The 144179-nt window shown below is 44.1% G+C and overlaps 1 protein-coding gene across 1 annotated transcript; it reads left to right on the forward strand.

The window, feature by feature from the left end:
• The first annotated feature begins 35974 nt into the window (after positions 1 to 35974).
• Positions 35975 to 37099, forward strand: LOC147747321 (uncharacterized). The gene has a single exon (XM_086925249.1). It carries the CDS (start codon positions 35975 to 35977, stop codon positions 37097 to 37099), a length of 1125 nt encoding a protein of 374 aa, XP_086781375.1.
• Positions 37100 to 144179: the final 107080 nt, after the last annotated feature.

Consider the following 144179-nt stretch of genomic DNA (forward strand, 5'->3'; position numbering starts at 1 on the left):
CCATACGAGAACTGAATAAATAAAACAAAGGAATACAACATTTATATGACTATTAATCAATGCTTTGTATATTTTTTTGAATGTACTGAATTCTACAAGAAAAAAGTTTATTTTACCTTTATGTGTGCCTCAGTTTAGACACCTAATTTGTATATTTTGAGGGAGTTTCCTACACAACACTGAGGGGTTACAGGGCTTATTTCCCTTTCCGATTAGCACCATATGACTTTGCTTGCATTTTTACATTTACGTGATGTAGCAGTGCGCCTATAAATCCTTCGCTTTTAAAAATCCTCTTTTGTAAATTTACCTTCCACTGTCCCCCGAAACACTCTGAAACATACACCTCAGACAATGATGCTTACCCGCTTAGGTCGCATGGCCCATCTGACTGCACCGCAAGTTGGAGTCCCGTGGCTAGGTGCCTGTGCTGGCCGCAGTGCATCTGGGGCCACTAACTCTCAAGTCAAGTCCGGGACCCCTTCTCCAGAGACATATGCTGGCCCCTGACGCGTGGGCCTTGGGCTCTATCAACGCCATGACTCTGTGGCCTTGCGCTGTACGCAGCCTCCCAGCCCAAGTGCATCCCACCAGGGCTCACACACAAAAGCGAGTCCAGACCGGCTTAGATGATGCTGCAGGAGGCACACGCCACCCCCGCAAGGACCACATCCAAACGCCATCTGCCAGAGTTGAAGCGGTGGTCTTGCCAAAATTAGCGCTCCTGAGGCGGAAGCCTTGAGCTAGGGCACTTATTCTGAATTGTAGCTCCAGCTTTTATAATATCGCCACATTTTAAAAATCATGTATTTTTTCTCTCTGCAACTGCTACACTCCTACTTGACTGCATTTATACCTTCTTGGTTGCTCTCCCCTCTTGGGACCTCTGCTATCATTCCTGAGCCAATTTAGGGCTCGATAGGCTGACGGTCCTCTCCCCCCAGGCGCAGACATCGGGCGCCATCTTGTGTGAGGAGCAGGGCCGCGCTCTAGTGCTATGGCCGATTTGGGGCCCTCGCACTATAAAATGAACGGTATTCCCCGTCCGCGCAGCGGGCCGGCGCGCCAGAGGCAAGCCCTTATGTGCCCGTCCGTGCCCAGCCGTGCCTTGGGCCGGAACATATGCCCGTTTCTGCTGACGGTCATATCTGTTACTCACGGAAGGATCTTCTCCTACTGAGACCTCCCTAGAATACGCTATGTCACTAGGTGCATAAGCAGGAAGACACATATACTCATTGTGGTCTCTGTAGCCCTCATTCTTGGGGATTAAATCATAATCCTCCAGCTTCAACTCATTTGTGTATGGCCCTATTGAACTGTAGGTCCCTCCCCAAGCATTCTTTGGAGATCAATTTCATGCTACAGGACCACGACTTAGATATCTTGTTCCTTACGGAAACTTGGTTAACCTCTAACTCAGAGGCCGACATTGTCCGTGCACTCCCCCCGGGGATTTTAATTCATTCTCAGACCAGGCCCTCTGGTAGAGGGGGCGGCCTGGCCATACTGTACAGAGATTATTTCGTCTGTAGAGTGAAGGATGGCAGCATCGCGGAGTCTGAAAGCTGCCACTTCTCCTTTCAATTATCTTCTACCACCTCTTTTATAGGCCTCTTAGTGTATCGTCCTCCAGGGAACACCAGCCACTTTGTTAACTCTCCCCTGGAAACAGTTACTGTCCTGGCGTCCTCCGCCCCCAATTTTACCATTCTAGGGGTTCCTAAATCTTCACTTTAATGACCCCCTACACATAGTGGCGGAGGACCTCCAACTCGATTTTAGATCATATGAGCTCCGACTAGTTAATACGGGTGCCACACATAATAAAGGCCATCTCCTTGACCCGGTTTTTACCAATATTCGGTCATTTCAGGCTAGCCCCCCCCCTTTCCCCTCCCCTGGTCAGATCATTTTTTGGTCCCTTTTTCCTGGCAGGACGAGTTCGAAACACCACAAACCCCTAGTACATGCACTTTTGAGAGGGCTTGATCTAAGGTCTCCGTTGAAAATTGGACTCGCACACTTGAACATTTCATTCCTCCCCATGATCTGGACCCCGTGGTAGCTGATACCAACCTTAAAAACTGGCTCACGAGCTCACTGGACCTAGTCTTGCCAAAAAAAAGACTGGGAAAAAAGATTGGGAGAGTAGGCTCTGCCTCCTGGTATACTCCTAAGCTCAGAATCTTAAGGAAAGGCTATAAGAAGCTCGAGCGCACCTGGAGGAAAGACTGGAACAATGCAAATAAAGATACATACTGTGATATTATTAGAGCGTATAAAGTCACCCTCAGAAACGCCAAGAAAGTATTCTTTGACGAAAGAATGAAAAGTTCTTCTAATTCTACCAGAGAAACATATCAGATTGTGAAAAAACTACTGAAGGTCCCTGATCCCCCATTGTCTCAAGACACGTCAGGAGCCAAATGTAATGAACTTGCCAACTATTTCGACTCAAAAATTAAAAACATCTTAACTACCCTGCCTCAATCGGACAGTCATGCAAATGCCGGTAGCCTGCTCCCTGCCTTGGGCCCTCAGCTCAATGCTTTCAATCCAGTCTCAGTTGAGGAATTTCTTAAAGTCCTAGCCGTTATGAAAAGCGGTTACCCTAGTGACCCGGTCCCTATGCGGTTTCTCAAACAGATTGCCACTACCATTGCTACACCGGCAACTGAGCTTATTAACACCTCACTTTCCCAGGGCATTGTTCCGCCAAGCTGGAAAGGGGCCATTGTGAAGGCCCTTTTAAAGAAACCGCATCTTGACCTAGTGGAAATGGCAAATTTTAGGCCGATTTCATTACTCCCAGGACTCAGTAAGATCACAGAAAGTCTGGTGAATTACCAACTGTCCCACTTTCTGGAGTCTAATGAGCTACTGCGGAGCTCTCAAACCGGATTCCGCCCAGGCCAGGGCACGGATACGGCCCTCCTCTCTGTCATCGAGGAGGCAAGGTGCATCTTGGATTTGGGAGGATAATGGCAGTGATCCTCCTGGATCTGAGTGCAGCCTTTGATACGGTTAATCACCGTATCCTTATCCAGCGTCTGGCTCAGGTGGGAGTAAGGGGGTCCGCCCTGGCATGGTTAACATCATATCTGAATAATCGAACCTTTCAAGTTTGGGAAGGCAATTCACGATCTGCCTCAATCCCCCTCCAGTGTGGCGTGCCGCAGGGCTCGTCTTTAAGCCCCACATTGTTTAATGTGTATATGGCCCCCATGGAGGATGTGGTTGTCCCGTTTGGGATCAAAATTGTAAGTTACGCAGACGACACCCACTTGTTCAATGCCCGGACAGTCTTTGTTCATGTTTGACGAAAATACATGACTGGATGTGTGATTCCTCCCTCAAACTGAACGGGTCGAAAACTGAAATCATGCTACTAGGTCACAAGGTGACCTCAATACCCACCACCATCTGGCCTGCTTGTCTCGGGGATCTTCCCAGCCCAAAAAAAGAAATTAAAAGCTTAGGGGTCTGGTTGGAACAGGATCTCTTGTTCAAAACACAAGCAAAAAAAACGGCAGGAATCTGTTTTGGCCTTCTTCGGTCTGCCAGGAAAGTCCTTCCCCTCCTCCCGCAGCATTCTAGGAAGCTGCTAGTACAAGGACTGGTTTTGTCCAGATCAGATTATAGCAATGCTATTTTTTTGGGGGCCCCAGAAGCCACAATTAATAAACTACAACAGACTCAAAATGCCGCAGCTAGGCTATTGATGGGTACCTCAGCTAGGACGTCAGGAAAAACCAGAACTCAAATCGCTCCACTGGCTCCCCATACGTGAAAGGATTAAGTTTAAATCTTTATGTATCGCCTATAAACTTCTTCAAGGTAAGGGACCCTCTATTATGAAGATTCTAGTTACGTCCTACAAGGCTAATAGGCCCCTATGCTCCGATAACGAGTGCCTGGCGAGCGTGCCAAGATTCAAGAAGGCACGCACAGGAGGCCGCCGCTTCTCTGTGAATGCGGCCTCACTGTGGAACTCCCTCCCCTCGAAACTGCGTGCGGAACCCTGCCTTTCGCGTTTCCAGAAGCTCCTGAAAACCTTCCTTTTCCCCAAGGGACCCTCTGTTTTCCTTTCTCCCTCTCGAGCCTGATTCTAGTGCAGCGCTGGGATGCCTCCGGGTAACCATGCGCTTTATAAAACCGGTTACTCTTACTCTTCGTGGTTGCTCAGGCCTGTCACGGCTGCCATCATCGGCCTGTTACCCTGCTCAGCATTCCAGGTGCCAGTGACTCTGTGTACCGCAGGTCATTGTCCGTAGCTGATTGTGTTTTGTGCTGTGGAGCGGTTATGCAGGTATGTCACCTCAAAAAGTGTGGGGGCCCTGAGACGTTGATGGTGAAGATGATGCAGGTCTGACACACCCCATTGCATCTGCATCAGGAATTAATCTTAGGGACACAATCTAAGACTTTTTCTGCACATGAGCACGCTCATCTCTAGTGTCCACAGCCCAGTGCACTGCGACTTACTGACACTTCTTTTTGCATGTTGGCTGTACTCTGGACTTAATCCAGATCACCCCATGTTGCGCATCAGTTGACTCTGTATTGCATGTGTTTTCTGTTTGCGTTGCACTAGTGTCCAATGTCCAAGTGGTTGCTAACACCAGACATTCTGTGCGGAATGGCTTACACTCACCCCACACACATTCAGCACAGGCGTCACTGTACATGTGGCCCTGCCAATAAAGGGGCCGGGCGCATGTGCCTGTAGCCAGTTCAACATGATCTCTGCGTGTGTCCCTGTGGTCTTGTAGTATGCATGTGGTCCCTGGGCCCTACGACTTTACATTGTGTGGTATACCACAGATGCAGACATGTCACCGGAGGCTTGGACATGTAGCTTTGTCGTCACCCACTCCATTCATGAAGGGAGAGGACAGGGCCATTGTACGCACAGCCAACATGGGTGTGTGACTGCTAATTGCGCACCCCTAGGCGTGGTACTGTGCTGTGCATCTGCATCTGCATGTGTCTCTATGGTAGCGTGGGTCTCCTTTGTGGGGTGTGGGTGGGCCCTGTAGGGTGATAGACCCCTACGTATGTGTACTGGTTCGCATTCCATGGGTTCGGTCCCCTCCAACACGTGTTAGGCCACCTCCTTTTGGTGTGCTGACACATGCCATTAGGGTGCCATGAGTGGGTGGGTGAAGTGTCGTGATCCAGCTGTGCCTTCGGGTACTTCCTGCTGTGTGGTCTGTTGCAGGCTCGTTATTCTCCTCTGGGTATGTTGGATGTCCGGGTCCTGGTGGGGGGTTGCATGCCTTATCCATGGGCTGTTGTAGGGCGTCGGTGTCTACGGTGTTTTGGTCCTCTCCGGCATCACTGATGCGTTGTAATATGTGCTCTGCTGCAGGTGTTGTGTGCCCCTCTGTGATGTGAAGGGGAGGTGTGTGTTGCCCTTGTGTTGGCATATATGTTGGCGCATTGTGCTAGTTTGGATGCAGACTGTATGGCAGTGTTTATTGTGTCATTTTGGGGGTGCTGGATTCCTCTGCTTGTGGGTCAGTTGCTGGTGGTGTTCTGTTACTTCTGTGACGCTGGTCTTGTTTTCCTGCGGTCTGCGCCCCGTCTTCCTCTCCCTCTTCTCCTTGGCCTTCCCCGACCCCATTGTTCCTTGCTGGTAGTCTGTGGGGTTCGAGGTGGGCTCTGCGCTGGGTCAGGGTACATCCATGTTGCAACGTGCTTTGGCTTGTCTCAGGTGTATTTTTACTGGAGTTTTTATGGTGCATTGTCCTGCCAGACGAGTGGGATTGCAGGCCTGTGGCTGATTTTCACTACTTTTTGTACCACAGTTGGCCTCGTCGCATGTTTTTTTGCATTTGCGTATCGCATTTTTGCTGCGTGGCATTGATTCTCACGCAGATATTTGCCACTTTGTCTGGTGTCTATGGCATGCTACCACCTTGTTGTGAATTCCACGTTGACACAGGGTTATTTTCCCGCGATGGGCTGCGATGTTGAAAGTTGTGTTACCCTACTCTTGCTGTAGTTATTACACCTTCTTGTGAATATACCCCTGAGTGCCCTGACTGGTTGGCCGGCCCTGGGGCCGACCAAAGCAGTCATGCGCACTCCACATTTCCTCTATGTGGGCTGCATGCAGCCTACATAAAGAAAATGGCCTCCCTACAGGTGCCCAGCTGGGCGCTGTCCGGGACTCCGTACCGATCACAACGCTGCCATTGCAGCATTGTGATTGGCTGATAGAAGGGAGGAAGCATGCCCGTTCCTGTTCCTGTTCCTGTTCAGGAGCAGGGAAACCCGTAACCCGGCCCAGGAGCAGAGGCGGCTTCAACCAGTCAGGTAATTTTTTTTTGTTTTTTTACCACTCCTGTCCACCCCCTCCCCCCCCTTTGCGGTAACCCCAATGCGACACCCCCCCCCCCCCCCCCCCCACCTGCGAGAATGACGAGCCGCGACTGTGAAGTACAACACTTTCCTTACTGTTGCACAAACTGGAGTGGAAATAGTAAATCTTACCCCTCCAAACTCCATTGCTTTCCCTACAGTTCCACAGACTGGTGTGGCAATAGTAATTCTTACCCCCCTGAAGTCCTACACTTTCCCTATTGTTGCATAGACTGGAGTAGGAATAGTAAATCTTACCCCTTCAAAGACCCACACTTTTTCTACTCTTAGACAGACTGGAATAGGAAATCTTTTTGCTCTATAGTCAAACATGTTTCCTATTATTATGTTGTTTGGAGTGGGAATAATAAATCCAACCCCTCTTAAAGACTATGCTTTCCCTACTGTTGCATAAACTGGAATAGGAATAGTATATCTATTATTCCCAGACTCCAATATTTTCCTAATATTTTTTTAATGCATTTAATAATGTTATTTGTTTATTTCTTAAATATAAATATATATATGTGATCAAGGGCTTTTGCCCGAAACGCGTCATCTACTGCGCTGCTGAGTTTGCAGGAATAAATCCTTTTGCCAAAAACTTTGGGACTCGTTGGTCTTTGTTTAAACAGCTGAATAGCTGGGAGGAATTTGAACTGACCTTTTCCATTCATATATATATATATATATATATATATATATATATATATATATATATATATATATATATATATATATATATATATATATATATATATATACATATATGTACATATTTATATTTACTTTTAATACCATTTTTAGTAAATGCCTTTTTTTAAATTTTAAACGTTTTATATTTTTTGTATTTGGTTATTTAATGCTTTGCAATTCATTTGTTAATATTTCTAATGTCTCATGTACATCTATCTATCTATCAATGCTTTTTATAGTAGTAAATTAAAACAAATAACCAAAGAAATGTAATATATTGTAAAATATGTTTTTAATAATAGTGTTACATTATATATATGTATATATAAACATACACACATAAATGTGTGTGTGCGTGTGTTTATATAAGTATATATAGGATCTTAAGTAATCTATTGTATTACTAGATGATTTCTGATGTCAGGGACAGAAGTTTTTATATTCTAATATAATACAGGACATTATACAAATATAAATGTGCCGTCTCCTGCTCCATATCCGCACAGAGGTGAAACAGAGCAACACGAAGCATGGCTGGGGAAAGAGCCACACACAAGAGCAACTACTGGAAAACATATGCACTGTCATGGAGTTCTCAAACAAAAAGAAGAAAACAGTGCTTATATAAAGTGAACAGAGGAAAGACACACATACTACATCCATGCTCCAAGAGAGGGACAACCACAGCAAGAAGATGCAAAGCCCACAAAGGCTAACAAAGAAAAAGATAGCAAATGAGAGTGACAATAAAGCCAACCAATGGTAAGCAATAGGCAAACTCTAAACCTACTGTAAGCTGACAAAAGGTCTTTTTACCAATAGAAAAAATCTAACAATCCTTTAACTCCAGGACGAAGCACTATTCCCTGCAAGAACTTTTTCCCATCCACAAATGTCTGAGGACACATCACAGAAAAAAGAGCATTGAGCAAGCTAATTTAAGACAGTCTTTGCCACGTGTTTGAGCTGACCGGTGCCTTAACTATTTGGAGAGGTGGAGCAATGGTTGTTTGTAACTGGAAGTTTAAAGTATTATGTTTTTTTTGGCTGACACTTTGCAGCGTTGTTGATATTTCAAAAGCAATTACAGAAAACAACACAAAGCAAAAAAGAAATACAACACAAACAATACAGGGATAAACACAATAGACAGTCAAAACAGAATGAAATGCACCAACAACAATACAACAAAACAATAACACAATTCTATAATGTACCTCACATCACAATTCTGTAATGTAATAAGATAACAAAAACACACAACAGATCACAACTACAACAAAATTCAACAAAACAAATGTATACAAATTATTGTTGTTACACATATCCACTTTCAGCTGCTATTTTCTAAACCAGCGGTAAAAGGTCCCTGCCTTGAACACTGCCTTTCCACCAAGGAAATGTAACACTCGGGGCGGCTGGCAAGCACAGTGATTGAAGGGGTGGGTACATATAATAATAAATACATAACTGAAGTAAAATAAATACATACATTAAATGACTAAAAAGTTACCATGCTTTTTACAGACACGTCCAATGTGCTCCAGTCCTCCTCGTATCGTCACGTCACGTCACATTTAGGGTGCCCGAATAATTCCCTTAACCACTCCTGGTGCTGCTCTCATGCTGTTAAGCAGCATGCGAGAAGCTCCAGGAATGGAGGGAGTGGCCTCTCTCAGTGCTCTCTGGGACACTAGAGGCCTGTGCAGGCTCTCAACGACAGCTGGGTTGAGAGGTTTAGAGTGCATGTCAGGCGGGCTGTCACAAGATGGCCTGCCAAAGTGACATGCGCACTATAAACAAGTACACAGGCAGTGCACCAATGCTGCCACTCAGCAGGCCCTGCCCCGTCCTTACACTCGGTTCAGAACCGGTTGACGAAAAATATCATGGTAATGAATTAACTCCATTACCATTTAATTTTTTGTCTCTGCAGCTTTTCTGGGGGCCTTTAAGTTGGGTGACACTCCTACGCTCCAATGGAGAAGCCTCCCCTGGTAAAACCACCAGTCAAAAATGATTTGTAATCTGGCCCCAGTATTTCGCTCACACAGTGGTGACAGGTCTACCCCCAATTCCCCGACTTCATAGGTTTTTTTCAATCACCTCCCCTCTTTGTGGCTTCCTGCAGTGAAGTTTAAACATTTTCTGCACTGATTACAGAGCGCCTGGCCAAGTAGGATCCCAAAAGCTTTGCTTTCTTACAGTGTGTGATGAAGCAATGATCATGGAGGGGCTCGGTGGCGGCATGAAACAGAAAGAAGTGCACAATTTAATCTGGGCTGATGTCAACTCTTTATAGAGCCATTTTTTTTTGTTGCAAATCACAGATTTTCAACCCAGTAATCCTACTCTGGGCAAAGCATTCCTTTTGGACAGCCGCCTCTACTATTTCTGCAAAACTGCATCTATCATTGATCATCAAGACCTTTATTTGCTGAGAAGGGGCGCTTGTCCAGGCACATTTGAATTTATATTTCATTGAACAAGACCAACTTGGAGGTTATATTATTTTAACTTTCTTTTAAATGTGCTTGTTGCATGGACTCATTGTCAGAAGTGACCTTCGGAATTCGTTTTTCAAAGCAACAAAATTCAAAATCTCACTTTAATAGGTACATAACCACATTCGGGTTGGTCTCGGCTGCTTGCACCCAGCTTTCCCGCCATTTCTTGGTTCTGTTTTGTTTTTGTATATGGAAAAATTTATTCTCAATAAAAAATATTTTGAAATAAAAAAAATAAAAAAAGGATACCCCAAAAAATAAAAAATAAAATAAAAAGAAAAATGCACACCCTTACGATGGTTCAATGTTTTCAGATGTGTTGTTCATGCCTATAACTTTCTTCTTCTTTCTCTACGTTGTACCTCTTTTCAACCTTCCACACTTCACCGCTCCCGGCTGATGGTTGAAGGTGGGCGTATGTGTACCAAGAAAGAGAATTAAACCATAAAATGCATCTCCTGGAGGAATCTGTTTTGAAGCATTCTCTTTGTGAAATGTCTGTTCTTAACATAAAGCCTGGTGATACTTCACCCAGTTGATTAAGGACATTGCTGGCTTGGCCTTCCCATGCTTTCTTTATTAAACTGTAACTGCTACGTCTGATTTGTCTGCATATTTTGTTTAAGCAGGAGATTGGATGCATTTATTTTCAGAGTTGATTTTCCTCTGTTCCCTTTTAAGTTGTAGGTCATAACTAAAATACTTGATAACAACTGTGTTTTAGCAAAAATTCAATTTGTAAAGCCACTTGCAGTGGAAGTCAGGCAGCATCTCCAGGAAATGCACACACATGGTTTGTATAGCAGGGCACAGAAGGACTCAGCTCAAATTAAATACAACTCCAGGCTGAAGGTTACCGGAGTAGTACATGAGCCAGATTGTGCATGCACCAGTAATTTCTGCAATATAGCTCAGAAGGAAATTCAAAGACTAATTGAAAAGTGGCTCTTTGTTCTCAGAGCATCCACAGTTCCGGTTTCTCGGGCTGTGGAGTTCAGACAATATAAGTGGCCTGCAGATGGCATGGGCTAGTGAGCATAGGAGCTGTGTCATAACAATATATGAAACTGTCTATCTCGCTGCACAAATGCCTAGAGTTCTTCTGTTTTATCAGATTTATTAGGGATGCCTTCATGGGTGCTCTGACAACTTACAGTGTTCGAAGATCACACACATGAAAAGGAATTAAAGTGAACAATTCTTCCACTCAGTAAAAGGAATTATTCTCAGTCTTTATCGATGAACAGTGTGGATACATCGCTTTCAAGTGCCTAAAAGAGGCAATCCAAAACGAGGCAACAGAGGTAGGCACGTGAAACATACTGGAATTACTATTGAAATTATAATTTGTACTTTACTGTACTATGCATTTTCCACCTTTGCAATTCCAGGGTCTCTTTAATTCTGTTGAAGTCAGAAAGTTAGCATAGGGTCAGTGGCCATTAAATGTGTAATGCACAGTAGAGGGTTGGGAGCCCTACCAGTCTAGACCAAATCTCTTACTACTGAAGACTCCTGTTAGTCAAAGGAGGCAGCGTTGCCTACATCAGATGCTGCATTTTGCATAAACGTCAATTCCTTTTCTGCCCCTATTAGGTTGAATTCAGTTAACATTAACTGTTAACACAGTCCATATGCTCGACTTATTCCTGAGACTTGCCAAACGCAGAGTAGCGTTGGAATGGAAATCCGAGTCTGGGCCCTAAGTGGAAAGTTGGAATCATGACGTGATTGCTTGGGCTGGGGCGGAGGTTAGAGTGCTAGTGTGAGGAGGCTAGAGGAATGCGGAAGCACACCATAGCAGACTAATGAAAGGAGTCGATGGTGTTCTGGGGAAGGTTAACACATACCAGCAGTGAAAAGGAGGGGGAGGAATGAGCGGTCCTGTGCAGGAGACCTGAATTACAATAGCCTCTTCCTATCACTGCGATCATTGAGCAGAACTTAGTCAGGTACCCTACGAGGGTTAACTACTGAGACAAGAACGGGTGGGTGTGGGGAACATGGGTACACCGGGGCAGCCCCTTCCGGCTCTGCTGTGAGCCTCCTGTGCCTCCGATTACAAAATGGTAGATGCTGAACATAAAACCCTTCTGCACAAGTTTAAGTTTCCAGTTTGATATTAAAGTAGACGCATTCATCGAGTGTGGTATTGTTGTACCCTTGAGACCTGTTGAAGGCCGCCCATTTACACGCTATAAATAATGTGTGAAGCGGATAATAGACTGCATAATTGTACACCAGGGATGTGGCATCTACAGTAAGTTAGTTTTCTGGCCTACAATTTGGCCTAATACATAATTGTCAATTAATGTACAGTAAACCCGGAATGGTATGGAATGGTGTTCCCTAGTGCTGTACCAGCTATTGCTTTGAAAGTCATGCCTGATATTTGTATACTGTAATGTTATATACAAAATGCCAATAAAAATACGTTATAAAAAACACAGCCCATATGCCAGAGTTAACTATCCAGTTCTTTCATTATATTGTATAATAGTAAAGGGTGAAAGCTGGTGCTGCGGTGAACATCTAAAAACGCGAAGGACACCATTAGAGGAAGGAAGCACTGGTGGTAATGGCAACTATTCATTTGTGAACACTTGAGAATTACATTTTGCTCTCCTCTTCTTTCTCATGCTGCTGGGCATGGTTTGGGTTTGTGTAGTGCCCTTGATGTGTAAGGAAAGGGTATGATACAGTGATATGTCTGTGTATGCATGAAATGTGGCGCCTCTGTGCACGGTGAAGCCTGGGAATCCATTGCAGCTGGGGAGAGAATGGAGCCCTCATGGGATCTACTCGCTGTTGCAGTAGCCTACGGTCGTAATATTTGCTAAAGAAGTTACCTCCTAGCTGAGGAGCTCCAGACTCTTATGTGAAGACCGCCCTCCAACTATAACAGTTTGCATTTGTGACAAATGAAGGAAAAGATTCCTTCTCTAGTTCCATCCTGGGTATTCCTTTTCACACTTGCTATTCCATTATTTCGGAATCTGCCACGCGGTGTCACTAATCTGTTTAATTATGAGTCTGCAAGAGCATCTTGAGTTTACCATGCCCTTCACCTCCTACTACTTGCCACCAAAGATAATGGTACCTTGGGATTGAGTAAGGGAGTCTGAAGGAAATGAAACTTTATGTTCATGAAGACATCTGGGGACATATTACCAAGCAATAGCGATAATTATTGCTATTGCTTGGTTAGAGACAAAGATTTACCGCAGAGCTGCGGCGATTTTTACCGCAAATAAAACTTGGTATTACCAAGGTTTATCGCAAATGCGATAAAAATCGCTGCAATGCATGAATATCGCTGAAAAGTCAGCGATATTTATGCATTACCGAGCTAATGCTCTTAGCCATGTTATCCACCTCCCATTGGATAACATGGCTAAGAACTGCTCAGGGCAGGTGTTAGCTTTTGGAGATATTCGCGCTTCGCACGAATATCTCCAAAAGTTGGTAATAGGAGATAGCGATGTTAGCAACTGTTTCCAGTCGCTAACATCTTGGCACGCCCACTTTGCATGTTATTAGTGATAAATATCACTGACATGCAAAGTGGGGCCCAAGATGGTCGCTATCTCCTACTAGCTGTCGCTAACTGGTGTTAGCGACAGCTAGGTAATAGGGAGATAATTTTATCTCCGCTTTCTTGGCTTTTAAAGCCAAAAAAGCGGAGATAAACCCCCTTGATAATATGCCCCCTGGTTTGTGGGCAATTTCATCTGGGATTTCCATGTGTTGCCTGCATTGAAATAAGGTCTTCTGCAGTGACAAATTAGAGTCCTAAGGATAATGGCAGGACTGTGGGAAGATCTTGTACTGCTGAGAAGAAGAGGAGAAGGTGGTCTTCAAAATGTACCTGCAGATAATTAGTATATCTTTTAGAGTGTTTTTGTAATCCAGGCATAATCAGATTTCATCCACCATAACTGAATAATGAAGAAATGTAACAAATGGGAAATACCACAGTCAAATCTATTGACTTAACTCTCTATCGCGTACTTTTGTGACACGTGTCATTTTCAGAGGAGTAGCATACAGGGAACCATGGAATAAATCACTGTTACATCACATTGGAATTTTACTCAGAAACTGCAAAACTTAGAAATTGTAGGAAGGGAGAGGGAAGAAGGACTCTGATTGTCTTACTTTACCACAGTAGGCATGTACACGTGATGTGAAAAGCTATGAGTATTTCAATGTTCACTTATTATTATTATTATTATTATTTATTATTATTATTATATATGCTTCTATAGCGCCTGAATAGACCCCCGAAGGGGTATCTCCGCGCTTTGCCATACAAAGGAGACCAGCTACTCTGCCCATAGACATTTTTAGAGGGTGGTAGGAGGGGAGTGAATTAGATGCTGGAAAAAAGGTACGTTTTCAGGGTTTTTCGGAAAGACAGGTGATCAGTACTAAGTTTTAATGCGAGGGGCAGGGTGTTCCATAGGACAGGCCCTGTGTATGCTAAGGCCCTGCCTCCTTGCCGAGTTTTTTTAATTTTTGGAACCTTAAGGAGCTGGAGGTTGCTTGATCGTAGAGAACGTCCAGGAACATAAGGAAGGAAGGCTGAGGTGAGATATTTCGGTCCTTTCCCCATCAGGCACTTGTGAATTGTACACAAGATTTTGAATTTGGTCCGCAGTCGCACTGGCAGCCAGTGAAGTTCTGTCAGTAGTGGCCGGGAGGGAGTCCTAGATGGAGCATTCATGACTAACCTCGCGGCCGTATTCTGGACCACCTGTAGTTTGTTAAATTGGCCTTCATTAGCTGACAAAAGAAGGCCATTACAGTAGTCCAGTCTACTGACGACCAGAGCCTGGACCAAGGTCTTTCTGTGGTGATCTGGGAGAAAAGGAAACACCCTTCTCAGCAAAGAAATAACCCCGAAACAGGTACCAGCAACCTGGTTGACGTGTTCTTTAAAGGTCAGTGACTGATCAAACAGCACTCCCAGATTTCTTATGGTCTGTTTAGGAATAGGGGCAGGTCCTAGTTCAAGCGGCCACCACTCATTGGACCATAGTGTTACTGCTTCCCCATAGAGTACAACCTCTGTTTTGGTCACGTTGCACTGTAAGCAGTTGTTTGTCATCCATCTGGAAACTGCCCTCATGCCTTCTGCAAAAGTTCTTTGTAAAGCAGGAGAGAAGGTCTTAAAAGGGAACAGAAGTTGGGTGTCGTCGGCGTAGGACACCGGTATAAACCCAAAGGATCTCACCAAGTCAGCCAGGGGGGCCACGTACACATTAAACAATGTGGGGCTTAGGCATGAGCCCTGTGGCACACCCCTGGTGAGCTCCCTAGCGATGGATTTATGGGAGCCCAATCGGACTTCCTGAGAGCGACCCGAAAGAAAGCTCTCCATCCAGGACAGGGCTGTACCTCCCAGTCCTATCTCTCTTAGCCGACAGAGAAGCAAATCGTGAGACACCGTATCGAAGGCAGCGGATAAGTCCAGTAGCACCAGAATCATCGACCCTCCACTATCAAGCGTCATCCTGATGTTATTGGTGACGGCCAGTAGGGCGGATTCGGTGCTATGGTTGGGCCTAAACCCAGATTGTGAAGGGTCTAGGCCACCCGCTGTCTCGATATAGTTAGAAAGGTGGGTGTTCACGTGCTTCTCTGTTAACTTGCCGATGTAGGGCAAGAGAGAGATAGGTCGGAGGTTAGATAAGTCCGTCCAGGGTAGGGTCGCCTTCTTCCGGATTGGGTTTACTACCGCAGTCTTCCATTCCATGGGGACTTGGCCTTTGGCCAGGGAGGTGTTGATAACTGCCTGGATCGAGGGGCCTAAGATGGGAATCAAAGGGGCCACCATTTTGGCAGGAAGGAGGTCGCTGGGGGAGCCAGTTTTCATATGGCCAATAAGTGTTGCCAGATTTAGATCTGTGACGGGGGGAATGACAAACAGGGAATTTGTGGCCTGAGTGCCGAGTTTAGCTTCAGGAATGGGTGTAGTAGCCCCACCCTTAGAGGTTAAAATTTTGTCATAAATCAAATTTATTTTTTCCTCAAAAAACTCAGAGATTTCGTCACAGAGTGGTTGAGAAGCATCATCGGTACTTTCAGTGGCTGTGGGTTTAATAAAATCTTTTAGAATTTTAAATAATTCGCGCGGACAGTTCCCTGCCTCCTCCAGTTGCGCGGAGAGGTGGACTTTCCTGGCTAGTTTTATATTTTTATAATATGCTGACTGAGCCTCCTGAAAGGCTTCCCTGGCCTCTTCATTTTTTGATGTTCTCCAAAATTTTTTAAGTTTTTAAGTTGCTTCTGTGCAATGCTGACTATCACTCATAGCATCATGGGTTATCTATCTTTTAATGTGCGCCTACTCATATGAAAGAAAGCTAGGACATATCCTCATAGAAATAATGTGTAAAAATGTGCTTTACCATAAAGTAAATATATTTTTCCAAGTATTATAACAGCTTTTTTGAGTTTGGCTCACACACGTATGAAACGTAATCAGCCAATTATAATACTAGGCACACAAATTGCTGGAGGTACCATCTTTGCAAACCGAATATTATTGAAGGGCTGGTAAATTGTTCTATATTTTTTGCCAGCACTCTAAAGCTAAATAACTTGTATTACACATTCCACGATAATGCGCAAATATTTGACATAGTATGGATTTGTACAATTTTATGATCAAGTATAGTATTCACCAACTTTATTTTGCAGATTTATGTACTAAAATAATTACCAGAATTATTTTATGTTTTTATGGCAAATATATAAAAGACGATGTATTTTCATGTCTTTGCAGGCATATTAAGAAAGGTTCTTAAACTTAAATGGAAACTGTCAACGATTGGTGCTATCTTTCAGTAAATTATTTCAAACAAATGTTGTTCATGATAACAAAAGCCTAATTGAACATTTGTGTATGAAATGAAAATAGCTGTTGTGCCTGGTTTGCAAAGAAAGATCTACGTATGGAGAAATCTGCGTAGGTCTAGACACAGATCTGTGCTGGGATAGTAGGATTCATGAGTCTCCATCACCGACTGGAATTAGTACTTGTTAGAACCGGCTGTCTCTAGTTGGCAGAGGTATACACTTCTGACAAATAGGGACACACCTTTTCTAGTCAGGGTAAGGGGATCACACCCGTTGATAACCCCTGCTCACCCCCTTGGTAGCTTGGCAGAGCAGACAGGCTTATCTCAGAGGCTGTGCGTTAAGCATTTATGACCACATACAGTAATAAAGTGAATACACTACAAATGGACACAACACAGTAGTATTATAAAAATAAGGATTTTTATATAAGGCTTAGCACAAGACCAAATAACGACAAAAGTATACACAATCTTGATAAATACTCTTGGAAGGGAAGATAATAGTTCAAGTGTAGCTTCTTCTTAGCACAAAGTCTTTCGTATCAAAATCAACTCTTCTTCAGGGAAAACACAGTTCTTGGCAACAATGTAACCCACACGGGAGTCACACGACGTCGAGGCAAAGTTAATTCAAAGGTTCGCGTCGACCGTGAGGAGCGCTACGGTGAGCCCGGAGTCACACGGACCCCCCACAACACAGTACCTTGGAAAATGAAGCACACGATGATCAGCAGCGTCGAGCGATCCGGCATCACGTCGTCGGTGTCGACCAGGCCTCAGTAGTCGTCGATCTCGATGATGATGTTACAAGAGTGAGCAGCGCTCACGGCATCAAGAGGGCTTCGAAGTCGATGTGATCAGCAGCGGTGCAGACACGAGGTCCCTTGGAGCTGGAGCCGAACTCACTACTCACTGGCGTTGCTGCTGGCGTCGATCGGGCCCGGCGGCCGGCGTCGAGGAAGGGGGAACCTGGAGCCGTTACTCACATTGTCGAGCTTGATTCGGCGACGTCCATCGGCGTCGAGATTGCTGGTTCTTTCAGCGGTGCTAGATTCACAGGTTCCAGCAAAATAGCACTTTAAGCAGATGAAGTCCTTTAGCCCTGTGACTTCAACAGGAGACTGGCCCTCTTCCAGTCCTTGGAGATTTTCTTAGCAAAGCTTGAGAGTACACACACAGTTCCTCTCTCCTGGTTCCTTGGCAAAAATAAAGAAGCACTGCAGGATTCCCCCCAGCAAACAGCACACTGGCAGAAGGGGTAGGCAAGTCCTTGGATCAGCAGGCTTCTTGTCCTTGGTTTCAGGATTCCTTGTCAGAAGTGATCTAAATTCTTGGTTCAGGGGTCCTTCTCTTATACCCCTTTTTGGCTTTGATCCCTTTGTCCATGCAGGGGAATTTCCCAACATCCTGGGTCCGTTGTGGGTGGAGCCAGGCAGAAGCACCTGGCCTATTCACTGAGCAGGGCTGGGTCCTCAGACGCCCAGCAGGAGGTGGAGCCAGCTTTGCCACTGGCAGGAGCAGAGCTATCGTCCTCCTGGTAGGAGGTTGGGCCAGGATCGTCCATGGCAGGCACAGAGCCATCAGTCGCCTGGCAGGAGGTGGAGCCAGCATTATATCAGGCAGGGTAGGCTATCAGCAACTACACTCCCCCTACTCTCAACGCAAAAGTCCCACTCTTCCCACACTGAGTCATTCAGACCTCTGGAGCCACCCAGCTCCTGTCACACACACACCAAACCAGCAGAAACCAGAAATGGTTAGACAAGAAAATAGCCACTTTCTAAAAGTGCTATTTTCAAACCCAGAGTCCAAAAACCATCCACACCAACGGATGCGTAATTAAACTACGAGTTCAGGGATACCAAACTCAACATTGCACCATGCTCCCCGAGCCAGCTAGGATTATAGCATTAATAATCCGGGCAGCCCATTCTAACTAATGGATAGCAGGTTACCTCACAATAGTGAAAAACGAATATGGCTGTAATTCACTATTATTACATGCCAACTTGGTCAGGCCTGTCCTACCTTATGCTTACAATGCACCCTGCCCGTGGGCCTACCATAGGGGTGACTAACATGAAGTTAAGGGAAGGTTTAGGGACTGGCAAGTAGGTGCACTTGTGCGGTCAGCGTGACAGTACTAGACTGCACGTGGGTCTGGCAATGGCAGACCCTCAGACATACTTTTACTAGGCCGCTCTTGTGGGTGGCACAACATGTGCTGCAAGCCCACGAGCGGCATTTGCATTTACACGCCCTGGCACTCCTGGTGCACTAGACTAGGGACTTACAGTAAACCAAATAAACCAAACATGGAATTCAATCAATACAGTAATTTAACATAGGGAGCACTTGCACTGTGGCACTGATCAGCAGTGGCACAGTGCCCAAAGCAGTATATCAGCAAAAACATCGTAAAACAGTGGTGGCAAACAGAAAAAATGGAGGAGAGACTCAAGCCAATGATGTCAGGACTAACAGTACTGTTAAAGTTACTACATGTAACTTTACAACCGGTTTTCTAAAGTGCTATATGAAGACATCTCCACAACGTCTATGGAAAACTCTAAATGGGAAAACAACTGACCCCAACCACACATACCTGCCTCTTTGTAACACTGCAAACACATACATTTAGCCGGTTGTACGTTAGTACAACGCGATCTTTTAGATCGCAGTACTTTACAACACTGCCATTACAACGCAAGTCGTTACAACGACTTGCGTTGGTGTGCGTGGAGTGTGGATTATTATAATTTTATATTCTAACACCAGCCCACGTAACAGTAGGGAAGGTGTTGGAATATAAAATTACAATATTTCTTATACAACTGCGCCATCCAGCGCAAGTCGTAGTAACGACTTGGTTGTAATGGCATTGTTGTAAAGGCAACGCGGTGTAAAGACCGCATTGTAAATGATGTTTCCCCATTTAGCCACACCCTGAGGACTAAATAGCCTTGTGGTGGAGGAACCAGATTCAGGATGCAAGATGCTGACCACCGCACTCAAGAGGGAGAGGAACGCCGTGGAACAGAGGACAGACCTGGTAGTACTCTTTGTTGTGGATCATCAGGTAGCAACAATCTCTGACTTCATGCAGAGAAGATGGTTTTGTGGCAGGAAATGACAGCCTCTGTAATGGATTAATTAGAATTTTGACAATATGGGGGGACCGCTCATGAAAAGTGGCTGGATGAAAGAAAGTGCATGAATGAGAAGTTCTATAGGATAAAGTGTGAACAGCCATTCCTGTAGAGCACCCTGGATCCCATCTCTATCCCAACTCCCTTGGTGAGCATTTCTTCTGCACAATGCACCTTGGGCTGCTATCTAACTTGCCTGTTCCATTGAACACCAGCTACTAGGCCACTATAGTGGTATTTTGCCTTCCTATTCACTCTTCAGCTTCCACAGATCATATTCGTACTTTTCACTTAAAGACCTAATATTTTCACATCGTTTTTCAATTTTTGGAGTTGTGTTTATGCGCTTTTGTTTTCAACCTTTCCCATATCAAGTGCTCTTTTTGTATCTGTAGGAGTACCCTTCACAGTAGCAAGACAACATCCAAAGCACACATCTAAATGTCGGTTCACCGCACTTTATGTATGCCACACTTATAGCTATATCTGTACCATTATTGTACGTGTTCCTGTTTCAAATACTTAACATAAATGTGTTGTCCCCCTGCATATAATGTAGTCAATTGTCATGTCATAATGATTTGTGAAGGTCCTATGTTGCCTGACTGCCTGCAAGCTGCCACAACCTCCTCTTCTGCTACATCCAATGCCCTGAGATGGGGATTTGCCCCAGATAATAGATGGATGGCAGTCTTTACAATTATAATTTGAGATTTGTGAAACAATATTTATCTCTCATTCAATGGCTGATTTTTTTCAATTTGTAATAACTGTCTTAGTTCTCGTGACCTGCAAAATAAAAAAAATATAAGCAGTTAGAACGAGTATGGTGCAAAGCCTATGGAGAGAAAGCTAGAACTTAACTGAAGGTAGCTGTTAAGGAGTACTCAAAAGCCTTCGTGCAGACGGCAGTCCTTGAACGTAGGTCTCGGGCGGGGAGTCGCGAGTGAGAAAATTGAACGCCGCGTGAACATTCCCGCGCCGTTCTGACTCAGGAAGTTATTTTTCTTCTTGCAATCTGTAACTTTGGCTGCTGTGACCCACAGTGTACCGGCACGGGTAATATCCGTGAGTAACTACACATTTACTATTTTTTCTATTTTTCACATTTAGTGCCTCACGGGAGGGTGTACCTTAGCGCGTACATACCACCGGAGTGCAATTTAGTTGTGGTCCTGATGAATGCTGTGCAATCCCGCTTTTTTACAGCAGAAACATGTTGACCAGATATCTTATTTAAGGACACGGGTCTCCTAATATAGAACCCATAAGTGTCCGCCTTTCACGTTTTTTAACCCTAATACAGGTTGGCCCGCATTAAACATTTTGTTTGGGCTTCAACCGTGCATTTTGTAATCCTGCACTCACATATTTTGCACATCTTTTGAGTTAAATCACTATTACACTCACCACCAACCTGCTCCGCTGTAACTCAGGCGTTGTAGCACGCTGGGGGGCATTCGGCCACCCCAGCGGGGACCCGATGATGAAGCATGTCACCAACTAGTGGTGAGTGAGGGTCCTTTTAAACAAGAGGTTATTTGTTCTTCCCTTTTGGATGCAGTCATTCCGGTCCACTGGGTTGCTACCTCCTGGTTATTAAGATTGGAATTGCCCAATCCTATACGTTGCCCTATTTAGGTAGGGGCCTCTGAATAACCTGACACTTCTATTTGTTTTTTGTTTTTTCTTATTACACGTGTTTTACGTTTCACTGAGTCACTCCTTAGTTGTTTATGATATACCTGTTGGGGTACAGGAGTGTTTACTCGCGCCCTATCTCCTTTGTTGATACTATTGTACTCAAAAGCCTGCCACAAACCACAGGGGGACTACTACTCTAATAACATTTCTAACACCCATAATTCATCTATAGAGCCATTAAATCTTTGGTCAACCCTGTGCAAGTCTCCTCACCTGATTTTCATTCCCAGTCTAGTTGTGAGGACATTGCAAAGTTATTCCATAGTAAAATAGCCAACATTTACTCTTACTTGTCTGTGTTAGAAATGGGGTTTCTGGTTGACTAGAGTATGCACCTAAGCCAGGCAGAACCCACCACTCTAGTCAGGGCAAGGGAGTTACACTCTGAAGATAATTCCTGCTCACCCCCTTGGTAGCTTGGCACGAGCAGTCAGGCTTATCCCAGAGGCAAGGTGTAAAGCTTTTGAGCAACACACTGACACAGCAGCGACACACTACACAAAAGAAACTCCACACAAGGTTATATAAAAAATATCCTCTGTAGTATCCATAGAACACATTAGAACACAATCACATAAATCACTCTCCCGCTAGGCACTTTTCATAGCGTCACACAGATCATAACGTCATTTTGCCACTCTGCCAATTGTAATAACGTAAGCAGTCACTGCAGTGCACAATTAAAAGCTGCACATGTCATCAAAACACCCTCTACCTGTACAAATCCTGGCAATACTGTAACTGAACTTGTCATCCTGACAATGCCGCCAAACGACATCCATTAGGCTAACATTCAAGACTTATGGCAGGTAATGCACCAAGTTAGGTCATATCATCACAGGGGTCAACAACCGTACTGTGCATGCTTGAGAACATAAACATCAAAAGTAAATTACATCAGGGCACAAGATGTAAGATCAATCATGGGGCCTCACTGTATCATATACATCACACAAAAACCAGAGATCACCATAAGCCCGTCAGATCAACAACCCTACAGGAATCACTGCGCTCCTCTTAGGGGAGCTGTGGTAACCTTCGGGAGACTGGTGGAAAGAAACCAAGAACTATTGGTTTTGTCAATGCTTGCTACTGAAAATAAATTAAATTACTTCTGAGAAGGCAGAGGTCTTAGGGCTCAAGGGAGAGTGCTTCTCTGGATGCTTGTTGGGAAGTGTCCTGCCTGCAGGGTTAAGACAGATTTTCGTCTTTTTTGTTTGTTGCTAAAACCATTTTTGTTGGCCTTAGATCTCTGTGCACTTTACCCCTGCTAACCACGGGTAAAGTGGTTGGGCACTCCTTTTTAAACATGGTCAAATTGACATACAACTAATTGGCATATTTAATCTACATGGATCTCCCTAATATATGGTACTATATGTTCCTACAGCCTTTAAATTAAATGCTACACATGGGCTGCAGCTTTCATTGTGTCACGCACTAATGTACCTCTATAAAACATGTCTCAGGCTTGCCATTGCGGAGTGAAGTGTAGTTAAAATTGCCATTCCAGCCTGGTAAAAATAAGCCTTTTGCCAGACCTAAATCTTCCTTTTTTAGTACTTGTAGGTCAGCCCTAATTTGGGCCCTCAATGCCTATTGTGCTGATTGCCTGTACTGTAAAATGTTGGACATGAATATTTAGGCTGTCTGGTTTTAGGTTTAAACCTATAATAACTGATAAAACCCCACTGGAAGGGAAATAGCCCTCACCAGTGTAAACATATAAACACTGAATAAAATACTGCACATCCACAAACTAAATGCCAGTCAAAGAAAGGAAAAGGAGAGTGAAAGAGTCATTTTTATTTCTTACTGAAGGGGCCAATACAATGTAACGGTGTTTTATAAGGTAGCAGTAAGAAAGACTGGGCTAACACTATTCTGTTTGAGTTTTGTTGTTCAGGGATCTCACGAAAATATTGTTCTTCTTCCTTTTTTCAGTTTTCAGTGGAGAGGTGTGGTGCAGTGGCCAGGGCAGCTGACTTCGGAGCAAAGAGCTCATGGTTTGATCCCTGACTCCGGCAGCAGCTCAGCTCTATGTGACTTTGGGCAATAACTTACTTAATTTCCACGACGGCCCCCAGCGCCTTGAGAGAGACCCGTAAGGGTGAGTAGTTTGCGCTTTACAAATACGGATTTATTTATTTCGTTTTGTGGTCTTTGGTCTAAAGATACAGGGGTTAGAGGCATGTTTTAGGTGTTATTTATTTTATAACTGTAAAGAATCAGGAAATATCAAAATCAGATTTAACTTTTTTTTCTACGTTTGTGTCTTTTACTGATAGGAAAAATGTAGGTTTCATAAGAATATTTATCAATATGTACCATCACATTTACCCACAGAGAATGGGTAAAATCCCTTGATACATATGTCCCCTTTTCTAGTGAGTCAGTATTGATAGTAGATGAAGTGCCAAACACCCCAGGCTTTAAACATTGAATGCAAGGTATAGTGACAGGTATATGTGGAAAGAGTGCAGTCACAAAGTATTTGGGAAACTGGTGAGAACCTGACACCAGACTTTTGGAAAACATGGAACTTGGAATGTTGCTGCAAAAAGTTATTTTAAAGTTAAACAACGATTGGAGTGATTGCGTTTGTATTTGCAGTGATTCAGCAACGTATATATGAAAAAGGTGTGTGATGACTGATCACAATCAATACCTGAGCTGAAGTGTTTCCGTGTAAGAGATCCTTGCAACTTGTTAGATGGTATGCTGAAAGCATCTTTTATAATCTTCAGAGTTAATGAAGAATGCTATTGACTTTTTACTCCATTCTGGTAAACTATTTTGTAATAATTGGAAACTAAAACGCAAATATTTCTTATTTTCTGTTTTGTGTGGCATCAAAGAAAGAGTCCTCCTAACTGTGTCATGTAGCTGGTGTTTCTCAGTCCTGGAGACCATGAATGCTATATTATCTATGTGGCAACCGTTTACAGAACTTTTGCTGAGTGATGATGCCAAAGGCAAGAAATGTGAGGATCTTTGATCACGTATGGATAGGGATTTGAAAAAAGTACACTCCACTGCATTCTTATATTTTTACAGGAAAGCATGATTGCTGTAGTGGACATAATAAAAAAACTAGAATCTTAAAACACTCTTGTCTAGCAAGTGTTCAGCATAATTGGTGTAGAGGTGAAACATCTCCTTGAGAGTAGGCTGGGTGACACTTTTAGTGACTTTGGCAATGCAAGATATTCCATGTTAGAGAGCTTGCCACTTGGTAAACAAAGAAATGTTTAGGAGCAATTCAGGAACTTTTATTTTAGAATGTATGAGAAATAGCTCTTCGCCAACCATGGCATTTGAAGTCCACGAAGCATCTCTGTGGTACTCTGCACAAGTTATAGATCCCTTCTGTAAAGGGACATTTCCTCAGGAGTTTCAAAAGTGCTGCCTCATTTTTGACCTGAGGTCAAATGCGCCCAGTTCAACGCATATGTTGCAGAACCTGTCGCAGAGAATCACAATCTTCAGGTGCACCAGTATTGGCATGGAAAGCTAAGTCAGTGGCCAGAGTTAGAAAATTGTATACTGGCTAATTTGGGGTTGCCGGTCTCAAGTGCCAATGTTGAGAGGGCCTTTTTCACAGATAAAAGTTTACATTGGAAGGAAAGAGTGAGCGTGCATGACCAAAGACTCACTGAAGAAGTATTGTACGGTGTATTGGTATAAGTTTCATTTGTAAAAATGTATTTGGACCTCATTTACACTGTACGTACACTCTCTATATACCATGCACTTTCAACGCAGAAAGCAAGCAATAATAAAAGCAAAAAAGTTCCATAAACACCGGAAAAACACTGTTTCTGTTGTTTTTAATAGCGCAAAAATGTGTAACCACTTATAACCACTGTTTTTTTTAAGGTATTGAAATCACTTGAAAACACTGAAAAAAACACCAGAATTTACCAAAAATAGAAACTCAAAACAAGAAAGCCTATGTCTATTTAAAGTTTTACACATCCTGGCAGGAAAAAACCTCCAAAGTCTTTTTTGATGGCTGCAGGGCTGGCTCTCCCATAGGCTAACGCTGGGTTAGCTGATAGCTAAATAAGTGATAAATTAAGTTTAGCAACAGCTAGCAAAATACTTCTTCTACTCATTTTAATTGTAATTTAAAATCCTCTTTAATAGTAAAATCGGATACTAAATTATTATTTTGGAAATGCAACTTTTAGAAAGTTGGCATTTCCCTGCCTACATTTTTTGGGGCCTTCCTGTGAGTGGCCAGCTGCAACCCACAGTGATGGCACCTGTATTGGGAGATGTGTATTTGAGTCAGACAGTGGGTAAAGGGCCTGAATGTAGAGGGGAGTGGACATTCCTGACATAATTACTGGGGATGAGCTGTACCATGTCTGGTTACACTTCAAATGGATCTGCCCCATAACACAGACAATAACCTTACACCCTGCCTGCCTTTGCCTTGCGTTTCAATAGCCAGGCTGGATCTAAATCCTGGGAAGAGGAAAATACTGATCAGAAATGGTTCATGGGATAGACAAAGGGTTTGTGTCCCGCCCACAGGCTAACACTGGGTATAAAACTGGCATGCTCAGAAACAGATATCAGAACACTCCAGGACCTAAGAACATTCAGCAGAATAACTGCCCTGTTATGTTGGACTTGTTTGCCTTGAACCCAGGACCCCAAAGTGACTCCAAATGTCAGTTTATTGAACTCCTCTTTGAACAACTGGGACTCATGAAGCTTCCAGAGTATACTAGTCTGCTTTCCAGCTGACTAGTATCAACTGGAACCACACCTGGCAGGCACCTGAGCTACTGCTGATCTCTGAGGGAGTGAGTCTTGACCCCCCAAGTGCTATTTTCAAAGTTCTGGACCCTTGGCTACAGTCAGAGTGTACTTCTTCCTGCTTAACTGAAGGTTTTACTGGAACTGATGCAGGACAACTCAGAGAATCCTAAAGTGAAGGCTTCATCGGATCCTGTGTTGAGCAGCGCATAGCCAAGCAGCTCACGATTGAAGGTTCACTAAAACCAATACAGAGCAGCGCAGATTTCCGCAAAGCAATGCTGTGCAGGCACTGTACCAAAGTCAGATGGTAAAACCCCCAAAGGGATGAACTTGGTCATGTATATGGACTGCACTTCATTAAAGCCACCCTGAACTTCTCACTTTGCATCACTCCAGTACTACCAGGTGGTGTATGTACAAGGAAATGGTGCAGTGAGGGCTGCGAGCAATTTTGCTGCGCCGAGCTGCCTCATTTCCAAAACGCAGGGATGTGTTGTATTTACAAGAATACAGAACACCACTGTGTTTTCGCTTGCACTGGTGCTACACAAATCTGCCTAACGCCAGCACAGGCACCCTTGCACCATAGTGAAAGGGTGCCTACATTGCAGGGAATCATTCCTGCAATGCAAGCACACTTGCACTATGGTGTAAGAGTTTTTGTGTTGTAGAGAATTATTGTTTATGTGCAGGAAGGAACACCTTCCTGCACATAAGCAATATTTAAAGGGGTTGTGCTCTTTTCATGTCTGCTACAGAATGCAGCACACATAAAAAGAACACAACTTAGGAGAAATAAAAGTCCTTCTCATTAAGCAAATTTAATACCTGCTAACACATCCTTGTAAATCTGGGGCAGCTTTAAAAAGGAATGTGTTCTGCAGGAGTTCTGCGGTGGAACACCCACAGCAACATCCATTGCATGCCCCTTTCACTTAGGTATCTGCATTAAAGAGTACCATATTTACAAAGAGTCAAATTATAAGTCTAGTGGTCCAAGAACGAGAGTAACGGGGTGCAGCGGTGGAGGTACAGCATCCACCGCACGGGCGGTCCGAATGCCCAATTACCTGTTTGGTGGTTGAACTGCAATTGCACTGCTGCAACTGCCAGGGAACCGATGATCCGGTGGTGCTGCGGCGGTCAGGGGCTCAGCAATATGCTGGTGGTGTTACTGCCACACCACCATGCATATTAAGAGTTTCAGGACCGCCAGAGGTGTCAGGGAGGCCTTTACTCCATGAAAAGGCGGGTGGTCCTGAAACAAAGGATGCCCTACAGGACCCTCTGTTGTCCATGTGCATGGGGATGCATGCAGGAGGGCACCGCGTGTGCCCCCTGTGTGCATGCACCACAGTTCCTGCACTGCATGGACTTTAACAGTCCATGCTGTGCAGAAACAGTTTTTGGTATTCGCATTGCAGTGCCCATTTTCTGAGGCACCTCTGTGGGACTGCCAAAACAATGCCTCCAGACATGAGGAACTTCTAATCTGGGAGGCGGTATGCACACGAGTTTGGTGGTGCGAGAGCATGCCGTCAGCATTGTGGTCTGCTCCCGATCCACCAAACTCTTTATCAGGCCCAAAGCCACTTTAAAGGCACGCAAAGTGGCTTCACGCCGCTTTGAAAATATGGATCAGGGCATTGAGCACCGGAAAGTCGGTAAAAGTCACATTCCTGTGGTGCAACCCCCTTGTAAATATACCCCCAGATACCTTTTATTTGTTAAAATAGCCTCTATGGATGGCGATTGTAGGGATTTGCTATATGCAGAGGAGAGCTGTTTGCTGGGGGACAATGCTCTCCACAGGATCCTTTATTCAGTGGCACTGCTTCATGAGCTACTGTCATATAGCTACTTCGTTTTTACATGCAGTGTTAAGTTAGCACAAGTTTATTAAATGTTTGCATGCCGTTTTCATTCTTGCTTCACTTTTGCACACAACACATAATTGTTGTTTTAGCTTTCAACCTAGAAGAGCTTCGTGATTTATTAGAGAAATAATATGTTATTGCTTTGATATCAGTTTTGTTCTGCACTCTGTCTGCACAGCGAGTGCTGAAGGCTACACAGATAACTTAACCCAGTATTGTTGTAAGGTCTGATCTTCGCACCCCTATAGACATAACACACATGCTGCTGCCAAAATCTGGCTCTAGACGAGTTTTATATTGTTGTGCTGAACGCACAAAAACACACTTGATGTGCTTCGCATGCAGAGAGCTGGTGGAAGGTGATGTGATCCTCCTGCCACTGAGATTTTGAGGTATGGGCCCGCCCTGCTAAAACTCAAATGAGACCTTCATAGATATAAAATACTATGCTAAATAGGGAGGTTGTGAATTAGACATTGTTAATTTCTATGCATTTCAGCATCTTAGTATGCTGTCTCCATTCGCCTTTAATGGACTAATAACTATGCTGATAACTTTGTTGCTTATAGTATGTTTGCTAGTATTATACAAGATACTGCGTCTGAGAACCTTGCATTAGTAAATAAATATTTCAAATATGCATTTTACTCCATGTTCTGGTTTGTGATGATTGCATAACGAAAGAGTTTTCATGTGTTCCACGATTCCTGAGGTATTCTAAGTTCATGTTTTGGTCTGTCTAAGCATTGGGAGTTTGTTATGACTAATGAGACACTGTAGCTAGCTCGGTAGGGGGATTTTGGGTACTGAGGTGATTTTTGGGCCATTCTAATTCACCGAGGTTCCAGGTCTCTATGCACAGTTCTGTAGGAGAACGGAATTCCCGCTACATGGCGCCCATACGTTGTTGGCCTTATATCATGACACTCGAGTAGTTTATCATTCAAACCTTAACCCCTTCACTGACGTTTCCGGTAAACGGTGGTGTCGGAAAAACCTACCTATTTTTGAAATAGGTCTTTTCAAGCTTGATTCTTACTAAAACGGTTTCCTTGAATTACTACCCAGTTGTGCTACAAAGTTTACTTTGTTTTTTCTCTTTCCTGTGCTATCATGGCTGCCGTGGACATTCTGCTGCATAGTCGCATTGCGCTGCGAGATCATTTGCGAACAAAACAGGTGATGGACCGAATGTGGATCAATGTCACACATTCATCCCAGTCCGAAGATCTGGGCCCAAATCCATCGTTTTCTTGCACTCCACACCACCCTGGGTTAGACAATGGCGATATGCAAATCAGCTCTGACCCTGTGCCCCATGGGAACAGTCCAGTCCGAACTACAAAAGCCATGTCCTTCCCAGAACGGAATCAAGCATCCGAGGACCGGACCGGTTTCGAGGTAACACCTCTCATCAGCCCGGCTAGCTTGACTCCAGTGGTGTGGAGTGCCTGGGACCCACGTCTGAGCATCCCCAGCGCACTTAGGGCGGAATTTGCAAACAAAACAGGTGATGGACCGAATGTGGATCAATGTCACACATTCATCCCAGTCCGAAGATCTGGGCCCAAATCCATCGTTTTCTTGCACTCCACACCACCCTGGGTTAGACAATGGCGATATGCAAATCAGCTCTGACCCTGTGCCCCATGGGAACAGTCCAGTCCGAACTACAAAAGCCATGTCCTTCCCAGAACGGAATCAAGCATCCGAGGACCGGACCGGTTTCGAGCTAACACCTCTCATCAGCCCGGCTAGCTTGACTCCAGTGGTGTGGAGTGCCTGGGACCCACGTCTGAGCATCCCCAGCACACTTAGGGCGGAATTTGCAAACAAAACAGGTGATGGACCGAGATCATTTGCGGGCATACAATGTTCCACTTGAAGGCTTGGCTGTGATTATGGTGGTGAGTGCGGAACATGCTTACCCTTACTAATTCTTTCATTAGTGGGTGACATTTCCGGCGGTGGACGCAAATTCAGGCGTATTCCACACGTACACTCCCACTGTTGTACCTAATGAGTATACTCCGTACAGAGCACAGGAAGTACCTTTTGATGTTTGGCAGCATGGAGTTTGGTTTGGTGGCGCCCTCCCCCATACTTTAACCGCTCCGAGGTTAGGTCCTTTGTCCATTCCAGGCGCTAGTTGGCCTGTTTTGGCTGGATTTACTCCTCATCCTCTACACTGCAATTGTAATTTGGGTGAACTTCGGCGACTACATGTAGTCGGGATTGCCGTGATTAGAGCTTTAGTGCATTACATGGGCTGTAATCTTCCGGGTGGAGCCCCGGGGGGTGCGGCGCTTCCGGCAGGGCAGGGTGGTTTGAAAATCAGTCCTGTCATGGTCAATGCCGTTATGGGCAAGAAGCCCCAGGAGAAGGATGATTTTCCTTTCTGGCTTGCCGAGAAATTTGACCAGCTGGAAGCTGTATTTCCTAATACGACTCCTGGTGAAAAACACCGGATTCTTACGCTTAGTTTGCCGAAGGATTTGGCCCCTGAGCTCGTTGACTGTCAGACCTGGGGGAAGTCTTTTGCGGCGGTCTATGCTCGGTGCTATGGCACCCCGTCTATGTCCGTACTGTCTTCGGTCCTTAAACGTGTTCAAGATGATCACGGACCGGAATCTGCGGTCGAGTTGGGCATGCGCCTGTGTGGCACCTTTGATGTAGTTTGCGATCTGATCCTTGCTAATGTCAAGGGGGATGCAGTGAACTTTCTGGTTGCTAACGCGTTGGCGGTGCTTCCCGAGGCAGAGAAACCCCGACAGTTAAGCGAAGATTATTGTGGCAGCTTATAAAACCGTGGGTCGCAATTGTAAGGGTGTTAAGCCTTTTTCTGTTAAAGATAAAAAGCAGCCCCAGGGACAAACTTCGGAAACTGATGATCTGCCCAAGTCCAAAAAACAAAATTGGCCTAAAAAACAGAAACAGGGAAAGCAACCTCAACAACAACAAACACAGGTTTCTCTCCCTGCGTCTCCGTTACCTACGCAGTCGGAACGTGTTTATGACTTGCGCGATCGCGCGGCGATTAAAACTCCTGATCGATTTCAGGCTTCTGACCAACGCTCTCCTCGTTCTTTTCAGGACTCATCGGCTCCGTCGACCGGTGGTGGAGGGGCGGCAGAGGTCGGGGTGGCCAGCAAGGACGTGACCAGCCCTGCCCGAGGAACGGTGCAGAAAAGCAGGAAGGCTCTACGCCTAAGAGACCACAGTTTGCCAAGAAGAAAGTCGCAGCCTTAACAGCGCATCGGTATGCCCCAGATAGTGAGATCGCAGCTTTGGAATCTGACGTGGGCTTTGACCTTGCTGGACAGCGCGGCGGAGATTACCATAGTGAGAGAGGCGCTCCGTCTACTACTGAAGGTGACGGCGACTGATACTTATGTTATCATTGAAACAGCTGACACTAGAGTTGCTCCCCCTGATAGACTTTTTGAAATTGTCCTGTTAATTGAAGGTGACATACAACGAACCATAAAAGGGGTATTTTGGGAAGATCTTTCGTCTACATATGACATTTTGCTTTCGGAGGCTGACTGGCCCCCACCTTTTGTACTCGCAGCTCCGCGAGGGGAGGAGGTGATCCTCCCCAGTTTCGCGAACACTGTCTCGAAAGAGGATGCGCTGCATTTTGCAGGAGAGTTGGCTCTAGCTCTGGCTGTGTACCGCAATCAGTGTGGTTGGGATAAATTGTCCCCGTGCCACGAGGCTTCCGTCGCGGCGATCCTTGAACAATTGGAATATCAAGGTGTAATTGAAACGTGTGTGTCACCAATGAATAACCCTCTTTTTACTGTAAACAAGCCTGACGGTTCAAATCGTTTGGTTTTGGATTACCGGCATTTATACTCGCATTGCCGCAACTGTGCAGTACAGAATACTCACGGCTCTGCCCTTGTAAATAGTCTTGTGCGTAAGCGGTTTAAGACCACGCTTGACATTTCTAATGGTTTTTATGCCCACCAATTGGATGCTCTGAGTTCCCAATGGACCCCGTTCACATGCGGCGGTATGCAAAAAATGTATATCATAGAGCAACACAAACAGACGTTATAAAAATAAATACATTACATATAGATCATACAAAATACATTTAAAAATACATTCAAAGTTGTTATTGGTGCCTAAAGTGCTGGAGAAATATTAAAACTCTGAATGTATTTTTAAATGTATTTTGTATGATCTATATGTAATGTATTTATATTTATTTTTATAACGTCTGTTTGTGTTGCTCTATGATATATATTTTATTCTCATCATATAGTTTGACTTTTGTTGAGTCCCTATATGATTTTTATTATGCTAATTAAAAACATGTTTTGTATATAATTTTTATTTTCGATTGTTCTTTTTACCACTGGTTCAGGTTAATTGTTCACTTATTTAGCTGATGGCCTAGGATTTTTTATTCACATACGTTTATTTTTGACGCCACATTAAGGTCGCAGGAGTACTTACAGTATGAATTTGTTCATCCAGCTCCTTTAGCAATGTGACCCCTGGAGGATTTCCATTGCATAATTCACACCGATGGTTCCGCGCAGGTTGCGCATGGCTCTAAACATGCCTACGTTTCCGCATGCGCCATTGTGGTCGGTGTCATGGTGAACGATGAGTTCAAGTCCAGTGTCGTGAACACGCAGACGCTCGGAGACTGCACTGCATAATTGGCAGAGCTTCGTGCTTTGATGCTTGCATTGGAGTACGCAGATCCTAGGGTGACTACTCTAATCGTAAGTGATTCTTGCTACTGTGTCCAGTCTTACAATGAGAACTTGATCTTTTGGATTCAGAATGAATTTCGTGATTCCAAGGGTGGCACAATAAAACATAAAATGATCTGGGTCCGAGTGGCTGAGCTTAAAGAGCAGTTGCCACTTGTGTTTGTGATTCATACTCTCGGCCGTCAGCGTGTGGGAGTCCACGCTGTCGGTAATTCGCTTGCTGATGAAGCAGCGAAGTCAGCCATATCTAAATATTTAGTTGCAGCAGTTACACGGTCCAAAAGTCAAATAGATGATGACATCTTGGCGGCGGTTGCTGCCACTGAGAAGGGAGGTAAATATCCTGCGGGATTCCCTTCGAAGTACACATACCACTTAAGTCCCGATAAGGTTCCTTACGTGAAAATTCCTGATGTTGGCCAACGTTTGATTCCCAACTCGGATCGCAGAGCTACATTGATTACAGCGGCGCATGAAGGTGTGGCGTCTGCGCATGCGGGCGTCTCAGCCACTGTAACTCAGCTACAACAGAGGTTCTGGTGGCGGGGACTGTATAAACAGACGCGTGATTATGTCCTTCAATGTGACATTTGCCAGCAGATCAAGCCTTCGACTGCTGCGCGTCCGCCACAGACACAGTTGTACATTTCTAATAAACCACTGGGGTGCGTTTATTTAGATCACTGCGGTCCTTTTTCTTCTGATACTGCATATAAGTACATCTTAGTAGCAGTTGATTCATGCACACGCTTTGTGTGGGTATGGCCCCATCGCAGCGCTGAATCACTGACTGTCATAAGAGATTTGCGTGTCTTTGTAGGGATTTTTGCCTGTGGTACCTTCCATTCGGATCAGGGTCCGGCTTTCGCCTCTAAGGCGTATAAGGATGCTATGGTTTCGTTGGGGGTCCAAGTCAAGTTTTCGTCTCCATACAGACCTGAGGGTAATAGTGTAGTGGAACAAATGAATTGTGACTTAAAGCAATCTTTGACAGCTCGAGTTATAGGCACTGGCAGAAACTGGCTGGCCCATCTCAATGGCATGCAGCGTGCTCTTAATAATCTCCCTAGAAGGTCTCTGGGTGGGCGGACCCCATACGAAATGCTCTTTGGTATCAAGATGTATGTCCCTGACCTCGACGGTCTAGACTGCGTGGCTCAAGCCACGGCCTTTGACGTAGATGAACATTGCAATGTTTTACAGGATCTACAAAAGACCAGAGACAGTCTTGCTATGGAACATTTGCCCTCCACGTCGGATGATGCGTTGCAGATACCAGTAGTTGGCTGGCAAACCAAAGTTGGAGAACTGGTTCGGGAGAAGACCGATAACAAGAAAGAATTTGGTCCTTCCTATCGAGCACCAGTCCCCGTTCTTGGAGTGAAGGGCACAAGAACAGTCATATTACCACCACTTCCAGGTCATAAGGAAAACAGGTTTATCTCAATTGACAATGTCAAGATACACTGGGTGGCCGATTCTTCATAGCATGACACCGGCAGTCTCCTGTCCCTCGATGGTGAGAAATTCTGTTTTGGCCATTACTGCAGCTGCTGAGCCAGAAGTAGCCCTAGAGATGCCTGTCATTTCCAATGCTTTAATGACAACTTTCCCTGTTAATAACATTGATGACCTCGATTCTACCTATCCTGCTGATTTATCGATGCCTGACTTACAAACACGTTTGGCCACAGACTCAAGATTCTCATTTGACTCTGCTTCAGTGACTTCAACAAAACCCTCACATTGTGCAATTTATGCCTCTTTATTCAAGAAACATTTTTTGGTTCCGCCTTGGACTTATATTTGGCTAGTGCTTTTTTCAGTTTACCTTTTTATGTCATTAGGTTTTGTGTTTTATTTTTTCCTAATCATGGATGGACACTATGTCGAGGAGAGAACAGGCATTCGACATCTTATTGGAACTTTGGCCCCCTTTTCCTCTTCGCATTCTGCACACAGACTGAAAAGAGACTTGAACTTTGTTAACATCACACTTGGCCGGTTCTTGATGGGATTGTGTGGGATGCAGTTAAATTTCAAATTCATGGCCCCACTAAAGTGGTTAATGTCCCAAATGTATTGAGAGTGGACATGGGGGATGTGGTAAAACAAAACATACGTTCTGATGATTGGAATGTTCAGGCCGTAGAATCATTATTTACTGCTTTGAAATATTATGCTGCCTTTGATGCTGAGGGTTTATATTTAGAATCTGCTCATTATGGTGACTTATTTTGCTTTCAACATTATGGTAATCATTTCCTGCATAAAACAAGTTCCAGAAGGAGTACTGTAAATTACACACAGTGGGAACATTGCCCTGCACCATTGCAAGGCAGCTCCAGTACATTTTTAAATAAGTACACTTACTTTACTGACTTTAATCTATCAAGTCCTGAGTCCTTTTATTTTAAAATGACACAGAAACCCATGTCCAAAGTTAGACTTACCGATGCTAAATTATTGTATTCGAAGTCCTTTCTAGAAAAATTAGCTGAAGAAGGCTACGACCTATGGAAGGAAACCATTGACCTTAAATCGGTTTGGGGCTCTAAAAGTTGGCAGGTACAAGGCACTGAGGCTTTGCACCGTGCATGTCTCATCCCGAATCACATGTTGTTTTTGAATTCTACTATTTCTCAGACAACGTGCTTTGGATTGGCTACTTCAAAAAAGTGGAATACCCCTGCTATCCCTGATTTGGAAGAATATTCTGGTTGAAATAATTACACAAAGTTTTCCATTGGAGAGTTGCAAACATTGCTGAATAATGCATCCTTTAATGTGTCTAGTTTTGATCCAAAGGGTTGGCTGTTGTGGCACAGGAGCTCTGACTCTTGCCAGCATCGCTTTCTGGGTTTAACTGAAGGTTTTACACGAATCAGGCCTGATCCACGTTTTGATCCTGACCACACTGTTACAACATACTCAGTTGGCAAGTTATGTCAAAATTGGTTACAACATTCTACATTAGCTACTGTTAAATTACATCTATCAAAGCTAACTGATGAGGTGGATATTAATGATTTCATTAAAGGCCCGGCAAGTGGTAGAGCTAAACGTTGGATTTATGCTGCTTACAATGAAATTTGGAAGCTGACACAGTTTGAAGCTGCTAAGCGCCTGAGAGCAATTGATCAAGCAAATTTAGAAAAGGTGCTTGCAGTTGTCAATAACAGTATTAACATGCTTTCTTCCCGCATATATACGTTGAATAACATTGTTTCTTCAGTGGTTGATATTGTAAATGATGAGGTGTCTGTTTTATACCATGGCCAAAATCAATTGCGTACTGTAATGCAGTTTGCATGGACTCTGCAGACTCTCAAATCTGGTCGTGTGCCCTGGAATTACATGAACGTTTCCTCCCTCTTTGCCCCATTTAATTTGACTGACAAACAGCGCATGCTTTCAATGCGAGATGCATCATTTTCCATGTTGCGCATTGAGAGGTTGGAATCTTTACCGTTCTCTGTTGCTGAGGCCGCTGATGCTACGTGGCTTATCCACGGATTAATTACATTACCATTCGCCTTGTACAAATTCACTTGTTGTATGCGACATGTTGCAATAGGACGTTATGAACCGTTAGGTGGTGCTTTCCTCCATGAAGCATGGTCTCTCCCTTTCACATATAGATGCCTGAAAGACGGCAAGGAAGTTTATCTTAATGGGGAGGAATGCACTGAGTCCCCTGACCACTCATTAATATGCAGACACATACAATTACATGGTTCCTGCAACCAGGAACGACCTAATCTGGCCTGTGTATTGAAAGGGACTCCTGTTCCCGCAATTGTTCCCACGTTTACACTTTTGGCAAATGGTAGTTATTTGCTGTTGAATAACGAGGAGTGTTGTGGTTTAATTGTCGGTATAGCTTATGTGGTAACTGTATCTGAACGCATTGTGTGCTGCAAAAACGTTATGTATCCCCCTACGCATGGGAATTCAGATGTTTCCATCTGGCCGCGCATCCCAACCTTGAAGGCAGAGTTCAATGGTATGACTAGAATAAGAGCCCTTTTGTCTCAGAAAGAGGTGGCCCTGAGTTCGGCCCGAGAAACATTCGTCCTTCACATAGCTAACACACGCACAGAAGTGCAGGCGCTTTTAAATACTGATTTACCGTTACATTTCAGCGAGCTGGTTCATCAAATTTTTAATGCCTCCTCCACTTCCGGCCTGGCTCACTTTTTAAAATTAGTTAGCAGCGGTCTCGTGACTTCATTTGAAAAAATATTTGAGGTCATCCCTGCTTTCTTTCATTCTATTTTTTCAAGTTTGTTCGGAGGATTCCCTGTCTTGCTGGCTTTAGCTGCAGGCGTATTGGTGATATTTTGTTTTATATCAAATGGATGCCCATCTTGCATTAGGAGCAGAAGAGCCCCTCCTGTCACTGTTGCGCAACCGGATGCTTGATTACTATGGCACCCTGCCGCTTGCGACTTTAAGCACGGCGTTTGGATTATCGTTTCGATTTTCCTATTTCACATGCGTCCAGCCTGTGTTTCATTGCCTGAGCTGCGATTTCCACTGGGCCCTTGATTTGTGTCTCTGCTTGACGGCGTCTCCTTACGTTGACTTTAATCAGCTGATGAGCCCCGTAGTTGCTCACGAGTTGGTTTGTTCTGGCGAAAGGATTATGGCCTTGGCATCGATGCATGGACTAATGGGCCGTTGGAATGTAATCGCAGCAGCGCATGAGTTCTTGGCAAGGAGCTTTCTTGAGAACCCACTGAGTTGTCCTCTGATGTTAATAGAGGATCAAGTGATGGAGCAGCACGTATGTTCCTTCCCACTACTTAATTGGATGGCTGAACTGTTTTCGGATGATGACAGTGATTTCATATTGGAGGCTGTGGCTGCATATTTTGCATATTCAGTTCTATCATGAGATGCCATGGAGTTTTTACTTATTTCGGCACGCGCATTTTTATATTTTTGGACAGTGCCTTTTTTCATGTGTGAAAATTTTTTATACGTCCCAGACCTATTGACTTAGTTTTTCAAAGGTTGGAACAATTACGCTTGGCCCCTATAGGCCTTCCTATACACGTTTGGAGAATAGATTAGCTCATTATTGTTGAACTCTGTTTTCAGGTTTAAACCCCTTCCTGGTTCTGGCTTTATATAATTTCTGACAGTGCTCTGATCATTGGGGGGGTGTCATATAGCTACTTCGTTTTTACATGCAGTGTTAAGTTAGCACGAGTTTATTAAATGTTTGCACGCCGTTTTCATTCTTGCTTCACTTTTGCACACAACACATAATTGTTGTTTTAGCTTTCAACCTGGAAGAGCTTCATGATTTATTAGAGAAATAATATGTTATTGCTTTGATATCAGTTTTGTTCTGCACTCTGTCTGCACAGCGAGTGCTGAAGGCTACACAGATAACTTAACCCAGTGTTGTTGTAAGGTCTGATCTTCGCACCCCTATAGACATAACACACATGCTGCTGCCAAAATCTGGCTCTAGACGAGTTTTATATTGTTGTGCTGAATGCACAAAAACACACTTGATGTGCTTCGCATGCAGAGAGCTGGTGGAAGGTGATGTGATCCTCCTGCCACTGAGATTTTGAGGTATGGGCCCGCCCTGCTAAAACCCAAATGAGACCTTCATAGATATAAAATACTATGCTAAATAGGGAGGTTGTGAATTAGACATTGTTAATTTCTATTCATTTCAGCATCATAGTATGCTGTCTCCATTCGCCTTTTATGGACTAATAACTATGCTGATAACTTTGTTGCTTATAATATGTTTGCTAGTATTATACAAGATACTGCGTCTGAGAACCTTGCATTAGTAAATAAATATTTCAAATATGCACGTGTCCTCTTTTACTCCACGTTCTGGTTTGTGATGATTGCATAACGAAAGAGTGTTCATGTGTTCCACGATTCCTGAGGTATTCTAAGTTTATGTTCTGGTCTGTCTAAGCATTGGGAGTTTGTTATGACCAATGAGACACTGTAGCTAGCTCGGTAAGGGGATTTTGGGTACTGAGGTGAGTTTTGGGCCATCCTAATTCACCGAGGTTCCAGGTCTCTATGCACAGTTCTGTAGGAGAACGGAATTCCCGCTACACTACCACCTGCCATGGTCACAATTTTTAGGATTTGGAAGGTGGCGCGCTGTCAGATGGGCTGGTGGGAGACACTCACTAGGGAAACCCCACTGTGGAACAATGGACAGGTACCACACTTGACGCACACCTGTCTGGCTTCCAGAGCTGGGAGGCCATTGGGATAGATGCGATGCGGGCAGTTATGCGTGGATGTACTCTCAAGTCTTTTCTGGATATACAAGCAGAATACGGTATGCCCCGCACACAATTTTACCGTTACCTCCAGTTCCGACATGCCGTTACCCTATACATATCACACTTAACAGAGATCCCTGAATTTATCCCCATTGAGGCAAAGGTCTTTATGGGTGATCTAGGGGACCATAAAATCATTAAAATATACAACACACGTAACAACACCCCCAATCCAATCCATAAATTTAGATTGGCATGGCAACAGGACCTGGGTCCACTAGAGGAGGATGACTGGGCGGAGGCTCTGGCATCCCCACGCAGCGCATCATTTGCGGCTCGCCTGCACCTTATAAAGTTTAAATACTTGCACGGAGCTGACTACATCAGGCACAGGCTATAGCGTGCTGGACTCATTGCATCCCTGCACTGTTTGCGCTGTAAATCTCTGGAGGGTACTTTCTTACATACTGTGTGGACATGCCCAGTACTGTCAAGGTTCTGGAAGGGGATATTCACATGCCTGTCTGAGGTTTTGGGATGGGTTGTTGCGTCCTCACCGAGACTGGCTATACTGCATGTTACAGAGGACATAGGTGGGAATGGATATAAGCCCCATCTTCTATTCCTGGGTTTCACACTGGCCAAGAGAGATATTGCCCAGGTCTCGAAAGATGAATCTTCCCCGTCACTTGGGGTGTTGAAGAAGGGCCTAGATTTTTTGTATGGGCCTGGAACTCCTGGTCTTTGAGGCAAAGGGCTGTCCCCGTAAACATTATAACATTTGGAAAAGGTGGGCTAACTATAGGAGATTTTATCTGGAGCCTCCTACCCCCGTCTGATGTTGATGTGCCATTATTATGATATTAGTTAATTGACTTGTACGTGGTGTTTGTCTCCAACTTGACTAGAGATGGCAGAATCTTTCTCTTTGTTTAGGATTCATATATCTGCTTAAAGGAAGCAATATGGCACAATTGTCTTTTTTTTCTTATTTTCTTCTGTCATATATAGTTTCTGTGAACTCAATCCATTATTATTGCTGAAAATGTTGATTCATATATTTGCTATATTGTGTGCTTACTATGGGTGCCTTCTGAGACCATTTATTATATTGGATGTGAAAAATAAAACTGTGTGGTGAAAAAGAAAATAGTCTCTATGGGGCGAATTTACAAGCCCCTTGAGCCGCAGCTGCGTAATTTTCTTTTTACGCAGCGGCAGCACAATCAGTGAGCTACCCCACGCCATATCTAAAAACTGATGCATTGAGTCCAATGCATCAATTTGTAGTTCTCTGCATCACAATATACCTGCACCTGGTATAATGAATGCAGGATAGGCATTCCCACACAAAAAAGCCAGGTAGAAACTGGTGCAGTGAAACTTACAACATTTCACGAGTCACTCTACGACTTCACTGCGTCAAAATCCTTACCCCTGCTCTGACCAGGCGTAAGGATTGATGTAGGGCTTTTACTATGGAACTCAACTATGTGTTCTGATTCATTGCTGGAGTTGCATCAGTTTTACAACCAACTCCAACAATGCATCACTCTTGAATTTCTGATGCATTTTTTAACCCTTGCACTTTGGAACAATGTATTATAAATACAGCACATCCATGGTGTCGCAAGGGCATTTCATGCAGGCACAAGGATATTGACGCATATGCTGATGAGTCAGTGTCTTATAAATGAAGCCCTATGTTTCTAAATTGGTTTGGTAACCTTCCTTTGTTGGGGTTTTAATTCAATGATGTTTGAGTGTTGCAAAAATACTTTAAACATTGCTTATAAGTTAAGCCTGACTGCTTTGTTCCAAGCTACCAGAGGGTTAAGCACAGGTTTATTTATGGACATGCGTAGTTCACCTTGAAAAGGATTGTGATTATTTTTTGCAGTGGGTTCTAACCCCCTTCAACAAATAATCCAGTTTCTTACAATGCTGAAGACTGACACTGCTAAAATAAAACAATAAATATAGTGATTATATAAATCTTAAAACTAGTTTGCCAATGCCAATACAACCTGAGTCAGAAGTGTGTTGACGTATCACACTTGTCTAAGCAATACATTATTAAATATCAGCAAGCCATACATGCCTCAAGTCTTCAATCACATAAAGTAAGCAATGTATGGTTCCAGAGAGACACCATGCTACCCCATAGTTCATAGCTATAAGAATCATCACTGCCACAAATCATGGCACGTAAAGCCTGGTGACTGTTCTTCTTAGTCTCTCATGGTAAGTGCGTCTGAATAGAACAAACACAAATACTGTTTGAACAGAGAAGCAGCCTTTACACCATGACTCGAACCACGCTCTCGCTTAACTGTGCGATCTGAACCACGAAAACGTCTTTACAACGCATTCCTTTACCACACAAGTCAGTCATTACAGCGACTTGCAACACAAAAGCGTTTCAGCACTCTATACAGTATACTTATAGTTTCATATCACAGTCCACAAGAAAAATAGCACATAAAGAAAGCGTATCCAACGCTATGATCTATGGAATTGGGACGCAAGAATCTGTTTGTGAAAAATAAAAGTGAACACTGCATCAAGAAATACATACCGTGGACTTGGATACTCTTTCATTATGTGCTATTTTCTTGTGGACTAGTGGACTGTGATATGAAACTATAAGTATACTATATAGAGTGCTGAACCCCTTTTGTGTTGCATTGTTTGTAGGACTTGTTCCTATTTTGTGGGGAGTGTAGGGGGGAGTGCTCCCTGGTTTCGTGCACCGGTAGCTACTTAGGGACACTATTCATGCGTTAGGTGCGGATCTTATCAGGCGTGATTAACATCTGTGTGGTTTCAACATACAACCATTTGAACCCAGTATTCTGAGTTGTGCAGTATCACCACACTCCCGCTAATTTTCCCTATACAGGTGTCCTCTAGGTATTACCTTGAGGAATGTACGTAGTGTAAAGTGTTTGGTCATGGGGAAAATGTGAGGATTCTGGTTGTGGAAAAACACCTGTGTATTTAATTCCCCATTCCGAACTCATTAACTTGGAATTGAAGTAGATAATTGTCCATGGCTAAAACCACAAGGTGGTTTAACGGGTTCACCTGGGGCGATTTAACCACCAATAGTTGCATAGTACTCGCTTTTCCTGCTAAGATTAGTGGATAAAGACGTATGACGGACTGGAAAATATGGTTGCTTAAGAATGTCATTGCAGTGTCCCTTATGCTTTTATAAGCCACTTAGGAGTGTGAAAATACTTTGCACTGCAATATGTTTGCAGGTGGATCAATCTTTTCTGAAACAGCATTCATTCTAAAAATATGGAAGATGATTTGATCAATTGCATTCTCTATCATATTATGATTCATTTACTTTAAGAATGACTTTGCAACGTGGTTTGTTTTTACACACATCATTTTATATTAAATGTGCGAAGGTACTTCATAGATATAAATCATGCCTGTTAACAAGCACTGGGAAAGTCCACACGGCACTGTTAGTGGCTGAGTGTTCCTTGCAGGTATTTGACGGCTCTCTAATTTTGCTAATCAGCGGTTCACGTTGTCAGATGATCTCTATGGGTGAAAAAGCATGATTGATAGCCCTGGTTGCACATCTGCTGTGGCACACACAGCAAGCTGCGAATGTCAGCCCGACTGTCAATCATTTACATCTGACGTGAATCTTTGCCAAGGGGTGGTACCCTCCTCCTGCGGCCTCAGAAGGTGTCCAAGGCAAACACATGTCTGTACAAAACCACACGAATCCAGCCATGTTTGAGCACGTTTGATGATCGCTGTTTGCGAGCTCCCCTTGATGTGTAACAAGTCCACATCCCCTTCATTTGATGGCCCCTTTGAGCGTAATTTCTCTTTATAATACCCCAGAACCCACCCTTTTTAGCCTCCTAGCCCTTTATTCTCCCGGCTGACGGACATTATCACCATTGGACACATGCAATGATGGACATTTGCATTGTCCTATCCCACTGTGGATTCCATTTCTGCATATTGCTGACATTTATTTGATACAATGTTTATTTGTCGAATGTCTAGTTTTGCTACAAAAGTGTAACTCAGTAGCATGTCTAATTGTCTAATACATGCTGGATTTTAGTTAGGCAGTCCAGACAAACCGTGGACTTCGGTCTTCCTGCGAGTATGTTAATTTCCAGCATTAGTGGATTCTGATCAAAGGGGGGACACAACCACTAGGAGATACATATAATAATTATCGTGTAGATTGAAGTACGGCCTTCTCATTCATTTCTAAGAAGAGGCCAGTCGTATTACCTGGGGTTAAAGTATTGCTTTTCGGCAACCCAAAAGGTGCTAAGAGTCGGTTCCTCTGATTTGATGCTTTGCTATGCAACCTTGGAGGAAAATCTAAACATTCCGTATTTGATTTAGTTTTTCTTTATTAAATATGTTTTTGGAAACAGACATATGACGCTTAGCTGTAGGCTCAAAGCGCTGTGGGACAATTTTACATACAAGAAAGTGATCATTTGAAAGATACAGCCCTAGTGATCATGCACCCATGAGTCACAGTCCAGTTGTTAGGGTTGGAGTCTGCTGGTTAGTTCCTTCCTCGTAAGTTTACCAAAGGGGATGATGGCCAGACGTGGGTCCCTTGCTCACTTTGCCACTGGATTCAAGATAGCCTGGCGAATGAGGGTTATGAACCCAAAACCGGTCCCAGGATGCTTCTTTCCGGTCCAGAGAAGACATGGCTTGGCAGTTCCGGCTGGACTGTTCCCATGAGGCACAGGGTCAGACTGATTTGCATATGGTCATGTCTGAACTGGGGTGGTGGAGTGAGCTAAAGAATGATGATGGATTAAACCCAGATCAGTTGACTGGGGGTGAGTGTTTGATTTGCTCAAACGCTCCGTCCATCATCCCCTTGGTTTCACCTTCCTCCTAAGTAGGCCTGTTTGGAGGATTTGTATGCTGGTATCCGTAATCTTCCGTAATTCCTAATATTCTTGCTTCCTATGAAGGCATCTCTTGTGATTTTTTGTGTGCGAGTTATACCCTCCTAGTAAACAGCTACTCGACAGACTGGCAAAAGATATTTTGCATGATGCACGTAATTTTGCATAAATCAAAATTATTTCCTCATGAAAGAAATCGCAAATTTCTCATACTCTTACTCATTATAGTTTGATGGGTGATTATAATGCCTTGCTGTGCCATAAAATACAGTCCTGGTACTTAGCTTAGATTGGTTGTTTCTATGAAACAGTTCAGGGCATTTGACAAGCAGTATGAGCAACTTCCGTCAATAAACAATTGTCTGGGGACTCAGAATGTAATAGAGAAATATAGTCATGTGCCTGAAAAGAAGTGATTTCAGGCACGAGTCGATTTAAAAAAAACAAGTGATGATGATGCAGACGAATATTATTATCCTTATCATTATCATGATTATTATTGTTAATATTACTATTATTGTTGTTGATATTGTTCTTATTATCATTATTACTATTTTTCACAAAGGATCACAAAGGACGTAATCAACTGTTGTACTGTCATTGATTACCTGTCACATATATGAAAAGGGTTGTGTCTCTACTTGCTTTGCCTCAGTGGAACAAAAGAAGAGATATGGGTACCAGATTCCAGTGAACACTCCCCCCCCCCCATTGTTCCCCCATTTCATTAGTTCTCTAGTGTGGGTATCCACCTCTCCCCCAACTCTGACTAGAAGCTTAAGGACCAGCTCCCACTTAGAGTTGCCATTCATAATGCATATTAGTAAAGTGCCGAAAATTTTGCTTTATAACAAATGTTTGTACTGTGAAATTCTTTTACCGATGACACAAGACAAAATTGCTTTCAATTTTTAAATTATCTTCTTATACATCAATTTTTGTAGTGAGTCTGCAGAGGTATCCTCCCCAAGCTGATAATCAAGCTGTGTAGATCACAAAACCTGTCCATTTGCCTGCGATACTGTTCTCCCTGTAAAATACCCTTCCACCCTTCATTAAACCTGTTCTTACGATGCAATGCTGGCTATCCAGTGGCATAGCAAAACTTGAGGCCCCCCCATTGCAAAGTATATAGAGGGGGCCCCCATGCTCTGGACCCAGTCAGGAGGTCTCAGCTGCTTCACATACACAGAGCCGGAGGGGCCTCCGCACTGCGGGCCTATTGTTACACCACTGTGGATTTTACCCAAGACTAGTGGAAAGAACAGTCTTAAGAAGAAACACTAACTATGTACCTGATACTATTACAGGATCACCCATGCACTGGTGGAAAACCGTAATGGCATCTGTTTATTTGTTGTTTTTATTCCTAGAGGTCTCTTTTTGGGGAAAACATATTCTGACAAGGTCACCATGCCACCTTTCTTGGGCAGAAACCCCTTCTCCATCTCAAGCGAGACGCATAAACTAACACCCCGATCACAGAAGCAGCCTGAGGCATTTGTGCCCTCCTCTTCCCTATTCTGTTTACTTACTGATTCCCTGTTCTAATACCCAGACACTGGCTGTTGGGCCTTGCAGGTGCTCGAAGGAGCTGCGTGGTGCTCTAAGGACCATGGATTAGGGTGAGAGGGTTTCAAACCTTAAACCACACAACATCCGGCGACAAACTGAAAACTCAGAATATGGAAATGCAACATTATCAAAGAGCTGCACCTTCTGTCTACTTGGTTGCCCGCCTATCTACCTACCCATTTACCACCCGCCTGTTGTCTGCATACACAGCAGAGAAGTTCACAGGAACTGACAGAAGCAGGCAGAAGTGAAATGGAGATTCCTGAGGACCAGCTGTCACAAGAGATGCAGGGTTACCCAATCAGCAAGAAGCTCATCAAGAAGGAGAGACTCTTCGAAACGAGTGGAGGTCAAGTGATTTGTCAGGCAGCCAGAACATCCTCTAACTAGGTATTAGAATATTTCGCATCCAGATACTGAGGAGAATAGGGTGTCAGGTGTGCCTTGTGACAGGTGCATGTGTACAAGTGAGTTGAGCCTTGTTATGTTTTATTGAGCGGTGTGAGTAACTGGTGTAGGAACCATGCACAATGTATGTACACGTAAACTTTAATTGTGCTTTGATGATTATTCCTGATCATGCCTAATTTGATCCAGACCTTGGGATTCCCCTCTAAAAACACATTTGTAACTAAATGGGCAGGCCATCACAGCCAAAAGTGTATTTTACTGTATCCAGAGGAAAGTCAGAAAGTATCACCTGTACTCCCTACACATGTCAATCACCCTTTGGTGAGCAACTATCAGTCACTTTAAGTCATTCTAACTTACGGCATCAAGCTACTACCACTGAGTACTTCCCCAGTGGAGCAGAGTCCGCCCTACCAGCAAATCAACTTAGGAAAGAAGCCACAAGACCAGATTCTGCAGTAACACCACAGTCATCCACAGATACCGAACCTATAACTCCAGGAAGAACATAACTATGTCCTTATGGAAATTCACAAGGCCTCTGTGAATCTACTAGAGATCCCAAGCTCTTCTTTCTAAACAGTGATATGCAATCAGAGTAACATAAGCCACAGTTACAGACTAACCAAGCTTTCTAGGCTCGAGGATTCTTTACTAAGGGAAGGGAAAACAGAAACAAAGGCCAATCAATTTTACTGCAAACCCACCAATTGACAATAATGGAGGTATGTACTTTAAATAGGCAGCCTCGGAAATAATGTTAAACTAAACTTAAATATTTAGAATAATTCCAAATAAAAATACATCTAATTTAATGTTAATAAAATCTAAAACTAAAGCAGATATAGTATTTAAATATAAAATATTTTATCATCCTTTTTTGATTTTATAAATGAATCTAACATTACATTTTATTAGTATAGAATTAAATTACTATTAATCTATGCAATGCATTACTTTTAATAATTATTCATGCATAATAAGCACAATAATTTACTTTAGGAGGATAATTTAGATTTGTATTCAAACATCAGAAGTGTTATATTGAATTTAATATATGTAAAATATTTCAAAATATAATTCAAAATTAAGTTAATAGTGCTGTAGCTTTTTATAGTTTGTTATACATTTGAAGCAAAACTTTAAATAATTAAAATTAATTAACATTAATATTGTAATATTTAACATAAACATATTTTTACTTATTTATAACTAAGTTTAATTTTCCCCATAGGGAGATCTTCACCCAGACTGCTTAAAGTGAAAAGGTAAAAAAGTTTGTTTAGCTTAAAAAAATTGCAAATATATTTATATCTTGAATATTAATGTAAATTCTTTTTGAATAGTTATTGTAAACAAAATTTGTGATCATAAATCAAAAGAAGAAATGTAATCTGATAAGCACTTTCTGTTGAAATTGAATTGCTTTGGAATAATTACCTGGGCATACACCATGATTGGAAGCTGACAAAGAATAAACAATAATCCCAAATCAAAATGTGGGGGCCATGCTATGTTGCAAGGCAAAACTTGATTTATCATCAGTAAACTCCATCGTGGATGTGTACAGAATGTAGCCAATTGTGGCAGCAGTTTATTACAGAGAATTGTGGGGTTACAAGAAATGAAGTCACTCCAAAGGATCCAAAATTGTTTTGCAAGATCTTTATTGTAATTAGGCCTGGTAACACCTTAGGCCTTGCAGCACCTATGGAAGTCCTGTGGCTTGGACTGGGCCTAAAAACTATAAAACACATAATCCACCTAAAACCACTGATCTTTTGACTCACACTATGGTTTCAAATCCTTCGGCAAATATGATTGCATGTGATATCACAGAAAAACTATTTCATGGAATACCATTACTGAGAACCAATTTCATCTAAACTGTTTAATGAACAGTTGCAGGATTAAAGGCATTTACCATTTCATAAAATGTCTATTTTCGAAACTGGTTTAAGCATGCTTATTTGTTTATGCTAATTATTTTTTAAGGTGTAAATGCAATTACTACAGTTCTTACTTTGAGAAATATTTTGTTGAAGGTATTTATTTCAGTGCCTTACTTTGAGAAATATTTTTGTTGAAGGTATTTATTTCAGAGCCTCACTTCAGGGAGCATTACTTTGTATTGACATATTTTACATTGTCAAACAAGTACTTTGGATACATTTAATTCACTGGCCCCTCGCAACTGCCCCTGGAAAAACTTCACCACACCTAAACTACTTCCGTCCCTGGTCCCTAAACTTCACCCATCCCTGAACCCTAAAAGACCTTTTACCTCAAAACTACACACATGCCATATCACTGAAAGTACTTTCTGCTCCTAAACTCCACCCTTCCCTGGACCCTACAATTCCCTCCACTTCTAAAACCCACCCATCCCTGAATCCTAAAACCACCTTTCTACATCTAAACTCTACTCAACAATGAACCTTTAAAATCCCTCAGTACGCAAAATTCCATCCATTCCCGAACCTTAAAATTCTTTCTTCCCATAAACAGCAGCCATCCACAATACCTAAAACCCCTGTCTACCCCTACCCTATTCCTCAACCCTAAAAACCTTTCACCATCCTTAAACTGCACCCATAATTGAACCTTTAAAACCCTTCACCAGGCAAAATCTGCCCATCTGTGAACCCTAAAACGCCCTCAAAACACCTACCCCACATCCATCCCAAACACTTTAAAACCCTCACCACCACTAAACTCCACTCAACTGTAAACCCTAACACCCCTCACCACCCCTAAACTGCACTCATTCCTAATCCCTAAAAAAACCTCACTACCCCTAAACTTCATCTGTTTCTGACCTTCTATAAACCCTTTCTGTCGGAACAGCACCTATTCCTGAACACTTTTCTTTAAAATGATCTTTCCTTTAAAATGTTTCCTTTGGTTTTTTTATTTCCATTTCCTTAAAATAGTCTCTCCTTAAAATTAGTTTTTCACTATTTGGTTTCCTCCAATAAAGTTTCTCGGTTTTTATTCTTCAATTAAATCACATACATCAAGCAAATACATATCTAAATTCACAAATTGACTTCATGACCCTAGTCGGCTCTGTGAAAATTGAATGGCTGTGCCCCACCAAAAGACCCTGAAAGAAATACAGTGTTGCAATTACTGGGCCAACCCAAGTACTATGAATAAAATAAGTGCAGTGACTGTGGAAGTTAACTTTTGGAGACGTTTTTAATATGTTGTGCACAGAAAATGCAGAGCAAGCAGTGTCCTACACAACTGTTTAGAAGCCAAGCACAACACGACTCTTGAAGCATATCAGGACAATATACACCTGGGAGTGCAAAGAATTATGTATTTGAAATTCAGGCTGGGAACCTGATCTCAAAATTAGGAACTCTGTGAGACATGTCACAATGACTTTAGTGGCCCAGAGCATAAGCACACTTTTGGCTCCAGTGTTAGAAAGCCATGGGCATAAGGTGACGGATACTTCGAGAACTATTCAGGGGGTATAATATCAGTCAACGTAAGTAAGTAAGTAATAGCCTTCTGAGGTCGAACAGACAAAGGAAGAAATGATGCTCTCCTTAGCTGTCTACATCGCAGCTGCATGGTACCTCAGAAGACAGACAAAATAGTGCCAACGTAATTGATTACCTAACACCAATCACACTTTAGGCATAAAACACCTCTACAAAATACACTTTCATTCTCTCACATTCATAATAAGGTGCCTTGATGACTCAAAAAGCTTAAACGTGAATAACTCCTTGCACCCTAGTGACATAAGTCTCCTACAAAAATGTAATGGCAAATGCATTGACTAGACTAGAAGCAAGGGAACAATGAACCAATCGCTTTCACTCTTACTTGATCACGCTTTAACCCTACCCACAAATTTTAAATGACTACTAGATTAAAATTGCCACCTCCAAGCATGGTCTAAATGCAGACTGATCTACTTGCTCCCCTCAGTCATAAACTGCCTGGAAGGAACCCATAGCAAATTGAAGAGTGGGGAACAAGATTGAAAGTGCTCATGATCCAAGAACAAAAGGGCAACACTCTGTTTTCTCTGTTTAACTAATTTATTGCAGTAACAAAAAAATCTGTGTGAAAAATACGTGAAATACGCTTGATAAATTGTATTTTTATGGCTTTTAGCTGACACCAATTAAGATTGGGGTAGCAATTATATCACCATGAAGTGACTCCGGCTATGGAGTAGGAGCTGCTTCAGCACAAAAACAAGCACTGACAATGCCAATAGCTCTGGCCTCAAAGGAATGTTGTAAACACCATAGGAATAAATATGTATTTGTGTGCAAGCAAAGAACTAGAATAGTATTGGTGAAGATTATATGGTCAGGTGACAGATGCTGTATGTTAAAGACTGTAGCCTTCCTATGTGTGTTGATGTCAGAGAAAAACAAAATAAATTGTCTAGCTATCTAAGACACTTTAATAGAATTCCAATGTCATGTGTTTGCCCCTGAAAGTTCGAGGGCCTAGAGAGCTGGATGAATAAACAAAACGATCACAGCTATGTGGAAGGCAAGACCTTTTCTGTGGAAGCACAGAACATCTGCTTAATCAAAACGTGCACTCCTTACTCCCAACATGTGGGTCGGAGCCAAAGCCCATTTCTAGAGACCCTCAAATAATTGTCTGGCAACAGTTGCACTGCAAAGACAGACCTTAAAAACTGCTGACCCAATGGGAATCTCCAGATCTGGCAGGCCAGCTATGGCTGTACTGGTTGCAGTTGTAAACGGCAGAGGCAACACACATATATTTCAATGCTATAGTAAGAGAAGATTACAGTTTATTTAAAATGTGTTATTTTAAATTTGGAAATTACACGAATACTTATGATTAAGCTGTACCTAAAACGACTGCCCCTCCAAAAGATAGACAGTTGGTAAGTACATTTTCAATGACACAACCTCCTCTTTATTCATACACTTATCACCTAATAACGTTCCATACCATACAGCTGTCACTTAACACATTAAATGATCGTGATGACAGTTCAACGATAGATGTACATAACATGCTGCCACTCAAGAAGTTCACAGCTCTGGGGATGTTTACAGTTTTATAGAAATATTCCATAACGATGTGTTCCACATATTAGCACATTTGTCATTGTGCATTAAAGAGGTAGGTTTAGATTTTAATCCAAAAACATCTATACATTTCTAGTAAAGACGACACGTGGATGTTCATGTAGATATGTATATTAGCCAATTGTATATGCAAAATAGAATAGAATCAAATACATGCTCAGTATGAATATTATTGTGAGGTATTGCAATCTGCTTTAAGAGTTAGACATTAATGACATTATCAATTATTTAAACCCTTATATTATAATAGAGGACAGCAAGCCTCATCCTGCATTGCATAAGTTTCCAGTAGGCTGAAAGTAAGGGCATACATTTAGGGCTGGGTGGTTGCTCTGGCCTGTCCCTAAAAGTGCCTCTTGTCCAGGCTAACCACATCCTCTTTTTCCTTGGCTGGAGCAACTAGCACATTCCAAAATAGTACTACTGCAGTGGAAGGTTACATGCATGGGTGAAAGGAGAAGTATGCAATAGCCCATCACGCTTACCAGGAAGGTTCCCTTTAGTTTAAGCACTTTACTTCTATTTCGTCACACTGCTCATTACTCCAAACTCATTGACTACAGTGAGCTGACGCACTGTTCCTGAAGGGTGTTAATCTGCCAACAGTAGGACAGGGACTTTCTATGTCACAGCTCAATACCAAACACCAGCAGCAGTATACCAGAAAGCAGGATGTGGCACATAGTGGCTCTGCATGTTGGACTGCCTACACTTCTTAGAATTCCTCATCTACTACATCTATACTTACACCCATGACCCAGTGACCCCAGCTGAAAAAAGCTCCTGATGCATATGCTTCACTTGTGTTAGAGTATTTTTTATTTAGACAATACAAGGGAACCCAGGGCGCAATGAACTAAGGACCTTTGGTGGGTACTTGCTAACAGAGACAATGGTCCCTAGACAAGAAAAGATGAGAGCAGAATAAATATAGACTAGATAGTGCTATATTCCAAGTGTCCAGCCGGACACATGGAATGGCATGTGTCCGGCATGTAGGCAAGGTAGGGTCATCTGAGTATCCTAAATCATAAACAGACGATCCACGACAAACACATATGCATGCACAAATTCATTATTCAACTAGGCATTAGGGCCCACATGCATCAAGCATTTTTGGAGTCGCAAACGGTGCGATTCCTTAAAATCGGCCGTTTGCGACTCCAAAAATGCTTTTTCAGATGCATCATTATTTTTTAATGAAATTCGCTGATTTTGCGACTTTCCAGAATGCGATTGCATTTAAGGAATCGCAAATTTGCGATTCCTTAAATGCAATGCATCATTCTGAAATCAAATTGCGAGAACAAGGTTTGGAAGTGCAAATTACCACGAGGTTGAACCTCGTGGTAAATTGCGAAAAATGTTTAAAATGTACTAATTTACATTTTAAACAATGTCATGTTACAGACACACATGTCCTTAGGACATGTGTGTGTGAAACATCCATTTAAAAATACATTTCAGGGGTGCAGGGGGGGGTCCTTTGGACCCCCCCCTGCACCCATGAAATTTTCTAAGTGCCACTCGCAATTTCCATTGATTCCTATGGGCCTTTTGGCCCATAGGAATCAATGGGAATAGCGAATTCGGAATTTTGAAGTCACATAATATTTGCGATTCGGTAAAAATTGCGATTTTTACTGAATCGGAAATATTTTGCACTTTCTATGATGCATCCCGTTTTGCGAATCCATATTTGCGATTCGGTAAAATTCGCAAATCTGGAAACGCAAAACGGGAGCTTGATGCATGTGGCAGTCAGTGCGCTAGGTCTACGACGTTTCGAACCATATGTAATCTAAGGTTCATCCTCAGGACAGTAATGTATGTCTAAAGAACAATAAAATAGCTGTGGCCCACACTGTGGGAATAATTGCCTACAATTCCCTTGTTTTCTTGTCCCCCTAGTGTGTTAGTCGGACATCTGCTGGTGTCCCACTTGTATCACACTGTGTATTACCTTTCTATTTCTACTATGAGAAATTAAACTGTCCGGCTGGACACATGGAATATAGCACTATCTAGTCTATATTCATTCTGCTCTCATCTTTCCTTGTCTAGGGACCATTCTCTCTTGTTAGAGCTCATCAAAGAAGCAGAGCGTTGTCCTGTCAAAAGGGAGCACCCATTATATACCAAAAAAATGCTCTTTCAGGCTTAGAGTACTGCATAAATTATCCAAGAAGAGAAGTAGGGAGCCCTGAGTGCTCCCTTTTGTCTGTGCACAAATTAAAAACACGTGGAGGAACATGAACAATAGCTAACAGATACACAGTAGAAACTCAATGATTTTGTAACTCAGCAACAACAAAATACCTCCAGAGCACATAGGGCCCGATTAGGATGTCGGGCGGAAAGCCAGCTGTCTGCTAGTCGAAGGCTTTCCACCCGACATCAATGGTTTCCCTCTGACCGCCATATTATAAGGCATGTGGTCAGAGGGAAACCAACGGGAGATCCTGCTCCACATCCGATGGGCTCACAGAGCCCGTCGGGGCAGCAGACGGAATGGTAATCCCATAATGACAGCAAAACCAGCCTCGGCTCTGCCATCAGGATTACAACATTGCTTTCCCCCTGCCCTTTCATGGCAGTACTTTGGCCATGATAAGGCAGACGAAAACTGACTTTGGGGGCCAGGGCCTCCTTGGCCAGTATGGGGACTGGGACCCATAGTGGGGTCCCCAATATGGTGCCCCCTTAAACATCCCTGTACTGAGTGGCAGGCACTGTATGGTGCCTGCCACATGGTGCAGGGATGTTTGCAAACATCCATTTTACAATTGTAGCTTGTGCTGCTGGCCTTTTCCGCACGCCGCACAGGCTGCAATTGTAAAATGGAGCATTCAATAAACATCCTGCTGTAATGTCGGTTGGGCTCTCATATGACTCACATCACAATTAGGCCCTAAGTATGGATGAAGAGGCAGCAGACTCACATCTTAGGGATTTTGTTATTAATTCGTGGAAAAATTCTCTTCCAAAGTTGAAGTACTGGGGCTGGAATCAACAGATTCGCCAAGCTTATTGTTTCCCTTTAACTGCAAAATCTTTGACTTCTATCTACCACAGCTGAAACTTCCTGGGAAGTTTCGGGGTGTTACATCATGTGGGGGTCGAGAAATAGGTGAGGTCCAAAAAGTAAATTTCTCATGTTAATTCCAATAGTAACATTTGGGAAGCGATGCAGAAAAAAACGCTCAATAGCATTACACAACATTTGGCAAATCGTTGGAACTTTACTCAGAAAGCATGCTTTTCGTTATTTGATGTACATCTGTTCAGCTGTTTTCGAGAAAAAGTTAACGAGGTGCTCAAGGTGGTCATGAAGGGTTGCTTTTCCTTCCTTGGGCCGTTTCGGTACCACCGGACCAGGACTGGTCCCACGGTACTCAGTAATTTAATTGGCTGACAACAGATCTTCACAGAAGGCTGTGGCACCCATCACAGGACATGGAAGCTTGGTCCCTGAGTCCCTATAGATTTTGCAAAAAGACTGTAAGGGGGTATTGTGGGCACACACTGACTCAAGTGGCCATGTGGGGGGAAATCCCAAACATCTAGTACCTCAGTACCCACCCTGGCTCCTGTGGAGCCACACCTTATTTTTTAAAGAAAGAAAACAATAGAAAGAACTGCAGTTGGGTGAAGATTTGATAGAAAACTGTGTATATATCTTGGATAAATATACAGGCAAGTTTCCATTCTTTCACAGATGCTCAATTCACCTAAAGCAGGTGCCCCAGTTAAAGCTCCATTTCTGTAGATGCCAAAACAATGTTAAATCCTTGCCCTTGATGAAGGAAAAACTAATTGTGCTTTCCCTATGATTCCACACAGCAAAATAATGTAAATGGAGGAGATAAGAGGGCAGGCACATCAATGGAGTGCAGTGGCAGAACATGGGCAGTGGCAGCACAATGGACCAGGGAGTAGGGTGGCAGGGGTCGTACACTCAGAAGGATGGGGCAGGGGGAGCAACATAGGGCAGTGGCAGCACAATTGACTAGGGAGGGAGGTGGCTGAGGTATGCATATAGAGAACGGGGTGGGACAGGGGGCAAGAGCAGCCACAGTGGGCAGATACAGAACAGGGGAAGTGGCAGCACAATGGCTCAGGGAGGGGTAGTGGTCTCACACACACATAGAATGAAGAGAGGGATGGGGCATGGGCAGCAGTGAAAGGCAGTGGCAGCACAGACAGAGTTGCAGCACAATGGATCATGCACCTGGAGAACAGGTGGGCAGGGCAGATGGGGCATGGGCAGCAACAATGGGTAGTGGCAGTAAAACAAACCAAGGAGGGAAGGGCCTGGGGCACACAAATGGAGAACAGTGTCCTGGGCATAAAACTGACAAGAGTACGCAGGCTGCAGTAAGTTTGCAATCCAGAATGGGCAGGCCTGGGTAAAACCCCATGCTGCGTCAATAATGATATCATCATAGTTATAGTTAGTTCATTAAATTATAATTGGTTTTTTTCATAGCATTTATGTGAAGGCTAAGTAAAGTGAGCATGTTGGCTGTATATAATTAAAAAGTGACATTTCCACAGAAGAAAAAACGACCTTATAGTTAGATCTGGTAATATGATTTTCCTTACATTAAAAATGAAATTCATCAAAAAAAACTAAGTGTAAAGAGACATTAAAGTTTGGTATGGTAATAAGATCTTAGCTTAAATTAAAAAAAACCCTACACACACATCACATTTTCTGAAAAAAAAGGTTAAAGTAACGTTATGATTAGGTGTTGAAATGAGTTAAAAACTAATGCTTAAAAACTACAAAAAACACTTAGATTCACCAGTTACAGTTCACTGAGCTAACTAGAACTTGCACCACCACAATGCACTGCTTATTCCTCATATATTAAATCACTCATGACATGTGAAATTACATCATTAATTAAATCACTGATGACATCACAAATGAATTTTCTTTCATGCAGCCAATATCGCTGTACTCTGTTTCTAGCATGGCCCTGCAGTGAGGTACAGCAGTACTCCTGCGGGAGACATTCAAGCTTCACCTCCCATGTACTGTGGTGCTGTCAAGCTTCTCTGGGGGAAGCTTGCATGGTGCTGCTGTGTTCTGGGGTTGATGTTTGTGGTGGGTACTATGGTATTACTGGCTAGCTCCAAAAAATGTAGAAAAAAATGTGGGTTGGTTGTCACTGTGGGGCTGGTTGTCCATGGAGAGTTGGGTGCAGGGTGTACTGAGGGGCTAGATACCTGTGGCCATATGGAAGTCATTGGACACAGGGCCAGCCCCGCTGCTCACAGCCTTCGGTTGTGTGCATTTGGGGGTTGGCCTGCCGCAGTGGGGTTGTGCACAGTGCCTTCTCAGAGTGAAGTTATAGTTAGGTATGAAAATAGGATGTTAGCTTATGTTACAAAAACCCTAGAAATTCACTGAACAAACAAAGGTTAAGGTAGCATTACAGTTAGGTGTTGAAATAACATAAAATAACTAATGTTTAAAAAACAAAAATACACTGAAATTCACCAGTTATAGTTAACTGAGCTAACTGTAATTGCACCTCTTCCATGCACTGCTTATCACCTCACACATTACACCACTCATAACATGTTAAGTAACATCAATATTTAAATCACTGATAACGTCAATAATGATATCATCATAGTTATAGTTAGTTCATTAAATTATAATTGGTTTTTTTCATAGCATTTATGTGTTTTTAACGTTAGCTTGTGTCTTATTTCAACATCTAACTTTAACATCAATTTAACTGTTGTTTTTTCAGTGAATTTCCTGTTTTTTAACTGACAGACTGCCGCTGCAAGATTACCATGGGCCAAATAACAAAATGGAATTGTTAGGTGGGTGTCCGTGGGAGTTGCTTGCCCACGGGGGATTGGCCACAATGGGGATTAGCCACCAGCAGCCAGGTCCTGTGCCCAACTCCTGTGGATGCCATTACCCCCCACTGGTGATCAACCCCCGCTACACATGACCTTGGGGGTAGAGGTTCATCAAATAGCATCAAAGTTATTAGCAAAACAAAAAATCTTTTTTCTATGGAAATTTGGTTCTAACCATAACCACACAGACTGCCACTGTCTGTCTATCTATGTAGATTCCAGTGAATTTATACATAAGGGAGGCGGTAAGTAACTTAACACTTACGTTAAGAAACTTTAGAAATTCACAAAAAAACCAAAATTGTTTAAAAAACAAAATACCACTGAAATTCCCGAGTTGAACGTAACTGATATACGTATGTCTGGCTCCAAGAGACAATTTCTCTTGCCCAGACCTTCATTCTCCTAGCATAACACAGACACACAGGACCAGATGTAGGACTGTTTTTTGCGGTCGCAGAGGGGTTTCAGACCCCTTTGCGCCCGCAAACATTTAGTTGACCATGTACTATTCCCATTTTGCGAGATGCAAATTATTTGCGACTCGCAAAAGAGGAATAGCGAGTCGCTGAACAGGAAGTCAGAGCCATGTTAAATTTGGAAAAGAAAGGTAAAGCATATGAGTCGCCAACTTCAAATGGGAATTGGAGTGGCAGATTCGGGGGAGAGTGCCTGCTGTCACTGAAGTTGTCCAAAATGGTAACTATTTTTGGTAAAGTGGCCCAACCTCATTTTTGGAAGTCAAACTGCTTTAAAAATAAGTTTTCTTTTTGAAATGCAATCACAGGATTGGTGGTCTGCTCTTCCTGCAGGCTACCATCCCGATGATTGTAGGCAACTGCAGGAAAGCACATATTGCAAACTGCTTAATGAGTATTAATTAAGTTTGTTGTTCTGCGACTGCTGTAATTCCTTATTTTGTGAACTAACCTATTTGTACCTATGTCAGTTAGCAGATCAAAAACTGGCTATTGCTATTTTTAAAAATGTGATAATTGTTTGTGCTTTTTTCCAAAAACGATTTACAAAAGATGTTTATCATTGTTAAAAAATATAAACCTTTGCTAATGTGGTTCAATTTTAGAACTAGGTTGAAACCTTTTGGCTAATATCATTTTTTATTTTGGTTTTATATCTACTTTTTAAAAATATATCTCTGCCAGATGTTCCTAATGATATGACAGTAGGTTACTTTTATAGTAAAATAGTTTTTTTATCTGTGACTTTCCTGACGTGATTACTTTTTGAGAAGGAGGGAATAGTAAATAAAATCACCCCTGAGTCCAATATATTCCTGAATGTGGTTGTCTTTAATAGGAATAGTAAATGTAACTCCCTCCCAAAAGTCCATAATTTTCCCTACTGCAGTTAAGTTAAGTTTGGAGAGGGAAGAGTAAATTGAGCTTACACAAACTTCAATGTTATGTTATGTTATTATTTGTTTAGCGCAATGCAAATCTCCCCCGAAAGAGTCTCTCTGCGCTGTGGCGCATAAACAGGTGGGGAGAATTACTGAAACAGTCCAAAGGCCAGGTTTTGAGACGTTTTTTGAAGTGGGCAGGTCAGAGCAAGACCAAATATGTAACAGTGGTTTGTTCCAGTGGTTGGTAGCAACTTAAGATAATGATCTCCTGCCTTGTCTGGCCTTATGTATGCACTATGGATATAGCAGGGATTGCCCAGTGGACCTAAGGCTATGGATTGGGCAGTAGGGCTACTGTTTCTTTTGTAAATAAAGGGGGGCAATGCTGGACAGAGACTTGTGAACTAAGCAGAGGAGTTTGAAAAGGGAGCACTTCTCACAGGCATCCAGTGCAAAGATTTGAGAGTCAGCTCAGAAGGTGTGTGAGGTGAAAATTACAGACATTTGACCTTGAGATAAAAGAACCTAATTTGCAGCTAAGGTAAGGGCGTTAGTATAGTGTAGATGACTAACAATCACAGCTTGAGTGAGTGAATTTCTGGTTTTGAGGGGTAGCTATTGGAAATCCTCCAGCGCTGGGGCATGATTCCGAAGTAGGTGCCATAGTTAGAGCTGACCTGTTCTTTAAACTAAAGGTTCTCATCAATCAGGATGCCCACATTTCCTACTTCCTTCTTAGGAAGTGGGGGCTGGATCATGTTCTGGGGGCCACCAGTCCTCTGGCCGGTGAATATGAGCCTTGCCAAAAAGAAGAATTTCAGTCTGTCCACTGTTCAATTATATGCAGATAAATGCAATCCAGAGAGCTACCTTCCTCATGCAATCACTGAATCTGATCTTTGTGGATTCAGGATTAGGTCCCATGGAGATGATCAATTTAGTGTCTTCTGTATAAGAGATGACTTCAAAACTGCAGGATCATATCACTTGAGCCAGGGGGCACACATATTTTGAAATGTTTGGGACTCAAAGAGGAGCCCTGCCGCACCCCTCTTGGGCCAAGGTGCGGGAGTTGAAGGGCTCAGAATGAACAGTTTGGGTCTGTACACTAAGAAAGTTCTTGATCCTTCCAAGACCTTTTCCACCACCACCAATCTCAACACTTCTCTGGATCCAAATTGAGTTGAGATGGTGTTAAATGCAGCGGATAGGTCGAGTAATGCCAGCATTGCTGGGAGACCTTCATCAAGAGAAAGTCAATGCTGTTTCTGTGCTGTAAGATCCACAGAAACATGACTGGGAATATTATGAGACAGAATGGCTTACCAGGAAAGATGTGAACTATTTATTTACCATAGTCTCTATTGTTTTGCTAAAAAATGAGAGAAGTGATATCGGCCTATAGTTGGATAGCTCATGGGGATCCACTGTAGTTTTTTTAAAGATAGGCATGACTTGAGCTGACTTGACCAATACTTTCCCTTCTCCTCTTGCCTGCCATTAACTCAGCGTCAGAAAATCCACAAGTTACAAAAAGACAAGCAATCATATGTCTCTTCTGGGTGGCCCTCATACCCTGTTTCATGTAGCTCATCCTTTCCTGCCTCTTCAAAACCCAAAGAGTGGCCCACACTTTCCACATATGACCTCCTACAAGCGTAATCCCTAAAATTAACAAGACTAAAGAGAGTTGTGCGTATGTCTACCTTTCTCCTCTGGCTTTTGCCATGTCATGTGTCAAAGGTCCTTCTTGCCTGATGTGCTAGCATTTCTTGCTCCTCCCTAATGTACAATATTATATTCGGTATACAAATTCTCTCTCAAGTCTAAGTCCTTATGCTGCTATCCTATCTTCATGTTTTCCCTCCACGTAATCTAGATCATGGGACTGCCACCCCATTAAGACAATCATTCTTGAACAATTCTGCAACCCAGGACCTTGTGCTTGGTGCTAAATACAATATAAAAAGGTAATCCCACCTACACCCAGGAATTTCCCCCACACTTCCTCGAACCTGCACACTATCATTTAATCTCGCAATCAGTCTTTCAAATGCAGCCATTTCGCTAATTTAATCCAGTTATTTCAAATATGTTGGGACTGAGGCCTTCTTCAAGTGTCACAGCATGCCCATTTTAGACACACCCAGAGATGGTGCTAGCTTAGTGTGTTTTGGGAGCTGTGGGTGCTTTTGAAGTTGTGTAGGAGTATTTCTCTCGAGTTTGGTAATTGTGTCATATCTAATTTGGACATTATCACAGTCAGTACAGCCTGCCAGAAACCATCCAGATTAGGACAATCCTATGACACATGAACAATATCAAAATATGGAGCTACATATTTCCAATAATTCGAATAAGTACTCAGGGCCAGATGTAGGTAAATCATATTTACTGACTCTGAAATACCAAATTTTACCGATTCGGTATTTCAGAGTCGGTAAATATGAAGGGGGGAGATGTAGGTATTTCCAGATGTGGAAATACCGAATCGTTAGAATTCGGTATTTACCGATTCGGTAATTACCGAATCGGTATTCCCTATTAATTCCTATGGGCTGTGAAGCCATAGGAATGAATGGGAAATACCGATTAGGTAATTACCAAATCGGTAAATACCGACTTTTGCAAGGGTGCAGGGGGTGTCACTTTGACACACTCTGGCACCCCAAAAATAGGCATGTGCGCCATGTGGCGCACAGACATGCCCTAAGGGCATGTCTGTCTGTCACATGGCCAGGTGTGCATGCACACAAGTGCATGCACACCTGAATTCGGTATTTTAACACCCAATTGGATTGGGTGTTAAAATACCGAATTTGTAGGGCCTTTGGGACTCAGAAGAGTCCCACCTACATCTGAGATTTACCGAATCGGTAAAAAAACCGATTCGGTATTTTACAGAATCTGTAAATTTACCGAATCGGTAAATTTACAGATTCTGTAAAATGATGCCCCTACATACCATTTCTGAAATACCGGTCGTTAACGGCCGAAAATACAGATTTTCGGCCGTTACCGACCGACCTACATCTGGCCTTCAGTCTTGCCCTGTAAAGTCGTAGCAGAGATCAATGCCAAAGGTGAAGGTCTAACATTAAGCCTAACTTCCCTCATATAAGTATGATGATCCCTCATTAAGTCAGTCCAATAATCTTCAGGCAACTCTACAGTTAGGTACCCCTCCCACAGCTCGCAAGTCATGACAGTAAACTTTTGGATAAGACTCAAGATCATACCCCCAAAATCTTTCCATATCATCCGATGAATCAGGATCAGCGAAGGAGGTAGTGTGAATGGTGTGGGTCCAAATGCTACCTTTAGGCAGTGAAAGAGAGATCCATAGGTATCTCCAGTATTAGGAACATAGTAATCTACATTTCTATGCAATTCAAGGAACATCTTTCATTGTCCTCCCATCAAAAAAGCAACTATTGTTAATCAGTTCAGTCCTGTGTTCCTTCATAGCAACTATTCCAATCCTTGCCCTCCTATCAGTTATTTTAAGTTTCCCCAGGTCGGCGCATAAAGGTGAACCTCTGCTGATATAGCTACCAGTTCAGGTGCCTGTCTCCAAGCATAACTAGATGAATGTAAGATAGAATTTATGTGCCCTTTTTGTGGCATCTGGTCCAGAGTATAAACTCATCAGGTTGCCCTTTTTTCCTAACTGGTGTCCTTCTTCCCACACCTATGGAGGCATTTCTCTATCTGTACACAGTAATTAGATCACGGGGGGCCAAATGATGATCCACCTTGCAGAGAGGGAGCTACCTCCCATTCTCGCTAGGTGGTAGCGGGGAATAGCAGCAAGGCATTGCCCAGTGGAGCGTAGGTGTCTGTGAGGCACATAGAAATCAAAACGTCTCCTGAGATACATGGGCCCCGATTTGTATAGGGCACCGTGAGCAATTGTGGGAGCCTTAAACAGAACAAGCGGACCCACTGGAAGCCAATGCAGATCGCGGAGAAGTTGCTTTGTGCTTGACCTACCAGAGATGCTCAGAAGTGCTCTAGCGGCCGCATTTTGGACTGTCTGTAACTTTTTCAGCTGGTAGCCAGGGAGGCCAATGTATAGGACATTGGCATAATCTAAGCGCGAGAGAATGAGTTCGTGGGTCACCATATCCTTTGCAGCTCTAGTTAGCAATGGAAAGAATTTCTTATGTTGTTTTAGAGTGCCGAAACCTACTCCGGCCATTTTTTTACCTGCGGTAAGTATCCGAGGTCCTCACTGAACCAGACCTCCAAATTCTTTGCTGGGTTCCCTATAGACTTTGGCATGGGGTAAACCCCAGGCCAAATGGTCATCCCTAAAATGGGGCGGGAAAGACCCATAGAGGGTTACCTCAGACTTGTCCTCGTTGCATTTGAGTTGAGCCTGCGCTAGCCATTTAAAAACTTCAGCAAAATAGTTATTAGCTAATTCAGGAGATACATTGTTTTTCTTCCAGGTGAAGAGAAACTGGGTATCATCAATGTACGCTATGATCTTAGCACCCAGCTCCTCCGCCAGATAGATTAGTGCTTCACATAAATGTTAAAGGGAAGGGGGCTCAAGGTTGAGCCCTGGGAGATGCCCAAGGTCACGCTTCTCAGTGTAGAAGAGAATGGAGGCAGCGATACTTGCTGCTTCATATTCGCCAAGAATGAATCGATCCTATCACACACCAAGCCAGAGATTCCGATATTGTAAAGACGGGCCAGGAGTTGGCGATGCATTACTGTGTCGAACGCGGCAGAAAGTCCAATAAAACCAGGGCCGCTCTACCGCCATAATCTAGGCACTCTCTAATAGCCTCCGCCATCTCAACCAGGGCCGTCTCAGTACTATATGAGGCCCTGAAACCCGACTGGGCTGGGTGGAGTGTGCCAGAAGTCTCCACAAACTCAGAGAGCTGTTTGTGGGCTACCTTCTCACACACCTTCGTCACAGCCGGGAGAAGTGAGATCGTTCAGTAGCTAGCCGGAGTGGCGGGGTTTAATGAAGGTTTTTTTAGCGTGGGAGAAGTTTAGCCAGTTTCCTCTTAGATGGAACCATGGCAGTTTGAAGCAGAAGATTAATGATGTTGTTCACTTCAGGGTTAACTACCTTCGCCACTGCTGCTAACTGCCTGGCTAGGCAGGGATCAGCTGGGGAACCTGATTTAAGCTATTTAGGAATGTCTGACAGAGGAGTAGGAGTAAAATCTGTCAAGAGGGTGCTGGCTAGGTCTAAGTCTGGGGTCGCCCGAAGAGGGTGTTCTGCCTGCACATGGAGAGCAGACCCAAAGCTATCCTGGATTGCTTGGATTTTATCTATGAAAAAAACGGATAGCTGCTCGCACCAAGAGTTAGAGATGGGGGGCGACCAAACGTCCTGCTCATTGCTTCAGGAAACTCTGGACAATTGAGAAGATATGCTTTGAGTTATTTTTAGATCGATGCGCTCCGCATAAAAGTGCTTCTTGATGGCGGCAAAATATCTGTTCTGAGACTTTCTTAGTGCTAATTTGGCCAACAGGCAATATGCTTGTCTCCAGCTTCCCCACTCAAGATGGCCTGCACTGGAAGTTCTCTCTCTATGTGTACTACTGTGGCAGTCCTCAGCCGTAAAGAGGATAGAGTAGACAAAGATGGCCCAACTGACCTTTCCTGAATGCCAGCATGCTTGGCAGCACTTGAATTCCCACCCCAGTTAGGCAGTCATTAGGTTGGTGCAGGTGAATCAGTTTTATAGTCATTGCGATCCTGCAGAAACAGCAGGATGCAACCACTACCGTTTGTTTTTTTATGGCATACACTGCAAAGACGCCCACTGGAGTAATGGGGAGGCACACTTCTCCGCACAGTGGCAAAAAATGTGCATTACTACTATATGTCCTGGACATTGGTATCTAAGCTCGGGCTCTTGTGGGGGTAATCAAATAGTGGGCACGTAGGAGTTTCAACTGGTGCTTCACAGCCCGACAAGCTGGTACTTCTTACAGTTCACTGAGGTCTCAGGCTTTTCTTGTGTTAACCCGGCTGGTCAGTATGCAAGAAAATAAAATTGACCGTAGCCTGCAGTCTCTCAGGAGCTCACTCAGAGTGCCACCATGCTCTCTGAGGTTGACTCCACCCCATTCTAACAATGTTTTAAAGGTTCCTAGTTATAAAAGAAAATATAGTTTTATTTGTATATTTATTTTCTGGTGATATTTTGATACACATTTACATGGATAAAATTGCTCACATTTTGAGCGTAAAGTTTTTTATTTTTTTTACTGTTTATTTTTTTATTTCTTTGATTTTATATGTATAAATAAAAACTTGAAATAAATTATTTTTCATTTACTTTACAGTATTTGAGATGTATAATTTAATTTTTCTGTAAGACACTTTAAAATTAGTTTTCCATATTAGAACACTTTTTTAAATTGTTCCTATTTTTTAGAACAAATAAATATTCATTGGAAAGTATAAACCATCATTCTTTCACTTCTTGCATTATTGTCTGGGTAGAGGTGGTAGGTACTTTGTTAGTAAGGTTATATGTTTATCTTAATTCATTTTTTCAGGTATCGTTAGTGTGGGCTCTGTTTTAGTTGTTTGGGGTGAGGGCAGTAGGCCCAATACTGGTTTACTATAATTGTAATTTTATTTTAAGAAAGTACATTATATTTAAATGTTCTTTTTTTTACTTGTATATTATTAATTACCTTGGTATGACTGTTTTGATTCTGGTTTCTGGTTTACCTTGGTATTACTGTTTTGATTCTGGATTCTTTTACAGCTGTTTTTAGTGAAGTCAGACTTTTATTTTTGGATGGTGGATGCATTGATTTTATTTATAAGGAAATATAGTTGGGAAATTTTATTCAACCATTTTCTTTTTTTGCTGTTTTTCTGGTGCAGTTTTTCTCTTTTGAATACTTTAGGGTTTTCAGTGCTTTCCCTGGAATTTATACGGTCTTATTGGATGGAATATATTTTTATTTGTAATTTTCCGTTTCTTTGATTTACATTTTTAAAAAAAAACATTTTTATTGTTTTACAGCAGGAAAGAACATACAACAAGCATGTTAACGTCGAGCCACACTTCCACTTACCTCCCTCCCCACCCACTCCACCCCACTCATAATTCCGAACCAATATACCATCTCCCAAGTGTTCAGCCAGTGCAATCTTCCAAGTCCACTGCAGGAATGTCTCCCGGTCCCAATAGTCCATATCCCATTCAACAATCATATACACAATCATTAGCGAACCCCTAAAGCCCTCCATCTAGCCCATGGTGCTGTCTCCATTTCCCCCACACTTTTCGGAACTTCTTTGGGCACCCTCTGGATTTGTACGTGACCCTTTCGGCTGCCATGTAGAGGTCCATACCCCTCCTCCACTCCTCTATCTGCGGTATGTCTGGCGCTCCCCATTTCCTGGCTACGTCCTGTTTGGCCACTACTAGTGCCAATACCAAAAAAATCAGCAATGGGCACACCAAGTCTACATCATTGGTCATTCCCAGCAGTATCAACTTCGGGTCTAATGGGATGTCCGCCTCTGGTACCTCTCTTAATTCGGTTAGTACAGCCCCCCAGTATGTTTGAATATGCGGGCAGGACCACATTGTATGGTGAAAATCTCCACTATCGTGGCCGCAGCGTAGACAGCACGGGTCAGGTGTCCTCCCCATCCTGTGCAATCTCACTCTGTCAAAATTGGACCGGTGTAAAATCTTAAACTGGATCAAACGGAGACGCGCTTTAATCGCCACCTCCCTAGGGTGCATCAGTACTACGCCCCTGTTTGGTCTGTTATTCATGATGGTTTTATATGTTAGCGATACTGCCTTCTCAGAGATCCGTTCTTGTAAAAGGCGACCTTTCAGCGGGGCGTATTTAGGGAGCGGCTCAGTCAATGTCCCTTCCGCCCTCCAGGCATGTCGCAGTTGCATATATTTAAAGAATTGGGAGTGGTGGAGCCCAAATTCTGTTTGCAGTGCTGAGAAGGACTTCAGCATCCCATTGTGAGTTACGTCTCCTAGCGTGGAGATGCCTATGGTGTTTCATCTCTGAAACCCACGCAGCTTACTAAGTTCCTGTAACCATGTGCATTCCCACAGCGGCGTCTGCTTGGTGGGTTTGTGGGCCCAGTTGATCACCTTTAATCGCCTGTTTCCAGGCCCCCAGTGTTATTCTAGTCGCCCGCAGCAGTCTGGCCTGCCCTTTTCCTTTATAGATGTAGTGTATACACGTGTGGGTGCCCATAGTGTGCCTTTCCAGTGCATAGGTGGGGTGTGTGGCGGGTGCGTGTATCCATTCGTTAATGGGGGCCAGGTGTTCAGCCCAGTAGTGGGCCTCTAGGTCCGGCAATGAAATCCCCCCGTCATATTGGTGCCTCTGCAGGGTCGATAGTGCGATCCTCGGTTGCTTCCCCAGCCATAAATAGGACCTCAGTTCCGCATGTACTTCTCTATAGACCTTGCATTTCATGGGGAAATATTCATTTTGAAATGCATATAAAAACCGAGGGAGCAAGACCATTTTAAACATAGCTGCCCGCCCTAGAATCGTCAGTGGGAGCGATTGCCATCTGTGGGCGTCCTCTGTAAAGTTGCGTACTACGCGATCAATGTTGCGTTTATAGGAAAGGCTACCGTCCATCGTAATAAAGATCCCCAGGTACAGGAAGCCTTCCCCAGTCATCTGCAACCTGTCCAGTAGCATGGGCCACTCGTCCCTTCCCCGGGGATGATAGAGTGTCGATTTGTGCCAATTGATCCGATACCCGGACCTGGCTCCGAAGCGGTCCAATTCGGCAAACAGTGCCGGTATGGTGGTGTCCGGTTGCGTGACATAAAGCAGGACATCGTCTGCATAGAGGGACAATTTTTCCTCGTGTTCCTCTGATCCCTGGATCCGGAAGCCAGTAATTCCTACGTTCTGCCTAACCGTGCATGCCAGCACTTCAATAACGAGGGTGAACAATAGTGGGGACAGGGGACAACCCTGCCTGGTTCCCCGTTGTATGGAGAAGGCCCTTGACAGCGCCCCATTAACCCTAACTCTAGCACTAGGGTCGGTGTAGAGAAGGCCAATTTTATGCCTATACTTGGGTCCAAATCCCATTCGTTCCAATACACCTTCCAGAAAAGGCCAGTGGACAGCATCAAACGCCTTCTCTGCATCCAGGGACAGAAACCAGTGGGGCTCCGTCCTATCTCCAACCTCCTGCAGCCAATTATGTGTGCGTCGCAGAATATATCTAGTCGCCCGATCCGGAATAAACCCTGTTTGGTCAAGATGGACCAGCCCTGGAATGACCCGCCTCAGGCGAAGAGCCAGGATTGTTCCATACAGCTTCACCTCAACATTTAGGAGGGAAATGGGGCGGTATGACGAGCAGTCGTCTGCCGGCTTTTCCTGCTTATAGATTGGGACAATTGTGGTTTGTCGAAGGCCAGGAGGGAACTGTCCCTCACACTCAGTGTCCAGGAAGAGGCCCAATAAGTGGCGAGTCAGAAGATCCGCCGTTTTCTTGAAGAATTCCGCGGGGAAGCCGTTGGGACCCGCCGCTTTGCCCGTGCGGAGCCTGGTCAGTGCCACCCTAACTTCCTCCTCAGTGATATCTGTCTCCAGGTCCTTTTGATCAGCCTCTTCAAGTTGTGTAGGAGTTATATTTGCCATGTATTGCAATGCCTCCTCTTTTGACCCGTGGTCTCGCGCTGCATAGAATGTCTCATAGCATTCTGCGAACGCGTCCGAGATTGCAGCATCCGTGCGGGCCCACTCACCACTTCCATCCCTTACCTTCTCCACCCATCAATCGTCCCTCTCTTTCCTGCTTAGCCACGCCAAGAGTCCCCCGGACTTATCTCCCATATCATAAATGCGGTGCAGAGTCGCCAACGCCTGTGACTTTGCCTCTCCCGTCGCTAATTGCTTATACTGACTTTGCAGATCAGAAAGGCATCTGAGTTTCCCTGGGTCCCTGCTGCGCATGTGCTCACTTTCCATCACCAGTATCTGTGCTTCGAGATCCAGGATCTCAGCCTGGGCTTTTTTCCTATCTTCCGCCAATCTGCATTGTGCCCTATCTCCGAGTACCACTTTAAGAGCCTCCCAGAGGACTACCTGCGAGTCCACCGAGCCTATATTTTCTGCCAGGTACACTTTCACATCCGCTCTAAAACCCTTCAGGATCATCCCGTTTTGCAAGTCCCATGCCGACAGTCTGAGTGTTGTGGGTCCCTCCCTCTTTTTTCTGGCTACCTCTAGTAATAGTGGGGAGTGGTCGGATACCCCACGGGCGCAGTATATTGCTGTATCAGAGACCTGCAATGTCTGTCTCGTCATAAAAATATAATCTAGGCGCGAGTATACTTTGTGTGCTCCGGAGAAGAAGGAATATGCCTCGACCTCCAGATGGAGCCATCTCTAGATGTCTAGCAGGCCGAGTGCGGCCATAGATTTGGCTAGCGGCGTCACACTCTGTGGTCTGTCACGGTCTCCCGTTCAATCTACCAAGGGGTTCATCACGTGATTAAAATCTGCCCCAAGGACTTGAATTGTGTCTGAGGTGTTAAGGATTATATCAGAAACTCCCTGTAGCGTTCCTGCCTGAAGTTTAGGTGGGGCGTAGGCTGAGATAAACGTGTATTCCCTTCAACCCCAATGTCCACATACTCCTACATATGTGCCCTGTTTATCTGTCCATACCTGCGCTACTCTCATAGGTGGATGCTTTTTAAGTAGGATTGCCACTCCTCTAGAGCCTGAAGCCAAGACTCTGTATTGCCTCCTTGCCAAGAAGGCGCATTTAGTGCCTTTTAAGTGCATTTCCTGGAGGAGTACTACATCGGCCCCAGATCTTTTCACATAGTTGTTGACCAGACCCCGCTTGATTTTACACCCCAGACCATTCACATTCCAGGTTAATACTTTAAAACCCTCCTGAGGCGCATTTTCTCATTCTGGGTCACCCATGGGTGTGCCTTTGGATTGAGATCTGACGGCATCCCGAGTCCCTGGGCGTGAGTCGGCGTGTAGTGCTCGTGTGTGCTCGATAACACATGAAAAAGAACAAGCCTCCCTCCCCCCTCCCCCAACTCTCCCCACCCCCACAAACGCGTACCCTCCCCCCTGTCCCCCTCCATTCCCTCAACTTCCTTCAACTGAAAACAACCGCAACTTCCCCCCCTACCCCCACCCCACCACCCCCCTTCAGTCTCATCCTCCGTACAAACAAGACTGTTGGCGGAGAGGGTCTGTCGCCCTCCCTCAGAACTCCCCTTCTTAACCTACAATTGCAATATGTAGTGCGGGAACGTGCTCCTTCCCCGCCCAATTAACTTGTCATGTCTAAGAACTTAGGAAAAAGAAACAGCAAACAGTAGGTAATAGGGGTGTGTATAACTTGCGTGTCCCTCCATCGACAGACTGCTTCCAAGTTGCCAGCCCGATCCACTCTCAGGAATGTGAGTCTTGTGTCTCGGTGCCCAGTTCTGTCTCTCCGCCTGGCGTCTCCTGTTCCAGTTCACGAATGGCAGTCACCAAAGGATGTAAGGAGTGGTCCTCCTCCTCTTCCCCTTCCGCCGTCTGGACTCCTGAGTCTTCCTCTCCTTCTGAGCGACCCTGCTTGGCCAGGCAGCTGAACCTAGATCCCGGCAACACGCTCCCCGTTGAGGACGCCGAGTTCCGCCTTCTCCGTCCTGCCACGCCAGTACCTGGGTACGACTTCGTCTGCGTGCTCCTTCTCATTCTCGGCTTCTTGGGTCTTTGAGTCTTAGGGGGGCTGTTTCGAAACCTGGCAGCTGCCAATTCATCCCGGATCCTGTTACCTTCGGCCACCTCCCCATGGAATATAGTGCGCTCCTCCAGCCATTGCCAGGCTTCTTCCGGGTGATTAAAGAAGTGCATTTTTTCCGTCATGTATCACCTTTACTTTTGCTGGGAAGAGCAGCATATATGTAATGTGGAGATCCCGTAACTTCGCCTTCATCGTTTCATAGGAGCGTCTTTGTTTCTGCACCTCCTGGCTGTAGTCTGGAAAAATCATGATGTTCGTATTTTCCAGGCGTATCTCTCCCAACTTTCTAGCCTCTCAGAGAATTAGGTCTCGGTCAGCAAAGTTAAGGAAGCGCGCAATGACCGGCCTCGGCCGCGCACCCTCTGCTGGTTTCGCTAGGAGCGCCCTATGCGCCCATTCAATGATAAAGCAGTTCGAGAATTGCGCCTGTGGGAATGTTTGCTTACGCCATGATAGCAGGAAGCCCGCCATGTTCACCACCTCGATTCCTTCTCTAAATCCTACGAAACGCAGGTTGTTGCGCCGTGCCCTGTTTTCCGCATCGTCCACCTTCCAGAACAGTTGCCTGTGTGAAGCCTGGAGTTCCGCCATGTCTTTCCGGAGAGTGGTTAAAGAATCCTCCGCCTGACTGATCCGCTTCCCCGTCGTCGTCACCCTCTCCGACAGATTCCAGAAGACTTGTCTCAAGAGCAGCACCTCTGAGCCTACCTCTCCGATCTTGACCTCCAAGGCCGCTCTTGAGTCCTGAATGTCTGTCCGCGACGCTTGTATAGCACTCATCAGCAGCTCAGTGTCCGAGCGGGTGCCCATGGCCGTCTGAGACGCCTCCTTTTGTAGACGGGTCGTGGCAAAATTATCCAGGGTCTCCTGGTGGGCGGATTTGGCGATCGGGTATTTCTTCCACATCACACTCTCTTCAGCGCTCTCTCTGTACCAGGCGGGCCCCTCTCACTCTCCCCTGCGCCCGATGACCGTCCGTGAAGTGGATGTAGGTGTATGTGGGGGTGGGGGGGCTTTGGCAAAGTCCCACGCGGGCCCCCGGTAAGGGTCCAGTGCCGATCGTGATCCTGCTCCAGGTGTGGTGTACAGCACCCCCTACCCGCCCTCCGCTCTCCGTCTTCGTGGTTTCGCCTTCCCCGTACCGTGGTGACTCCCGTCCGTCCAAGATCCTGTAAACACCACTGCTGTGGGGGGACAGGTGTTCCGCGGGCGGTCTCCTTCTGCTTGACCCACGCTGCACTCTTTAGGCTGGGCTCTCTACTGTTCCCGCTCCTCTTCCCACAGCCTCCGCCTCTGATGATGTCTGTGCCCACAGTCCTGCTTGGTATCCTGCCCCAGCCTCCACCAGAGGACGTCCCAGGGGCTGGTGCTTATGGTTGTGCCCCAAGGATCTGGGCCTGCCCTGGGGCCCCTCGCACATTGGAAATTCCAGTACTGTCCCTTCTCACCGGCGCTAGGAGGGTGTGGCTCCAGTCACGGCTGTGCTGCATGCACCTGCACTGGCGCCAGCCGCTTTGTGCTTCCTCGGCTCCTTACAGCCCCAGCCGGGACACCGGTCAACTGCACCGCTCCGCAGGTACCGATCAGCAGTTTCGCCCTCAGCACGGCTCCTGCCGCGGTGTATGTGTGCCTTCCTGGTGCCTTCCCTGGGCCTAGGGTACTGCCGCTCCACTCCCCGCCGCGGGCTCGGGTGCTCTCCGGGTCCCGCCCACCCCGGCCGCACAGAGCCCACCTCAGGGCCCCCGGAGCGAGAGTCGCGTCGGTTTCTATGGTGTTCTGCGTTTCCCGGGTGAATCCACCGTCTGGCTCACACTTGCGGGGGATCTTGGGCTCCGGGGTTCAATCTGAGTGGCCCGTTCCAACGCCGTCAGCCGCCATCTTAGTGTAGGCGTTCCGTGCGGCTTCCTGGCTATCAAGCCAATTTCGTCCGTCAGGCTGCAGGGTGCCTCCGTTTTTTGGGTGTATGCTGGCTCCTGGACCTACACGTCCCCCTCTCCTGCTGACGGGGGTTCTCGAGACTGGAATTTATGCCGGATCACGAAGCAGTCTGCCGGGAGCTAGTACGGAACAACTCCTAGCCGACCATGCTGTTGGCCACGCTCCCTCTTTGATTTAATTTTACCCATTTTTTATGGGTTATGAAGTTTTTGGGTGTCCTGTTGTCTACAGAGGACATCCGCTACAAAAACATGAGGGATTCCATGTTTTATGTTATTTCTTTGCTGCGTAAGATTCATTAACTTATTGTGTTTGTACATATGTTGGTATTTTTTATTATGTGTAATCTTATTGTTTTATATTATGTACTGTTTAATCTATGTGTGATCTACTTTAAGAATGTTTTGTTATGTGTAGGATGTATTCTTTATAAATAATATTATGCTGTATTATCATTCGCAAATAATGTTTTTCTTTACTTCCTATTTATTCAGAGTTATAAAAACGAATTAACAGTTTGTTATTTATAATATTACATTGGTTTTGGTTGTTTATATATTTTACTTATATATTACTTTGATGAATTTATAGTGATTTATTTGACTGTAGTGTTTGAGCTATTTTTTCAAGGCAGAGTAGGCCTATGATAGTAAATAGTCGCACTTTGCATATACTAGAATTTTGTGCATGTGGTCAAGTTGTTTGGATTTTTTGGTTTCAGTTAGGCATTGTTCTAGTCTTAAGGTTCTCTTTATATATTTTGACCGTGATGGAATCTTTGTGTTCCCTGCTAATTTTCAACGTCCCGGAACTCTTCTATAAAGCAGAGATATTGAGCAACTGAAAATTTGAAAAAGATTCACCAATTTTTCAATGACAAAATCGTGATGCTAAGAAAATCCGGCTAAAGCACAATCTGTAACAATAGAGGTGTACAACAGATATAGGACTTGTTGAATGCAGCAGAATCTTAAATGAATACCATAGGGGTAGCTTCTTTTAATTTCTATAGGACATTAAAACAGATTGGGAAACGTATGTGTCCCAGAAGAATTAAGACACTGTAGCATCACAAATTAAAAGTGGCGTACATAAATTGATGATAATGTTCCTTCCAAACGAAGTAAAATAACCCCCCTGCCCACCTTCCATGGCCTAGCAAGAGAGAATATCTTCTTATTCCATCTCAGTAAAGTTTTTAGGAATTTCTTCTTAAAAGTGGGTGGAGTATATAGAAAGTTTAGATGCCGGGTCATAGATCAAGGTGAAGATTTACAATTAAGAGACAAGGGTGGTTGGAGAACCTTTGCTTCCAACGTCACAGTGGGGTATGTGCCTTCTACCTACAATTACCTGGTCAAATTAGAGGGATGAAAGTCTGAAAAACCTTTGAGAGCAGGACTAACCTTTATACTTTTAGGGACATTTGCTTGAATTCCCATAGACAACGGGACAAGAGTGTATAAAACTAGCATTACCGTGATGTGGAGAAGATCGCATGTGGAAATAGTGTTTGCTGACACATGCTCGGAGAATGAATTGACATCCCATTGGAAAACAGATTTGAATCAACAGTTGGGTCTATTTAATCTTGGGAAAAGCAAACAAATAATAAGAGAGCCTGAATCTAAGTTGCAGTAGAAAAGAGACATCAATAAAGAATTGAAGAAGTCTGAGCGAGGTAATTCTTTACAGGTTGATAGGTAGGAGTGAAAAACAAGAGGCAAACAAAAGTAAAAGACTACAACAATCTGGTGGAGTATGGGATTTAATGTGTTAATGTGTGTGTTTGCTTTGTATTTTTATTTATGAATTAAATGCAGAGCCCGGGCTCAAAGTGCTGCCCACAGCAACAGATCACAGGGCCCGATTCACAGAATGAACTTAAGACTCAATCCTAAACTTACTACTATTTTGGTATTCACAGAATGCACTTACTACTTTTGGCATTCACAGAATGCACTTACTACTTTTGGTATTCACAGAATGAAGGGCCCGATTCACCTAATGAACTTAAGACTCAATCCTAAACTTACTACTATTTTGGTATTCACAGAAATCACTTACTACTTTTGGCATTCACAGAATGAATTTACTAATTTTGGTATTCACAGAAGTTAGGATTTTGTCTTAAGTCTGTCTTAAGCCTGTCTTAAGACAAACTTAAGACAAAATCCAAACTTCTGTGAATACCAAAAGTAGTAAGTTGATTCTGTGAATACTAAAATAGTAGTAAGTTTAGGATTGAGTCTTAAGTTCATTCTGTGAATCGGGCCCGAACTTACTACTTTTGGTATTCACAGAAGTTAGGATGTTGTCTTAAGTTTGTCTTAAGACAAACTTAAGACAAACTTAAGTTAGGATTTTGTCTTAAGTCTGCCTTAAGCCTGTCTTAAGTTTGTCTTAAGTCTGTCTTAAGACTGTATTAAGTCTGTCTTAAGTTTGTCTTAAATCTGTCTAAAGTCTGTCTTAAGACAAACTTAAGACAAAATCCTAACTTCTGTGAATACCAAAAGTAGTAAGTTCATTCTGTGAATGCCAAAAGTAGTAAGTGCATTCTGTGAATACCAAAATAGTAGTCAGTTTAGGAATGAGTCTTAAGTTCATTCTGTGAATCGGGCCCTAAATACTTACATCCTCTTGTTTGTCTACCTTCCTCCTTGGGCTGTTACCGCTTCTTCCTTGTGCATGAGCTGTGAAGTAGCGGTGAGACAGCATGACTGCTACACAAAAATATGTCCAAATAAAATTAAAAACATTTGCAGGATACGGTTCTACTAAGCCTAACCGCTGCACTGTAATTATTAGCCTAGGTTTTAAAGGTATCTGAAAGAAATGTAAGTTATTTCTTAGTTTCAAAGGCAGAGTAACCAAGCAATTGCTTATCTTTGCAATATATTTTCCATACAGATCAGTGTTTATTAAAGGAAACGTGTGGCAATGAGCCACAGGAATCACAGACTTGCAGAATAGTGAACATATTTCCACTGTGCATATTGAGGAGTATAATTTCCGTCCTCGGAAGTGCATGCTCTATCGTTGAGCTGGAAGTACCATATGTTATGTACGCTGATCTAATTTTATTATTCCAAGTCTATATTTGCATAATCATGTTTTGTAGATTTATGGATTTTATGAATATACTCCCACAAAGACAAACCTGCCACTATATTATGATATTTCTTGTCATATTTTTGTTGGATCCTTTTTACTTCAATCGCAAAACAAATCTTCAAATAATGTATCTTCTAAATATGAAAAGTATAATTTATATTATAAATAATATACATATTATAATTATATATGTAAGTATGAAACAATGCTAATGAAAACATGGGGTAGACATAAGAATACCACAGAAGTGCATTAAACTTTGCACTTCCTTCCTAAACAAAGAACACTTGAGATGTTCCTAATGTGTGTAGCAAAAAGTATTACACATTCACACAACACATGGGCAAAAAATGTCCACTTCTATGCAATTAGTTAATCTACTGTTATACATCTTAGCCTTTAGGCCCTGTTTGCCAGTTAGTCTGAATAGGGTGTCATGTTAACCATGCATGGTTAGTAGCATTACTCCAGGAAGTTTGAGTCCTTCCAACAACCTCAAGAGAAGTAAGAAAGCCAGTGGTAACCATGGGTTCAGATCAATCTATCCTTGATACTACATGTCAGCAAAGTCACAAAGCACACCTTCTTCACAATTAAAACACTCTAATGCATCTTCCCATACATTGTATATCAACAAAACCTACAAGCTATCCTCGCACTCAAAGGGGCACATGCATCAAGCTATTTTGCGATCGCAAACATTGCGAATCGGTAAAAAAGGGCATTTACGATCGCAAAATAGCTTAATCCAATGCTTGAAGATTCAAGAATATTGCACATATTCACAAAAAATTGCGATTACCTAAATACCAAATCTGTATTTGCGATTCGGTATTAAGTAATCACTGATAACAAATCGCAAATGCTATGCATTAAAATATCACAAATACTGAATCTTTTGAATATCACAATTAGCAATTCTTAAATAAGAACAAACCCTATCAGGTGGTAACCATTTCAAATTGAACAAAGCAGGTGCAAATCATAAGTAAACTACTTAAAGAGTTTCAGAAGGCATCAGAATGCTTCACAACGGCAGACCTCTACGTCATGGCGAGGTGAATGAGGTTAAGAGCAGCAGCACAGAGAAGAAGGAGGATACAGGAGCGCATTTTCAGAGGGCGCATTACTTTACTAGGGCAGAAGGAGGAAGAGATTTATGATAAATATAGGCTAAATGCAGACACAAATGCAGCTCATAGCTGTATTGGATCCAATACTGCAGCATCAGACTCACAGGACACATGCCCTCCCCACTCATGTGCAGGTCCTATGTTCACTGCACCTACTAGCTTCAGGGAGGTTCCAGGGAGTAATTGCTGCAGCTGGAGGTTTCTCTCAAAGTGCCTATCGCGATTTTTTTAACGCATACCTTGATGCCATGTTGCAGAGGATACACCACCACATCCGGTTCACCACAACACCACGGGCATTGCAGCAAACTAGGTTAGATTTTTATCATGTCGCGCATTTTCCACATCTCATTGGTTGCATTGATGGGACACATGTAGCCATTTGCCCCCCCCCTCAGTGAATGAGTATATTTACTGCAACTGGAAAATCTTACCATTCATTGAACATTCAAGTAATCAGCAATTCTAAAAACATAATTACAGACGTAGTGGCTAGTTACTCTGGCAGTGCACATGACTCCTACATCTTCCGACATAGTGGCATACATAGACGTCTACTTGCAGGGGAATTTGGAGAAGGATATTTGCTTGGTAAACCTATGTAATACTCTCTTGCACACCAGTCCGCCATGGTGACACACAGCTGTGACTAATGTATTTTGTTATTACATCCTGTAGGTGATAGCGCATACGTTGTGCGTTCTTTCATCATGACTCCATATCTAAATCCTACTACACAAAGTGAGCAGCGATAGAATGAGGCACATATCTCCACGTGCAACGTGATTGAGAAGACTTTTGGTTTACTAAAATCTAGCTTCCGCTGCCTCCACAAAACTTGGAGTGCATTAAAGTATAGGCCGGAGACTTGCTGCAAAATAGTCGCCAGATGTGCCATGTTGCACAACATAGCCACTAATAGAGGAATTTCCCTTGAAGACTCTGACAGTGAGCCTGAGGTAGACATCCAGCCAAGACAACCACCACAAGCGGAATGCAGTCCAAATGCAACAGAGGGGAGATGGAGATGTGCAGAAATCACTCAACATTACTTTTAAGGTGGGTAATCACGAAACAACACAGTATGTGCTCAAAGATTTAAGGTGACAAAATTGTGGTAGTGTTACTGCACACATACCAGGTACCAACAAGTGCAGTGTGAATACAGACAATTAGATGACATCGCCTTGGCTCTTAAACGTCAGTGGGAACTATGTACAAGCTGCTGGTTACCTCACCAGAATTGTACCTGTCCATGTATTTGCTTCTTCCGGCCACCCACTCCTGTGGTTCTCTCAGTAGGCTCAGCCACATCCCTCATTGAACCTTTTGTGCCAGTGTTGCTCCTCCTGGGATTTGTCACAGGTACCAGTAGGCTGCTGGGGCTGGAGGCCTCTTCACTATCCCCCCTGCAAGCATGTTGTTTCCCCCAGCTGCAGCAGCTTGGAGTTGTTCCACTGCATAAGTGACCTGGATGAGGCCCCTGGCCACATCCCCGCAGCAGTGGCTCATCTCTACTTGCATTCTGACAGCACAATGGGAAAGCTGAGCTGTTGTCGTGCCCAGCCTATTAATGGCCCTGGTGTAACCATCCAGGTGCCCCATCAAATTGTGATGCCTACTACCATGGGAGGCATGGTCCCCCTGAAGGACCCTGCACAAGTCCTAGATAGCTGTAGCAACACTAGCAAAGTTTTCTGTGTTTGCCCTTTGCTCTTTCACAACAGCAGTGGTGAGATTTTTCAGACAGTCACGGATGACCCCCATGTGTGTTGCCATTTTCTCCCGTTGGCCCTGCATGATCCTCATGTTTCTGCCTTGCAGGAGCTTGACACTGAGTATCTTGCCCTTAAGCCCACTCAGGGCAGCAGCCCCACTGTCCTCAGCAGCTGGCAGGATTGCCCTGGGCCTGCGCCGGCGGAAATGGACAGACCTGCGCCACATTGATACCTCTGGTGGTAGTGGTGGTATGTGGCACCCTGCTGTGTTGGAGTTCCTGTTTGCCTCTCTTCATCACTCTCAGATTCAAGCAGTGGTGAGACTATTCACCTGCGTTGAGTGGGAGCAGGTATGGGTGAGGATGCTAGGACTTCAGGTTCCTCCTCAGGCTGTGCATCTGGTTCCTGTGACTTGTGGACATCATCCACATCACTCTCCTGCACAGCTGCATCTGTGATTATAAACCGTGCAAGTTGTTATTTAACTTTTTTGCACATGTTTGTGACATTGCGCATGCCAATGTCTAATAAATTAAGTTTTGCTATGGTCAAAGTCTACTTAAGTCACTTCCTTGTTGTACTTTACTGCACTAAAGCTGTTTTGGTCTCTCTTTGCCTTGCCCTTACATTTGTGTTTATACTAGTCCCACAATGCATTTGGGTGTTGCAAGTGAAAAGTGGACTGGACTCAGGTGTACTACACTACGCAGGGCCCTCATTAGGGGCTATTTTGGGTACATTTAATATTGGAAGATATTTAGCAGTGGTCTTACCTTGTGAGATCCAGCCTGTTCAGAGGTGTCAAACTGGGTTATTCCCACAACTGCCTCAGGCAGCAGTGTGGATTCCACCATGTCCTCCAGGGGTGCGTATGCACGTCCCGTAGATGGTCTCCCTCCAGTTTATTTTGCATCTGCCAGCCTTGCAGCCACTCTCTCTTTGGCTCGGCTGTGTAGATCATACCAGCACTTGCGCAGGTGTGCAATTGAGCGCTGTGTGACCCCCACAGCATTTACCTTTGCCTGGATGCCCAGCAGGATCTTGCTTTTCACAGACTCTGCAACCTGCAGGGACAGTTTTCCAAAACGTTTATAATAGCTCCACACCACTTCCTCAATGAGGATTTCCAGTTGCTTCTCGCTGAATTTCAGCTTCCTTTTCCTTCCTTCACCTTTGTTGTCCCCTTTTTCTGTGATCATGTTGTTGTTTCCAAACAGATTCTGCTGCAAAATCAGCTTGTTACTGCTCAGCTCCACCAGTCTGCCTCCTCCTCTGACGCTCTCTGTGAACAGGTGTGTGCATTCCCTGATTCACTTCCTGGTTGTGATGTCATCCCAATGCAGCAATATGGCTAAATTGCTAATAGCGATTCTGTAATAGTCTATTCGCTAGCAGGATCGCAATTTGAATTTGCTAAATTTACTGATTTGCTAAAATAAAGCAAATATTTTGATGCATACAGTTTTGCGATTCTGTAATAGCAAATTTTTTATATTCGCTATTAAGAAATCGCAAAACTTATTTTTGATGCAGGTGCCCCAAAATATCCACACTTGACTATGCCAATGGCCTACACCTTGGCACAGCCAGTTTCCTCATATGCAAAATAAAAATAAATCAAAATAACTTCTGCAAGACTCTCCACATTCAGCAGTGAGAATGCTTGATTCCTGCCTGCAATCACTCTACTAGTTACTTATAGCTATAAGAGCAATGCTTAAGGTGTTCGGTATTGTCCACACACAAGGAAAAGGACCAATATACCTACAAGCTTATTTTAAGCAACACAAATAAAACAGGACACTCCACACCAGGCTTTAAACCATGGAACCTCATCTCACCCAACTATAACAAAATCCAAAGGAGGTACTGCTTCCTCAGTCAAGTTGCCATGCTCTGGAACTTATACCAGGCCTGCAGCCTTTTTTCACAGTGACCAATCCCCATTAAAATGCATTGGGCTCCCAATGCTGATTTGCACTCTGCACCCAGCTGCCCTTGTGTCGCTGGTGGTGTATTGTTGGTGCTGCCTTGGACTTTGCCCACCATTCACATTAACTACAGGAGATTGGCCCTGTAAATCTATGTACTGTACCTGTTCATCCTTCCATAGCAAAACTCAGAAATTGCACTGTGTCCACTTTTTAAAGTGAAAAGAATTTATATTTAAAAACGTATATACCGGAACAATATTTCTCTGATGCCTAAACATAAATATAGATACTTGCTATTTTTATACATTCCTGTGGATCTCCTTCTTGAGTTGTTTTGTCATTTATTAATCAATGTGTGTATTTGCAAATATCTTACACTCCTCTGTGTTAAGCTTAAAGCTGGTCGACCACACTTCCCCCCAACAGAGCACTTTGCGATTGTCTAGCAAGCCTTGTCCACTAGTAAGAGAACCCCTGGACTCTTTACACAACATATCAGTTTATTGATTTATCACATAAAGAGCCAGCTTCCTACACCACTGCACAATAAATACCGGATGCAGGATCTTACAGCTCCTTACAGATCCTCAGAACAACTGCTGTGCAATGCCCCTCAACACAGGACCTTGCATCACAGCCCCTCATCTCCTCAGAATTGCCTTTGTGTGATGCATCCTTGATGCAGGACCTCGCATCAAAGACCCACAACTCCTCGGAGTAGCAGCTGCACGACACATTCTCGACTCAAGACCTAGCATCCACCTCTGTGTGAGGCATCCTCAATGCGGGTTCTCGAAAAGCTCTGCAACCAGGTATTACGATACTTTGTTCAGTGGGCCTAACTTGGTCCCTTTATCTGGTCTGTACTCCATCCCAGTCAGCCTGAACTTGTGACTTTACTCCGGTACACTGTGTCCCAGATAACCACAGTTGGCGGTTTGTGCTTTTAAGCCGTATTTTACGAAAATCTTGAAAACTGCATATCTATGGTTCTACTATTTGGATTTTTGCCATTTTGGGGTAAATTATTAAATTTTACCTAGCAGTTCTACACAACCATGAAGTTTTGGTTTACCTGTCCCACCATCACAATTCTTGCATATGCAATTACCAATGAGACAACAAGAAATAGCTGGACAAAAATGTGGCTGACAAAATGGACTTAAACAGAAATGCTCGCCTTTTAAGTGGAAAATATTAATTTTGGTCCATTTCCTTGATCTATTATGCAGAGGACTCAGCCAGAACCAGTTTCAATTGCAGATTTCCTGGTTGTGTTATTTAACAAAGGCTTCACATTTGAGCCACCAATGTGTTTCTCTCTGTAAATAAGTAGACATCTCTTGCAACTGATTTAGCTGAATATAAAACTCCAAATTGTTATTAAATGTTTATAATAATGGTGCTGAGTATCAAGCCCAAGGATCAAATTCATTGGCATTTGAGTTCTATCACATCAAAAGTAACAGCATATCCATTTCAAGGTAAAGTGCCTGGTCCATCATGTCTAATGAATGAAAGCATGGTCTATCTTTATCAATTTGTTAAGGAAGACAACCAGAATAGATGTTGTATCCCTCTCCTAAATCCCAGTTAGTGTGTTTCAAAGATCAAAGTCGGTCATTCACTTCCTGGCAGTATATGGAGATGTTTTTTATATACCGTGCCGCAGAAAGGCGGACAACTCAACACACAAACACAAACAAATTAAGGGTGTGCGAAGAGGATCTATAGAGCATGGGCTCCCCCTTTTCTGACACAAAGCCATACACAAACCATAGAGCCCCAAATCAATTGGATCAAACCAAGAACCCTCCCATTGACCTAAGGAGAAAATAATCCGTTACCTTTAAAAGTCTCTGACCCACCAGAGGTACACTTTGGTGGCTTGCTTTATCATACAGTTCCTTCCTGTTCCATTACATAACGGGCATGCTACTACCTGTGAGATGCATGGGAGCACTCTATTGGAAATGGAATAGGGTAGTCAGAGAGGGTAGGATTACTCTTTATGAATACCTGCCTGGTATCCCTGACAATTTAATCTAGCTGCCAGCCAGTATGACTAAAAACAGGAAAGTTTGGAAATCCGGGAGCTCTAGTTACCCCTACTTCCTCTTAGGACCAACATGTTTCGGGCACTTATGTTCCCAAATGTTTGTGACTTTTGTCAGGACTGATTTTACTACAATAAGCCACACCTATTCAATAATTCTGACATAAGTGGTGAATTTACCATACATAAGTCAAACACACCTACACCAACCTGCTTGGTGTCCATAAATATTTATCTGAAAAGAGAGGGAAGAAACAGAATTGTTCAAGGATTATGCGCAGATGTTCGAAAGACCATGCTCTCTACTCATTGTTCATCCCGTTAGCAGTATCATGTATCATTATGTTTCTCATCTAGAACCATGAGGCTATGTAAAAAAAATGTGGTTCATCCTTGTGTTAATAAAAAAATGCAAACATGCGTACACATAGGACTTATAGGGGAAAAAAACAAGTGTTACTTACACTAGACACCACACTCAAACACACCTAGTGGGTACATACATATTAAGGGACTTAATAGTGCTTCATAGGTACATGGAGGAGAGGCGTGCCTGCAGTCACACACTGGATTGTGAAAGAAAAAAAGAGGAAAGCATTAAGCATCAGGTGTTTCACATGAATTAAAGTCTCCAACTTACAAACAGCTATACTGTACTTACAACTCCAAGATCCCCGCTTGGCCTGCTCACCTAAAATACCTCAGTCTGTGCTTGCATTTTGAGGCAACTGAGTTGTGTAAAATTCAAGGCTCCTACAACTTTATAAAATGCAGATGTCCCAGCTGCAATACTAAATGTTTGGCCTGTGAGCTTTAGGGTGGTCGTCCCCCAAACGCTTTGTCTCACCTCCTCCCTTTTTGCTAGAATTATATTTGTTGGCCTTAGGACTCTGTGCACTTTACCATTGGCAACCAGTACCAAAGTGTTTGTGCTCACTCCCCTTGAACATAGTTACATTGGCTTATACCCAATTGGCATATTTTATTTACTTGTAAGCCCCTTTTAGAGTGGTATACTAGATATCCAAGGACTGTAAATTGAATACTACCAGTTGGCCTGCAGCACATATTGTGTAACCCACTCAAACAGCACTTTAAAACATTGCCCAGGCCTTCCATTGCAGCCTGAATGTAGTTTTAAATAGCTATGTCATCTTGACATCCCCCTTATCAGTCTTAAACATCCCCTTTATTACAGATGTCATGCCTAAGGAAGACTCTAGGCAGCCCACAGGACAGGATGCTTTCTAGTTAAAAGGTTAGACATGTACTCATAATTTTTATGTGTCCTGGTAGTGAAAAACTCATAACATCTTTTTTCAGTACTGTGAGGCCCACCCTTCACTTAAGAAAACATTGGGGATTTCTTAGTACATTTAATAAGCTGGAATTTCCAATTGGGAGCTGGTAGCTATATCATGTTTGGTTTCTTTGGAATTGTGTTGAAGAGCCCTATTTAATGGTAAATTCAGTTTTTTATAACAATTATGAAAATGCCACTTTTAGAAAGTTGACATTTCTGGCCTCAGCGCTTTAGTGCCTATAGCCTGGCCTGGGGCACATGGCAGGGTGTACCCTAATGTTAGACTTTGTGAATTTCTGCCAGAGAGTCACTCAATATTAGGATTAGGTGTGCCTGAATGGGCCATCTGCTGTCAGGATGGGGGTGTGGAGCTGAGCACAGACCCACTTGCAACTGAACACCATGTGTTCTGCCTTCACACAAAGGACTTAATAACTTTGCATTGTCACTTCAGCCAGCTTGGAGCTAGGGCAGGCAGTTCAAAGACCAATGTCAAGAGGTTTTTGCAGTCCGGAATAAAAATGGACCACCTGTGCTAGGGCACAAAACAGAGCGCGATAGGGACCCGTTTCGAGGCCCCCTTCAAAAAACTGCTCAGCACTGGTGAGACCCGGCCCACTTAAAGCCCTGTCTAACAGTAAGGTTATTGAGATAGCTTGCACTGGGTTTATTTCTTCCTTCCTCGTGGTCAGAGCCAGCAAGCTTCGCACTCCGTCAAGAACCACTGTGCCGTCGGTACAGTGCTTCAAGGCTACTGAGTGTTTACCCCCACAGCACTCATGGCACAATGCCAACATTCTTTTACTTTACTTTTTTTTAAAGTTTGCATATTGAACGTAGGCACCGATGTAACAGCTGCATGTCCATGCAGGAAAAGGGCAAATAATAATATGGGAAGTCTTTCAGTTGTGTTGGGGTGAAGCAACAGTGAGCACTCGTTCAATGGTGAAGAGGGCGCCCATTGGGTGAGCGCACATCAGTGGGACTTGCGGGAGAAAGAGTAACCTGTGCCACTTGGCAGAGGCAGAACCTGGTCTCATGGCGGTAACTCTCCAATAGCTCTCAGCATCACAGTGTGCACGCTGCTCCCTTTTTAGCTGATCGCAGTTACGGCGGCCGCCCTCAGCATAGTGTGAGGAGGACAGACTATGTACCCTGCACAACTGCAAACAACTTTAATCTACTTTCCATCATGTGGCTTACTTGTATTTTCAAGGACCAAACCATTTTGTCGTTGGAATGCTCAGCGACATTGCAGCATATCTCGCTGTGCTGTGGTTTTATAGAATAAAGCAGGAAGCACTCCCTCAGTCACACACTGGGTCAAAAAAACACATGTATGACGTTCTTTCCAACACGTTTTCTGATGATGTTGTAGGTCACTCAAGAGGTTTAAGTGTACCGGGCATGCAATAAGCCTCACATTTGCGAGAGTTTAAGTTATTAGTATTGTAAATGACAAAGCCTTTTATTTGTTTTAAAACCCAAAACATAAATAAAAGTCATTGTCATTTACAATGCCAATAGCTGAAACTCGTGTGAATGCGAGAACTATTGCATTGCAAATGCTTGTTTGTCTTCCACCTGGTCAGGTTTAGAGTTGCTTAAATCCCATGCACCCTGCAAAATGTAACATCTGTTGATGGCAGAGATAGATTATAGTACAATAAATCTCACATTTGCTGAGAAGAGGGCTAGGTTAACAACCAATAAATAAGTAGGACGTTTAGGGAAAATGTTTACCGATGTGAAAATGCTAAATAGGGAGGACACACAGGGTCCCAAATGAATTACATCATGGATGAATAGTACAACTGCCTTTTGGCATTTTCCATCTTGGGAGCAAGGCTGAACTGTAAAGCAGTAAAGCCTTGGGGTTCATTCTTTTGCTAGAGAGAACGCCTCTTAAATGAGAAGGGAGACTTGAGAGAAGAGGAAAAGGGAACTCTAAGGATTACCAAAGAGATGACAGATTGAGGAGCATCTGCTGGCATATAGTTAACTTTAGGCGAATCAACTACCATTCCCAGAAGAGTGTAAGCATGTGCCCTGAATGATGACCCAAACATTAGAAGTTTAGCTAAGCGCCTTATGAGTATCACAATAATCATTTTATCTTTGTTTTGTTATACTAAATCACCCATTTCAAGTTCCATTCTATTGTAATATGCATCCTTCTTTTCCATGGTAGCCACACATGAAAGCCACACACACACGTTACGTAGTCATCATCATCTTTAATGACCGCTGTGCTTGGCAGTTCAAGTTGAATTATGTGTATCAAATGTGCACCATCTAGTTCCCTCAGGAAATGGCGAAGTTAATTTCAGAGGCTATTATTCATGGGAAAGTCTGTGGTTAACCTGAAGGTGGAATATGCTGTCTTTGCTACTTTGTCCCCAGGCTAAATTGATTGTATCTTTGATCATTATTTGCCTGCGCATTGTAAATTGAGCACACTAGTTTATTTAGTTATTTTCATCATCAGACACCATATAATACAATTAATTCTATTAAAATGGTCTTTTTGACCTGCTGCTTTTCAGCAGCCATTGTGTGGCTGCTCAGTACAATATGCAATGCCTAGGTCTTCGCAGTGAATATAATACATGACATAATAACACATAACAATAATTCCATGTGCACTGCAAAATAGTAGTAATAGTGTTGAATACATATGCTTCATGTACATTTGATATAGAGAAAACAATTCAATACTTAAACTGCCTTGATTAACCAGTGGCTCTGATGACCTACCACCACACCCCAGAGGCTCATGATAAAATAGAGGCTCCATATGGAGCACAATAGAGCACACAGATAAAGCCAAGGGTGAAGCATCCTTTATTAAGGAAGATTTCTGGGGTTCATCCAGGTCCCAAGTTGTCCATATGAGAGGATCTGGAAGAAATTAATAAATGCATTAAATAATGAAAACAATAACTATGTCCAGCAAACTACATCCAGTCTACAAGGATGGCAAGGGTTGGAAAAAGATATTGTCAGAACATGCCTCTGACAATTCATAGGGACTTGCACCCCAAGCACATAAGCAGGTTGAATGTGAAAGAGCAACCAAAATGTAAAACATTACCCATGAGTTGCAGACTTCTACCACCGTACATTGAGGTCAATAGCATAGAATAATTCTAAAAATCAATAAAATCAGCAAAAATATCTGAATGCTCCAGAAACACATGTACACCTCCAATGGCCCCACCAGAAGGCTTTTAAAGGTGGCAGAAAATTAGCATTAATTAACCAACACACACACACCAACTGGTTTCACAAAATGGCAACTGGGCACATGTCTTGCAAGGTAGGAAGCATGGAAGACAAAGAGAAAATGAATGCCAACCTCTAAGCCACCCCCTGCCCACTCCTCATCATCATCAAACACATTCAGAACAGAAAAAGGATTGCACATAAACCTCACATTTAGCATGTCAAGCAGTTTGTGAGAATTTGGGTTGTTGGTTGACTGGAGTGTGAGCCCCGGTCAAGAAACAGCCAGAATCCCACACAGGGTGAACCACAGTCACTAAATTAATCGGTGCTTAACCCTGGGTAGCTTGGCACAAAAAGCAGTCAAGCTAAACTTATTGGCAAAGTGCAACGTATTTATGAAGCACACAAACAGTAATAGAGTGAAAGCACAATCCAAGAAAAATTACACACCATTTTAGAAGAATAGAGTGAATTTTCATAAATTATTTGGAACCAAAAGGACACAAATCCAATCAGTAGAAGTAGCAAATCTCCTTCAAGGCTCTGTGCATGGTCATTTTGGCTTTACCTGAGAAGGGCGCTAGCTAACTGAATTCGCTATTTCATTGGTACACACCTACAGGTGTCTCAGATCTGTTCACCTCAAAAATTATATGATTCCCAGATTCTGAAAGGAAAAATGAGGAGGGCATTCCATCTTTGTTGCCACTGCCAAGCTCAGTCGCGGGGAACATGACTTGAGGGGGGTGGGGTGAGGACAGGCAAGGGGGAATTGGAGGGGGGTAGCGCAGTCGAAAACTAAAAATGCATAAACATAATTACACTTACCTTGCTGCCGATCCCGCCACCGCGCCACTCCTCCTTCCTCTTGCGTTCATCGTGGGACAGGAAGCCAGGCTCCCCTGACCAATCACAACGCTGTAATGAAGCGTTGTGATTCCTAGGCACCCAGGCTCCCCTGAGTAATCACAAAGCTGCAATGCAGCATTTTGATTGGTTTCAAGCCTCCTGGTGGGGCGCACAAAGAGGGAATTAGAGCCTAGGCTTGTTCTCCATGCAGGCTGTAATGCATCCTGCATGGAGAGAGGGGAAAGTGCACATGACTGGTTTGGGCGGCCCGAGAGGTTTGACCAAACTGTCAGTGCGCACTAGGAGTGGGCAAACCACTCCTCTCCTGCCCTGCTCAACATGAGCAGAGCAGCCTCGCCCACCCGCAAAAGAAGGAAATATAAAATAATAATAATAATAATACAGCCATTTCTTAAGTGCGAACAGCTACCTCTCGAAAGAGGTGTCCTGGCGCTGTAGCAATAGATGGCAGCAAATAATTAAATAAAGCATAGCCAACCGACAGCCCACCAGATTTAATCCTGGTTGAAAGGCCAAGTCTTTACTGCTTTTCTGAATAACTTTCAGTTCTTATCATGTTATATTTCCTATACATTGCTCAAAGAGGTGGAGCGACGCTCCTCTGCCACAGCGGAGGTGCTGCCTCTGGCCAAGCCATGGAGCACCTTGCCCATCCATATCTCTGAAACAGACTCCCTTATGTCTTTTCAAAAACATTTGAAAACCTGGCTTTTTTCACCATAGTTTCCTGATCTCTTGGTTGGTCTGATTCTGTTGACTAGTCTGTCTCGCAACAAAGCTTTGGTACTTGCGGATTTTAGTGTGCTTTATAAAATTCATATCATTTCATATATTGTATTTCACTTCAGGGAGGACCTGGCCTGGCACTTTGGCCTGGGTTATTCCTTGGAGGAACAGGGACAAGACTGATTTGCATATGGCTGTGTCCAAACTGAAGTGACATGGAGTGTGAACAATTATGGATTAGGATGCAGCCCTGAGCGATTGCCAGTGGCTGAGATTGATTCAAACATTCCATCCATCACTTGTTCTTTTTCAGTTGACACCATAAGTGTGCCTGGTATGCCCTCACCTGGGTCCCAGGCTCACTCTGCCACTGGAACCAAGCTATACCCGGCTGAAGAGCCCATAACAAGGGCAAAAACAGTCCTGGGTTGCTTGCGTTCCAGATCAGGGAGGACCTGGCATGGCAGTTCAGGCTGGACTGTTCCCAAGAGGAACAGGGCCAAGACTGATTTGCATATGGCTGGATTCATACTGAGGTGGCATGGTGTTTGAAAAATGATTGATTGGAGCGCAGCCACAACCGATTGCCAGGTGGTTGAGATTAATTCAAGTGTTCCATCCATCACCTTATTTTTGTATTTGATGCCATAATTGCACCGGGTATGCTCAGACGTGGGCCCGGGCACCATGTGTCCTGGAACTAAGCTATACCCTGCTGAAGAGACAAAAACAAAGGCAAAACTGGCCCTGGGTTGCTTGTGTTTCAGTTAAGGCAGGAACTGGCTTGGCAGTTTGGGCTGGACTGTTTTGCATATGGCTGGATCCAAACTGGGGTTGCATGGTGGGTGAAAAAGTATGGATTTGGATGGGGCAATGAGTGATTGCAAGTGGCTGAGATTAATTCAAGCATTCATCCCATCACCTTGTTGTATTTGCAACTTTCTAAAAGTGGCATTTTCATTGCCAATTCGAATTACCAGTTTAAATTTGCATTCAGGCTGCAATGGCAGACCTGGCCCATGTTTTAAGGGGCAACTTAAGTGAATGGCAGAATAAGTGCTGCAGTCCCACTAGGAGCATTTGAGTTGCTGGCCCTGTGTACATAGTATACCACCCTACGAGCTACTTGTAAATAAGTTAAATATGCCAATCAGATGTAAGCCAGTTAAACCATGTTTAAGGGAGTGAGTACAAGCACTTTAGCACTGGTAGCATTGGTAAAGTGCACAGAGTCCTAAGGCCTCAGTTCTAAGGCCAAGGAAAACAAATCTAAGCACAAAAATTTAGTTAAGTAGGCAAAGGGTTTGGGGTGTGTCTGCAGAAAGGGCCAGGTCCAACATAATGCATCAGTGAGAATATGAAAAATAAATGTCGTTTTAGAGCAGAGTAGTATGCCATGCCCGAAAATGTAAAACATCTCAGGACAATCAGTATATCTGAACAAAAGGTAAGGTAAATGAGGAAATATATCTCAGGACTCCAGCAGCCCAATATTTCTATTGTACATCAGGTACTCTTGCCCCACTCCCTTTCTGGGAATTTGTGCCTGCCTGCATCTGTATCCTCATTTCCTAGACCTGCAACATCAAAACAAACAAACAAATAAATAAATAAACCTAAAGAAAAAAGAAAAAAAATTAATTGGTGTTTATCTCACTCAACCATTAGCCCAAGAAACATAAATATCTCACAACGAGCTAGGCTTTTTTTATTCTTCTTAGACATGCAACGGATGATGAGGCAGTGTTTGAAGGCAAAGGATGAGTGAATATTTCCTCCTAGTAGCCAACTAAAACAATGAGCAGACTCAGCAAAGACAGAAAGAGAGGAGAATGGAGGACAGGAAGAGTAAATTTCTACTCATGTACAGTCGCCTTACTCTCTACGGCACTTTTGCGTATTTCTTTATTTTTTTTAAAATAAACATTTAAACGTCACAGATCTTCCAGTGGTGCTTTTGGGGAAAACCTTCCCTCAAAAGGAAATCCGCTCTATATATAGACGCTTGGCGAGATAAAGCGACTGTCAAATTACTTCAAGTCTTGCCACTTGAGTTGCACATACAAGTGGCCCACACCTGGTTTCACACAGTTCAGGCAATTCTGTTTGCCTTGAAGAAGCTTCCGGATTATGGCCTGTTGGGGTAATGGTGGGAGAGTGGCATTGCATGTTTTACCATGATACACTAGATTACGTGGGCATAAAAAATACATATGTGCCTTAAATGACCACATAGGAAACACAACCTGCAAACAACTTTTAATTTAACATCTGCAGTGAACCAGGAAGGCTCTGTAAAATATAATGGTCTCAGATTTCTGATAGTTTAAAGTAAAAAAGATACACTGTTAAATTGGCTGATGTGTTCAGTGAATATTACAACTCGACCAAGATTTGTTTGCTCAAGATCAGATCATCATCACAGATGAGTATTGAGAGTTCATTTACCTACTCTTGCAGAAAAGGAATTTTCGCATGAATACCCATAAGAGCGAGCCAGAGGTATCACCTACCAACCTTGGCTTACACTCAGGTACCTCTGCACGGCCCTTGCTGTGCCTGGCCTTAGGGGGCACAGAATCAGCACCAGGAATATAAACAGCAGTGAAGAAACCGGTGGCTTATTTATGGGGCCCTGTGCTACTTTTGCACCGCCAGTACGACATTTTTTGTGATGCACCACCGGCGAAAAATGCACCATATTGCGTCATATTTACAAAGTGACCCATCTAGGTAGATGCGTCACTTTGTAAACCCCTGCACCACATTATACCTGCCCCAGGTATAATGTATGCAGATCTTATTTACAACGCCCTTGCGCCACTTTTGCTTCACTTTTCCCATGTTAAAAATGACTCAAAAGTGGCGCAAGGGCTTTGTAAATCTGCCCCGCTGGGTGGGCGTTTTGACGCAAGTAAGCCTTGCAGAAGTGACGCAGTGAAATCTATTGAGATTTCACTGCGTCACTTCTATGACGCAAATGCGTCAATATATCACGCCTGCCTCACAGCAGGCGTAACACTGACGCAGACATGTTTGAAATGGGAGTACAAATGAATACGTAGTAGTGTTTCCTTATAAAAAGAAATGAAACAGCACATCAAACGATCAATTTATATTAGCATTTGAAAATAGTGTGAAACAATTTGAGATGCACTGATTATGTTGAAGGGGTGCTCTTCTAGTTATTTCTAGCATCTACTACCAAAAGATGCTCACCACACAACAAATTGTTGTATAGACAAACTTAATCACAATAGAAAATTACTAATGTGCACACCCTTATATTTATGAACACTCTTCATAAATATAAAGAGTTGGGTGCCATGTAGTGTAGTTCCTATATTCCAATGCGCAGAGCCTATTGGGAATATAGGAACTACACTACATGGCGCCCAACGTTTGGTAAGGCACTAATTTAACGCTAGATACTAAAGTAACTCAGTCGTGCTTTTCTCAGAGACCCCTTTTTTCCGAAATACTCCAATAGACGTCTGGAGTGGGTAAAAGGATAATATCCGCCATAGCTGAGTAGGACGAAAATCTTATGTATTCGTTTTTGGTTGAATTTCAGCTTCCTTTTCCTTTTCCTTCCTTCACCTTTGTTGTCCCCTTTTTCTGTGGTCATGTTGTTGTTTCCAAACAGATTCGGCTGCAAAATCAGCTTGTTACTGCTCAACTCCACCAGTCTGCCTCCTCCTCTGACGCTCTCTGTGAACAGTTGTGTGCATTCCCTGATGCACTTCCTGGTTGTGATGTCATCCCCATGCAGCAATATGGCTAAATTGCTATTAGCGATTCTGTAATAGTCTATTCGCTAGCGGGATTGCAATTTGAATTTGCCAAAATGTAACGATTTGCTAAAATATAGCAAATATTATGATGCATACAGTTTTGCGATTCTGTAATAGCAATTTTTTTATATTTGCTATTAAGAAATCGCAAACATTATTTTTGTTGCAGGTGCCCCAAAATGTCCGCACTTGACTATGCCAATGGCCTACACCTTCGCACAGCCAGTTTCCTCATATGCAAAATAAAAATAATTCAAAATAACTTCTGCAAGACTCTCCACATTCAGCAGTGAGAATGCTTGAGTCCTGCCTGCAATCACTCTACTAGTTACTTATAGCTAGAAGAGCAATGCTTAAGGTGTTCGGTATTGTCCACACACAAGAAAAAGGACCAATATACCTACAAGTTTATTTTAAGCAACACAAATAAAACAGGCCACTGCACACCAAGCTTTAAACCATGGAACCTCATCTCACCGACTATAACAAAATCCAAAGGAGGCACTGCTTCCTCAGTCAAGTTGCCAAGCTCTGGAACTTATACCAGGCCTGCAGCCTTTTTTCACAGTGACCAATCCCCATTAAAATGCATTGGGCTCCAATGCTGATTTACACTCTGCACCCGGCTGCCCTTGTGCCGCTGGTGGTGTACTGTTGGTGCTGCCTTGGACTTTGCCCCTCATGCACATTAACTACAGGAGATTGGCCCTGTAAATCTATGTACTGTACCTGTTTGCAGAACCTTCCATAGCAAAACTCAGAAATTGCACTGTGTCCACTTTTTAAAGTGAAAAGAATTTATATTTAAAAACGTATATACCGGAACAATATTTCTCTGTTGCCTAAACATATATATAGATACTTGCTATTTTTATAAATTCCTGTGGATCTCCTTCTTGAGTTGTTTTGTCATTTATTAATCATTGTGTGTATTTGCAAATGTCTTATACTCCTCTGTGTTAAGCTTAAAGCTGGTCGACCACACTTCCCCCTAATAGAGCACTTTGCGATTGTATAGCAAGCCTTGTCCACTAGTAAGAGAACCCCTGGACTCTTTACACAACATATCAGTTTATTTATATATCACATAAAGAGTCAGCTTCCTACACCACTGCACAATACATACCTGATGCAGGATCTTACAGCTCCTCACAGATCCTCAGAACAACTGCTGTGCAATTCCCCTCAACACAGGACCTTGTATCACAGCCCCTCATCTCCTCAGAATTGCCTTTGTGTGATGCATCCTTGACGCAGGACCTCGCATCGAAGACCCACAACTCCTTGGAGTAGCAGCTGCACAACACATTCTCGACTCAAGACCTAGCATCCACCTCTGTGTGAGGCATCGTCAATGCGGGTTCTCGAAAAGCTCTGCAACCAGGTATTAAGATACTTTGTTCAGTGGGCCTAATTGGTCCCTCTATCTCGTCTGTACTCTATCCTAGTCATCCTGAACTTGTGACTTTACTCCGGTACACTGTGTCCCAGATAACCACAGTTGGCAGTTTGTGCTTTCAAGCCATATTTTACCTAAATCTTGAAAATTGCATATCTCTGGTTCTACCATTTGGATTTTTTGCCATTTTGGGATAAATTATTAAATTTTACCTAGCAGTTCTACACAGCCATGACATTTTGGTTTACCTGTCCCACCATCACAATTCTTGCATGTGCAATTACCAATGAGACAACAAGAAATAGCTGGACAAAAATGTGGCTGACAAAATGGACTTAAACAGAAGTGCTTGCCTTTTAAGTGGAAAATATTAATTTTGGTCCATTTTCTTGATCTATTACGCAGAGGACTCAGCCAGGACCAGTTTCAATGGCAGATTTCCCTGTTGTGTTATTCAACAAAGGCTTCACATTTGAGCCACCAATTTGTTTCCGTCTGTAAATAAGTAGACATCTCTTGCAACTGAATTAGCTGAATATAAAACTCCAAATTGTTATTAAATGTTTATAATAATGGTGCTGAGTATCAAGCCCAAGGATCAAATTCATTGGCATTTGAGTTCTATCACATCAAAAGTAACAGCATATCCATTTCAAGGTAGAGTGCCTGGTCCATCATGTCTAATGAATGGAAGAGTGGTCTATCTTTATCAATTTGTTAAGGAAGACATCCAAAATAGATGTTGTATCCCTCTCCTAAATCCCAGTTAGTTTGTTTCAAAGAACAAAGTCCGTCATTCACTTCCTGGCAGTATATAGAGATGTTTTTTATATACCGTGCCGCAGAAAGGCGGACAACTCAACACACAAACACAAACAAATTAAGGTTGTGGGAAGAGGATCTGTAGAGCATGGGCTCCCCTTTTTCTGACGCAAAGCCATACACAAACCATAGAGCCCCAAATCAATTGGATCAAACCAAGAACCCTCCCATCGACCTAAGGAGAAAAGAATCCTTTCCCTTTAAAAGTCTCTGACCCACCAGAGGTACCCTTTGGTGGCTTGCTTTATCAAACAGTTCCTTCCTGTTCCATTACATACCGGGCGTGCTACTAACTGTGAGATGCATGGGAGCACTCTATTGGAAATGGAATAGGGTAGTCATAGAGGGTAGGATTACTCTTTATGAATACCTGCCTGGTAGCCCTAACGGTTTAATCTAGCTGCCATCCAGTATGACTACAAACCGGAAAGTTTGGAAATCCTGGGGCTCTAGTTACCCGTACTTCCTCTTAGGACCAACATGTTTCGGGCACTTATGTCCCAAATGCTTGTGAATTTTGTCAGGACTGATTTTACTACCATAAGCCACCCCTATTCAATAATTCTGACTTAAGTGGTGAATTTACCATACATAAGTCAAACACACCTACACCAACCTGCTTGGTGTCCATAAATATTTATCTGAAAAGAGAGGGAACAAACAGAATTGTTCAAGGATGATGCACAGATGTTCGAAAGACCATTGTCTCTACTCATTTTTCGTCCCATTATCAGTATCATGCATCATTATATTTCTCAACTTAAACTTTGAGGCTATGTCAAAAAAATGTGGTTCGTCCTTGTGTTAATAAAAAATGCAAACATGCGTACACATAGGACTTATAGGGGAAAAAACCAAGTGTCACTCACTCTAGACACCACACTCAAACACACCTAGTGGGTACATACAAATTAAGGCACTTATAGTGCTTCATAGGTACATGGAGGAGAGGCGTGCCTGCAGTCACACACTGGATTGTGAAAGAAAAAAAGAGGAATGCATTAAGCATCAGGTGTTTCACATGAATTAAAGTCTCCAACTTAGAAACGGCTATACTGTACTTACAACTCCAAGATCCCTGCTTGGCCTGCTCACCTAAAATAACTCCGTCTGTGCCTGCATTTTGAGGCAACTGAGTTGTGTAAAATTCAAGGCTCCTACAACTTTATAAAATGCAGATGTCCCAGCTGCAATACTAAATGTTCGACCTGTGAGCCTTAGGGTGGTTGTCCCCCAAACGCTTTGCCTCACCTCCTCCCTTTTTGCTGGAATTATATTTGTTGGCCTTAGGACTCTGTGCACTTTACCATTGGCAACCAGAGCCAAAGTGTTTGTGCTCACTCCCCTTGAACATAGTTACATTGGCTTACACCCAATTGGCATATTTTATTTACTTGTATGCCCCTTTTAGAGTGGTATACTAGATATCCAAGGACTGTAAATTGAATACTATCAGTTGGCCTGCAGAACATATTGTGTCACCCACTCAAACATCACTTTAAAACATTGCCCAGGCCTTCCATTGCAGCCTGAATGTAGTTTTAAATAGCTATGTCGTCTTGACATCTAAACCCCCTTATCAGTCTTAAACACCCCCTTTATTACAGATGTCACGCCTAAGGAAGGCTCTAGGCAGCCCACAGGACAGGATGCTGTCTAGTTAAAAGGTTAGACATGTACTCATAATTTTTCATGTGTTCGTGTAGTGAAAAACTCATAACATCTTTTTTCACTACTGTGAGGCCCACCCTTCACCTAAGACAACATTGGGGATTTCTTAGTACATTTAATAAGCTGAAATTTCCAATTGGGAGCTGGTAGCTAGATCATGTTTGGTTTCTTTGGAATTGTGTTGAAAAGCCCTATTTAATGGTAAATTCAGTTTTTTATCACAATTATGAAAATGCCACTTTTAGAAAGTTGACATTTTTTCGGGCCTCAGCGCTTTAGTGCCTATAGCCTGGCCTGGGGCACATGACTGGGTGTACTTGAATGTTAGACTTTGTGAATTTCTCCCAGAGAGTCACTCAATATTGGGATTAGGTGTGCCTGAATGGGCCATCTGCTGTCAGGATGGAGGTGTGGAGCTGAGCACAGACCTACATGCAACTGAATACCATGTGTTCTGCCTTCACACAAAGGACTTAATGACTCTGCATTGTCACTTCAGCCAGTTTGGAGCTAGGGCAGGCAGTTCAAAGACCAACGTCAAGAAGTTTTTGCAGTCTGGAAAAAAATGGACCACCTGTGCTAGGGCACAAAACAGAGTGCGATAGGGACCCGTTTCGAGGCCCCTTCAAAGAACTGCTCAGCACTGGTGAGACCCGGCCCACTTAAAGCCCTGTCTAACAGTAAGGTTATTGAGATAGCGTGAGCTGGGTTTATTTCTTCCTTCCTCGTAGTCGGAGCCAGCAAGCTTCGCACTCCGTCACAAACCACTGTGCCGTCGGTACAGTGCTTCAAGGCTACTGAGGGTTTACCCCCACAGCGTCATGGCACAATGGCAAAATTCTTTCACTTTACTTTTTTTTTTAAGTTTGCATATTGAACGAGGCACCGATGTAACAGCTGCATGTCCATGCAGGAAGGGGCAAGCAATAATACGGGAAGTCTTTCAGTTGTGTTGGGGTGAAGCAAAAGTGAGCACTCAATGGTGAAGAGGATGCCCATTGGGTGAGCGCACATCAGTGGGACTTGAGGGAGAAAGAGTAACCCGTGCCACTTGGCAGAGGCAGAACCTAGGCTCATGGCGGTAACTCTCCAATAGCTCTCAGCATCACAGTGTGCACGCTGCTCACTTTTTAGCTGATCGCAGTTACGGCGGCTGCCCTCAGCAGAGTTTGAGGAGGACAGACTATGCACCCCGCACAACTGCAAACAACTTTAATCTACTTTCCATCATGTGGCTTATTTGCATTTTCAAGGACCAAGCCATTTTGTCGTTGGAATTATCAGCGACATTGCAGCATATCTCGCTGTGCTGTGGTTTTAGAGACTAAAGCAGGAAGCACTCCCTCAGTCACACACTGGGTCAAATAAACACATGTATGACGTTCTTTCCACCTCGTGTTCTGATGATGTTGTAGGTCACTCCAGAGGTTTAGGTGTACCGGGCATGCAATAAGCCTCACATTTTCGAGAGTTTAAGTTATTAGTATTGTAAATGACAAAGCCTTTTATTTGCTTTAAAACCCAAAACATAAATAAAAGTTATTGTCATTTACAATGCCAATAGCTCAAACTCGTGTGAATGCGAGACCTATTGCATTGCAAAAGCTTTTTTGTCTTCCACCTGGTCAGGTTTAGAGTTGCTTAAATCCCATGCACCCTGCAAAATGTAAGATCTGTTGATGGCAGAGATAGATTATAGCAAAATAAATCTCACATTTCTGAGAAGAGGGCTAGGTTAACAACCAATAGATAAGTAGGACGTTTAGGGAAAATGTTTACCGATGTGAAAATGCTAAATAGGGAGGACACACAGGGTCCCAAATGAATTACATCATGGATGAATAGTACAACTGTCTTTTGGCATTTTCCATCTTGGAAGCAAGGCTGAACTGTAAAGCAGTAAAGCCTTGGGGTTCATTCTTTTGCTAGAGAGAACGCCTCTTAAATGAGAAGGGAGACTTGAGAGAAGAGGAAAAGGGAACTCTAAGGATTACCAAAGAGATGACAGATTGAGGAGCATCTGCTGGCATATAGTTAACTTTAGGCGAATCAACTACCATTCCCAGAAGAGTGTAAGCATGTGCCCTGAATGATGACCCAAACATTAGAAGTTTAGCTAAGCGCCTTATGAGTATCACAATAATCATTTTATCTTTGTTTTGTTATACTAAATCACCCATTTCAAGTTCCATTCTATTGTAATATGCATCCTTCTTTTCCATGGTAGCCACACATGAAAGCCACACACACACGTTACGTAGTCATCATCATCTTTAATGACCGCTGTGCTTGGCAGTTCAAGTTGAATTATGTGTATCAAATGTGCACCATCTAGTTCCCTCAGGAAATGGCGAAGTTAATTTCAGAGGCTATTATTCATGGGAAAGTCTGTGGTTAACCTGAAGGTGGAATATGCTGTCTTTGCTACTTTGTCCCCAGGCTAAATTGATTGTACCTTTGATCATTATTTGCCTTCGCATTGTAAATTGAGCACACGAGTTTATTTAGATAATTTCATCATCACACACCATATAATACAATTAATTCTATTAAAATGGTCTTTTTGACCTGCTGCTTTTCAGCAGCCATTGTGTGGCTGCTCAGTACAATATGCAATGCCTAGGTCTTCGCAGTGAATATAATACATGACATAATAACACATAACAATAATTCCATGTGCACTGCAAAATAGTAGTAAGAGTGTTGAATACATATGCTTCATGAAAATTTGATATAGAGAAAACAATTAAATACTTAAACTGGCTTGATAAACCAGTGGCTCTGATGACCTACCACCACACCCCAGAGGCTTATGATAAAATAGAGGCTCCATATGGAGCACAACAGAGCACACAGAGAAAGCCAAGGGTGAAGCATCTTTTATTAAGGAAGATTTCTGGGGTTCATCCAGGTCCCAAGTTGTCCATATGAGAGGATCTGGAAGAAATTAATAAATGCATTAAATAATGAAAACAATAACTATGTCCAGCAAACTACATCCAGTCTACAAGGATGGCAAGGGTTGGAAAAATATATTGTCAGAACTTGCCTCTGACAATTCATAGGGACTTGCACCCCAAGCACATAAGCATTTTGAATGTGAAAGAGCAACCAAAATGTAAAACATTACCCATGAGTTGCAGACTTCTACCACCGTACATTGAGGTCAATAGCATAGAATTAATTCTAAAAATCAATAAAATCAGCACAAATATCTGAATGCTCCAAAAACCCATGTACACCTCCAATGGCCCCACCAGAAGGCTTTTAAAGGTGGCAGAAAGTTAGCATTAATTAACCAACACACACACACCAACTGGTTTCACAAAATGGCAACTGGGCACATGTCTTGCAAGGTAGGAAGCATGGAAGACAAAGAGAAAATGAATGCCAACCTCTAAGCCACCCTGCCCACTCCTCATCTTCAGCAAACACATTAAGAACAGAAAAAGGATTGCACAAAAAACCTCACATTTAGCATGTCAAGCAGTTTGTGAGAATTTGGGTTGTGAGCCCTGGTCAAGAAACAGCCAGAATCTCACACAGGGCGAACCACAGTCACTAAATTAATCGGTGCTTAACCCTGGGTTGCTTGGCACAAAAAGCAGTCAAGCTAAACTTATTGGCAAAGTGCAACGTATTTATGAAGCACACAAACAGTAATAGAGTGAAAGCACAATCCAAGAAAAATTACACACCATTTTAGAAGAATAGAGTGAATTTTAATAAATTATTTGGCACCAAAAGGACACAAATCCAATCAGTAGAAGTAGCAAATCTTCTTCAAGGCTCTGTGCATGGTCATTTTGGCTTTACCCGAGAAGGGCGCTAGCTAACTGAATTCGCTATTTCTTTGGTACACACCTACAGGTGTCTCAGATCTGTTCACCTCAAAAATTATATGATTCCCAGATTCTGAAAGGAAAAATGAGGAGGGCATTCCATCTTTGTTGCCACTGCCAAATCAGTCGCGGGGAACATGACTTGAGGGGGGTGGGGTGGGGGCAGGCACGGGGGAATTGGAGGGCAGTAGTGCAGTGGAAAACAAAAAAAGCATAAAAATAATTACACTTACCTTGCTGCCGATCCCGTCACTGCGCCCTCCTCCTTCCTCTTGCGTTCATCGTGGGACAGGAAGCCAGGCTCCCCTGACCAAGCACAACGCTGTAATAAAGCGTTTTGATTCCTAGGCACCCAGGCTCCCCTGAGTAATCACAAAGCTGCAATGCAGCCTTTTGATTGGTTTTAAGCATCCTGGTGGGGCGCACAACCAGGGAATTAGAGCCTAGGCTTGTTCTCCATGCAGGCTGTAATGCATCCTGCATGGAGAGAGGGGAAAGTGCACATGACTGGTTTGGGCGGCCCGAGAGGTTCGACCAAACTGTCATTGCGCAGTAGGAGTGGGAAAACCACTCCTCTCCTGCCCTGCACTACAAGAGCCCCGCCCACCCACCCGCCCACAAAAGAAGGAAATATAAAATAATAATAATAATAATACAGCCATTTCTTAAGTGCGAACAGCTATCTCTCGAAAGAGGTGTCCCGTAGAGATGAGCGAATTTTGCGGATCTCGCGTTCGCGAATTTTGCGGATTTGCGGATTCGCAATCCGCAAAATCCGCGAATTCCCACGAATTTGCGGATTTTTTTTTTTTGTGTTCGCCCGTGTTTCTGCCAGTTCGCGAGGGTTTTTACAATTTCGCAATTTGCGAACTTACCTGTCGGGTCGCAAGTTTTGCGAACTTGTTGTTTCTACGTGTCCAGCCTGTTTGGGACACTCTTCTTCATCACTGCCACTCTCTGTCACCACTGCCACTCTCTGACTACTCATGCCACCCTCTGGCCCACCCATGCCACCCTCTGTTTCATCACCACACCCTCTGGTTGTCCAGTGTACATTATTTTCGGCAAAGCAAAGCACACCTTCCCTGCCTCAAGTGACCTGAATTAATTTGGGGCTGATTAATGTGTCACAGAATATTTTTTTAGCTGGCACCTGCTTCCTTAGTGCGCCCTGATTAGTGATCTTTTGCACTTGCTAAGTGCTTTCATTGTTGCAAAATTAGTTACAACACCTGCCCTGCCCCAACTGACAATAATGAATTAGGGGCTGATTAATGGATTTTAACTTCCAGCCTGGCTCCTGCTTGTCTCCCTTAGCTGTAATTCAGGACCTTTGTGGCATATGTGTAACTATTCTGAGGTTCAGAGCAGGGTCACATAATAGTTTCAACTGGCAACTGAACTCTGGAGGGGCCCCTCAGGAAGCACTACAGGAAATGGCTACTAATGATGAGCCTGAACTTTTGAACCTGGTAAGTAGTTACTTTCAGTTTTGCTAAAATCGTATTTCTGCAATTTTGCACTTATTCGCGGGGCGCAAACTCACGCGAACAGTGAGAGCAGTGCGAGCAAAATCCGCTGCTCGCGGATTTGCGGATTTTGCGGGAGATTCGCGAATCTCGCGGATTGCGGATTTCCCAAAAATCTGCAAAATCCGCGAGCGGAACGGATTTTCCGCCCATGCCTAGTGTCCCGGCGCTGCAGCAATAGATGGCAGCAAATAATTAAATAAAACATAGCCAACCAGCAGCCCACCAGATTTAATCCTGGTTGAAATGCCAAGTCATTACTGCTTTTCTGAATAACGTTCAGTTATTATCATGTTATATTTCCTATACATTGCTCAAGGAGGTGGAGCGATGCTCCTCTGCCACAGCGGAGGTGCTGTCACTGGCCACGCCATGGAGCACCTTGCCCATCCATATCTCTGAAACAGACTCCCTTATGTATTTCAAAAACATTTGAAAACCTGGCTTTTTTCACCATAGTTTCCTGATCTCTTGGTTGGTCTGATTCTGTTGACTAGTCTGTCTCGCAACAAAGCTTTGGTACTTGCGGATTTTAGTGTGCTTTATAAAATTCATATCATTTCATATATTGTCTTTCACTTCAGGGAGGACCTGGCCTGGCACTTTGGCCTGGGTTATTCCTTGGAGGAACAGGGACAAGACTGATTTGCATATGGCTGTGTTCAAACTGAAGTGACATGGGGTGTGAACAATTATGGATTAGGATGCAGCCCTGAGCGATTGCCAGTGGCTGAGATTGATTCAAACATTCCATCCATCACTTGTACTTTTTGCAGTTGACACCATAAGTGTGCCTGGTATGCCCTGACCTAGGTCCCGGGCTCACTCTGCTACTGGAACCAAGCTATACCCGGCTGAAGAGCCCATAACAAGGGCAAAAACAGTCCTGGGTTGCTTGCGTTCCAGATCAGGGAGGACCTGGCCTGGCAGTTCAGGCTGGACTGTTCCCAAGAGGAACAGGGCCAAGACTGATTTGCATATGGCTGGATTCAAACTGAGGTGGCATGCTGTTTGAAAAATGATTGATTGGAGCGCAGCCACAACCGATTGCCAGGTGGTTGAGATTGATTCAAGTGTTCCATCCATCACCTTGTTTTTGTATTTGATGCCATAATTGCACCGGGTATGCTCAGACGTGGGCCCGCGCTCCTTGTGTCCTGGAACTAAGCTATACCCTGCTAAAGAGACAAAAACAAAGGAAAAACTGGCCCTGGGTTGCTTGTGTTTCAGTTAAGGCAGGAACTGGCTTGGCAGTTTGGGCTGGACTGTTTTGCATATGGTTGGATCCAAACTGGGGTTGCATGGTGGGTGAAAAAGTATGGATTTGGATGGGACAATGAGTGATTGCAAGTGGCTGAGATTAATTCAAGCATTCATCCCATCACCTTGTTGTATTTGCAACTTTCTAAAAGTGGCATTTTCATTGCCAATTCGATTTACCAGTTTAAAGGGGGAACATCACTTACAACGCATTTTTTACAACGCACTACCATTACATCGCAACCATTACAACGCAAACCATTAGAACGCATTGCGCTGGGGGGCGCTCTAGGATAGGGAATATATTTAATTTACTATCCAACACCTTCCCTGCTATCCAAGGGGACTGGAGTTGGAATAGTAAATTAAATAATTCACTATCCAGCGCCTAAAAGCATTATGCGTTGTAATGGACTGCGTCGTAAAAACCGCGTTGTAAAGGCATGCAATGTAAAAGCATGCGTTGTAGTGACACCAATCCGTTTAAAGTTGCATTCAGGCTGCAATGGCAGACCTGGGACATGTTTTAATGGGCAACTTAAGTGGATGGCAGAATAAGTGCTGCAGGCCCACTAGGAGCATTTGAGTTGCAGGCCCTGTGTACATAGAATACCACCCTACGAGGGACTTGGAAATGTTATGTTATGTTATGTTATGTTATGTTATGTTATGTTGATTTATTATGCGCACAGATACTCCAGCCAAGGAGCGTCCCGGCGCAGAGACAAGGTAGACCATAACACAACAGGAGAGTAAAAAAACATAAAAACAGCTAAAACAGAAATGTTTTTATAGCCCTCCGGAAAGCCAAGAGATCCTCCATCAGACGGATTTCAACAGGAAGGGAGTTCCATGCTGCCGCGGCCTTTACACTGAACGAGCGGCCTCCCATGCGACTGAGCCTGAATTTGGGGACCACAGCAAGGGCCAAGCCCTGGGAACGGAGGGTACGGGTGGGAACATAGAAGGAGAGACAGCTAGATAAGATTTCCGGGCCTATACCTCTCAGAATCTTAAAGGCAAGGCACAGAACCTTAAAAAGGATGCGCTTCCTTACAGGGAGCCAATGTAGGGAACGAAGGACACCTGCCACCGAGCTGAATCTGGGCAGTCCGACAATCGCCCTCGCCGCAGCATTCTGAACCCGCTGCAGACGGGTTAACTCGGCCTGGTTGGCCCCGGCCAGAAGAGAGCTGGCATAATCCAGGCGGGAGATGATAGTTGCCTGGATCACCAGCTGCCTGGTCGGGGCATCAAAGAACTTGAGAGCAGGTCTCAAGCCCCTAAGCAGTCCGAAACAACAGGCCGCAGTTTTTTTGGTGTGCCCTACAAAGGAGAGGCCCACATCCAGCCAAACCCCCAGGTTTTTTTCCTCCGATACCGGGGTCGGAGTGGGTCCCAGCTCTGGGGGCCACCATTGGTCACCCCACAACTCCACTCCCTTACCGACAACCATCACCTCCGTTTTTGTGGCATTTAGCTGGAGACAGTTGCCTGTCAACCAGCTAGCCACCGCCTTCAGTCCAGACTGAAACCTGAGGGCCTCAATCTCCGCATCCCCGCTGAGAGTAACCGCCAGCTGTGTGTCGTCGGCATATGAGACCAAAGTTAGGCCCCACTGCCTAGCGACATCAGCCAGCGGTCTCACGTAAAGGTTGAACAACGTGGGACTCAGCGAGGACCCTTGCGGAACCCCCATGGCCAGCGGTTGGAAATTGGACTTGAAGGGAGGGATGGCAACACAGAAGGAGCGGTCGTCTAGAAAGGAGCGGAACCATTGCAGTACCTGGCCGCCAATGCCAGTCTCCTCGAGCCGATGCAGGAGGATGCTGTGGTCTACCGTGTCAAAGGCGGCGCTAAGGTCTAATAATATAAGCGCCGCCGTTTGACCAGCATCCAACCTTGCACGGAGATGTTCCACCATCACAAGTAACGCGGTCTCTGTGCTGTGACCGGCACGAAATCCGTTTTGTGTGGGATCGAGGGCATTGGTCCGTACAAGATGTTCAGACAGGGCCAGATTGACATGGGCCTCTGTAATCTTGGCTGGCCAGGGTAGCAACGAGATGGGGCGATAACTTTCGGGCTTGGACGGGTCCAGAGAGGGCTTTTTGATGATAGGGGACACCACAGCTTGCTTCCACTTAGCTGGAACCACTCCCGTTTCCAAGGAAAGGTTGACAAGGGAACATACAGCTGCACGTCCCATAAAAGCCTGATCTCGAAAGAGAGCAGGCCTTACTGGATCGGATGGAGATCCAGATTTGACTTGCAACGCAAGTTTGTCAAACCCGTCCAAGGTGAGGGGGGGAAGACAAGCAGAGTAGTCTGATGGTGGGTCCCACTGGTGCTTTCCCAACCGGACCCCATGCTAGGGAATGTCCGATAGATGGCTTGGACTTTCCCCAGGAAATACGAGGCAAGGGATTCACAGTGGGAAAGAGAGCTTACGGTCGTAGAGGTAGGCCGCTTTGCCATGAGATCTTTTACGGCCTTGAAAATGGCTTTTGACGGATTAGTACTGTTCCGGAATTCTGCGGCATAGAAAGCCGCTCGAGCTTGACAAATAGCCCGATGGTAGAGCTTGACGGACCTGGCATATGCAGCTTTTAAATCAGCCCCATAGGTCTTCCTCCAGGCCCTCTCAGCCCGTCTACAGGCACCCTTCAGAGCCCGAAGGGCGCCATCGTACCAGGGACTCGACTCTCTAGGGTTGATTTTAGTCGATACAATGGGTATCAGAGAGTCCAAGGCCCTAGTAATCCAGGAACAGAAGAGGTCATACCCCTTTTCTACATCCGTCAAAGGACCCAGCGGCTCCTCTAGTAGAAGACGATGGAAGTCTTCTAACCTAAGTTTCTTCCAGGCCCTCTTCTGAACCCGTCTAGCCGAGGAGATGAAAGGGGTGGCTGAGACAGGGCAAAGGATGGACACCAAGAAGTGGTCTGTCCATTCCACCGGCAAGATGGAGGTAATTTTAGTCCCCGGCAGATTGGATCTAAAATATGCCCCCCCGAATGGGTGGGCTGGGAGACCAACTGGGGAAGTTGAAAGGCCTCTAGGTCAGAGGAGATGGAACGCACTGTCAGGCCTGAGAGGGTGTCGAAGTGCAGATTCAAGTCACCTATGATGGTAAAGTTGGCACAGTCTGCGACCAAAGGGCCAACAATGTTGGGGAAAGCATTTCTAAACACCACATCGCTGCCGGGCGGACGATAAACGACCATCCCGGAGAGCGTAAATTCAGGGCTGACAGAGACCTTGAACAAGGCACTTTCACATCCAGGAATATTGAGGGCAGTCCAGACACAGGAATAGTTGGACCTTACTACTAAAGCTATACCCCCACCTCTGGACACCCTATTCAAGGTGTACATAGAATAGCCGGGTGGACAGGCTAGATTTGAAATAGCGGTGTCCGCATCCTGTAACCAAGTTTCAGTCATGGCAAATATGTCCGGAGACTCCTCCTCGATAAGGTCAAAGATGTTCTGATAATGTTTCAGCGCAGACCTGACATTCAGGTTCAGGATCCGCAGGGAGGAAGGAAGATCAGTAGTACGGCGGTTCGCCGGGGCATTAGTACTAGGGAGAGGGCTCGGAGAGTCGAGAGCCCACCTCTTGCAAGGACAATGGTACGGGCCTCGCAATGGATGTACCGGTGGAAGGGTACAACTACAGCTTACCTGACCAATGGCAAATAGGCACTCCCGCGAATATGACAGCATGGCGGCAGCAAAAAGGAGTAATAGTCGTACACCAGAGTCCCACGACGTCCAGCGCGTCCTTAGCGCGGACGGGCGCAGACGGGCAGGACTCTGGCACGACTCCGGCCACGCGAGGACACGCCCGCTGCGCGATCCCGCTGCGCTAGGGGAGGAGCTTTAAATAGGTGTTCCCAGGCGGCACAGGCGCACTCAAGCGCTCTCAGATGGAAACGCCTCACTCCACTCACCCCACTCCAAGATGTCCGCCAAAAACGAACCAGGCACCCACCCCAGGACCAGACCCGCCAAAACGGCGGTGAAGGGGCACAATTTATGGTGCAGGTAAGGGGCAATTTTAAAAAAGGTCAAAATGACCAAAACAAACAGAAATAATACAGAACGTTTTTAAAACAGCAGTTTTACTGCAAAAACGCGCAAGCACTCTCGCAGCAGCAGCTACCTTGTCAGGGGCTGAAAGCAGGAGGGACTCGCCCTAAATAGGTGTTCCCAGGCGGCACAGGCGCACTCAAGCGCTCTCAGATGGAAACGCCTCACTCCACTCACCCCACTCCAAGATGTCCGCCAAAAACGAACCAGGCACCCACCCCAGGACCAGACCCGCCAAAACGATGGTGAAGGGGCACAATTTATGGTGCAGGTAAGGGGCAATTTTAAAAAAGGTCAAAATGACCAAAACAAACAGAAATAATACAGAACGTTTTTAAAACAGCAGTTTTACTGCAAAAACGCGCAAGCGCTCTCGCAGCAGCAGCTACCTTGTCAGGGGCTGAAAGCAGGAGGGACTCGCCCTAAATAGGTGTTCCCAGGCGGCACAGGCGCACTCAAGCGCTCTCAGATGGAAACGCCTCACTCCACTCACCCCACTCCAAGATGTCCGCCAAAAACGAACCAGGCACCCACCCCAGGACCAGACCCGCCAAAACGGCGGTGAAGGGGCACAATTTATGGTGCAGGTAAGGGGCAATTTTAAAAAAGGTCAAAATGACCAAAACAAACAGAAATAATACAGAACGTTTTTAAAACAGCAGTTTTACTGCAAAAACGCGCAAGCGCTCTCGCAGCAGCAGCTACCTTGTCAAATAAGTTAAATAGGCCAATCCGATGTAAGCCAGTTAAACCATGTTTAAGGGCGTGAGTACAAGCACTTTAGCACTGGTAGCATTGGTAAAGTGCACAGAGTCCTAAGGCCTCAGTTCTAAGGCCAAGGAAAACAAATCTAAGCACAAAAATCTAGTTAAGTAAGTAAAGGGTTTGCGGTGTGTCTGCAGAAAGGGCCAGTTCCGACATAATGCATCAGTGAGAATATGAAAAATAAATGTCGTTTTTGAGCAGAGTAGTATGCCATGCCCGAAAATGTAAAACATCTCAGGACAATCAGTATATCTGAACAAAAGGTAAGGTAAATGAGGAAATATATCTCAGGACTCCAGCAGCCCAATATTCCTATTGTACATCAGGTACTCTTGCCCCACTCCCTTTCTGTGAATTTGTGCATGACCTGCATCTGTATCCTCATTTCCTAGACCTGCAACATCAAAACAAACAAACAAATAAATAAATAAACCTAAAGAAAAAAGGAAAAAAAGTAATTGATGTTTATCTCCCTCAACCATTAGCCCAAGAAATATAAATATCTCACAACGAGCTAAGCTTTTTTTATTCTTCTTAGACATGCAACGGATGATGAGGCAGTGCTTGAAGGCAAATCCTTTGTGAATATTTCCTCCTAGTAGCCAACTAAAACAATGAGCAGACTCAGCAAAGACAGAAAGAGAGGAGAATGAAGGACAGGAAGAGTAAATTTCTACTCATGTACAGTCGCCTTACTCTCTACGGCACTTTTACGTATTTCTTTTTTTTTTTTTAAATAAACATTTACACGTTACAGATCATCCAGTGGTGCTTTTGGGGAAAACCTTCCCTCAAAAGGAAATCCGCTCTATATATAGACGCTTGGCGAGATAAAGCGACGGTCAAATTACTTCAAGTCTTGCCACTTGAGTTGCACATACAAGTGGCCCACACCTGGTTTCACACAGTTCAGGCAATTCTGTTTGCCTTGAAGAAGCTCCCGGATTATGGCTTGTTGGGGTAATGGTGGGAGAGTGGCATTGCATGTTTTACCATGATACACTAGATTACGTGGGCATAAAAAAATACATATGTGCCTTAAATGACCACATAGGAAACACAACCTGCAAACAACTTTTAATTTAATATCTGCAGTGAATCAGGAAGGCTCTGTAAAATATAATGATCTTAGATTTCTGATAGTTTAAAGTAAAAAAGATACACTGTTAAAATGGCTGATGTGTTCAGTGGATATTACAACTCGACCAACATTTGATTGCTCAAGATCAGATCATCATCACAGGTGAGTATTGAGAGTTCATTTACCTACTCTTGCAGAAAAGGAATTTTCGCATGAATACCCATAAGAGCGAGCCAGAGGTATCACCTGTCAACCTTGGCTTACACTCAGGTACCTCTGGCACGGCCCTTGCTGTGCCTGGCCTTAGGGGGCACGGAATCAGCACCAGGAATATAAACAGCAGTGAAGAAACTGGTGGCTTATTTATGAGCCCCTGTGTCACTTTTGCACCGCCGGTACGACATTTTTTGTGACGCACCACCAGAGAAAAATGCACCATGTTGCGTCATATTTACAAAGTGACCCATCTAGGTAGATACATCACTTTGTAAACCCCTGCACCACATTATACCTGCCCCAGGTATAATGTATGCAGGGGCTTATTTACAAGGGCCTTGCGCCACTTTTGCTTCACTTTTCCCATGTTAAAAAAGACTGCAAGGGCCTTGTAAATCTGCCCCGCTGGGTGGGCGTTTTGACCAAGTAAGCCTTGTAGAAGTGACGCAGTGAAATCTATTGAGTAACACTGACGCAGACATGTTTGAAATGGGAGTACAAATGAATACGTAGTAGTATTTCCTTATAAAAAGAAATGGAACAGCGCATCAAACGATCAATTTATATTAGCATTTGAAAATAGTGTGAAACAATTTGAGATGCACTGATTATGTTGAAGGGGTGCTCTTCTAGTTATTTCTAGCATCTACTACCAAAAGATGCTCACCACACAACAAATTGTTGTATAGACAAACTTAATCACAATAGAAAATTACTAATGTGCACACCCTTATATTTATGAACACTCTTCATAAATATAAAGAGTTGGGCGCCATGTAGTGTTGTTCCTATATTCCAATGCGCAGAGCCTATTGGGAATATAGGAACTACACTACATGGCGCCCAACGTTTGGTAGGGCACTAATTTAACGCTAGATACTAAAGTAACTCAGTCGTGCTTTTCTCAGAGACCCCTTTTTTCCATAATACTCCAATAGACGTCTGGAGTGGGTAAAAGGATAATATCCGCCATAGCTGAGTAGGACGAAAATGCTATGCATTCGTTTTTGGTTTGTTCAACGTTGAAGGATACAGTGTTCCAAAATATTGTGCACCTTATCTTTGTCTCCTTGAAACTTGCTTGCAATTTTCATTAAACAATGTTGATTAATGGGGACAACACCAAGAACAGTGGAGCTACGGCTGACCCAGCCAGTGCAGCTTTTAACATAACAGGTTTACAAGAAACCGACGATGATGCTGTAAGCATATCTCTAAATTTAAGGAAAGCCATCACTATATACTTATAAAAATGGCCTATCAGCAAGAGGTGGTAGGGCAGTTTTTGTGATAGAGGCACATGAATATCACCAGACAGAGGTATTCTATTCATAGATAATGTTCCCTGAAGCAGATCCAAGAACACATGTGTTTCACTTCTACAAAGAAGATGAACCACCAACGGAAAACATTCCTTTCGAGGATATTGAAATTCCAATATCTTACCAAGACCATGCGCTCTGGTTTAAAGGCGCCCTAAAACATATAAATCACTTTACAAGGCTCGGTCCACTAGGTAGACCAGGAGAAACATGGCTAGCTTTAGCCAACTACAGACCTGACTCAGACATTGAAGCAATGTCAGATGAACAATTACTTAGCAATATACAAAATCTAATAGAATTATATAGTTAAAAGTCTTTACTAAAAACACTCCTACTCCTATTAAAAAGAAGTGGGAAAACCCTAAACAAACTTCTAAAGAGAAGCGTTCTCAATCCAGAGGTACGTCTCCTCAAAAGGAGCCATCTGAAAGGAGATATAAGCTCAGGAATAGGGATATTTTGAGAAAACCTGATCGATATCAAGACACTGCTACATGTTCCTCTCATACCTGTCAGACTTCGTCACAGAAATCCGAAAGAAGAGGACGGTCAGAACACAAGGAAGAACGCGTGAAGTCCAAAGACGATCAACACGTTCAGAAAACCAAGAAACCTCAATTCACCAAAAAGAAAGTAGCAGGTCTAAAAATCAGACATGCAGAGGATCTTAAGGACACAACTCAAGAACAGGGAATGGGCTCAGACAATGTTGGACAGCGAAGCAGAAGTCACCATAGCCCGCAAGAACTTGAAGGATCATCTGGAGACAGATGACTTGAATGAATTCATTCAAGTTGAAAATGAAGATACCAGGGTTAGTTGTCCATATAAGTTATATGAAATAACACTCCGAATGGAGGGGGACATACCAAGAATAGTGAAATCACTCTTTTGGGAGCGACTTTCTAAGGGTTATGACATTCATCTAGCTGAGCAAGACTGGCCACCAAAATTTGTCAGGGAGTGCCCACATGGCGAAAACATCATTATGCCATACTTCTCCAACCACATTCTAATTCATTTAAAATATACCTATGCCAGGAAATGGGCAGTTGCCCAAGATCCTGCATTATACAAAAACCATGTAGGATGGGATGAGGACTCGCCTCACCATAAAATCCAACTGTAAAAATCAACCAACTGCTCAAAGGCCAGTACCCAGGCAAGTACCCAGTTAAGCAAGAAGCTAAAAAGCAGGTCAGGAAGATATTAGATCAACTTGAATACCAAGGGGTGATTGAAAATGCACCTTGTCAATGAACAATCATCTGTTTCCTGTCTCCAAACCAGACAATATATATTGTCTAGTTTTTAATTACAGACATTTAAACTTTTGTTGCAAAACTTTTGCAGTACAAAATGCACACAGTGCAGCATTAATGAACAACATTGTGCGTAAAAAGTATAAAACCACATTATATATTTCTAACCGTTTTCTCTGTTAAAACATTGCACCAGAAAGCAGGTATTTGACCACTTTTTCAAGTAAGGGGACACAGCGTAACTTCTGTCGTCTCCCTCAATGATTCAAGAATAGTCTGGGGTTATTTTCAGCAAGAGTAACTACAGACATATGTTGACAAAGAATTTTAATATGTCGATGACATCTATCTAAAAAATGATGACTTGGATAAGCACTTGAATAGGGTGAATACAATTATATTGGGATTCGCCTCTGAAGTGCACAAATTCAATTAAAAGAAATGTAGAATTTCCCATTTAAACGTGTTCTTGCTAGGATATGAACTTTCAAGTGAAGGCAAAAGCCTGGCAGCGAACTTTCTAGAGAAATGTGCGTTGCTCCAACCTCCAAAAACACTGAAAAACTTACAGTTGATTCTAGGTTACCTGAATTTCGGAAGAACTTACATTCTTAATTACGCAGAAAGGGTTAAACCTCTCTACGAATTAATCAAATCTGATCTCAAAACAGTAAATTGGACACAAAAACACACAGATATTTTGTGTTCATTGCAAACAGACATGTTAGCAACAAAACATTTGCAAACACGCGTAAGCGTAAGCAACTTAGTGATCCGAATCATTCCAGGACAATGCGGATTCACGTACTTAACTTTTAACGAAGGTGAAAAACTACCAATAGCTTACAAATCACACTTGTACACACAAGCAGAAATGAAATTCACTTCAACAGAAAAAAATCTGACAGCGGGTCAGACTGCAGTAGCAAAAGAAACAGCCCTTGCACAGGATAAACAAATTATGGTTGTTACACCTGTACCTGCCTTAGAGGCAGTGACAAAAGCGAGAATTCCAAATGCAAAAGTTTTACATCCAAGATGGATACAATGGGTTAATTCTCTTGCTGCAACAGACGTTGAATACGTTTTTGTGATCCATATTTGAAAACACAAGCATTTCTACAATAAGAGCAAGAATGTCCTCTGCCTACTGAAATTCCACCTCTAGATCAGTATGAATGTATCATTTATAATTTATACTGACGGATCAGCTCAACCCGCTACGGATAGTAAACAAACCTATAGTGCAGCGTGCGCGATCGTTAAAAGTCATTGGCATGATGGCAAATGCAGACCAATGGTCACTAAAACTCAATCTCTTGGAGATTGTACAGCTCAGCGAGCTGAACTACAAGCATTCAAGATGGCACTTAAGAATACGAACCGCAAAGTCCCCACACTCATAGTGTGCGATTTGTATTATTGTGTTCAATCTTACAATGAATACTTGCAAAACTGGATTCAAAACAGTTACAAAGATGCAAAAGGTGGCACAATCAAGCATAAAATGCTTTGGGAACAAGTTGTTCAGTTAGGACAAGGACTACAAAACACTCACGTGATACATACACTGAGTCATCAACGTGATGGCGTTCATGTTGCAGGGAATTCATTGGCTGGTGAAGCCACAAAGGCAGCTGTGCAAACGGCTTCTGTAGCGGCAATCAACCGTTCAAAAACGAAAATAGACGGCAAAATAATATTAACTGTTAATGCCACAAGCAAAGGCAGCGGTGCAGCGTTACCTAATAAGTTTCCACTCATATATAATTGTTGCAAACTCCGTTCCTTTTGCTCGAATCTCTGGAGTGGGGGATAGGGTAATTACAAACAGGAAACGTAGAATAGCTTTGATGCATGAAGCACATTTGGAGGAGGGTCTGATACATCAGGGGATCTCCAAGTCTATACTAGAATTAAAAGAGGCGTACTGATGGCCAGGGATGAATGCTCACATTCACACATTTGCAATTAACTGCTGTGAGATCGCAGCACAGAACGCCACCAGATTGCTGACTATAGCATAGCCAGCCCAGTACAGACAACATTGTTAGACAGCATTAGGCTTTCTACACACAGACGTCCCTCTGGACAGATGTGGTCGCACAAATAGTAAGACAAGGTTCATTTGGATGTGGCCTCAGCGCTCGGCTGATGCTCGAACTGTTATAAAAGGTTTATGAGTCTTTATTGGCACATACGCAGTTGGCACTCTACATTCTGACCAGGGTCCTGCATTTAGCTCTCGAGCTTACAAGGAGGCCATGGCCAAATTGGGCATTGCTTTGCGGTACTCTAGTCCATTTCAAATTCGGTAGTGCAGAGAAAAAAATGGGACATAAAGCAATCTATAACAGCTAGGGTATTAGGCTCGGGTGACGGGTGGGTCAAACATCTAATAAGTGTTCAACGTAGTCTTAACAATCTGCCAAGAAGTTCTCTAGATGGGTATCAATGCATATGAAGTCCTTTTTGGGACCAGAATGATAGTATCGGACCTCGATTGTCAGACTTCAGTGGTAGACCAAAAACCTTTTGATATCAAAGACCTTTTAGCTGTTTTACAGGACTTAAATGAAATAAGAACAAAATAAAGTAATGTTTTCCTGAAGCCAACCATCACTGAAGAGAAACCGACTGTCCAAGCAAGGCCTGTATCGATTCCTAAGCTTGGGGATCTAGTCAGAGAGAAGATCGCGGACAAGAAGGAATTTGGGTCTTCTTACAGACAACCAGTATCTGTCCTAGCAATCCACGGATCAAGAACAGTATTACTGCGGCCCCTTGCTAGTAAAAAGGAGAACGGGTTCGTGTCCATCGACCTGGTCAGACCACATCATGTGGCTGATCATAAGCAGTAGGCCAAGTGGACTCTACCAATGTAGCAGACACCCTAATCTGGCTACTATCCAGTTTCAAACTGAGAGACTCATCACCTTTGAAGAATCTGCAGTGCGAAAAGAAGGACTATGCAATAAAGCTATGGAACTTGTACCTCTTGCAAACCAAATTAAAGTTAATCAAGAAACACCGGTCTACAACGAAGTAGCATCAGACTAAACAAAGCGTTGCTTTGCGGTACTCTAGTCCATTTCAAATTCGGTAGTGGAGAGAAAAAATGGGACATAAAGCAATCTATAACAGCTAGGGTATTAGGCTCGGGTGACGGGTGGGTCAAACCTCTAATAAGTGTTCAAAGCAGTCTTAACAATCTGCCAAGAAGTTCTCTAGATCGGTATCAATCCATATGAAGTCCTTTTTGGGACCAGAATGATAGTAGCGGACCTCGATTGTCAGACTTCAGTGGTAGACCAAAAACCTTTTGATATCAAAGACCTTTTAGCTGTTTTACAGGACTTAAATGAAATAAGAACAAAATAAAGTAATGTTTTCCTGAAGCCAACCATCACTGAAGAGAAACGACTGTCCAAGCAAGGCCTGTATCGATTCCTAAGCTTGGGCGTCTAGTCAGAGAGAAGATCGCGGACAAGAAGGAATTTGGGTCTTCTTACAGACAACCAGTATCTGTCCTAGCAATCCACGGATCAAGAACAGTATTACTGCGGCCCCTTGCTAGTAAAAAGGAGAACGGGTTTGTGTCCATCGACCTGGTCCGACCACATCATGTGGCTGATCATAAGCAGTAGGCCAAGTGGACTCTACCAATGTAGCAGACACCCTATCTGGCTACTATCCAGGTTCAAACTGAGAGACTCATCACCTTTGAAGAATCTGCAGTGCGAAAAGAAGGACTATGCAATAAAGCTATGGAACTTGTACCTCTTGCAATCCAAATTAAAGTTAATCAAGAAACACTGGTCTACAACGAAGTAGCATCAGACTAAACAAATGCATCAAGTGATCAAATGCTTCCATCAATTTCAACGAATCCTGATCCAATCCCAACAATTGACAGAACTACCTCTGGCTATTTAATTAACTTTGATACGTTTTCTGAGGATCCCAGCGAACCTGAAACAACGCCAGTGAAAAGAACTTTGAAAGACAAGCAACAGACCTTTTTCATCACTTGGAAAAGACTTATCTGGTCTCACCATGGATTGAACTTTGGATTCAATCAATCAATCAATCAATCATGGACATTTGTATGGCGCGCTACTCACCCGGTAGGGTCTCAAGGCGCTGGGGGGGAGGGGTCCGCTACTGCTTGAAGAGCCAGGTCTTGAGGACTTTCCTGAATGAAAGGTGATCCTGGGTCAGTCGAAGGTGGATGGGGAGGGAGTTCCATGTCTTGGCCGCCAGGTAGGAGAAGGATCTTCCCCCGGCGGTGGCTCTGCGGATGCGTGGTACGGTGGCGAGGGCGAGGCTGGTCGATCGTAGCTGGCGGGTGGGTGCGTAGAAGGTCAGGCGGTTGTTGAGGTACTTGGGGCCCAGGTCATGGAGGGCCTTGTGTGCGTGGGTGAGGAGCCAGAACGTGATTCGCCTGTTGACGGGGAGCCAGTGTAGGTCTCTCAGGTGGCCGGAGATGTGGCTGTGTCGGGGGACGTCCAGGACTAGTCGTGCGGAGGCATTCTGGATGCGCAGGAGTTTTTTCTGAAATTTGGCTGTGGTTCCGGTGTAGAGGGTGTTTCCGTAGTCCAGTCGGCTGGTGACGAGTGCCTGGGTGACCGTCTTCCTGGTTTTGGTGGGGATCCATCAGAAGATCTTACGGAGCATGCGCAGTGTGTTGAAGCATGATGAGGATATGGCGTTGACTTGTCTGGTCATCGAGAGGGAGGAGTCCAGGATGAAGCCCAGGTTGCGTGCGTGGTCGGTTGGCTTGGGAGTGGTGTCCAGGGAAGGGGGCCCCATGGACTCATCCCAGGCGGAGGGCGATGTCCCAGGATGAGGACTTCCGTCTTGTCTGAGTTCAGTTTCAGGCGGTGTTCCTCATCCACTCGGTGACGTCTTTCATCCCTTCGTGTAGGCTGGTTCTGGCGGGGTCGTTGGTGAGGGATAGGATCAGCTGGGTGTCGTCGGCGTAGGAGATGATGTTGAGGTTGTGTTTGCGTGCAATGGCTGCGAGGGGGCTCATGTAGACGTTGAAGATGGTTGGGCTGAGTGATGATCCTTGTAGTACGCCGCAGATGACTTTGGTGGCCTCGGATCTGAACGGGGGGAGGCGGACTCTCTGGGTTCTTCCGGCGAGGAACGACATGATCCACTCTAGTGCCTTCTCTTGGACTCCGATGTTGCTGAGGCGCTGCACTAGGGTGCGGTGGCAGACAGTGTTGAATACAGCAGAGAGGTCAAGGAGGATGAGAGCCGCTGTTTCCTCGTTGTCGAGCAGGGATCTGATGTCATCAGTGGCTGCGATGAGGGCGGTCTCGGTGCTGTGGTTGGCTTGAAAACTGGACTGCGAGGGGTCTAGGGATCCGTTCGTCTCGAGGAAGGCGGCAAGCTGTCTGTTGACGGTCTTCTCGATGACTTTGGCAGGAAAAGGGAGGAGCAAGATGGGGCGGTAGTTATAGAGGTCGGTGGGGTCTGCAGTTGGTTTCTTCAGGAGGGCGCTGAGCTCGGCGTGCTTTTAGGTCTCCGGGAAGGTGGCAGTGTTGAAGGAGGTGTTGATGACGTCCCGGAGTTGGGGTGCGATGATGGAGTCGGCTTTGTTGAAGACGTGGTGAGGGCAGGGGTCGGTTGGTGATCCGGAGTGGATGGTGTTCATAGTGGGGATTGTGTCCTCGGTGCTGATCGGGGTCCAGGCCCAGAGGGTGGTGGTGGAGGACGTTGGATCGCTGGTTGGGGCGTGGTAAATGCGCCAAAGCTGTTGTGTATATCGGTGATCTTGCGGTGGAAGAATGAGGCGAGTGAGTCGCAGAGGTCTTGCGAGGGAGTGATGTTGTTGATTCTGGCGTTGGGGTTGGAGAACTCTTTGACGATGCTGTAGAGTTCCTTGCTGTTGTGGGTGTTGTTGTCCAGTCGTTTAGTGAGTGCTGTCTTCTTGGTGGTGCGGATCAGCTGGTGGTGTTTGCGGGTGGCGTGTTTGAGGGCAGTCATGTTGTCTGTGGTCTGGTTGTGGCGCCAGGCTTTCTCGAGGGTGCAGCAGTTCTTCTTGGAGTTCTTGAGTTCGTCTGTGAACCAGGAGGCTTTCTTGCTGCCGGGTCTGCTGGGAGGGTTCTTCAGTGGTGCGAGGTCATTTGCGCAGTTGGTGAGCCACTGTGATAGGTAGCTGGCTGCTTCGTTGGGGTCCGTTGTGCTGGCGGGAGGGTTCTGGTGGAGGGAGGGGGTGAGCTGCTCGGTGGAGATCTTGCTCCAGTTTCTGCGAGGAATCTGTTGCGGGTGGTGGTGGGTCGTTGTTCTTTTGAAACTGAAGTGGATGCAGCTGTGGTCATGCCAGTGGAGTCTGGTGGAGTGGCTGAAGGAGACGTGCTTGCTGGAGGAGAAGACGGGGTCAAGCGTGTGGCCGGCGTAGTGGGTGGGGGTGTTCACTAGTTGCTTGAGTCCAAGGTTGGCGAGGTTGTCCAGTAGGGTGGTGGTGTTGCTGTCTTTGTTGTTCTCCAGGTGGAAGTTGAGGTCCCCTAGGAGGATGTAGTCGGCGGCGGGGAGTGCGTACGGGCTGATGAAGTCTGCGATGTCCTCGCTGAATTGTGTGCGTGGTCCCGGGGTCTGTAGATGAAGGTGCCTCTGAGGGTGGTCCTTGGATTGGTGTGTATCTGGAAGTGAAGGTGTTCGGCGGCGGTGAAGGAGTGGTCGGGGTTGGTCGTGATGTGTACGATGGCGATGCCTCCTCCAGTCTGGTTGGTGCGGTCCTTCCGGGTGATCTTGTATCCGTCCGGGATGGCTATGGTGATGTCAGGTGCCGAGGAGGCGTTCATCCAGGTTTCTGTAAGGAAGGTGATGTCTGGTGATGTTGTGTCGATCAGGTTCCAGAGTTCGACGGCGTGTCTGTGAACGGAGCGGGTGTTGAGCAGGATGCACTTGAGGGGGTTGCTGCTCGGCTTTTCGGGTGCGGTGCAGGTCTGGATGCAGGTGAACTTGCAGGTTAGGCAGGTGAAGGGTCCATGGGTGCGTTTGGGGTGGCTCGGCAGCACGCGACGTTCCGGCCAGGTTTGAGTGCGTTGAGGGTGGTGCCGTCGTAGGTCTGTTGCGTGGGCTGGCAACCTCAGTGGCCAGGGGTCCTGGCGCTGGGAGCGGTCCAGGCGCGGACGGGCGTAGACGGGCTTGCCTTTGGCACGCCTGGCGAAGTTGGAGGGAGGAGCAGCTGGGAGGCGGGAGTGGGGTGGCGAATGGGAGGGCTACAGAAAGGAAAAACGGGGCGGGCCGCAGGGGAGCAGCGGCAGGGAGCGGGGAGAGGGGGGGGAACAAAGCGTGAAAACAATGGTCTTAGGGCGGGGGAAGAACAACAGATGCCAGGGGCGGCAGCAGGACACAGTGCAGAGCAGAAACAGTACAATAATACAGTTAGGAAATGACAATAAACGAAACAGAAGGAACACCTCAGGGGCAGCGGCAGTGGCAGCGGGGGACACCAGGCGCACTCAGAGTGAGCTGCGCGGTGCAAGGAGCGATCAGCCCTGGGCAGGGTCAGGTCACAGCTCTCGGCCGCGCGGACAGCTCTCTAAATAGCAAGTGAGAGGGAGGAGCAGCTGGGAGGCAGGAGCGGGGTGGCAAATGGGAGGGCTACAAAAGGAAAAACGGGGCGGGTCGCAGGGGAGCAGCGGCAGGGAGCGGGGAGCGCGGGGGGGGTGAAACGGGCTGGAAAACAATGGTTCTAGGGCGGCGGAAGAACAACAGATGCCAGGGGCGGCAGCAGGACACAGTGCAGAGCAAAAACAGTACAATAATACAGTTAGGAAATGACAATAAACGAAACAGAAGGAACACCTCAGGGGCAGCGGCAGCGGGGGACACCAGGCGCACTCAGAGTGATCCGCGTGGTGCGAGGAGCGATCGGCCTGGGCAGGATTGTGTTGGGTGTGCTTTTTCCTCTACTTTGGTTGACTCTGGTAATAACTTTGGGAATGCTGATAAATAGAAGATATGTTAAAAAGGACATAGCAAGTAATAACATCAACTTACTACTCATCGCACACAAATCATCTCATCGTGAACAAAGAGACTAGTCATCAGTGAACATCACAGCTGTTCCCATACCTGGTAGTATAGCTTGGGACAGAACTGACTATGACTTTTTGGGCCCATTGGAGCTGTTGAAAATTCTAAACTAGTTCAAGATTTCCTTGAATGACTTTGTTTCATCTAGTACCTTTTCTGTTGATTGGGACGGTTAATAATATGATGTCAGACTTAGAAATGTCTGCTGTATTTACAAATCATGAATGCTTGGAAGGTTCATCAGATTATGAACAAATGTATTGTTATAATCACTATGGTCATCATTTCTTGCACAAATCTGCAAACCCTAGAAATGTATTGATGTATAACCAATGGGAACATTGTCCTACACCAACAAGGGGTAGCTCAAAAAAAATTTGGGGGAAATTTCCATACTTTTCTGGGTTAAATGTATCCAATGCCGAATCATTTTACTTTAATAATGTTAATAAGACAGAAATGAAAAGTATGTTGACAAATACCAAGCAAATCTATTCAGCAGCCTTTTATGCTCAGCTGTCTTCACTAGGTTTTGACTTTTAGAAAGACAACATTGAGACAAAAATTGTCTTGGGCACAAAAGATTGGCAAGTGCAGGGAATAGAAGCTTTATTTAGAGCCTTCATCATCCCAGAGTAAATTATGTTTTTGAATGACACTGTCCAACAGACATCTTGTCTTGGGTTAGCCAAGATAAAAGACCTTAACAATCCGTCCATACCTACACCTGACAGCAATAACACTTCAGAGGGGGAGGTTGATGTACATACTATTTTGCATCACAACAGAACAGATCCAGATTGGAAAAAATGGTTAATCTGGCCCACAGACACAAACAATTGTCAAGATAGATTCCTGAATAAAACACAAGGGTTCGCATTCACTAGACCAGATCCAAGATATGTTTAGAGACAGCATCCAGGAATAGTAGCTACATACAGTGTAGGGAAATTCTGCATGAATGGTTACATAGATCTACACTCAAGGATGTAAAACAACACTTATCTTTAATTAAAGATGGCGCTGATCTTAGGGAATTCTTGCTAGGACAAAGAAAACCACATCGTAAAAGTTTTATATATATCGGTATCTATGCTGCTTTTAATGAAAAATTGAAGATTTCACAAGCAGAGATTGCAGAAAGAATACGAGAAATTGATTGTATTAATTTGGAGAAAACTCTCTCTGTAGTTGACAATGGGTTAACAACTCTGTCGTCCAGGATATACTCTTGGACAGCATAGTATCCTCTGCCATAGACATCATGGAAAAGGACTTGGTCATGTTGCAACATGGTCAGTGCAATTACGTTCTATAATGCTATTAGGCTGGACGTTACAAAACCTACGTTCAGGCTATGTGCCTTGGCGTTTAATCAATACTACGTCACTGTTTTCAGAATTCAATCTCACTGATAAACAGATCAAACTGGTACAGAAGGAGCAGATTATACAGTGCTGAGCATTGAAAAACTGGAAAGATTGCCATTTACGGTCGCTGAAAAGCCAGCCACAGAATGGATTATACATGAAATAATCACTCTGCCTGTTACAATTTTCCATTTTCAATATTGCCTAAAACACATACCAGCAGGCACATATGAAAGGTTGGGTAAAGAATACATCAAGACATCCTGGGAATTACCGTACACTTACAGATGTTGGAGTGGGGGCCGTGAAGTGTTTCCTAGAGGGAAAAACTGTGAAAATGCACTAAGCGGTTCCCTCCTTTGTCAGGGTATTAATTTACATTGGGCCTGCGAAGGTTCTTCTATCCATTAATCCTGCCACCTGCAAGGTTCACCGGCTGCGGTGATTGATCCAATTTTTTGACAACTTTCTAATGGAAGTTACCTCATGTTGAACGATCACAGCTGCTGTTGCATTTTGCCAGGTTTACCCTATCTGGTAACTGTGTCAGCCAGGGTCACTTGCTGTATGCAAGTATTGTTTCCAAAAACCAAGACAGACTGGGAGTTGCCGTTATGGCCTTCACTGAACATCTCTTCTATACGAATTGATACTTTAAGAAGAATGAAAGCCATTCTTGTACAGAAAACTGTGCCACTGACCTCGGCCAATGAAACCTATGATCTGCAAGGTGCAAGGACTTCTGCATAGATAGATGCCCTCTTAACTAGAAATTGCCCTATACATTTCTCTGAAATGTTAAGTCGTATCTTAAACATGTCTGATACGAGTAGTATTGTACATGTATTTAAGACAGTATTTTCTGGACTGTTAGCACCTTTTGAAGCAGTCCTAGGAATATTTCCAAACTTTGCACTCAGTGTTTGGCGGATTGCCTCTCATTTTGGGACTCGCTGCAAGGATACTAGTTATGCTTCTACTGCTGTGATATGGCAAGTCAATCCACAAGCGACACCCAGTTTACTGTGGAGATAACTCTACTGACGATGAAGTGTCGTGAGCGCATCGTCCAAATTTTGGGACTACCTCATCTAAGAGAATTAAATACCACATGGTTTCTTTCATTCAGACCAATTTGGCAAGATCGCATCTTACCTGTTCTACGCTGCCTGCTATGCGGAGAAGAATGCTTGCTAGACACTTGTCTGACTCCCAACAGACATGGATGTTGATACTTTGCTTGAACCAGTAACAGCCCATTCACTGTGTTGTCCCCAGCGGCTACCAATTCTGATGACGGCATTCATTGAGATCTCACAGATGCAAAAGGCTGACGGTGAGGTACGAGAGGAAACAGGCACACAGGTCAGGTGTCATCCACTACGAACATTGTTAATGCAACCAATGCTGACGGCGATGCTTCACATCTATGTGCGGTTGCTCTTCTTTACGAGGTAATCCAACTTTCACCTACAATGGTAGACAAATTCTTTACAGACTTAGAACATTTGATGTTTTTTCCAAACAATAACACTGACTTTTGATTTGGCACACAGTGTTCTGAGAGACTCTGAATTTGACCTTCATTTTTATCAAAACAAAGTTCTAACTTTGAAACTCTTTTTTTCTATTATTATTAATTTTTCCAAATTTGTAATTTTTCATTTTTTGGCTCAAAGTAATCTGCTTAAAGTAGAACTATGCATAGAGAACTATAATTCTTTGAAAAACTTCCAGAGACAATATTTGACCTTGTTCTCATACCAACAGTTATATGTAATATGACATGAAATGGTTTCGGCACCTTTTTCTTCTGTATTCACGAGCCATTTCATATATGTATTTTCATGATTCATTCAGACCGCATTTACAAATGTCAACGTATATGCTTAGAATGAAAGATTGCTTTAAATGCGTACAGCACCAATGCGCTTTTGTGTACAACCAGTACCATTGCATTTCTATGTGTTTTTTTGGTGGGCTTTAACACATCATGCTTAGATATGTTTAACGTGTTTAGAAACTTAGTAATGTCGTACATAAGAAAGTGGAGTGGTGTTTTAGATTTCAAATGGATTTTCCTGATTCATGCCCTCATATACATACAATTCACGTTGTCTTCAAATAGGCATAGAAATCAAGCCGTTATTTAGGCATAACCCATGCAACCCAAATACAGGCATGGTTACTTCCATCCAGTCACCAAACGTCACAACGATTTCTTGGAAAACCAGCTTAAACCGTTAGGGACTTCCCCTTGCTTGAATATTGATTTCTCCAAGAACTCATTTAGTTTTACAATGGACATCTATTCCTTACGGGTTCATTCATGACGTTCATATGCCCGACTTTACGTCAAACATGGCACTCCTAAACACCTTGAAGGTATAAATATACCTTTACTTGCTATAGCAAAGCACGGTGGTTCGGAGCAGTTCGACGACCTACTTGCCCGACGCAGCTCGCTACAGCAAGTGCCGAGGGAAGCCGACTCTCCAGCTGATGCACTGATCAGGAAGTTGCCCTCCTCTGCTGAGAAATCCTGCTTCAGTGTTTCTGACTCCCCTTGCAGGGTGTTGGGAAATCGAGTCCCGAGACAGAGATATCAGACCTCCTTCATTTTAAGGTATGAAGCTGATTAGAACCTACAGAAACCCTTGGTAGATTCTTGGCAAAAACTAAACCTATGCTTAAGGCCATACTTACTTCTTCCCTCATGCTAGACCTAGGTTAGGTACATTGGGGTAGGCATATTTTTGAAGCACCAGTTGAGTATTTTAGCCTGTGTTATTTATGTATTTATTTTTATATGGCTTATAAACCATACAAAGCTTTTACAGTATTATTTTATAATACTATTCTTGCTGTACGCATTATACTTTGCATCCTGTCTAATGCTTGCAGCAGTTCACTTCTCTTGCATGAGAAAGAAGACTGTTCAATAAACCTTTTTATGAAAATGCCTGTCTCACTATTTCTCTGCAAGCTCTGTAGAAACAAAGCATGCACGCCTGACTGAGTGAAATACTTACCCATTGTTTCCACAACTCTGAAGATAGTTATTCCAGTCCTAGGGAAACAAAGTTGTCATGTTTATGTGATTTTCAGAAACTAATCCCTTCTTGTGAATTCGAGAAAGTTTCTAGTGACCTCTGAGCTAGCTGGCACTCACAATTAAGTTTAGTATATTCGATAGAGACCTACCAGCCTAAGTCCTACGTCATAGATATAGGAGAATTGGTTTCCTGAAAGCGCTAAGAGGTACTGCCGGTTCTGCCCAGGTGTTGTTGGCCTGCCTTCGTGAGTACCTTTCTTTTCCCATCTATTGAGCGGAGCGCGGTGGTGTCTGCTACGCGCTACCATTTCTGTCCCAGTTCATTGATTCAGAGCAGAGTGCTGTAGTGATACTACGCTCCACTGTTTCCTTGTTTAGAGTTGTTACCTTGGATAAGGTAACTTTGTGCAACGCTGCGCATTTCATGCATTAGGCGCTCCTAGCTAGCTCAACCACAGAAGTACGCGCGTGTGGGTAAAATTGTTGTGTAAAATTTTAAATAACGTATCATTTAGACCCGTATTTTTTATTGCACTTATTGCACTCACTTGCACCATAATCGGCATTTTCAGCGCTGTTTTAGCGGGTAACTCTCAGGAGCACACGCCTTGTAGCCATCTTGGGGGTAGATAGGGACACCTAGCACCGCCATCTTGGTGAGCACTCTAGTGCTCAGGCGGGCAGGCGAATCCCCTATTTAAACCTGTTATGGGGACGTGCAGTGGTGACGCGCAGCGGGCGCGCCGTATTCGTGCCGGAGTCCAGCCAGAGTCCTGCCCGTCTGCGCTCGTCTGCGTCGAGGCAGCGGTAGAGGCTAAGGACTCCGCTCCTTGTGTAAGTGGTCAGTTTCAGTCTAGAGAGTGGTTATACTCTTTTAATGAGTGCTCCCTTGACTGCCATAATGCTTTCTCACCAGATACATGGGATGGCCCTGCCTGTTGCATCCACTGTAAGGCAAGGTTAACTCCAGCCTCATTTGTCCCAGACGACACTCAGCCCACTGTTCTAGGAGGGGGGCTTATTAACGCCAGGTCGATGTGCAAAAATGCACAGCATATTAATGACCTGATCGTAGAGAGGAATCTGGACTGGCTTTTTGTTACAGAAACCTGGCTTCGCCCCTGGTGCAACCCGGATATAGCAGTGACTCTCCCGCAAAATTATTTATTTCAGCGACTAGATAGGCCCCTGCAACGTGGAGGTGGTTTGGCTATAATCTATTGTTGTACACTGAAATGTACGACGTATGAGTTGCCAGGTATTAAGGGGGCAGAGGCCGTCTGCCTTGGTATCCACGACTCCTTTTCTTTCTCTGGGTCCTTAATTTACCGCCCACCTGGCTCACCCACTGACTTTTTAGAGAGCATTGGAGATGCGTTGACTGATCTCACGCTTAGGTTCGCCCACTGCACGGTGTTGGGTGACCTTAATCTCCATTTAGGCTCTCCTAAGGAGCCAGGGACAAGTTGTTTTATGGATATCATTAAAATTCTTGGTCTTACCCTGCTGACGCTGGAACCTACTCACATCGCAGGTCATGTCTTGGACTGTATCTGTTCTAACTTAGACAGTCTGATAGTTAGATCCCCGTGTGCCCAAATTTGGTCAGACCATCAACTTATCCCATTTGATCTTTTTTTTAAAGATATGGTCCCGGCAAAATATCGGAGACCAAGCCCTGCCGGTCGAAAACCAGATTGGAAAAACTCACTTACCCGGCCAGACCTCTTGGAGAAACATAGAGACAGTAAACCTGTGTTAACTGGCCATACTCGGACCGATAACTCGCAATTCAATGAATGGATTGCGACATTTGGCTCGTCCTTGCCTCTAACGAAGAAGCATAAAAACCCAACTGTGTTAAAAATAGAAAGAGTGCCCCGTGGTTCTCATTAGCTTTAAAACTGGAACTAGGCGTAGTGAGATCACTTGAGCGGAGGTGGCGTAGACACTATGAGGTGGCCGCTCGCGACACTTATAAAGTTGCCCGGAGGAAGTACCACGCCGCTATCAAATTGGTGAAAAAAGCACACTTCCTAGAGGCTATCACCTCTTCTGGTAATGGACAGAAGGAGATTTTTAAGATCGTTACCAGCTTCACGAACCCTACATCATTGTCTCAGAAAATCCCTTCCTCGCTACCTCTCTGCAATGCCATCGCTGACTATTTTGAGGAGAAGATCTGTGACATTGTGAAGGATTTTCCTTCTGTGCCATCTAACCTATTGAGTTCTGAAAAGGTGAGGTTGGGCTATGAATCTACCAATACCATCTATTTAAATTCATTTACGCCCATCCGGTTAGAGGATTCTCACCAAGCCATCCTAGCAAGTAAATCGGGATCTCCTTTTGATCCTGCCCGCCTATGGTTTTACGGGCGTTGGTTGAGGAGGTAAATCCAATCATTAACAGCATCATCAATTCATCTCTTGCCACAGCAGAAATCCCATGCGATTGGAAGCTTGCAGCGGTTACACCACTTCAGAAAAAGGCTTTACCGGACCCTACCACTTTTTCCAACCTGCGTCCTGTCTCCCTGCTCCCTGTGGTGTTCAAGCTGACCGAAAAATTTGTTAATATCCAACTTACGAATTTTCTCGAAGAGAATATCCTCCTGCACGCCAATCAATCAGGGTTCAGATCCAAACATTCGACCGAATCTTCCCTCTTGTTTACAGCAGAGACCTTGCGAATGGCTATGGACCAAGGGAAGAAGGCCGTCTTGATTTTACTCGACCTATCGGCGGCCTTCGACACGGTCTCACACACAATCTTGATTGATCATCTTTGTAACGCAGGTATAGGAGGAGTGGTATTGACGTGGTTTGGGAATTTCCTCAAGCAGAGACGTCAAGTCACGGTTTTAGGTGAATTTCAATCTGAAGAAAAAGTCATCAGTTCAGGGGTCCCTCAGGGCTCGAGCCTGAGCCCTGTACTTTTCAATCTTTATATGGTACCCCTGATGGATCTAATTGCCTCCTACCAGATTAAAACAATATCATATGCTGATGACACGCAGCTAATTCTTGTATTGGATAGGTAGCTGCCTGGAGCAGAGGAAACCCTTAAAAACTGTCTTACGGCCACATTTGAGTGGATGAATAACAATCACCTCAAATGTAATTCCGGAAAGACGGAAATACTGCCTTTTGGCTCTCAAAATCTGTTGATGGCCTAATGATGCTGAAGCCCCTCCCAACACTATCTCGTCTGTTCGAAACCTGGGCATTAAGTTTGACAATCAACTGTCCTTCAAGCAGCAAGCGGTAGGCGTGGCTAGAATGTGCTTCCACATTATCAAATCACTCAGGAAGTTTTTTGACCTACTTCCTCTCGCAGCAAGGAAAACCGTGGCGGTGGCATTGATAACATCTAGACTGGACTATTGCAACAGCCTATATGCAGGAACTAATAAAGCAGTGCTTCACAAGCTGCAGTTAGTCCGGCATGCCAGTGCCCGCCTAGTACTTCGCTGGCCAAGAAAGTCATCAGCCTCGGCCGCGCTCAAGACCCTCCATTGGCTACCAATACACAAGCGTGTATTATTCAAGGTCCTTGTTATCATCTTTAGAGCCCTTCAGTTACAAGGACCCAGATATTTGGCCAAGGGCTTTAAACGCTATCAGCCAGCACGCTGTTTGAGGTCGGCTAATCAAAATCTTTTGGTAATTCACAGATTCAGACTGGTCACTAAAGGTGGGAAATCTCTTTTTGTTTTGGGCTCTAAGGCCTGGAACAAATTGCCACCTCAGCTGCGACTTATGTCCAAGGAGAGCCACTTCAGGAAATCCTTGAAGACATGGATTTTCTCTCTCAGCGACACTGCATGCAGGGCGCTAGTGTAGTGTGTGTTACGTGCCTTATGTTGCCTACCATCCACCAACCTATTTCGAGCTGGGTTGGCTTTGAGCGCCAAGATGCTCCTTGGAGTGGTAGCAGTGCTATATAAATGAGATCTTACATTACATTACATTCTTTGTTTTATGTCTTCTAGACTGGAGCGCTGAGGTGGACGCAACTTCGCGTTACCAGTAGGAATCCTTCCTTGGTTTATCTGAAGGCTGGAGCGCGGTGGCGGTCACAACCACGTGCTACTGGTCTTAGTAATTCTTTCCTTTGTTGCATTTGCAGCTGGAGAGCAGTGGTGGTCACAACCACGCGCTACCAGTTGGTATAGTTCTACTTTTTATAAAAGGATTGATCAAGAGTGCGGTGGCGGTCGCAGCCACGTGCTACCGAGTTCACATTCCCACACCAATGTACATTTTTGTATACAGAAACTGGTGACTTTAACCATTTGTTCAGTTGTGTTCTTGGCAATTACCACGTACTTTGAGACACCAGTTGGTATAGGAGATTTCCTTCTGAACCACTATAGGAGGAAGAAATATTCCTGCTACTTTACTTTCTTTGCATTTGCTTTGGGGGAAATAGGAGAAGGAACTTACTCTTGGGATTGATGGTATCTATGGTAGGCTTAATGCTCCAGTTACTAGGGGAAAAAACCTGAGAGTATATATAAGATGGTTAATGTGCTCAGACTCTTTCTATCTTTTCCAGATTGTTAATGGAGCCAGGAGAAGGTCTGGGACTAGTATCCTTATTCTCAACAAGGGTCATTTTTATCCCAGGTATAGTCCTTTTCTAGTGAGATCATATGAGAGTAGTTAGCGGTTATATGCTGTTGTCTTATGCTTACCTTTTGTCGTTTCAGGTCTCCTTCCCAGCGGTTCCCTCCCTTTCCTTTCCTCTTTATCCCTCACCTGATGGGTCGAACACCCTGTATGTATTTATACTCAGTGTGTTGGTAACTTCTGGAGGTGGACCTTTACAAGCATCAAACGAATCCTGCAGAGTACAACCTGACACACAGTGTTTGAAGTGGTGGGATGGACAAAGGTGTTGTTAATTTGAATGCCTTATATGAGGAACTGCATTTGACAATTGTTTGTTTTTTTCAGAGTCAAGCAGACCCTGTCAGATGACGGCGCCACAAGAAAATCCCTTGAGCTAACTGTATGGCCCTCTTTAATATTTTGTAAAGAAAACACAGCAGAATGCCATATAGATAACGGTCCTTAGAAATGCCTAGAACTTTGTTGGTCTTGCAAGGCAGAAACATGTTGACCGCATATTAGGGTAATAGCTACCTCCCTAATTCACTTCGCTTTTTAACCCTATCCATTGGGGGCACCAAAATATCGATGTTTTCACCCACCAAGAGATAGGTTTAACCACTTTTCACTTGCAGTCTGGCCCTCACTTTCCCTACAAAGGAAGTAATTACATTTGTGCTGTAGAACACCCCTTCTCCTTGTAGCCAACACTGGGTACCTTGCGGCCCCAGTGTGAGGAGGAGACGCTATGATGAAGCATGTCACCCAAGGGTATGTGAGGGTTGTGCTTACTTGTTTGCTCCCCCTTCACCCACATATATAGTGTGAGCTCATTCATCATAATTATCATCTTCAATAGTAAATTCCCCCCAACCCTCGAAATCTGACACTTTCCCTACAGTTGCTCAGGCTGTTGTGAGAATAGTAAATGTTACCCCTCCACAATCCAACACTTTCCCTACTGTTACATTAAATGAATGCGAATAGTTAATGTCACCCTCCGTAATCGAACACTTTCCCTACTGTTGAAGTAATTGGAGCTGGAATAGTAAATTTTATCCCTCTGCAATCCAACACTTTCCCTATTTTTGCACTGAGTGGAGCGGGAATCGTACATTTTGCCCGCTCCCATGCAATCTGACACGTTCCCTACTGTAGCTTAGACTGGGGTGGGAAAAGTACATTTTACTTCTCCGCAATCCAACACTTTACCTACTGTTACACTGACTGGAAATGAAATTGTAAATTTTAGCCCTCTGTGATCCAACACTTTCCCTACTGTTGAAGTTATTGGAGTTGGAATAGTAAAATGTACTCCTCTGCAATCCAACACTTTCCCTACTTTTGCACTGACTGGAGTGGGAATAGCACATGTTACCCCTGTGTGATATAGCAGTTTTCCTACTGTTGTGTTTTTTGAAGTGGGAGTAGTGCATTTTATACATCCTTAGTGCAACACTTTTCCAACTTTTTTATAAATTGCAGTGGTAATAGTATATGTATTAAATGTAAAATGGTATATTTTAATTTATATTGTTACAATTTATATTGTGTTTTGCTTATCTGTTATTATATTATCTATAAATATTAATGTTTTTAACGTGTAAAATATTTTTTTACATAGTGAGCAATGTAAATTGTTTACTTTTTAATTTTTTATTAAATTGGTTTGTTTTTTACATATTTTATGTTATTGATTGATGTGTGTATATATATATATATATATATATATATTTTATTAAATAATATTTTTAATGTGTTGTATTACTATACTTTAATATTTCTGAAATTATATTATCAATTATAATTATTAGATTAATAATAGCTTTTTAAGTAGATAAAAGTAAATATCAATATACATATATATTAAATATGTGTATTTAACATTTTAAAATAAATGTGTTATATTTGTTGATATCTATATTAAATCTATTTTAGTTATATCAAGTTAACGTTACTATTTAATATTTAATATTGACAACAATATTATTTTTTCATTATTTTTGTACTTACTATTATAAGTATAGGATGACGATACTTTTGACAACAATATTTTGGTCATGTTATTTTGGTATGGGGATATTTTCATAGGCGATAATTTGTCAGAGAACGATTCCACTGGCTAGCAGGCTTTTCTTCCTCTGTTGTCCTAACTCAGTGGTTAGGGTCTTCCTGGAGGTTGCAGCTCTGGCCCTCATTGCAGTATAGTGTGTCAAGAGCCAGGCTAAAGCTGACCACATCATGGTAACTACCAAAGAAATAAATGTTTGGGAAGCTCCGGAGCGCCATTTGGGGATTTGGGCTTACAAACTGTTTCCGCCCCTGCCATTTTGTTAAAGATTTGTATTAATATTCAGTATGTTAAGCATTCATAGACTCATAAAAGAACAAATGGTTAGAAAATCTTTGGTACATAGACACTACTGCCCACGTGCATGAATTATTCCTTGCTAAACACAATAACTATGGAAGAGCGGGCTCCACTACAGATTTGTTGTTGCATACAGGGCTCAATCCATCTTCGGTTAATACATATTTTGTCACTAACCTAGCCTTAAAGGTGAAAGGTATGTTTCTAGCTGGTTTCAGAGGGGCAGATTATTTTGCTGATAACTGGTATCAAGCAAGTATTATTTATAGTGATTAAAGGTGTGGGCAGGTATTCACAGGGGCACAACACTCTATAAATGAGACAATATGTGGAGGTGCTAGCAATTAGCACTCATGGTACATGCTGTACAAGAGATTGTGGGGATCACTGAAGCACCCTTAACTCACTAGGAAGACATGGGATAGTAAGTTAAGGCTTGATTCAAGTTAGAGAGTTTGAGTTTAGTCTAGTTAATCTATACTACTATTATAAAGAGAGAACAGAAACCTTTTGGCAAGGTAAACTCGGGAACCACAGCGCCAATCCACACATCCAATACATTGTTGGAATCCTCAGGGTGTGTAGATGGACATAGGTGACATAAAATAAAAATAAAACGTAAATTAAAAAACTTAAATTTAAAAACAAAGTAGTCCCCTAAAACTAGCGCCGGCCGCCACGTAGTGCTGACTGCGACCTAGACGTACGTGATGACGACAGGCGGGGAGGAGCGGCAATGAGCGGCGAGGAGTGGCGGTGAAGGAGCGGTGACGAGCGGCGAGGAGTGGCGGTGAAGTCTGGAGCGCGGGGAGGAGCGGCGGCTCAGGTAAGGCAAAGGCGAGGCGGGCGGGAGGCGGGAGCGGTCTGGGCAATGTCGGGGTGGGCGGAGGCCCGGGCGGGAGTGCACAGAAGCCTAAAAGAGGAGTGGCGGTGAAGTCCGGAGCGCGGGGAGGAGCGTAGGCTCAGGTAAGGCAAAGGCGAGGCGGGAGGCGGTCTGGGCAATGTCGGGGCAGGCGGGAGCCCGGGCGGGAGTGCACAGAAGCCTAAAATGCTGCCCCCAGGCCCTTCTGCCCCGGGCAACTCCTGGGCGGGCTACTAGTGTTCAATACAGTAATCCAAGAAACAGTAGAGTAAAAATACCCAGCGAGGTGTTATGTGTACATAGTACTTTTAACAGTAACCACCTGCCCAACTGCGCTCCCTTCGGGGCCCATGGCCGTTATCTGCCTCCACCTGCTCCCACATCTCATCTCTTGGCTTAGCTCCTCCTGCCCCTCTGACAATACCTTGGCCACAACCCCTGCCCCCCACTCCCTCTAGCGGTAGCGCTTCTCCAGCTGCTTCTAGGTCTCTTACGGCGTTCTATCTGAACACTAGGTCTGCAGTTGCCCACGCCCATGAACTTTCGGTCCTGTTGGATCTCCATGCCCCCGATCTTCTTTTCTTAACCGAAACTTGGTTCCGCGACGACTCCCTCCCCACCTTATTAGCTACTCTACCAGCACCATATTACGCAATCCGTGCCGACCGGCTTAATGGCAAAGCTGGAGGTGGGGTGGCGGTCATCGCTCGAACCGACCTCCCTTTTCAGCACTTGTCCCTTCCTGATATCGCTACTACGGAATATTTAGCTATCCGTACCACTTCCATCACGCCCCCTCTCACCTGTATTCTCATCTATCGTCCCCCCCAATCTCCCTTATTGTTCCTTCCGGATTTCTTGGAAGTTTTGGCTACTACCACAGTCAACAACTCCTCCATTTTACTTTTGGGTGATTTTAATTTTTGGCCCTCTGACCAAGCCGAATGCCCATCTTCTAAAGAGTTCTCAGACACCCTTTCCTCTCTTAACTTCATTTCCCACATTCACTCTCCCACCCACGTCAAAGGTCACACTCTCGACCAGATCTGGTCTTCTAACTGCCCCGTTGAATCCCTTTCAATCTTACCCTGTACCTGGTCTGACCATCACCTGATTTCCTTTTCTCTTCCCATTCACCCCCCGATCAAGCCCCCACTCCCCAAAAACACCTGGGTTCGAGCATGGGGCCGAGTAGACCCAGATAGTCTATCCTCCATACTCACTTCCTCCGCTCCCCTCCTTCAAGACCTATCTACCAGCTCCCAGGTCACGGCCATTGACCAATGGCTCTCTGCAGGCTGTGATACCGTTGCTCCCCTGAAGCGGGTCTCAACCAAACGAGAGAAGGACGCCAACCAGTGGTTTAATCAAGATCTTAAAACCACTAAACTGGCGGTGCGGCGTGCGGAGCGGGCTTGGAGGAAAAACTACTGCCCCTCCTTACGTTTAGAGTTTATAAACATCCTGACCCTATATAAGAAAAACATCCTTGAGGCAAAAACCATCTACTTTTCCTCCAAAATCCTCGCAGCCGAAAGCAAATCGAAGGAAATCTTTTCGATTGTTCACAATCTAGCGTTTTCGGATAGAACCTCTCTCAAACCCACCCCTTCTCTGGAACTCTGTCACTCCCTAAACAATTTCTTCATTCAAAAAATCGTAACCATTAAAACCAACATTCCCCCTCCTTCCCCTACCTTTGTGGACCCTCAGTGTCCTCCTCCCAAGGATTCCCTCACTACCCTCCCACCTCTCACTAAGGAATCAATAACTGCCATAATTCCACTTGTCAAATCTGGGTCCCCACTAGATCCCTGCCCGGCTCATATCCTCCGTCATATCTTCTCTAGCTGCCCAGATCCCCCCCTCCACCTTCTCAACAGTTCTCTATCCCAGGGTGTGGTACCCAACTCACTTAAATCTGCTGTAATCGTCCCCATATTGAAAAAACCTGGCGCCGATCCCTCAATCCCAGACAACTTCCGTCCCATCTCTCTCCTACCGTTCCTGGCGAAAGTACTCGAGCGTCACGTCACCTACGCCCTGAGCTCTTTCGTGGAAAAGAACGGGGCTCTTGCCCCCCGCCAGGCCGGGTTTCGCCCCGCACACTCCACGGAGTCCGTAGTGCTTTCGGTCCTTGATAACCTCAGGGAGGGAATGGATACCAACCAACCTCAGGCCCTGGTTCTCCTCGACCTCTCAGCCGCCTTTGACACGGTGGACCATTCCATCTTACTTTCCCGTGTCAGGGCGGCGGGGATCGGGGGTACCGCGTTGGTCTGGTTATCCTCCTTCCTGAGGGACCGCACCCAGGCAGTTCGCCTGGGTGACTTCACTGCGGACTTCCGCGACGTTCAGTGCGGGGTTCCCCAAGGTTCCTCCCTTTCCCCCCTCTTATTCAATCTCTACATCTCCCCTCTTATCTTTTCACTGCAACAAATGGAGGTCTCCGTATTTAATTATGCGGACGACCTCCAGCTTGTGTTCAACCTTTCTTCTTCCCCCGACTCTGTCTCCAACTTTCAAACTATCATGATTCACATCCGAGACTGGATGAACCACAACCATCTTAAACTCAACCCAGACAAGACCGAGCTGGTGTTGACGGGTGGTTCATCCAGCCCCTGGTCCCCCATCTTCTGGCCCCCTTCCCTTGGTGCCCCACCTGTTCCCTCTACCTCGGTTAAAACTCTAGGCATCAAGCTCAACTCCCAACTCACCCTTCACTCCCAGGTTAGTTCTGTGGTTTCTTCCTCCTTTTTGGCTCTTCGCACTATCCGCAAGGTGTCCCGTTTCTTTTCATTTGATGCCCTAAAACTTATCACTCTTGCCATGGTCGTATCCCGCCTGGATTATGGCAACGCCCTATATGCAGGTATCCCTGCATATAGTCTTCGGCGTTTGCAGCAGATCCAAAACCAGGCGGCGCGCCTGGTGTTCAAACTCCCTAAATCCTCCCATACCACTCCCCTCCTGAAATCTTTACATTGGCTTCCTGTCTGGGCCCGTGTCCAGTTTAAGCTTGCATCTATCACCTTTCAGGCACGACTGGGCACGGCGCCAGCTTTCATCTCCTCGGAGATCATTCCCTATGTTCCATCTAGGGAACTGAGGTCATCTTCCCAATCCCTTCTTACTGTCCCACGGTTTCGAAGAAAGAAATGGGGAGGCTCGAAGTTTGCGACCCTCGCCCCGACTTTTTGGAACTCTTTGCCTGCAGAGCTCAGAGCTTCAACCTCATACCTGCTATTCCGGAAACAACTCAAGGCATACCTTTTCGCCAAATCCTTTAATTAAAATTTGAGTGTCTCATTCTTCTCCTACCCCGGGTTTTCTGCTCTGACCTCTTTCAGTTTTTTAGCGCCAAGAAACCGCTGGTGTACGTGCGCTGTATAAATAATTTTAAATAGAAATAGAAATAGAAATAGAAATATATATATATATATATATATATATATATATATATATATATATATATATATATATATATATATATATATATATATGAAAAATATATTTATAGTACAAACCTTTAAATTCAACTAGAAAGCACAGGAAACACAATACTAAATACAATACTCAATATGTAATGATTGTTCAACTCGCCAGAGATCTCGTTATGGTACCGAATTCTATTAAGCTCTCTAGACAGAATGATGGCAGATACAAAACACAACACAATGCTTAAAACAGGGCCACTGGCTGAATGCTTGATTATCTGTATGAACAGTTCTTAAAATTTAGAAAGCTCAGATCATAGATGAATAGTAGACAACAAAGGATCAATGCAAGCAGTATGACTATTGTATGAGTGGCTCAGTGGATATTCCTTAACATCATGTTTTATGAGGTCAGATGTATTGCAACCCCATTCAATATAATGGTGAGGGCAGCACAACCATCATCAGGCTCTCTGTAGGTTCAGGACTCATTAGGCTGGTTGAGGACTTCTTCACTGAGCATGTGAATCAGAAGGGCAGGGAGGCAGATTTTCCACCGAACCATATCTCATTATCAATCATAAGGAACAACACCTGCTCCACGCTGTGGGTACATTTCTACAAGAAGGTGTCCCTGCAGGTCCAGTTCCATAAAATATTCAATGAGCTGCAGAGCAGTTCTAACTTATATTCACAGAGTTAGGCAGTTGGAAGTGATATAATACACAATCATCATAAATGCATCATTAAAATGCCATAGTGTTCTCTTGCATAGCTGGGATCCAAATCAAAGTATTGCCAGCAGAAGAACAGGGACCCTTTACAAGACAATAGGAAACATTCGGACTTCTGGTCTTCATCATTGGTTCTACACAAATGGAAGGAGTAGGGCACAGAACATCTGCAGGATTTCAGTTTCAAAGATGTGAGTCTGTATTCTTGAATACATAAAAGAGGCACGGGGTGCTTCCTCTCAACTTCAGCTGAGATCTCAAGATGGATACACTTCAGAATGGAATTAGGTAATACTTAAGTCTAAAAGGTTTTCAAGATTTTCCTTTCTAAAAAGATGTCAGGCTTGAAGTGTAAACCCTTATCTCCCTTTTCATTGGCTGCCCTTGAAAACATCAACAGTGGAGGGAGAACCATCAGGGCATTTCTGCCCTGCACCTAAGCCCACTGTTCTGAGACACCAGGGGTAACAAGGTGCTCCGGGCTTTTGCCATGGATAGAGTCCGGGCCACATCCAGCACTCTCCCTGAGACGGCATCTCTGGCTGTGGAAGTAGGACTTCCAGGGTTACAGGCATCAGTCGCTCCACCCCTTTTACAAGGCACTTCCCTGTCGGGACAGGACACCAATTCCTCCTCAGGATCTCCATAGTATCTACTTATGCATGTGAACAACAAGACGTTCCACTAATTTCCACCTTGACACTGGTGCCTTCCCACCAGAAGCTCACTGCAAAGACCATCTGACCTCTAGAATTCAGGATTAAGAGGAAGGTAAAGAGACAGTGGTGGACTTCACTGTAGGGAAATAGATGGTAGGAAGGAAGGGGCAATTACAGCAATGTAACACATCCTTTATTAGTCTAACCTTGGTCTCTCCCAATCTCCCCTATACTAACTAGTCTTTCGAGATAGTGAGGTTCCCCAGCAAGCATGGGCTGTCTAAGTGTCAAGTTTCTTGGCAGGATTTCTGTGTAGACCAGATCTTGAATTTTCAATGCCTCTCAATGGCATGGTAACTGTTTTGTATGTGGTTTAATTTCTCTGAAACACACTGTCTTTTCTGTCTCTGAAACGTGGATTTGACCTCACTGAACTTAGAGTCATAGGGCCTTATTTCGAGACTGGCGGACCATGGACCACCAGACTCGCAGGGGCAGTCCAGCCACCTCCGCACTGGCGGTCAGACCTCCATATTTGTAATTTGGTGGTCAGACCACCATTTGATCACTGCAACTGCAACGGAACCGCATTCCCTTGTGGTGGCCCGGCAGTCAGGGGCTCAGAATATGCTGGCCATGCTGCTGCAGCACCGTGATGCATATTTTGAGTTACCCGACCACCAGCATTACATGGCGGTCAGCACTACCATGTAAAAGCTGGCAGTGGGGAAACATACGGGGCCCTAGAGGGCCCACGTTACACCATGAAAGTAGGTGCATGCAGGGTGTGCATGTTGTGCCCCCCTGTATGCAAGCACCCCCTCCCCACCCCCCAGTTCCAGCATGGCATAGACTTTATAGTCTATGCCGTGCTGGAACACCCTGTGGGAGTCCGACGACCGGGCAGTATTAAAGGCTCATTGAGCCTTTTTACTGCACCGCCGTGGGACCGCCACACTGTCCACCTGCCAGTCAATGATCTGTGTCATATTCTGGGAGGCAGGCAGACAGCGTTGGGGTTAGTGGTGCAGCAGCGGAGCGAAGGTGAACCGCACCGCCAAACTTGGGTTCAAAGTTACTGTGCCAGTGTACCAAAGTCTCTGAGGACACTTTTAAAGCTGAATCAATCTCTCCTTTGCTGGAATTGCTGCTATATGCTGATTTTTTGCCAATATATCCTTATCCAATCTATTGCAATATCTTTGGTAGTCGTGTGCCAGTAGCTACTTTACTGATGTCTAGGCCCATGTCATGCTTTTGATGTTACAATCATTAAGGAGCAAAGAGGGAAAAAGAGAAACACAGGGTTGCCCTCCACTCAAAAGTCATCCAAACAACTTGACCTGCTTTCTAAGGCAATTCTTAATCCAAACGTTTGCAGAGTATTGTGGTTTTCTCCATAACAAACACTCCCCTTCTTTATTCTTTAAGCGGTAGTGTGCCACACGTTTTACTGTTTTATAAAAAGCCTCCTTCCCATTATGACAGTCTAGCGGAACGGTAAAAAGTGACTGAAGTTTATAATGTACAAATTCCAAATACATTCAGTTCCCAACACACTTGTTGTGAAAAAAGTGAAAGAGCAAAATGACCCCTCACGGGCGAACCACCAATGGGATAACTGTCAGGTACTCACCAGTAATTTTTCTCATCATCGGCGGTTATATCCCCCCGGACGACCAATCGTATCGGGGATTCAGTCGGTGTTAGAACCATTGTCGCAATTTGTGGATTTCTTTCTCCATGAGTCAGTTGTCAATCAAAAATCATTTGTTAAATACACCACAGAGATCCTAAACATCCTGGGTGATATGCAGTTTGATCAGGAACATAAAGTTTTAGTCACCATCGACATAGAATCCCTCTACTCTTGTAGCCCCCAAGATGCTACGCTGGTGGCAGCAGCTCGAGCTCTGGGGGAACAGGAGTGGTTCTATGACGTTCCTCAAACCTTTGTCATGCAATGTGTTGAACTGGCCTTAACTCAGAACAATGTTTGCTATAAAGACAAACATTTCTTGCAAACCACCGGCACTTCCATGGGTGCCACTATGGCGCCCAGCCTACATGTATCTATGTCGGGCAGTTGGAGGAGCACGTCGTCTATCAATCCACCAATCCCTTCCAGAGGCATCTCCGCAACTGGAAGAGGTATATAGATGATGTGCTTTGCATCTGGTCGGGACATAAATAAGGTCTTTTGGAATTCCTAAACTGGTTAAACCATCAGGATCCCAGTCTCCGATTCACATGGTCATACAGTCACAACACTGCAGTATATTTGGATCTGGACATTGAAGCAAATGGGGACTCATTGAATACAGGTGTCCATCAGAAAGTGACAGGAATTCACTTTTACTGTATGATACCTTCCTATGAAAGGCAGTAAAATGTGTGGCACCTTACCTCTTAAAGAATAAAGAAGAGGAGTGTTTTTTATGTAGAAAACTACAATACTTTGCACACGTTTGGATTAAGAATTGCCTTAGAAACCGGTCATGTTGTTTGGATGCTTTTGATGGTGCCTCTTTAAACTACCACAATGCTGGGCTGGTGTCAATAGTTTGCTGTCTGTTGTCAATATCGCTAACATTTCTGCATTTGATCTTTCCAGGATTGATCACCCAGACTGTGCAGATACATCAAGTGAACCACTGTTTTAGATGAAGTAGCACATAAATGGGAACTAGAAGCCTGTGTGACTCAGTTGTTCATTGCAATGTAGGTCCCTGGTTTATGGGGTGTGGTGTTAGTTGTTTTCTTACATGATTTGGCTCATGGTGTTACCACATCGGTCCATTTATCATGATAATTGGTTCCAAAAGCATAGGCCTCATGTAGCAGAGCTCCTGTACTCCTTCCAGTGTTAGTACTGCTGTTTTGCGTTTGGGAATGAGGTACTTTGTGCAAGCCTAACCTATGTAGCTTTTGGTCTCAGTCATTGCATAACTCTAACAAAATATACATGTTGTTAACACACTAGAAACTGAACACTCCTAGCATTTCTGCTTTTCCAAGGGATCTTGTGGAGCATCTTTGCTTGATTTTTCACTTCTAGTGATTTGCCATTATCATGTAGGATGTCCTTTGCTATGTTTTCATTCTCATTTTTTGTGGGTTCTCAATTAGGGGTCTTCTTGTTGTGCAAGTTTTGTCAGGAAAGATCCAGATGCTCTGTGTAGGGGACAGCTCCAATCAACAGGTAATCGTTTTCCCAGTATCTGGCACCAGCAAGTCATTTGTGAGGTGAAATTTTTCACCTGTCTTCTCACCGGGCTCTGTTTTTTTAAACAAAGGTGTCATAAATGTCATGCAGCAATATTTTGTGTCCTCTTGTTTCTGAGGAGCAGCCTTCATTTAGTCACCCTCCTTTTATCATGGAGATTTCAATAAAACTTAAAAGTATACTTTTTTCATTCAAGAAGATTGCCTCTTTGCAAAGGTGGCGCTTTATGGACCTCCCCTTTTTAGTGATCTACCATTGATGCTCCTATGGCTTCCTCACAAATATTCTGATACGTAGGTTCTAGATTGGGCTGTCTTTCCAGCTTGTCTGAGATGCTGCCTTGCCTATATTATGACTCTTGGATTTTCTATTGTCTGCTTTATTTTATGCTGCTAAGATGATAATTGTATCCCCAGTAATTTGCCATTGTTGTGCGACTTTCCCCTCCTCTTATGCTCCCTAGCTGTAAATTTCTCCGCTTATGCTATAGTCAGAGGCTTCTATTCCATGCTATGGTCCCTAGAATCAGTAGCAATCCTGGTTGTTATTATGTAGGATGACTTCTCAGGACATTTCACTTAAATCTCTGGCAGTAGATCTCAGGTATCACACTTCTGTGGTGTTATTACTGGGATTCCTCTTATTTATTTTATTTATTTTATGTAGTTTGTAGAGCGCACAGCTACCCCCGAAGGGGTGTCCCGGCGCTAGAACCTGAACCTCCAAAGGAGAGGAGAGGAGCAAGAAGGGGAAGTAGCGTAGTAAATCAGAGTCCAGAGAAGAGCCAAGTTTTGAGTCTGGCCCGGAAGATGGATTCGGAGGGACAGAATCTAAGATCGACTGGCAGCGCGTTCCACAGTTTTGCCGCAATGACACTGAATTCTGGATAGTCTGAAACGGGGAGAGATCAGAAGGCGTAGGTCATTGGATCTCAAAGATCTGATGGAACGGGAAATTGAGACGCGTTTTTTCAAGTAGATTGGTCCGCGATCGTTGATGGCTCGGTAAGTCAGAGTGAGGATCTTGAACTGGATACGGCTGGCCACAGGTAGCCTTGAGACAGATATTTATTCCTACACTTGGTTTTCTTGAAAGTGCTCTTTGCTGGGTCTTGATCAAGTAAGTAGTGCCGCAAAGAAAGAGGGAAAGTGTGGTCATGACTTTATTACCCAATATCCCCCATTATTCTGTGCACTATTATGCCTTGCCAGGGTTTTCATGATCCTGCCTCCTGATCACCCTTACGTGCCCAACGGAGAGTTTGCTTCATTAATAAAGAGATGAGATCTGAAATGCATAGTGGCTCTAAGCATAGGTCACCAAGGTGCGTCATTAACATTTGTCTGTGTTGGTGACTAGACCAGCAAAGGCCTGTCTATGGGCTAAGGAAGCACCTCATTGGACTGTGATACATAAGAGTGGGACTTGGTGCAATGGCGATTTCTTGTAAGTAATCAAGTCAATGACCACAATATTTTCTAAGCAGTCTTCTCTCAATTTGTTTGCACAAATGTTCTTCTTACCGGCATGATGTGTAACAAGTTTGGGCCGTTTTCTCATCCAGCATGGCGTATATCCATAACACCCAATCCTAACCTGCTCTCGAAAAGGCAAGCACAGCCCTATTTTTATTAAATAAGTGTTGCAAATGCCTGCATTTACTGGAAACACATCATCTGTTTTATGAACGAATCCACGGAATACTGCAACAGGGTAAACCCAAGTAATAGGGGACATTCATTCAGTTGTAGTGTACTTAGCTTTAACGGGAAATTTAACAATGTTAGACCCAATTAATACACAATCCTAATAAGGTGTCTGTTTATTATTATTTATTTATTTGTACGGCATTGGCATTGGCCTGTGAGACAAGCCGCTTCTCGGAGATCCTTTTTTTTTGGTCCTCATTTACCACCATAGTTTCAGGTGAAGCCGCAGGTGGGGTTACGACATGCTGTCACAGTTTAATGCAACTGGCAGGGAGCAAATGAGGTGGACTACCGGCATCCCTCAGCAATGGCGCCTCCTCCAGAGACAAACACCAAGAAACCATTAAAAGATAAAGATCCGGTGGAAATTACAGCCAATTGGAACCGGGCTTACGACTGGAGAGCGGCTCTACAAGTAGCGTAAACCACACTCGCGTAATCATCGGACCAGGGGGAAAGCAAACAAAAAAAAACGGATTTCTCAGTGCTCCCAGATCAGCAGATGCCAGAATGCCCTTTTACTTTGACTGCCGGCCCTAGCTAGATCTAGTCTGGAGACCTGCAAGACTGAAGCATACCAATCATTAAGAGAGGGAGATAAAGGATCTTTCCATTTTTTGCAGATCTCCCTTCTGGCCAGTAAGATAGAATAAAACAACAGACTTTTTGCCGGGCTTTGGACCCCATCCAAGATCCCAAAGATCACGAGAGGGAGCTCGAGGACTACTTGAAAGCCCAATGATGCAGAGAGAGTGTTACTAATCGCATCCCAAAATGGAGCCAGGCGGGGACATTCAAAGAACATATGGGCATCCGAGACAGCTACTAGACCACACTTAGCACAAGTTACTGACTTCCCTTCAGAGAATTTTGAGAGTCTAAGAGGGGAATAATACGCTCTGTGCAGGGTATAAAGATGGTTCCTACGTAGCCATGGAGGCTTACCGATGTCCCATAAAAGCTTACATGAAGAGGTCCAAAGGTCTTGCACATTGTGACTAACAAAGAGGGAACCCCACAACAAGTCTGGTAGCCGAAACTCGCCATCCGCTTCTTCCAGGATGAGATTATACCATGGGAAATCTCCTTCCTGGCAGGTGGATTGTCTACTAGGTGGGATATTAGCTGACTGTGACTGCCAAGTGGGAACTTGTTCCCTCGAGAGGGTAAGGAGATATATGAATGGGTCCAGCTAGCAATTTGCATGTATTTAAACCTGGCAAAATTCGGGCCGATTTTATTCTTAAAATAATCCCAAGAGAGCAAGTCACCTTCCAAAAAAAGGTCTCCCCAAACTTCCAGCCCTGCTTCTTTTAACGGAACAGCCAAACTATCTCCCAACCATACGGGGCTTTCGGGAAGGCCCCAAAGAGGTGTCCTACTGCCAAAGTACCACAACTTTATAGCTTTTGTTAGTTCCGACCAAGTTTTGGCCATCCCCGGCAAGACCTTCAATTTAATCTTCTTAAAAAACTTGGGATTTCCGAATTTAAACAAGAAGCCTGACTGACTAACTCCTTCCCCTTTAAGCAGAGCTGAATACAAGGTCCCAACCCCAAAGTCAGAAGGCATCTTTAACAGCATTCGGGCATGGGACAACTGGAACGCCCATGCATACATTTGCAGGTCTGGAGCTGCCAACCCACCCTTCTCCCTGCGCCACCTAAGTTTCTTCCACGCAATCCTTGGTAGATGCTTGTCCCAAATAAAGGATGTAATTTCCGCCTGTAATTTTACTAACAAAGATGGATCAAAATATAACGGGATGGTATTAAATAAAAAAGAAAATTTATGGTAAAATCGACATTTTAATCAAATTAACTCTCCCTATTAAAGATAGAGGAAGTTGAGCCCATGCTTGCATAAGTTTGCGACAATCTTTTGCAACAGCAGAAAAATTTGTTGTAGCAATTTGAATAATGTCTTTCACAATATTAAGACCCAGATAATGCATACTGGACCCAGACTGTATACTAGTGTCACTCTCATCATCGTTCCAGACAATCATCTCGGTTTTTGCGGCATGAATCTCGTACCCAGAGACTCCCCCAAATTCCAAAGCAGCTTTTAAAACTGCAGGAAGTGCAGTATGGACTTCAGATGAAAAGATGAGGACATCGTCCGCATACAGGGCCACTTTCCTCTCCCATCCCCTATAGATAAAAGGTTTGATGTTAATATCCTCCCTGAATCGTTGAGCAAAGGGTTCAATATATAGATCGAATAGGAGAGGGGAGAGTGGGCAGCCCTGCCGCGTCCCCCTTGAGATGTTAAAGGGGTCCGATAGGTCTCCATTAACCAGAACACGAGCAGTGGGGCTCTGATATAGAAGACTGACAGCCCGACAGAAGCCCCCACCTATGTTAAACTTGGCCAAGGCCCCCGACAGGTATAACCAGTTTACCCTGTCGAAGGCCTTGGTTGCATCCAACGTGAGAGCGGCAACAGGGAGGACCTCGGCCGATTCCATGTCGATGGCCCCCATCAGGTCGTATGTCAGCTCGTATAATTGAGGCCCCTTTACGAACCCCTTCTGGTTGTGATGTAGGACATCAGGGGCCACCGAAGCCAGCCTCTTTGCGAGAACTGTAGCAAAGATTTTGTAATCTACATTTAGAATTGAAATTGGCCTATAAGACCCACAGGCCGCAGCTGGCTTCCCCGGTTTCAAGATCAGGGTAATTGAAGCACTGTCCCAGGATACAGAGGACGCTGACCGCCCAGTAGGATTTGATTGAACAAGATGGTAAGAAAGGACACTATTTCTTGTTCCAAGGCTCTATAAATTTCGGCTGGGAGCCCATAAGGTCCTGCAGGCTTCCCTTTCTTACCATTTTGGATGGCTATCCTGACCTCTTTCTCAGAGATATCCCTATCCCAAAATAATCGCTGCTCGTCAGAGAGTGCCGGGAGTGAGATTCCACTCAACCAACCCTCAATGAGCTCTGAATCGATTTTATTATCCTCATGGTAAATTGTTTGAAAGAACTCTCTAAAAGCCCGTCTAATATCTTCAACTGAGGAA

This window comes from Lissotriton vulgaris, chromosome 1_1 (genome assembly GCF_964263255.1).
Source record: "Lissotriton vulgaris chromosome 1_1, aLisVul1.2, whole genome shotgun sequence".
Classification (NCBI taxonomy): Eukaryota; Metazoa; Chordata; class Amphibia; order Caudata; family Salamandridae; genus Lissotriton; species Lissotriton vulgaris.

Coding starts and splice junctions, on each gene's coding strand:
- LOC147747321 (XM_086925249.1), top strand. CDS start 35,975: ATGCAGTTTGCATGGACTCTGCAGACTCTCAAATCTGGTCGTGTGCCC.